A 110,000-nucleotide genomic window follows, 5' to 3' on the forward strand; every position below is an offset into this window, starting at 1 on the left:
GAGTGATCAAGTCACCCTTCATGTTGGTACTGGCATGCTTTGGCGAAAGCTATGACAGTGGAGGATGGGAAAGGGTGGATGGATGTGCCATTCTGAACAGGTTAACACATAAAGCCCTACTTGTAATAGACAACAACGACTGATATGTTTTCCCTCTTAATAACACATTCTCTCTTACTCATACTCCAGAGCGAGTTTTAGTCTGGAAAATACAGTATGTGATATGAGAGTACTCAATTATTAGAGTTAGAGAGTTTATTTCAGAGAACCCTAATGTGCTTGAGAGTTCCTTTCAGAGAACCCTAATGTGCTTGATGTTTGATGTTCTTACCTTGCCATCTCTGGAAGGGTCCGCTTTAGGCACTTCAATGTTTTTTTCATCAAGGAGGAGTTTTGCAGAAGGAAGAATGGACGGATAAGTCTCCGGACTCGCAGGGCCTATAGTTGATGACAGTGCATTTCAGTTTGGTCTGAATAGAAAAAGGACTTTGGAAACATACTACAAATATTTAACGAATAAACATAGTGCATCTCAGAGTGACCATATGCATGTTGATATTTTAAGTGTTTAAAGCAATGAAGTTCATACTCTGATTCCCTCACAAATCTATTGAACCCATTGCCACCAATGTCCAATTAGGTGTGTTAGTATTTGGCCATTTTTGGCATCATGTTGTCTCATTTACTTTGTCAACAAAAATTACCACCAACAGCAATCAATTGAGACAATGGGCAACATGGATGGATGGATGGAGCTGGAATCTTTTGGAGATGGTCTTATAGCTTTCCCAAGACTGATGGGCTGTCAGAATCTTCTTCCTGATGTTCTCGGATATCTCGTTTCCTCTCGGCATTGTTGATCTGTGTGGGTACACCTTGGCACTACAGTAGTTTGGTTGGTTTCCTCTCTCTTTTAATTTGTGTTGCCCAACCCTTTTCCTAAGGATGTCTCAGTTGATTGGTTTGCTTAATTGACTAAGTAAGCACCCAAATATGTTTCACCGAATCTGTTACCTGCTTGACTTTACCAATGCAGCTGGGGGTTCACTTACTTTTGAAAATACACTAATTCCATGTTTCATGTAGTTTTTTGGCTACTCAAACAATTCCCTCTAAACAAGTACATGCAAATGATAAAAATAAACCTGACATTTCATCTATGGAAAATTGGTGATGAAAAAAATTAAAAATCATGGTAAAACAACAGAAAACTCTGAAGTGCTTAAGGGGTTCACATACTTTCAAGTGGCACTGTATATGTCTAAATACTTAATACAGGTCTATAAAACAATGTAATTGGAGCAGTTGTTACCTCATCACACAGCATGCTTATCGACAATGTCCAGTCAATGATTGAGGCTGCAATGACTAAGATGTATCCAATGAGCCACTTGGTCTTCAGTAACTCATCCCAACCAATTAGGTAACTCTGGAATGTAGATATGAATTATTATACGAAGCAAAAACCATATTTGTCCTAGCAACGATGGTCAAACCATTCAATTGTAAGGTCCATTGGATGTATTTTTCAGTCAGTTTTGGAAGCAATGGTGAGAAATGTATTAATTGATCTGTAATTCAGGCTCAGTATAAAGGTGGCTACCTGTGTATGAATTGATCCATAATTCAAGCTCAGTATAATGATGGCTATCTGTGTATGTATTAATTGATCCGTAATTCAAGCTCAGTAAAATGATGGCTACCGGTTGTATGTACTGTACCTTGCATCTGAAGTGTACATATATAGAGTAATGTCTTGAAATCTTAAAAATATGATCAATTTCTCCAAAAACCTTAATGTTTTCTCAATGCTAATGTATAGTTCTATCTATGAACCAAATTGGGCTCTACTTGAACAGTTTGCCATGCTTGAATGCTATGGACATTTGAATGGGAGCTGAGCAGAGACTTTAAGGCATTTGCTCGAATTCAAGTTTGGCTGTGACTGGCAAGATCTTCACTTGATGTGAGACCTACTAAAATGGGCCTACAAAGGAACTGTTGGTGTCAAAGCTCTTCATATCTTTCAAACTCAGTGTAAAAAATATGAATTCATTCTATTAAATTAAAACCCCAAAGTTGACCAATGACTTCATAATAAGTAATATTGTTGAAACTTTAAATAGTGCTTCAAAGGTCTAGCTACAATAATGTGAAAGTAGTATGAATACCAGTAATTGACAATTGGAAAAAGTAGTTTTGGAATGTGTAAAACACACATATACTGAATCATGGTGAGATTGGTGACAGATCATTTTGTTCACTTCACTTTCATTGTGCTTGCTCTAAGCGGAGTTGGAATGGACTCTGTAAGCCGCTTCATCTGCTACATGGCCATTATGACAATGTATTATGGGGAAAAAATTTGACAAATGGGGTCAAGATAATATTGTACGTTTAACATTCTAGTTTTACTGCAAATTGTACAGTTATCTGTTAATTAATTATCTTTTGAACAAAAAGCGACTGTGTAGATGACAAAATGATGACTCTTTCATACACTCTAGGCCTGCCTATCAACAACAAAAATATGGAGATAAAACAGAATTTAACTTTTTATCCTTCAAATTTCATATAACTTGACAATTACATTCCTCACAAGTTTATTTGATATGGGATTCACAATGAGGCGATGAGTACTTCAGGAGAGTATGTGATGTTAATTTGCAAAGGATGGTCTGTTAAGGCCCAGATATGCTTTTACGACTGTGTTACTGTGACCAGCCAATCAAATAACGACGCTGAAAAAAGAAGACGGTGGACCAAACTCTGTAGTATTTGTATAAAGTTATTTGTTTCACTTTTTAAAGAAAAACAGAGAAATAGACACTGTGCAATGTAAAAACCCAGTTCTTGTAACTGAAAAATACATCTGAGGGGATTTGTAAGGTGTCTGAGCCAGCTATCTTATGTTATGCTACCCACAAGGTAAACAGTGATGGATTAGATCTATCACAGCCCTGCAGGCTCTGTGCGGTCTCTGTCGTTTTGACGGATAGTCACAAAATTTGGGAGGTGCATATCAGGCCATGGGAAGGTGCTTGTAGTGGGTTTGCAATGACACAGAAGGCTCTGCATGTTTGCTGATACGGACGACCATACATTTGGCTTTAGGGTGACATTCGATCCGAGTAAAACTGCGACTGTTCGTGTCAAGAATCGCGAATTGTAACTGAATTGATTTTTTCTTACACCTAGTCTTTTTCTATTATTTCACTGTACTGGGGTTCAAATTGGGGGATTGGTACAATATTGGTTCTCTCAGTGTACCACAGAAGATATGGGCCGGTCTGAGTGTCCACAAGGACCCAGTCCAGTCTTTCATCTTATTAAAATATGACATGAAAGACTGAAGTTGTGTTTTAAATGTATAGTCTTCAGGGGTAAAGTAACAACTTTACTTACCTTCACAGCAAAATCCACAATGAAGATGCAGAGGCACACCATCTCTATGCTCTCGGTTACGCCACAAGCTGGCTCCCAAGGAGCGGGCCGATAGCGTGGATCAGATGTCAGGGACAAGGAAGAGGGCCTCTCAAAAAAAGCCAGACCCAGGATGACTGCTATGGTGGTTCCTAGACCCCTTCAAAACATTAACATAAACAAATGTGTTTCAACATTTAAATGACCGGCTGCCATGCAGACCCATGTGGTGATTTTAGTCACTTAACAATGCAATATACTGTAACATGATTTCAAGACAACTTGATCAAAAGATTCAGCTTAATCTGTTAAGTAAGGGATAATGTCAAATATATCAGAATATAAATCCTGATATGTGTTTCCAATACTGACCGGTAGACTACACATTATCCCGCTTATTATTTGTTTACTTGCCAAAAAGATAAAATATTAGTCCAAAGTATCTTTTTAACAATTTTGTTGTTGATTGATTTTTGGCTTCAACTGGGAGAGTTCTTCAAGCAAATAGAACTTCAACTTTTTAGGTGTTGTGTAGCAGTATATTACTTGCTGACTTTCTGTAACTATTTTTATTTTCAGCGGTCATTATCCAGAATTTCGGACCTCAGAACATTGGGATGGCCCATTGAATTCAATGGAACTTTTTGTAGCATTCTGTGGACGTTACATGAATAACCACTTCTAACATTTTACATTGAAAACTTGAATTGTGGGCTGAAGTGGGCTATCTGTAAATACCCAAGCAAAGCAACCTGTTGTTTGAAACAATGTTGTAGGGCCATACAAGTTTTATGCAAAAGTTTGGAAACCCAAGGGCATAATATGAATTTTTATATCCAGTAATATATGTATAAAGCACCATTAATGGATTAAAGTTAGAGGTGTGTTTATGACGCACATTTTTAACCATATGCCCCATTTCTAAAAAAAAATATGGTACCATTAGATTTCTTGGATCAAACAGCGTTCAATGCCCTCTATGATGTCACCATTTTGGATGTTCATCATATTTAGTTCGAATTCTTAAATGTCAATTGTAATTTAACTGTAATTGATCATTTAGTTAACTAGTCCACTTGCACTGAGTAAAAGTATCTTTATAATTAACTTACCACTGGCAGAGCCTTGAGTAGTACCATCTATATAAATTCAGTGAACGACAATCCACACGGTGGTTGATTGATCGATACTGTAGCAAAGAAACAGAAGGAAAATGAGACCATCCACATGATGGTTGATTGATCGATACTGTAGCAAAGAAACTGACGGAAAATGAGACAATCAGAAATGTGACGCAAGTTAACCAATATTAGTAACAACTCATCATTCATTCATCATTCACTCATCCCCAGATTCTCTTCCCCCACACCTCTACTCCACTGACCACTGTAACACCCTGATGTCATTTTTTAATACAAAAATAGCCACCATCCACCAGCAACTAACCCCTCACATGCCTAGTTTTCCACCCCCTCTAGTTCTCCACTCCCCCATCTCTGTACCACTTTCATGCTTCCAACTCCCCTCTGCCGCCGAGTTATCAGATGCCATCCGGAAATTCAAATCATCCACCTGCCAACTCGACCCCCTGCCATCCTCCCTGGTTATAGCCTCCCTCCCCTCTCTACTGCCCCTGATAACTGCCATTATCCATTCTTCCATGACCTCTGGTTCAGTCCCATCTTCTCTTAAATCTGCTGCAGTGACACCGACGCTGAAAAAACCTGGTTCAGACTCCAACAACTTCAATAACCTTCGTCCCATCTCCAAACTGCCATTTCTCTCAAAAATCCTGGAAAAAGTAGTGGCATCACAGGTCCATGCCCATCTCTCCAACAATAACCTCTATGAACAATTCCAATCCGGTTTTCGCCCCCGCCACAGCACAGAAACAGCCCTCATCAAAATCACTAATGACCTCCTGATGGCAGCTGACTCAGGACTATTATCCATCCTCATCCTCCTCGACCTGAGCGCGGCTTTTGACACCATATCCCACGCCACCCTCCTTGACAGACTAGCCTCCATTGGCATAACTCACACACCCCTAGACTGGTTCCGCTCATATCTCTCTAGACGTACTCGGTTCATCCAGTTGAAATCATTCTCATCCCACCCATCCCCCCTCTCCACTGGTGTTCCTCAGGGCTCTGTCCTTGGCCCTATCCTATTCATCATATACCTCCTCCCACTTGGACTGATTTTCCGTAAATACAAAATTCATTTCCACTGTTATGCGGATGACACCCAGCTCTACGTTTCCACCAAACCCACTTCCACCTTCTCACCCTCCTCCCTCTGTGCCTGTTTACAGGAAAACAAATCCTGGTTTTCTTCCAATTTCCTAAAGCTTAACAGTGAAAAAACTGAGGCAGTCCTCATTGGCTCCAAACACACCCTCACCAAACACCCCAGTTTCACCCTCACCATAGATAACTCCTCGGTTACCCCCTCTCCTCAGGTTAAAAGCCTGGGTGTCGTCCTCGACAGCACCCTATCATTCCATACCCACATCAACAACACCATCCGATCTGCCTACTTTCACATCCGCAATATCAACCGCCTCCGCCCCTCACTCACTCCCAACACCGCCGCAATCCTGGTTCACTCCCTTGTCACTTCCCGCCTGGACTACTGCAATTCCCTTATCTTTGGTCTCCCACACAAACTCCTCAATAAACTTCAACTGGTACAAAATGCTGCTGCCCGTATCGTCACTAGGACGCCATCCATCAGTCACATCACCCCCGTTCTACATCAACTCCACTGGCTTCCCATTAAACACCGCATTAACTACAAAATCCTCCTTCACACATTTAAGGCAATCCATAACCTCGCCCCTCCATACCTCTCTGACCTCCTCCACATCAATGTCCCTACCCGGTCTCTCAGGTCTGCCTCCTCCATCACCCTGACCGTCCCCCAAGCCCATCTGTCCACCATGGGATCCAGAGCCTTCAGCCGCTCTGCCCCTAACCTCTGGAACTCCCTCCCCCCTGACATCAGGAACATTGACCCGAACTCAATCGCTCTTTTTAAAACACACATCAAAACACACCTGTTGAGGCAAGCCTATAACCTTTAATGGTCCTGCCAACTGAAGTTGTTGCTGTATTATTCAATGTTTTATTCACTGTTGTAAGGCGACCTTGGGTTTCTTGAAAGGCGCCCTATAAATAAAATGTATTATTATTATTATTATTATCATTAATTAGTTTCACCTGTATAGCATCTTCAAGGAATACAACAGCTTGTTGAATGGAGACATCGTCGTCATCATCTTGGAAGGATAAAGGGTCAAAGGTTAATTATCAAAACAGAGCAAAAGTCTTCATTCACACAGGCTGCTTTTTCCTATTTGTCTTTTTCTGCATACCTCCAATTACAAACATTGCAGTTACAGTGGGGGAAATAAGTATTTGAACCCCTGCCGATTTCGCAAGTTTGGCCACTTTTAAAGAAATTTGTGATCTAAAATTGTAATGGTAGGTGTATTTTAACAGTGAGAAACAGAATATCAACAAAAAAATCCAGAAAACTGCATTTTATAACATTTATGACTTTATTTGCATTTGAGGCAGAAAATCAGTATTTGAACCTCTAGCTAAACGTGACTTAGTTATTGGTTGAATAACCCTTGTTGGCAAGCACAGATATCAGATATTTATTGTAGTTGGTCACCAGGTTTACACACATCTCAGGAGGTATATATTAAATACCCACAGACAACACTTGAAACAAACACAGAGCTAGATTACATACAAAGTACGTTTAAAAATAGCCTACTGTGCTACTAGTGTTAGCATTGGGGCTAATACATAAGCTACATGCATAGCTAGATACATTGTCTACACAAAAATAATACATTCCCCAAAAACAAACAAAATAATGACTTACTACCAATAAAAATACAGCAACCATGACATCACTTTGTGTCTAAGTATGAAGTATCTTTCAGTACACAGCCCTTGTACTTCGGTCTTTCTTTTCTTGCTTCGGTTATTAGTAATGGTTGTTGTAGGAATAGTTGGAACTAGAAATCTTGGCTGCACTTTCTCTGCCATCCCTGTGTGACTAGCCAGCTAGTTTTCATAGCAATATGTCTACCTAGCCTTGTGGAAGAATCCGGTCACGTGCAATAGGTGCATGGGCATTAGGCGCACCTGTGGGTAGGTAAACAGGCAGTTAAGCCATTGGACAGGCTTTTAATAGCCCTTCAGCTGCAAAAGATTAAGGATTGTTTATTGAGGTAAACAGATGCAGGGGCATCTCTGTACATTTCCAAAATAAAAAAACTAAAATATTTTTCTTTTCTTTTCCCTCAAAATGATGTGGCCTGGCCCTTTCTATCAAGACGAACTCAACGTAAGGGGCAATAACCTTTCACTGCAATATTTCAGACCTTCTAATTTTTTGACGCAATCACTTATTTTTATTACATACATGTATTTGTATTTCATTTACATAACTGTGTAGAAATCTGTTTTCACTTTGACATTAAAGAGGGCTATTTTTTTGTCCAAAAAGCCAACTTATATTGACCATGACTGATTTATAAAAGCAATAAAAGGGTAAAACATCCAAGGGGGTGAATACTTATGCAAGGCACTGTAATAAATCTCATTATTTTCCTTTAGGCCTCTTCATTATTTCCATTTTTTTTTATGTTTTGGCCAGGTACTGCAATTAACATGACAAAGATATACCATACTGTAGTGGCAAAATTTCGGGTTTACATTTACGTTGTTAATTTCACCACTGTGTGCAGGATGAAAGTTTGTTCTGACTCATGTCCGTAGCTAGCTTGCAATTGCTATTGTTACTAATCCACAGTTACTACTCACAAGACCCAGATGACTGACCGTTGATGTCTTTTATTTTCTCCTTCCTCACCAAAGAACACAATCTTCACGCTTGCAGCAGTTGTAAATAAAAACAATCTCAAACTAAATCAATAATTGCAAACTTCAATATTCGATAATGGCTTACGGACGATGGCTTACAGACGATGGTCAAAAAGCTGTATGCTTCCCAGCTACACATGTCTAATCTGATCTACTGTAGTCATACATTATCATTCTCTTATCACTACCGTCACTTAAGTCATGTGGAGCACAGGATCTACGTTATCCATTAATAATTCCCCATTAACATTTACCATTTATTAAAGACTACATCATTACCTGTCACAGATGTTAACTCAAAATAAATTCTTAATTAAATTAAACATTTAAATGCAAAGCATTAACAAAGCATTTTCTTTGATTTGGCTCCTACACATACCATATCAATTTTACCATCGTAAAAAGATTGATTGCAGTGCCCAGTAAAGTTTGTTCTAAATACTTGAAGGCTGCATGTCACAATTTTTTTTTGTAGGGTTCATTTTTTTCACTCTATTTTAAAGGAGTGAAGTAAAAGAGTGAAGTGCATGGGGTATCGGAACTTTGAAACTTCACTGGTAGTGGCATCGACTAATAAGGTTCACTGGTAAAACATTTCCACAAATAGCTAATTATATAGTGCATTTATATACTGTGCATTTTAATCCACAAAATGAGCTAGATCTCCCATAGACACCGTACGCGTTTTAAACGTGGCACTCTCTAAACACAGATGGACTCTTTAAATGAAGCATACGAAAACACGTAGGCTTATAATTACTCCCCAAACCTCCACCTGCACCCTCAGGTCTTCAAACAGCTCGCTCCTCCGCGTCCCAAAAACCAAGCTCCGCACCATGGGCGACCGGGCCTTTTGCTCGGCAGCGCCAAACTTTTGGAACAGCCTCCCTGACCACCTAAGGGCAACGCAGACTCCTTTAAAGCTGGACTTAAAACTTTTTTTATTCAGGGAGGCATTTCTGGCCTTGTGTTAAATCTTTTCTGTTATGCTTATTATAATTACATTTTTTATTTTTTTTATTTTATTGTATTATTATAGTTAATTTCTAATATGTAGGCACTCTGAGATTCTTTGGAATGAAAAGTGAAATTCTTTGGAATGAAAAGTACGTTAAAAATAAAATGAATTATTATTATTATTATTATTATTATTATTATTATTATTATTATTATTAAACATAATAAAAACAGTGTAAAGAAAAGATTTCTCACAATCATTGGTCAACCAGGATATATATTTTTGATGAATATGCAACAGCCCTTTACTTGGGGTCGAATGACCATAAAAGTTCATAAACTTAGGCTAGAGGAGTCTTGCTTGTTTGTTCAACATGTTTATCCCTATGTAACACCCACCAACGTAATAACTTCCCACCAACGTAATAACTTCCCACCAACGTAATAACCCTGCCAACGTAATAAAATAGTGTGCATTTCAGACGTTATAGCCCAGCCAACGTAATAATTTCCTGCCAAAGTAATAATTCTTGCCTCCTGCCAAAGTAAATTTGTGTGTTTATCAAGAAAGTCCTTTTGCTGGATTTGTTTGTGTGAATAACAGTTGCAATTAAATACAGACTAAATCTTTCATTGTGTTTCTTCTTGTGTCAAAAGTGTAGACTATAACTGTGAACACACTTATAAAACATGTCCCTGCTATGTACTGATAGATCACTGATAGACTAATAGACCACTATGAGAAACATAAACTATCATTGTCACTTTCATATGTGTCACATTGTCACATTCGTGTGTATGTGTGTGTGTGTGTGTGTGTGTGTGTTTGTGTGTTTGTGTGTTTGTGTGTTTGTGTGTTTGTGTGTGTGAGTAGCGCCTTTGTGCAAATGTCTTTTCCGGGTGGGACTGCAGCGTTTTACAGTCTTTCAACGCCTGCTACCTGTCCCTACAGTAAGACTTGATAATAACAATATCGGTGAAAATAAGGTTGGCAGGAGGCAAGAATTATTACGTTGGCAGGAAATTATTACGTTGGCCGGGCTATTACGTCTAAAATGCACACTTTTTTATTACGTTGGCAGGGTTATTACGTTGGTGGGAAGTTATTACGTTGGTGGGTGTTACATCCCCACTACAAAGACACACCTCCATTTTCAAAACCACCCACTCAGAATCTTAAATTGATGCCACTCAAATAAATCGTGTGTGCATGCATAGCATAGGGTGAAACCAAATTACCAACCAAAATGTGCTACAGAGAGGTGAAGTTTGTACTTCATGGAAACATGGTTACTGGCATGTGGAAGAAGGATCACTCACACTCACTCACTAGACTACTCTATCCATGTTACTGATCAGGGATATTTGGGGGGAAAAGTCCATAAAATTCATTTGTTTAAAGTAACGTATGTACAATAGCAGCAATACTGCCCCTTTCATATACAGTGACATAGAAAAAAAAATTCCATATAAACTACCTTGCATGTTGTAGAACATTAGGCCATTTTTGTATGAAATCAATATGCAAGCTCTTCACCACAGATTTAAGTATATGCCAAATGTGATTCCGATGTTTTTTAGTACAGTTTATAGGTATCCACCTGCCCACAACAACTTACACATAGCCATTTAAGCAACAATTTGCTGCTATATGAGGCATGTTTTATGTTTGTTTGGTAGGTTATCATCTGCAATTCATGTTGATGGTTTCAGGTCATGAGACGACCGGAAACACACCTGTCTTTACCAATAGTCACCCGCACAGTTTCCAACTACTGCTGCCAAAAAAAAAAAAAAAAAAAGCACAACACGCTCAACTAGGCTATGTCGCCAAAACACAACCATTAGCATGCGATAACAAGCTTTTACCAGTGCCTACCTGGCTGTTGTTGGGCTTTCCCAAACGCTTTGCATACGCTTTGCATTCGTTATTGCATTAGTTTTAGACCAAAACTCCTCTGCTACTTTCAGGTCTCTAACATTGTTATTGTACAGGGTTGCATACCTCCATGTATACGACAGGAAGCTTCGGAGTCAGGGCAAGACGACCCCTTACTGCTTAATGGCCCACGTTGTCCATCCTCACATTTCGAGCCGTAATCTACAGGACCCTTATCAATGCTTCCCGTCAAAAGAGGCTCCGTCTCCATACAGTCCGAGATTAGTAACTCCTGGTTTAGAGTACGTTCCCTTCCCGGGTTAGGTAGCTGATCATCATTTTCAGACATGTCAATGTTAAAAAAAAGACTACGTACGTTTATTTGACGAAAGTAGCATAATGATGATTGGAGATTAGAATGTGAAAGTAGCTTTTTGCCTGTAGGCTACTTCAAAGTAGCACTGAGTCTAATGTTTACGTGTGAATGCAGTTAACAAGTTGTAACCGATCTTCCGCTCACTGCTTGAAGTTATTTGAGGAACCACAAGTGACAAACTGACAGCTCCTCCCATGACTCACATAATAGGCGGCTGCATATATGAAAAAAACACACCTAACCCTAAAAAAATTCTAACAAAAGGTTTCTCAGCTTTTTCTTGTAGTATTAGGTGTCCTTAGAAACATACTAAAAGTTTACCAAAGTTTGATCACTAGAAAGGTGTATTTTTCAAGATGGCGTCCAAGATGGGCCAGAAAGTCCTTAAAATATCCTAACTCCTTCCTTTTTTGACCTAGCCAAGTAATCTTGGTGTCTAACCCCATGTTTTCTGTGTCTATGAATTCATTGGACTTGTCTTAATTGCACTGGCATAATTATATACTTAGGAATTCATGTTGTATGAGTTTAGCAGGGCTGTAACGGTACACAAAACTCACAATTTGGTTTGTATCACAATGTTTGACCCACAGTTCGATACATAGGCCTACCTTGATGTTTTGGCAAAGGGTGCAAGACTTTAGAGTCTTGAAAAACATTGATATTGACATTATTGAGATGATCAGTCAACTTGAACGCAAGAGTTTTAAACAAATGCTAATGATGCTAACCGGATTTAATAGCAATTTAGATAGTCGTCTTCTATGCGTTCATTGGTGGGTTAGGGTTAGCACTTAAAGGGTTAGGGTTAAGTGTTTATGTAATTTGGATTTATACCAAATTATTAATCCCCCTGAAGCCCTGCCTTTGTGCACTGTACTCAATTTCTGAGAGGGTAGTACGATCTCTCTGTAGTGAGGAGGACAGTGAGTAGCCACATCAGTTGTGCACCATATCTCCTGCAATATTACTATGTATATGTTTTTAACATAGTTTTGGAAGTCCTTATTGAGGCTCTTAACACCAAAGATTGATGAACTCAACCCTTGTATGTTTCACATACCAATTGAAAGAGAATCTATTTGGCTTTATTGTTTTTGTTGCTGGTCTGGCCATGATCCACTGCCCATTAGGTGAGCACAGATGAGGCTGAGCATCTGCACAATCTCTCAGAGTTCTCTGCCGGCAGAGCGTCCTGTACCACTGAGCGCCTGGGCATAGGTGAGTGTACCTGGTCGAGAGGGCTGGAGTCGATGGGGTGGCGAAGCTGCACCATGTGACAGTGTAGGCACATGTCCATCCACAGAAGGTGGCCCAGCCATTGGTCCAGGCCTCTCCTTGGGCCTCCTCTGTTTTCCGGGGCGTGGCGAGCTGTGTGGGCGGCATGTGAATTTACCGTTTGAGAAGAACAATGTCTACTCCCTCTGGATTTCCTGTGTCCTGTTCCCAGATGATGGATTTGGTGAATGTTGTCTGGCTAATGGGGGTGGCCTGTGTGCAGGTAGGTGCTGAGGGAGACTGTTTCTTTCGGCTGGTATTGGCTGCAGGGGGTGTTGATTGGCTGCGGGTGGTGGCAGCCTATGAGATGGAATGGGCTGCAGGGGGCGTTGATTGGCTGCTGGTGGTGGCCTGTGGGTTGGTATGAGCGTGGTTGGTCTGGTCAGGGGTTTTAGGTGTTGTTGGGTGGTTGATGAAAAAAACAGCTGTTTCTAGAGGCTCTGCACTGTGAAGGGCAGCCCTCAAAGGGCCCTTGTGCCAGCCCTAAGGGGGCCTGTACAGGGCCTGTGGAGGCTTGCTTGCTGTCGGCCTAGTGAGGGCTCCTGTGGGCTATGTTAGGCCACGCAGGGCCAGCACTGTGGGGCCAGCATTTTGCCAATGAGCAAAAGCTCAGGGGCCCTGCGTGGGCAGCCCTCAAAGGGCTCTTGTGCCACTCTAAGGGGGCCCGTGCAGGGCCTCTGGAGGCTTGCTTGCTGTGGGCTATGTTAGGGCTGCCCACGCAGGGCCAGCACTGAGGGGCCAGCATTTTGCCAATGAGCAAAAGCTCAGGGGCCCTGCGTGGGCAGCCCTCAAAGGGCCCTTGTGCCAGCCCTAAGGGGGCCCGTACAGGGCCTGTGGAGGCTTGCTTGCTGTGGGCCTAGTGAGGGCTCCTGTGGGCTATGTTAGGGCTGCCCACGCAGGGCCAGCACTGAGGGGCCAGCACTTTGCCAATGAGCAAAAGCACAGGGGCCCTGCGTGGGCAGCCCTCAAACGGCCCTTGTGCCAGCCCTAAGGGGGCCCATATGTGGTAGCCCGCACAGGCCCAGCATGGGTTTTCTGGGCAGCTTAGACTCTAGAATCTTTTGTTGGGCTCTCCGGTGACAGCCCGCAGTGAACCCAAAGCAAGCCCACACCAGGCCTGTGTAGGATAAGAAATTCTGTTAACCCGTAAACATTTGACGAAACACACAGTTTTTAGTCATACTTTCCCTTCATATGTCATATCTCTTAGCGGTTGTCTTGTCGTTAGTTTAGCTGTATTTTAAAGTTCAACACGTTAAACTCTAGTGTTGTGGAGTCACGTGGCTTCTTAAAACCCATTGCTGTGGCTTTGGCACCTGGGGTCTTGTCTATGACTCAGGACGGGGCTTCCCAGGCTAAAAGATGCATAGGCTACGGCACCTACAGTACCTTGCGTAAGTATTCACCCCCTTGGATGTTTTACCCTTTTATGGCTTTTATAAATCAGTCATGGTCAATATAAGTTGGCTTTTTGGACAAAAAAATTCACAAAATAGCTCTCTTTAATGTCAAAGTGAAAATATATTTCTACACAGTTATGTAAATTAAATACAAATATGTAATGAAAATAAGTGCTTGCATAAGTATTCACCCCCTTTATCACCCCCTTTGTATAGACTGACCTAATTCAACAGAGGTCCAGCCAATTGGTGCTAGAAGTCTCACAATTTGTGTAATGGGGGTCAGTGTGCAGTGAATGTGTCTCAAGTGATTGTAGTATAACGACACCTGTGTCTGGAAGGTCCATTCACTGGTCAGTATTCAGTAATCAGTATTACTGGCTATTGTTAAACCATTAAGACCCAAGATCACTCTAAGCAACTCAGAGAAAAGGTTGTTGAAAAGTATAAGTCAGGGGAAGGATACAAAAAAATGTCCAAGGCACTAAACATCCCCTGGAATTCTGTTAAATCCATCATCAAGAAATGGATGGATTGTGGCACATGTGTAAATCTGCCTAGATTAGGCCGTCCTCACAAACTGAGGGGCCGTTCAAGAAGGAGACTAGTAAAATAGGCCACCAATAGACCTATGACTACTCTGAAGAAGTTTCAAGCTTCAGCAGTTGAGATTGGAGAAACTCTGCATACCACCACTGTTGCCTTGGTTCTTCACCAATCTAAGCTTTATGGAAGAGAGCCACTGTTGAAAAAAAGGATCGACTACAGTTCGCCAAAAGGCATGTGGAAGTCTCCATGGTCAAGTGGAAGAAGGTTCTGTGGTTTGATGAGACCAAAGTGGAGCATTTTTTCAACAGTGGCTCTCTTCAATGAAGCTTTGATTGGTGAAGAACCAAGGCAACAGTGGTGGTATGCAGAGTCTCTCCCATACCAGCTGCTGAAGCTTGAAACTTCTTCAGAGTAGTCATAGGTGTCTTGGTGGCCTCTCTTACTAGTTTCCTTCTTGCATGGTCACTCAGTTTGTAAGGACGGCCTGATCTAGGCAGATTTACACATGTGCCATATTCCTTCCATTTCTTGATGATGGATTGAACAGAATTTCAGGGGATGTTAAGTGCCTTGGACATTTTTTTGTATCCTTCCCCTGACCTGTACTTTTCAATAACCTTTTCTCTGAGTTTCTTAGGGTGATCTGTGGTCTTCATGTTGTAACAGTAGCCAGGAATACTGATTACTGAATACTGACCAGTGAATAGACCTTCCAGACACAGGTGTCGTTATATTACAATCACTTGAGACACATTTACTGCACACTGATCCCCATATCACTAATTGTGAGACTTCTAGCACCAATTGGCTGGACCTCTGTTGAATTAGGTCAGTCTATATAAAGGGGGTGATAAAGGGGGTGAATACTTATGCAATCACTTATTTTCATTACATATTTGTATTTAATTTACATGACTGTGTAGAAATATATTTTCACTTTGACATTAAAGAGAGCTATTTTGTGATTTTTTTTGTCCAAAAAGCCAACTTATATTGACCATGACTGATTTATAAAATCCATAAAAGGGTAAAACATCCAAGGGGGTGAATACTTACGCAAGGTACTGTACGTCAGGCTACAACACCTATGTCATTATGTCCAGGGCATGGCCGTGTGCGCTCACAGCAAGTTTCATTTCAATTGACCAAAGACTGGCCGAGATATGAGCTCAATGCCTGTGGCAGCTTCGTCCTCAAATTTACACTGTAAAGAACGAACCGTTTTAAGATGGTTAAGTCCGTCTGAGAACTTTTTTGTAGCTTTGTATAAAATTATCTGTGTGAAATCTACGTTTCATCAATAAATCTAATATGGCGGCCATGTACATTTGGTGGAAAAGATAGGGTTTCATGTCGGTCCTTGGTACCACTCAGGACAATACAATACAAATGGAGCATTTTCACAAATGTGTTTTTGTTTATTGCAGCGGCCCCCAGTGGTCAGATGACACATTTGTTTAGACAACTTCAGGAAGAGGTTCTAAGGCCATCGCTGCGTTCCGATACTTAGAGAGCACTCTTGACTCCTCGATGTCCAGTCAGAGAGGTGTCTGACGAGACATCAAGGATAGCTAAAAAAACGTTGATTTTAGATGATTCGGGACACTCTATTCAGACAGGATGTGGCGTCATCACGCTGTGTGTACATGTCTGCTCGCACTAGCGCGCTCTGTCAGACGGCAGTATGTGGTGTCATCACGCTGTGCATTAGCAAGCGAGCAATCATCATCAGCTACTGACAGCGACATGGCTAACGTATACCTCCCTAACGAATTCAGACAATTCTTTGTTAATCAATCACGGCATAATTGCCCCCGCTTGTCAATCGACCGTTATGTGACGTATTTCAAGGTCTCTGACTAAAGCGGCACTGAAGGTTTAAGAACATTGGGACAGTCCTTGCTCTCTGAATAGGGAGGAAGGAAGGAAGGAAGGAGGCATTTTAAGCGCTTCGGAACGGGGCCCATGTATCAAGTTTGCTTAAGACTGTTTTTTAAATCCCAAATCTACACACACGCACACAGTCTGATTGCCTGACTTTATCTAGGAAAGAAGGACATATTTGTTTCCGCTGTAAAATGTTACATCAGGTATGTCTGAGGTTTGTGTCCTGGTTGCGGTTTACGCAGTGACTCGTCAGTTCACTAAAAAGTTCCCTAGTAAAAACTACCTAGCATGACCAAGGGCAATAATGACATTTCTGACAGAATTTGTGATTTCACATAGCTATTTGTGACTTCTATAGCTATACATAGAGGAGCTATATAGCTATAATCTATTTCATCCTTGTAAGTGGATGTCCTGGGTTCGATTCCAGATAGCTGCAGGTTGTCTGTAAGTCGCTTTGGTTTAAAGTGTGTGATAAATACCTGACCTTTACCTTTGCCTTTAGTTGATAGTGTCACCATTTGCCATCTTGTATTGCTCATGTTCAGCCAGCCAGTTAAGATTACCTTACATAGGGTCATTCAATGTAAAACTAAATGTGTTCACAAAGCTAACATAATCTACTTCTACGTTTCTATCATTAACCTATTTGATTTCAGACATCGAATGCAACAACTGCATCCCCCAGTGCAGGGACGTGCGGTCATAGGAGGCAGGTGGAGGCAGAGCCTATAAAATAAATATTCATATTTGTCTACTTATCTGTGGTATGGGTGTAATATCTGCATGATTCCGATCACTTCGAGCATTTTTATCAAAATCGCTGAATTTGCGCATTTCCGGTTCCTGAAAACAGGGACTTGCCGTGGCAGATGCATTGGTGTCTATGGCAGGGACGTGCAGTAATAGGAGGCAGGGGAGGCAGAGCCTCACCTGTCATTTTGAAAAGTAAAAAAAAAATATATTAAAAAAATATATATATTTTTTTTATAATAATCATATATATTTATGTATTATAAAATAAATATTCATATTTCTCTAGTTATCTGTGTTACGAGTGTCATTTCTGCATGATTCCGATCATTTCGAGCATTTTTATTATCAAAATCGCTGAATTTGAGCATTTCCGGTTCCCAGTGATCAGCCAATGAACATTGGACGTGCGGTCAAGGGAGGCAGATGCATTGCAGTCTATGGGCAGGGTAGGCAGTGCCTCCCCTAGGATTGCGAAATCACTCCAAACTGGGTTTTACGCATGCGTGCGCAAGCGTAGAACCTTTTGAGTTGAGCTGAAAACGCATTGAAAAATATTGCAAGGGAGGCACGCACTACCACGGATTCAAGAAGGGTGGTGAGCGAGAGGGCACTTGTTGGGTATATAATCTGACGTTGGACTTTCTTCTTCACTTCTCTACTTGAGTTTGACAGCGAAAATGGAAGATTGCATTGCTAACCTGAAGCTGTTCTCAAAACTGAACTTTCAGTCCAAACAAGACTGGAGGCATGTTGAATTAACTAAGAACGTTTAAGTATTTTAAGTTAACACAGTAGTATTACACATTTGCATTGGAGTATTTCACGTTTCCCAACGGGACTACATATTCATGCGCAACACGAACCTAAAGAAGCTAAAGGCTGTTGATGCAGGAAAGTTGCCTTGAAGTTGTGAGCAGACTAGGTAGGTGCTAATCCTGAGCTAAACTAGCCACTGACTGCATTCACTCAAGAAGAGGACAACGGATTTCCACTGATCTATACTGATAATCGTGAGTGGATTAATTTTGTTTCACCTCAAACTGGCGGTTATGAGCTCCAACGAAAGTGCACCAACTTTAAATTATACTGGCCAGTAGAACATTTTGGTATTGTGTGCTATGTATGCGGTGTTTAACTGTTTACATGTTAAATAAATATGGAATTGTTTTTTCGAAGCTGTCCGAGTTGGTTAAATGGTCATTTAAATTAGCATCCCACCACCGTAGTTATATTTTCTCCAGACAAAATGAAATGAGCCATATCATTGGTGGGAGGGCTACATACACTAGCTTGCAACTATTAATATGTTATTAATAACTCATCATAATACAATAAAAAAACAATCGTTTGAAAATAATGGTATTAGACAATAAAACAACGTTTTTTCAGTTCTGATCAGATGACAATTTTAAAACCATAGACATATATACATGTATATATTATATATATATAGTTTAAACTAGAGCTCAAAATGACGTAATCACTTCCGGTTTCTGTGCCTCACCAGCTCCGAACCTCACTGCACGTCCCTGGTCTATGGGCAGCTGAGCCAGTGCCTCAGTAAGGATTGCGCAATCACTCCAAACTGGGTTTCACGCATGCGTAGAACCTTTGAGTTGAGCTCAAAACGCATTGAAAAATATTGTTACTGAGGCAGGCAGTACCACTGCCTCAGTGAAGGGGGCGAGCGAGAGCGCACTTGTCGGGTATTTTCTGGTTCTGAAATTGGACCTCTTCTACCCTTCTATACTCGTCTGTCTGACCTTGATGTCGCGAAAATGGAAGATTGTATTGCTAAGCTGAACCAGTTCTCAAAACTGGACTTTAAGTCCAAACGTGAAATGATTAATAATGGGAGACCAATACCGGAGCTAAAAGGTTTGCTTCAAACGACGGGACAGAAGGTATTGACATTTGCATTGGAGTGTTTCACGTTTCCCAACGGGACTACATATTCATGTAAAACACGAACCTCGCTAAAGGCTGCTGGCGCAGGAAAAATGCCTTGAAGTTGTGAGCAGACTAGGTGCTATTCCTGAGCTAAACTACTGACTGCATTCGCTCAAGAAGAGGAGGGAAATAGCGAGAGAAGACAACGGATTTCCACTGAACTATACGGATAGTCGTGAGTGGATTACGTTTGTTTCACCTCTAATTGACGGTTACGAGCTCCAACGAAAGTGCACCAACTTTAAATTATACTGGTCAGTAGAACATTTTGGTATTGTGTGCTATGTCTGTGGTGTTAAACTGTTTGCTTGTTAATATGTTGTGTAAATAAATATGTAATTGTTTTTGTCTAAACTGCGAATTCAAAACTCTGTCCGAGTCATTTAAATTAGCATCCCACAGTTATATTGTCCCTAGACAAAATGAAATGAGCCACATCATTGGTGGGAGGGCTACATACGCTCGCTTGATACTATTAATATCTTATTTGACAGGGTGTAAAAGTTCAATTAGCACACCGGTTGTACGTTTAGCTGTAGGCCTATAGCCTTGTAAAAGTTAGGTTAACAAGTCAGTTGAGTATTGAGCCGCACAACTTCTTATAATAAAAAAAACGATCGTTTAAAAGTAATAGTATTAGACAATAAAACATAAAGTTTTTTCAGTCCTGGTCAGATGACAAATTTTAAACCATATGCATTTATACATGTATTATATATACATTTCAATTTTTTTTAAAACAACTAGAGATCGTAATGACGTAATCACTTCCTGTTTCTGTGCCTCATCAGCTAGGAACCCCACCGCACGTCACTGCCCCAGTGGCACCTAAGCACTAAGTCTGTCTGTTACAAATACACACTATCTAAGAAAACAAATTAGCTGTTTGAGTAATTTGTCAAGTTCAAATGTTATTTGAGTAATAAACAATTACCATAACAAACTTAAGGCGTTCTTACCTAAGTCAGTCCTGTGCTTTTGCATAAAAAAAATGATACGCAGCAAACTTGTCCTGTTTGGCTCATCACCAGACCAGGACATCACAGATATTTAGCTAATTTATAATACAAATAGAAAATACACATGTAAACTGCCATTAGAAAAAGAAATACACTTACAGTTAATTTAAATGTAATTGTTCAATAGGAATAACTGACATTTAAAACAAATGAGAAAATTACAAACAGTTCAGAGTAATAAAGTTAGCTAAGGTTTATGTTACTTCACACTGTAGCCTCAGCTATGTCATAATGTTGATGCTGAGGAGAAAGCTGACTATAATTAAACCTGATTTTATGACTAAACATTAAATCATGACTAGAACCAATTTAGAAACTATTTAACCTAATTTTATTCTGCTGTGTAGTTTCCTGTTGATGTAAAGGTCAAATAAGTGCAGATTACGCCTGGCCAACCATTATGAATATCTTTATATAGAGTGCTGAGGAGTGGCCTGATGTACATGACATTTTCTCCCTGCATACAAACAAAAGCTGAAACAGGTCAGACCAGTTATGCGGACAGTCCATCAATGGTGTGATGAGAGTGTGGAGGCTCTCCAGGACTGTTTCGACACCACTGACTGGCTGATGTTTCGTGAGGCTGCAGATGGAGACATCAATGAGTATACAGACAGTGTTACCAGCTACATTCATCACTGCATTGATGAGGTGGTTCCCAAGAGGGCTGTCCGGTCTTTCCCTAATCAGAAGTCCTGGGTTGATACAGCGGTCCGGGACAGCCTGAGAGCCAGGTCTGTTGCCTTTAACTCAGGGGATCCTGATCAGTACAGGAAGGCCAGATATAAACTCTTGAGGGCCATCAAATCTGCAAAAAGGACTTATAGGACCAGGGTGGATTCCAGTTACCATGGCTCTGATCCCAGGCGCATGTGGAGTGGATTACAAGCCATCACAGACTACAAAGGGAGGGGTTGCAGTGACACTCAGTCCTCTGCACTACATCCAGACGAGCTGAATACCTTTTATGCTCGCTTTGAAAAGGCCAGTGACCCCCCTGCAGTGGAGCTACCTGAGGACCTAGACAACGGCATGCCTACTCTGTCTGTAGCGGAGGTGAGGCAGTGCCTCAAAAAGGTCAACCCTCGCAAGGCCCCAGGTCCCGATGGCATATCAGGTAGGGCCCTCAGGAGCTGTGCTGACCAGCTAGCAGGGGTCTTCAGTGACATCTTCAACCTCTCCCTCAGCCTGTCTGTACTCCCCACCTGCTTCAAGAGGACAACCATCGTCCCTGTGCCTAAGAACACCCAGGCCAGCAGCTTGAATGACTATCGCACGATAGCACTGACCTCTGTCATCATGAAGTGCTTCGAGCGGCTGGTCAAATCATTCATCTGCTCCTCACTGCCACCCACCCTGGACCCTATGCAGTTCGCGTATCGATCAAACAGGTCTACAGACGACGCCATCGCCCTGACAGTGCACACCGCCCTCTCCCACCTGGAAAAGGGGAACTCGTATGTGAGGATGCTGTTCATTGACTACAGTTCGGCATTCAACACCATCATCCCCTCCAGACTCGTCTCTAAGCTTGTGGACCTAGGACTAAACACCTCCCTCTGCAAATGGATCTACAGCTTCCTGACGGGGAGGCCACAGGTGGTGAGACTCGGTGACCTCGCGTCAGCCACAATGATCACAAACACTGGCGCCCCCCAGGGCTGTGTGCTTATTCCTCTCCTGTTCTCCTTGTTCACCCACGACTGTGCGGCAATGCACAGCTCCAACCTCATCGTGAAGTTTGCTGATGACACAACCATCACTAACAATGATGAGTCAGCCTACAGAGAGGAGGTTGACACCCTAACAACTTGGTGTCAGGAAAATAACCTCTCTCTCAACATCAGTAAAACTAAGGAGATGATAGTGGACTTTAGGAGACGGCAGGGGGTGGAGCACACACCCCTTCACATCAACGGATCTGAAGTGGAAAAGGTCAGCTGCTTCAAGTTCGTCTGGGTCAACATCAGCAATGATCTCACCTGGTCTGCCCACACTGACAAGGTGGTCAAAGCTGCCCGGAAACGCCTCTTCTTCCTGAGGCGACTCAGGAAGTTTGGCATGAATCCAGACATCCTCACCAACTTCTATAGATGCACTATAGAAAGCATCTTGACTGGTAGCATCTCAGTGTGGTTTGGGAGCTGCACAGCCATGGACCGTAAGGCCCTACGCAGTGTGGTCAGATCCGCTGAGTTTATCATCAGCAGGAAACTCCCTTCCCTTCAGGACATCTACCTCACAAGATGCTTCCAAAGAGCTGGCAGGATCCTAAAAGACTGTCACCACCCATCCTTCAGACTGTTCACCCTGTTGCCTTCTGGTAGAAGGTTCCGAAGTATCCGGTCTCGTACCCGCAGACTGGAGAACAGTTTCTACCCTAAGGCCATCAGACTCCTAAATGAACAATAATGAACAATAATGCACTCTCATCACTTCACACTTGCCACTTTACTCTACACAGGCTCACTTTCACTGCTGTTTGCACTACATTTGCAATATTGCACCACCCACACACTTGAAGTGTCTTTGTCTCTGTGCTCAGGTTATTATGTGTATAATATGTTCAGTATAGCTACAAATATCATGTAGGTATGTGTATCTGTTTAGTATCTGTTTAGTATGTGTATTTATGTTTAGTATGTGTATTTATGTTTAGTATGTGTATTTATGTTTAGTATCTATATTGTATATTTATTGTTTATCTAGTAGGTCTACTACTGTGTCTTTCATATTTTAATCTAATGTTCAGTACTTATTGTTAAGTTATGTTATGTTATATCATGTTGGAGTACTTATATGTTTATATGCTTATATGTTATGTCTTGTTATGTTATGGTAGTGTGGTATGGTGTCCTGTCCTAAGAATTTCAGTGCCCAGTCCAACTCTGTTGTTCTGTGTATCTGACAATAAAAAGACTTGACTTGACTTGACTTGACTTGATGACATTAGGCTAGCATAAGGTGACATGGCCATAGTTTAAATGCATAGTGAAATGCATAGGTGAAGTTGAAATGCATAGTGCAATGCATAGGTGAAATTTAAATGCATAGTGAAATGCATAGGTGAAGTTTAACTGCATAGTGAAATGCATAGGTGAAGTTTAACTGCATAGTGAAATGCATAGGTGAGGTTAAAATTCATAGTGAAATGTATAGGTGAAGTTTAACTGCATAGTGAAATGCATAGGTGAAGTTTAAATTCATAGTGAAATGCATAGGTGAAGTTTAACTGCATAGTGAAATGCATAGGTGAAGTTTAGATGCATAGTGAAATGCATAGGTGAAGTTTTTCTGTGCCACCTCCAACATTTTCGTATTGGGACTTCAAGTCAACCTTCATCCCTAGGGATGAAATTATTAGTACATTTTGTTTTATTAATGCAAGCTAAATCCACTCACATGGCAGCAGTGAACACAGCAACACCCCTAATAACATCCACTAACATGGCAGCAGTGAACACACTTTAGCAACACCACAAAAGACATCCACTAACATGGCAATAGTGAACACATCATGGCAACAGCACTAAAAACATCCACTTACATGGCAGCAGTGAACACAGCAACACCACTAAAGACATCCACTCACATGGCAGCAGTGAACACAGCAACAATACTCAGGACATCCACTAACATGGTAGCAGTGAACACAGCAACACCACTAAAGACATCCACTAACATGGCAGCAGTGAACACAGCAACACCACTAAAGACATCCACTAACATGGCAGCAGTGAACACAGCATAGCAACAGCACTAAAGACATCCACTAACGTGGCAGTAGTGAGCACAGCATAACAACAGAACTAAAGACTTCCACTAACATGGCAGCAGTGAACACAGCAACACCACTAAAGACATCAACTAACATGGCAGTAGTGAGCACAGCATAACAACAGAACTAAAGACATCCACTAACATGGCAGCAGTGAACACAGCATAGCAACACCACTAAAGACATCCACAGTCAGGACAAGGATGTGCCCAAATACATGAGCCATACATCTGCCTTTTAGTTATATATTTGACATGAGACAGGATACCAACAAAGGGAAGTAATATGGGTAGCTTTTTTGTTGGATTTACAAATAGTTTTTGAGATGTACTAAGTACTTTCATTGCTTATATGGATGACATGACAACACTGGCAACAACTGTTCCATGTACCCATCAGCTGTCAATGACGGTCTGCAATGGGCAAGGATGAAAGAGACACCTAGCAGGTGGTGCAATTCCACATTGAGTGACCAAGACCGGTTTAATAATGAATTGTTAAGGCTATCTGTACTATTGATGGGACCTGCTTTCATGGCAAACTGAATCCCTGGTGCTTGTATTTTGGGCTATTGCCACACGTAGGGTGGCCTTAGACTGTGTGTGAAGTTGCTATTTCAGAGGTGGAGAAATTGAAGAGTCATGAATAAGGGAATCATGAATTAAAACACTTATGAATCTAACCCTAGAATGGTTACCATGGTGGCGCGTACACACGCAGCGGCTTGGGGCTCTCCAGACTTTTAGGTTTTTGTTAGTAAATGTTTAGTTGTAGTCTTAGTTTAATTTAAGTTTAATTATGATATTTATGAATCTATTTATTAATTGTTATTTATTATTATTTAGCTGCGTAAGAAGTCTGGTTGCCTCTACTGTCTCGTTGTCTTTGTGGCAATGACAAATAAAGTACTTTGAACTTTGAACTTTATGTGGTGACATTCCATGTGAACACTCAAGCTGAGTGGAAGTGGGTAGGGAGAGGGTGTAGGCCGTCATTTGAAAACCAACCTTACGTTTAGAGTAGTTTAAGGGCGTATATGTTTTTTTACATGTATAACCCAGCTGCCTATGCTATGTTAGGTTAATTGTAATGAGCTCAACGGTTATTCCAGTAGTGAGATCACACTTTGAGGGTTAGGCTCATGGCAAGTATGCGGGTGGTTTCGCATCAGCAGTCCTCCTGAAGATTTTGCTCTGGCTGGTAGTGGGTGTTATCAACCGTTTACATTCTTCCTCCTTGCTACAGTGTCAGCCCCAAGGCTGTGAAACTCCACTGAGCTGTTTCACAAGTGTTTTGTGTGGTTGTGGCTAGTGCCTTGGGGAGTACCCATATGACCAAGAGAACATGATTTCAGTTCTCAGTTTTTTTTTTTCAGTTCACTTCATGCCATGAGGCGCACAAGGCCACAGCTTCTGAATAGTTGCAGTTTCAGTCATTATTATTTTAGTTTTTCTGGGAACAGGAGATTGGCCTGTAGCCCAACCCCTGACCTGGAGGGCCAGTTGGTTTTCTGGCAGACTTTCCCTTCCCTTAGACGATTGCCTTGTCATGCTTTCCCTTCCCTGAGACGATTGCTGTGTCATGCACGCTCACAGTTCAAGCCAGTGGCTCCAGCTCCAGTAATGCCTGGAGCCAGAGTTCTTGGAGCCAAGCTAATGCAAGTCCAAAAGAGGATGAGGGCGGCTTCTGAGTGGTAATGTAATGTAAGCTAGAAGGCAAATGTAAAGCTAAGTACCTTATAACAATGATCCTTTTTGTAGCTACATAAAAAGTTCAGCAAACAGATTTGAGACTCTGAATCCATCTCTACCAATAATGGCCTTTCAGTCCCAACAGGTATGCTTGTGGGTACTGCAGTAGGCTGTCTGGCTTGGAGAAGGTGCAATTCAGCAATTATGTATATATATATAAAGTTTCCTACCTGCATTGGGGCCTGTCTATTGCTTACACCAGATATACATATATATATACACCAATATCACTAAATCATTCCCCTTCGTAGATGAAGGTTGTACACAGATGCAACCAAATTGAAGGTGGCAGGTGTAGACCACTGAAAGGGGATGAGATGGGCACTGTGTGGTAGAGATGATGAGATGGGCACTGTGTGGTAGAAATGGGCACTGTGTGGTAAAGATGAGATGGGCACTGTGTGGTAGAGATAATGAGATGGGCACTGTGTGGTAGAAATGGGCACTGTGTGGTAGAGATGATGAGATGGGCACTGTGTGGTAGAAATGGGCACTGTGTGGTAGAGATAATGAGATGGGCACTGTGTCATAGAGGGGATGAAATCGGCACTGTGTCGTAGAGGTGGGCACTTGGAAAGTTTCCACATGACTTGTCCTCACTGGGCACCAATTTGTCCCACAAAATCATAGCCTATATGGAGGTGGGGGCACACAACCCCAAATTAAGTTCCTTTCATCATTGTCCTAACACACTTGGTTTAATGTTGCTGGGGTGTAGGAGTTTCTGTTGGCCACAGCTTTGTATGCAATGATGTGACTCTGATGAAACATGGGTGCTGATGGAACAGCATAGTTAACTTGTCAATTTGTAAGCCTGAAGTATGACTAATGTCTTTGTGTTGCCTCCCTTTTGTCTGCTCTGCAAAAAATGGGCACACAGGTTCTCTGTTTCAGCTGCCTTTGTCCAAGGAGGGTGCCACCATAACATACATTATAACACGGGTAGATGGAATTATAACACGGGTAGATGGAATCCACCATTCTGAGAGTGAGTTCCGGGGTGTGCTATTGTGGGGATATTCTCAGCTTGGCTATGGTATCTGCTAGGGTGCGTCATAGAGACGCCATTTTGCCCGTCGCGTGTTGACGTATCGAGTGCTCATTTGTCAACGGAACATTTACATTCCGCTACTTCATTGGTCAGAATTGTCTTTGCTGTCCGATTATTTTGCCGGTAGGACCCCCCCGTAAACAATGAATTACCACTATCGTACTGTAGCTACTTAGCATGCTAATAGCTAAGCGATCAAGCTATTCAGGAAAGTCGTGATTCATTCCCGACACGACACACTCGTTTTTTTCTTCAACAACACAACGATCTAAACTAATCATCCGTCGCAATACAAATTTAACATTTAGACTTACCTTTAACCAAACCTGATTTTGAATACAGAGGTAGGTGTAGTTAATAGCTCACTTAATTAATAAATACATCGGTTGGTAGTTTAAGAAAATGTTACTAAGGCGTTTTTACGTGAGTGAATGTAACGCTTGGCCAACTATTACCTCTGAATGTCAAAACACGTTGATATTTACAGCACTTATGCCATCAATACTTTCTCCAATATCATTTCATTTAAATTCATTGTCTTTAATAGTTAAACTCTCTGTTATACAGTTCTGTACACAAGTTTTAGACAACTAAGAATACTTGTTAACAGGTCATTTTCATCGTTTGGCTTACATATTTATTTTATTTTAAATGCACATAAACATGGCAGAACTATGACAGTGTACAGGATCTTTTATTTCAATGTGAGACATGAAGTGTCGGGTGATTGCAGGAAGATAAGTCTTCAGGTGGAGGGTCTCTGTATGCTGAGGATCCTTTGCTCCACTGCACTCCTCCTCACCATGGGTTGATTTAAAAATGAAAAAAATCTGCATGCAGCACAATCGTCTAAAAATCTCTCCATGTCCTCCTGAAATTTTAAATGTGAAAAGGAAGGGATACATGCAAACATCAATTAATATTAATTAAATTTAGTATCTTAGTATTAAATAGAAGTGAGATCAGTATCATCATTGGAAGGTAAAGCCTAGTGTGTCATAGTTTGGGAAAGGGGGGCAATGTAAAGTCTTGCCATCCTGGTGTAAGGAAGATAGGTGCCAGTCTTCGGGTGGAATGTCTCTGTATGCTGATGTCAGTCAAAATTCAATGATCTGTTAGATTCTGTAGAGCTGCGGAAATATACAAAGCAAACTGCAAAGCATAAATTTGTTTTTAAAACCGACTGACTAACACAATTCAAACCTGTTTAGTTGAAAGCCCACTCACCACGTCAAGGTACAGATTATGAGTGAGGTGTTAGTGAGACAGGACAAGACAGAAAGACAAGGTTAATGAAAAAAAAAACCATGCTTCCACAACAAACAAATCTGTGACAAAGACAAACACAGGGACATACATAGATCATGCAGGGCAACAGGAGAGAAAACAAGTAACATCATGTGTACTCAACACGGAGTGGAACAATCTATGGTTCAGGCTATGATATTGATACACGATATCCTTAAGGGCTAATTATAGGCTCGGCATTGGAGGGGGGAGAAAACTGACAAGACTCGTCTATCTACAATAAATACAATGGTTTTAATAAATATAATAACAGTAATACAAAAGAAAAGCGAGCTCTATTCATTATCAAATAAAATACAATTAAACAGACAAAACAAAAAGTAACAAGTAAAGTACTTTAAAACAAAGAAATATTAATGGATGAAAAAACGATTTAAAGGTAAAAAGAGGGTTTTGAGGAGCATAAATCAATTGAGGTGTATAAAGGGTGTCAAAGAAAGTATCATTGAAAGAAAAACAAAAGATCTCCTAGGAGACGGTTGCGTGAAAGATTTACACGCGACCATTCTACCCACTTATTCAGGTGGGTTACACATGCAATATTGATATGACATGCTGTACTTATGCTCCTTTATGATAGACATGCTGTACTTACCCTATGCACACTACTCTGTGGGGATACATGCATTTAAATTATCATTGCAATGTTTGCAACCAACAACTTGGAAAAGAAAGCACAGACACAGACGACCTATACACAGACCACTCTCTACAGGTAGATCAGGACAGCTGCATGCCACACCCGGGATCTGTTATAGCACTCTTTCACAGTGAACAGACAACCTACAACCTAAGCAGCAGCGGGCACAGATGACCTACAACCTGAGCAAGAGGGCACACTCAGACAACCTAAAACGACGGCCTACAACCTGAGTAACAGAGGAGGGCAGATAATCTATGATGATACAGCTACAACAAGGGTGTCTTCTTCTGAAGTACCACCCACAGGTGCCCTGCTTAAGGATAACGCCAGAGCTATCCGCAAGTGTTGCTACCCCATTCTCTGAAACGGCAAGTAGGCTACTCTATATGGTCCTACCCACGAAGTAATCCTTTCCTACCGATTCTACGCATGTTGGCTTTTAGGACTTCATCGCCCTCCTCTATGTGGAAAGACTTTACGTTCGTTCTCTTTCTACCCTCATACTCTTTCTTCTGCTTCTCCTTGGCCGCTGTAATGTTTCTTAAAATGTCTATGTTTAGAGCTGTCACAGCAGCGAGACGCTGTTATATGTTTTCCTCAACATCCCCAACTAAAAAGTCTTCAGATAGTGGTTTCCCTCATATTGAGGGATGCGGGGAGAATCGGGTCACGACAATACATCGCATAATACGGCGAAAAACTTCGACGATCTCTGATAAGTTACATTAATGGCTGAAACTATGCTCAAAAGGTGGACGTCCCAGTCATCCTGATTCTCGTTACAATATCTAGCTAGCCTATCTTTAACTGTATGATTGGTACGCTCATACTGCCCATTTGTCGGTGGATGATCCATGCTCTAAAGAGCACACGTGTTATAACATCGCCTACCTCTGGGCCACTCTTGTTAACAAGGGGCCTTGCTTAAACCCACTTGGTGAACAGGTCTGTAATTGGAATAGCGTACTTCATCCCCAATTTGGAAGTTGTGAGTGGTCCTATTAAATCTATACCCAAAACAGTCCACGGCTGGGACACTTTTAGTGCCTTGTTCGCCGTAATGACCACCTGTTGCAGGATTGTCATGGCATTCTTTAAGCACTGCATCTCTCTCCTCTGCACTCATAACCACTAAACGTTCACGACCTCTATTCATGTAATGAAGCCGGTTGTCTTTAATCACATATTTAACCTTTTATCAATGTTCTCCACAATGTTAATTATCCACATTCACTCTCCTCCACACTCATCGATGACCAGGTGTTGCCCCTTACTTAACACCGCCAACTCTTCCCTCCGATTCATCCCCTATACCAGAGTCATGTCAAAACATTCCTAAAACAAATTTAAGGCCATATTCATTACTTTGGGCACTGAGAGATATAGCTAGATTTCCCTGTGCAGCGGGTTCATTAATTATTCTGTAGGGTTCTGAGTTGTTTGTCTGCTGTGGGCGTGCTGGGTAAGTGTCTGGTGTTCCACCAATTGGTGTTGAGCTATCAGGGGACACCTTCATTTCAGCTATTACATCTTTAAGACTGAGAAAAAGAGACATTCCCTTATCTTCTAGTTCTCCTATTTCCTCTTTGTCAAAGTATTTCGTAATTTTTTGCAATCAGAAATGAACGTCTTTTATCTGAACCTTCTCGATCAATACCCAAAAAATCACATACTTTCAGAAGATTTTCAATAGTAATAGAGCAACCCAACTACTTCAAGTATTGTGTCCTCTTAGTCATCGATGTTTGTTGAGAAGGGGGCGATCAATGTCACAGTAAAGCAAAATGTGTGCTGAGCTGGGTAGAACTTGAAGCTCTCCTAGTTAGACTGGGTAACCTCAGATGGCTTACTGTCCTCCCTGCGGCGTCACTGGACTGCTCTGTTTCACTTGTCTCGCGGGTGGTGAGTCTGAACGCAGGATGGGGCACTGCCTCGATGAGTAGGACTGTCCTCTCACGCATTCAAATCCCAGCGGGGCCTCCAAATGTTACACTTCGTCACCCTGTGGAGTGGATAAAACGTGTATGTAAAGGAAAGACAAACACCGTGCTGCTTTGTTCAGCTCGGTAGCTGTAATGATTTAAAGCTAAAACACACTTTGCCCATCTAACAAGAAACAGAGATATTGGGGGGAAAAAGGAGAAAAGAAATGTACTGTTAAACGTCTGGCTGGCTCACCTCATCTACTTGCATCAACCATAGCAAATGTCATCCGATGATGTTTTTAGCGCAATTGTGATGGGTCACTCCACTCTACTGTTGCTTCAATAGATCATCACAAACAACCTCTTGGATCATGTTTCTTTATTGTAATTCAGCAAAGATCTCGGGACAACCATTCTCTATTAATCTCGTTCTGGGTGCTAAATACTTGAATACAATGTAATGTGTGCATAATCGGTCAAATTGAATATCAAGCATAATTAACTAACAAAAATACATAACTTGAATGTCTATGAAACAATAAAACTGTGTGTGTGATCGTATAGTGGAGTTCTACAGTATCTCATCTCATCCAGTACATTTCAGCATTACAATATTGAAACTATTCAATCCATTTTACATTATAGAAATAACACAAGAAACACATTTATCATCACAAACTCAGCGGCAGTGTTTCAAATCAGTGCGCACTCAAAAGAAAATATCTAACCAAGATGGCGGCGTGTTGTGGCTAATGTAGTGGGGAATGTTTCATGTGAATTAAGCTATCTACACGACTTTTTATATGTCTAAATTGACTCGGTTAGTTGTTTCTGTGCTACACGAATGTTGCACAGTATTGTAAGTCTTTACTGAAAGTCTCGAATATTATTTGTAGGTGACTGCAAACGCTTAGACCAAAACCCCATTGAAACACACGTAGCTTTTGTGCTAGGCTTACAGACGTGAAGTTCCCAATGCTATTTGTCTGTTGCATAGCAACAGCCACACAAAGGAGGACTATTTTCTCTTGGCTACTGAAATGCGATACACAATGTTTGGTGACTAGAACTTTTTTGTGCTGAAAGGCAGCTTAGTGTTTATAATTTAATTTTACTTAATATTTATAAAGTCGCTGGCAACCGTGTTATAAAAGCAATAAGGTACTCGAGTCAGTACGGTATCGTCAACAGTGGCGGCTCCTGAAAAAATTCTCAGGGGGGGCAATTTTTTTTGGATGATTAAGGCGACCCATTCAGTAGGTACATTAAGTTATCCGATTTACTCATGCAGCGATACCTTTTTGTCCACTATTGGCAGCAACCAACAGTAATATCTCCCCTCTTTCTACATAGCTAGAGTAGCAAGATACAAGTGGAACGCTATGGAAGAAAGTTACATTCAGGAGCCTTCATAAGCAAACATGATGTGGCTCCACATTAAATGATCCCACTTTTTCATTATCCACACGTCTCAAATGTTGTATGTTGTAACATAGCTGAACAGGACACATGATATGTCCACTAACAACATAAAGAAGGGGGCAACATACGTCAAAACCAACGATATTTATTAACTGATCTTGAAAGTATTGGCTTACAAAAGCAAAATAAGTCATCACATAAAAAATTATCAAAGATAGTTCACACTGTGAAACCTATGAAAAGTGACAGTGGTAAATAGAATACAGACCGCGTTAGCCACTTCACGACCGCGATTTTCTTTTGTTCCAATTTCCCTCCCTTTGTAGAAAACTGTTGAATGGATACTTTTGGTCTAGGAAGTCCTTGGTCAATTTATCTTCATTATTACGCTGACTAAAAAGAAGTTTCTGTCAAAGAGCGGATGGAATTGTTGTGCTGAACAGGTGCCATCTTGACATGCCTTTGTCGAAGCTGTGTGACGTCCTCATTGGTTTTACCATAGGCTTTTGCGTCGCTTACTTATGACTAGACTTGGAGGGGCGAGCCCTCCCGGAAGCCATAGAGCATGGGTCGGGAACCTATGGCTCGCGAGCCACCACTGGCTCTTTTGCTGATGGCCGGGGCTCTCGGACGATATGGGTTGGAGAAAAACACGGAGAAAAAAAACGTGTAATCAAGAGATCAGCCTAGGCCTAGTAGAAGGCTTAAATAACAGTCAATACTAGTTATATTAAAATGACAAGGCTTCGTGACAAATACGTAGGTCTATCTGAGTTATTTAAATTTAACTTTCCACCTCACTTGACTCCGTAACCATAGCCTGCAAAATATTGTTACATTCGCGGCTGGTTGCCATGCCAATATCTAACAAAATCACAGATTTCCCTACATTTCCGTAAACGAGAAAACTTCTATTGTTAAAGTTGATAGGCTAGAGAAAAATATTGAAAAGGAAAAAACGTATTGTGCATCCCTGGTGTTTCTATCGGAGATTTCGAAATAGAGGTTGCCGACCTGACCTCGTCTGGCATCTGGGTGGGCAAGTTCAAATCACTGAACGATCAGCTTGGAAGGAATCGCACGTCAGTGAGCGAACACAAGTGGACTGACATGGGAAAGCTTCCATCTCAAGACGAACTGCTTCTAAAAACATGGAATGACCTGCCCATTTCATATTGCAAATTGCAATATGTTAGTATTGCTGTGTTACCCATTTTCCGTTCCACTTATGCATGCGAGAAATCTTTCTCACATATGAAAAATATAAAGACGAACCTGCGCTCGCGTTTAAACGACGAAAGCCTCAATGCTTGCATGAAGCTTCATCTCACAGAATATGAGCCAGACTACAAGGCCATCAGCAAGTCTATGCAGCACCAGAAGTCGCATTAATCTCTGGTAGGCCTAATGTTCAATTTCGAGTGTTGTGTTGTCAACGTTGTTAACTTCATGTCGTTGTTACGCTGTAACGTTGTTAACTTCTGTCATTTCCCATTGCCATTTACATTTCAAGTTACTGGTACAATAACTTTAAAAACTACTAGAAAATGTATTTAAAATACTCTGTTGAATAAAAGTAACTGTTAGTTAAATATCCAAACTTTTTCTTGTAACTGTCTTTTTGTGGCTCTTCTGAGATAAAAAAAAAAAAAAAAAATGGTAAAAGTGGCTCTCCAGGCATAAAAGGTTCCCGACCCCTGCCATAGAGAATGCATTGAGAGTGTAGGAGGTCTGGGGCGATTTTCATTTCGTCCAAGATCGCCCTGAAGGGGCGGGGCCATTTGAATCTTGACTCTAGGCTGACTGAATGACTGTTACCTGATTCGACAATGACATACAGAGGCAGATAAGACGGTCTAGTGGTAGAATCCGACAGAAAAAATATATGAAATTTACATTTACATGTAGTCGTGCAATTGAATTTAAACATCAGGAATTTTTTATTATTCTTTTTTTTTTTTTTTCTTTTCTTTTCCCATAGGCAGTGCGTCGCCCCAATCGCCCTTATGGACGAGCCGCCACTGATCAATAATGTACTTGTTCGAGGGGCTGCGCATCGGGCCTAACAACTCCCTCGAACAAGTACATTATTGACGATACCGTACTGCCTCTCGAACCTTATTGCTTAAGTAGTTAAATATCAAAACATTGACATCAAAATATTGGAAAACTCACCCACCCATCAAATTCATGCAGCATTGATATTTAGTTTAATTACTAAATGTCACCTGTACTTGCCTCTCTGCCCTGGCTTCTGCTCTCGAGCCCCCCTCCTGTGGAATAATCGTCCTGCCTCCATCTATCTATCTATCTTTAAATCGAGACTGAAGACATTCCTCTTTAGTGCATCCTGTAGTCATGAATAATGCATTAAAACCCATCACCAGTTGCAACAAACCACCGACTTCCTGCCAGCCATGTGGTTGTGTTAAGCAGCAGTGAGCGACAGAAAGCGCCAGCTAGTTGTGCACTGTTAGGGTTAGTATCATGCCACCCACACACCATGCTGGACAGCCTCCCCCTCCCCCCCCCCCCCCCCCTCTTTCTATATTATGCATCATGCATTTCAAATGAATAAAATGGCCATATTACCAACTGAACACTTAAGTGGCCATATTACCAACTGTTTACTTAAATGGCCATATTACCAAACGTTTACTAAAATAGCCATATTACCAACTGTTTAAATGGCCATATTACCAACTGTTTACTTAAATGTATCAATTGATGTTTACTAACCAAATGTTCTCTCTCTTATAGAGTGACCTTTGCCAACTAATGCCAATGGTTGCAAAAACATTGTTCCTCACCACCATAACCAATAAGTACTTATACCCATATTAGGGTTAGGGTTAGTTTGTGTGTGTTCCTCATCACCATAACAAATAAGTACTTATACCCATATTAGGCAGCCAAGCTCTGCCCACTCACTTTCTCTTCCCCTCCTAGTGTAAATGGTCTTCACTGTGGAATTACCCGTAATGTGAATAATTGCCACCATCACCATGGTTTTCTGTTTCATCTCTCTACTTACCATTATAATAGTAACCTTGCGAGCACTCCGTATATCCACTAAGCTGTTCTCCAATACTTGAATGCTCTCTTCCCATCTTATCCACTATCAATTTTGTATGCGTCATGTAAAAAACATCTTATGTTTGTATGTATCGTGTACATGTATCATGTAAAAACTATCTGGTGTTGTATTTACATTTACCACATGTATGCTTGCATGCTTATCAGGATAGGTGTATAAATTCTTTTGCCATGTTTCTGATTCTCTCCCCTTCTGTCCTATACTCATTAATGACTGTGTCAGCAGGCGCCCATGATTTGTCCACGCAGAAGATGGCAACCCTGGTCATCCTGGTCACGGGTGTGTTGGGAGGGTTGGAGGCCCTCCAGACAGCACTCATGGGTTAACTAGGGATAGTTACTAAGAATAGGCGTAGGGGCCTCTGAGATCTAATACTCCAGGCAGCCCTCATGGGTTATCTAGGGTTAGTTACTAAATAGGGTTAGGTTTTCTTGTGCAGGTGTCTGATTCCCGCGGCATGAATGCTGTCTTTCACATCCTCAGACAGCATTTTGACAGTGCTATTTATTTAGGTATGCCTCTTGCTGATTTGTACTCCACTACAGCGTCCATCAGTGAGTAACCTCTTGACTATTGGATAAGGCTGAATAAGGCAGCTGAGGCAACTGAACAGTCCCTGGAGATGGAGGGCAGGGCTATCCAGCTGCAGACTGTAGAGGTGGCTGCCATGATTATTAGGCATTGACTTGACAGAGATCTTTCCTTGATGTTCCTAAGTTAGTCTCAGAACCTCAGAGCCTGTGAAGTCCAGGCCCATCTAGATGAGTCCTTCCGTACCAGCAAGGGACAGAAGGGCCATGAATCACAGAGACAGAGGGGCCATGAATGCAGGGACAGAGGGGCCATGAATCACAGGGACAGAGGGGCCATGAATCACAGGGACAGAGGGGCCATGAATCACAGGGGCAGAGGGGCCATGAATCACAGAGGGGCCATGATACACAGGGACAGAGGGGCCATGAATCACAGGGGCAGAGGGGCCATGAATCACAGGGACAGAGGGGCCATGAATCACAGGGGCAGAGGGGCCATGAATCACAGGGGCAGAGGGGCCATGAATCACAGAGGGGCCATGATACACAGGGACAGAGGGGCCATGAATCACAGGGGCAGAGGGGCGATGTATGCAGGGACAGAGGGGCCATGAATCACAGGGGCAGAGGGGCCATGTATGCAGGGACAGAGGGGCCATGAATGCAGGGACAGAGGGGCCATGTATACAGGGGGACAACAGTCTGTCTGAGTCTCTAACTGAAAGTTGCTTTTAAAAGGTTAATGTAACTAAAATGAATCATTACTACACATCATTTGGTGAATATTTCAAAAATACTTTTAATACAGAAAGTCTGTCAAAGAGGTCCGCAGGTTACAGATGTAAGTGTACAATACATTCTTATAGAATAGGTATGCATGTACCAATACATTCTCATATAATAGGTATGTTTGTACCAGAAACATACTAAGTGGGAGGTTCACACAGACACAACAAACCTACCCAGGACAATTCTTGTTTTACAAACAATCTTTGAGGTCAGCAAAACTTTAAGGAAAGGACAGGCTATAGCATAAGTGAATATTCGGCACGGTCTGTGCCAAAGGTCTGCTTCTGTTGAAAACAGGCTGAGGTCAGAGAACTCTAGTTGAATTCATATCCTGATTCCATGTCAGACACCTATGGATACAAATGGCACCAAATCAAAGTGATTAAAATAATAATAATAATAGAATAATTAAAATGTTAAGAATAAAAACACACGTCACATGTACTTTCAACACAAAATACATATTTTAAATAAAATAAGTTAAATTAGTTAATATTCAATATAGTTCACCAGTATGTATTTACACATTGGACACGTCTGAACAAAACACATATTGAGTTTTTGTCTGTGAGGTGAGAAGTAGTAAATATCCAATCTGTGCACTTAGAGACATTTTAAACAGAATGTCTTCCTAGCAGTTCTTCCAAAGCACAGTACATCACAAATAGAGAGAGAGTGAGACAGAGAGAGGGAAATAAATACATTTAAATAGAAAGATATGTAGATAGAGAGATAAAAAGACAGATGGATAGAGGGAGTGATTGAGTTAAATATTATATAGAGTACACATACAAGAAAAGAAGAATGACATGGGACAGTTGATAACGATAAAATAGATAGATAGATAGATGGTAGGGGTATAACAATGGGCACATGCATGATTGATATGGTTCGATACAATGGTCTTTTGTTTCAATATGGTTTCGATACATCAACATGAGTTTGTTTGTATGATTAATACGGCCCTTTACACTTTACTGTCCACATAAAGCATCATGTATTTTGGCCATGACCAGGGAGCACATCAGCAACAGTAGCTGGTAAATATTCAAATTTTACCAGCCACCTATTTATTTTAAATTAATACATTTTTTAAACATAAAAACACAATGACACAAATATCTACAGACATGTACGAGAACAACAACAGACAGTTGACAGAACACAACAAGGGATGGGGGAAGGGTGCAAGGATGACACCTTAAGATTAAGGCTGGGCAAAGATTAAAATTTTGAATCGCGATTAATCGCATGATTTCCCTGATTAATCGCGATTAATCGCATTTTTTTTTTTCCAAATTCCAATAATCAATTCAAAGGTAGTGTATAGCGCACTTTTATTTTAAATGTTCTGCCATATGAACAAAAGTTCCACAACATTTGTTGTGCAAACACTTAACATCAGCATTTTTATATAGTAGCAGTTTAATAAAATAAATACTTTGTGTAATTCTCAACTTAAACAATGTTATCAAAGCAAATACAAAACTGAAGCTTATTGCCACTGCCAGGGCATTGATGTTTAGAGTGTGGTGAAGCACCAGAAAGTTGTGTTGACAATATTACAACTCAATTCCATGTACTTGATGGCTGGTTTCCCTGTAATGTAACTAACCAGCCTGGTTATGACATTGTTTCTGCCATAGCCCTCTGACGTATGTAGCTCGCTAGTTAATGGCAACTCCCCATGCTAGCTAGCGACAGCTAGCATGTTCAAATTGGTTAGCTTAACTTATCGGGAGCCGGGAGGACAGGGGATATCATTGCACAACAAGCTCAAAATCATATTTTCGAAAGTTGATTTTTCTTCTCATCCTGGTGTGATCTTAATGGTAGATCCAGTAGGGTGACAGGCTAGGATAGCCAGCTGCTTAGCTGCTGCTAGCATCATTCACAGACAACGAACTTATAGATTCTAGCTAAACAGCTGACTGGTTAACGCCCACTGACGTTAACTTTGCTGGAGGTGATGCACAGGCAATGAATCACCACATTATTTCGAGAAGTTTAGCTTTCGTGTATCTGTGTTAACTTGCGTGTGGTCAACCTTTCAAGTATAACTGTATATATGTCTGTGCCCGTATCCAGGTATGTTTATCCGGCCATTCTTTTCTTTTCCGGTTGCGCAGCAGTGAAAATAAAAGCCTATTGGCAACAGACTTTTACAATAATAAAATAAATAATAAAACCTGCGTTAACGCGCGTTAAAATAATTGTCGGCGTTAATTAATTGATGAATTAACGCAAGATTAACGCGTTAACTTGCCCAGCCCTACTTAAGATACGTAGACATAACATTGAGCAGAAATAAGTTAGTGACTATGAGACATGAAACAGGAGAGCCTATGAATACCCCAGTAGAGAAGCTGCGCGCTCCATGCTCAGCAAGTCCTTATATCCCCTAAGCCATGAAATACCAAGATGGCGCCGCGGATGGCTGACACGGTGTTGCGCTCTCTTGTGCTTTTTATGTTTTTGTTTATTTGTACGGTCTTCGGCACTTCTTCGACGATTACTTTTTCTAGAGAACAACTCATGAATGATAGACATTTCATTCCTCAAACCCTTTCACCGGACTTTATAGACCCAGAAACTTTTTTGAAGATCTTAGTTGGAGGAGCAGCGGCTCTCTGTGGAGCTTGGAAGAGAAGCAGACGTGGGAAGCACGCTGGAGCGCTGGTTAGACTGCGAGAGCGGGGGTTCCGTACTCCGCTCCCATCGTTACATCTGGCAAATGTTCGCTCTCTGCCCAACAAAATGGATGAACTGCTGCTCCTAAACAAGACAAACAGGGACTTATCAGGATCTACTTCCCTGTGTTTCACTGAAACCTGGCTCGGTGAGTCCATCCCTGATAACATCCTTCATCTGCCGGGCTTCCAACTCCACCGCGCGGACCGCGTTACGGAATTAACGGGGAAAACGAGGGGAGGAGAAATCTGTTTTTATATTAATGAACGTTGGTGCACAGATAACACAGTGCTATGTAAAATATGCACTCCTCACCTGGAATCTCTTTTCATTAACTGCAAGCCTTTTTATTCACCGCGGGAGTTTTCCTCCTTCATTCTGGTCGGTGTATACATACCACCCCAAGCCTGCGTTAGCGACGCACTACAGCACCTGGCTGACCAGATAACCAGCACGGAGCGAAAATACCCGGACTCTATTCTGATCATCCTTGGAGACTTCAGCAAAGCTAAACTCAGCCGCGAACTGCCAAAATACAGGCAGCACACCAACTGTCCCACCAGGGACAAAAACACACTGGACCATTGCTACACAACCAAAACGCATACCGCTCTGTTTCACGTGCAGCTTTGGGACTCTCCGATCACTGGACCAACGAGTCAAAGCTGGAACTACAGGCCTGCTTTGACTGCACTGATTGGGGTGTTTTTGAGGCCGCATCCACTGGACGAACTCAAAGACACTGTGACGTCATACATCAGTTTTTGCGAAGGCATGTGTGTACCCACCAAAACGTACCGCATCTTTATTAACAATAAACCATGGTTCACAGCAAAGCTCAAGCAGCTTCGTCAAGCCAAAGAGGAAGCCTTCAGGAGTGGGGACAAGATCCTGTACAAACAGGCCAGAAACACACTGACTAAGGAGATCAGAGTGGCAAAGAGAAGCTACTCTGATAGGCTGAAAAACAGGTTTTCAGCTAACGACCCTGGTTCAGTGTGGAGAGACCTGCAGGACATTACCAACTATAGGAAAACCTCCCCCTGCTCCACAGAGAATCCTCAGCTGGCTGACGATCTGAATGTGTTTTACTGCAGATTTGATCACCCCACATTCACACCCCTCACCCGCTCCAACCCAGACTTCACACAATCATCGGCACCCCCTATTATCACCTCCCCCCTCCCCCCTGACTCCCGCCTGCTCTGTCGGTCTGTGAAGACGATGTGTGCCAGCTCTTTCAGAAACAGAAGACACGGAAGGCAGCAGGCCCAGACGGTGTGACTCCCTCCTGTCTGAAAGCCTGCACTGATCAGCTGGCCCCCATCTTCACACGGATCTTCAATAGATCTCTAGAGCTGTGTGAAGTACCCTCCTGCTTCAAACGCTCCACCATCATCCCACTCCCAAAGAAACAATGCATCACTGGTCTGAATGACTGCAGGCCCGTCGCCCTGATGTCTGTGGTCATGAAGTCCTTTGAAAGACTGGTGTTAACCCATCTGAAGGGCATCACAGGCCCCCTGCTGGACCCTCTGCAGTTTGCCTACTGCGCAAACAGATCAGTGGATGATGCAGTCAACATGGGGCTGCACTACATCCTTCAACACCTTAACTCCCCAGGGACCTACGCAAGAATGCTGTTTGTGGACTTCAGCTCAGCGTTCAACACCATCATCCCAGAAGTCCTCCTCACCAAACTCACCCAGCTCACTGTGCCCGCCTCCACCTGTCAGTGGATCACAAACTTCCTGATAGACAGGAAGCAGCAAGTGAAGCTGGGTGAAACAACATCCAGCACCCGGTCAGTCAGGACTGGTGCACCTCAGGGATGCGTGCTCTCCCCACTGCTCTTCTCCCTCTACACCAACGACTGCACCTCAGGTGACCCGTCTGTTAAACTCCTCAAATTTGCAGACGACACATCAGTCATCGGCCTCATCCGTGATGATGATGAGTCTGCATATAGACAGGAAGTTGAACAGCTGGCCCTGTGGTGCGGTCGCAACAATCTGGAGCTTAACACGCTCAAAACTGTAGAGATGACAGTGGACTTCAGGAGGAGCCCCCCAGCACTGCCCCCCCCTCACCATACTCAACAGTCCTGTGTTGGCTGTTGAATCCTTCAAGTTCCTGGGATCCACAATCTCCAGAGACCTGAAGTGGGAAATCAACATCAACAACATCATTAAGAAGGCCCAGCAGAGGATGTACTTCCTGCGCCAGCTTAGCAACCTGCCCCAGGAGCTGATGATCCTATTCTACACAGCAGTCATTGAGTCTGTTCTTTGCACATCCATCACTGTCTGGTTTGGATCTGCAACCAAACTGGACAAAAACAGACTTCAACGGGCTGTCAGGTCTGCAGAAAGGATCATTGGTGCCAACTAGAGCAGGCGGATAGGCTATTATTTCATCTGCAACCGCATCACAAAAGGCATGATCTGTCCGCCATCCATCCGCACCAATTTTTTTGATCAATTTTCAAAACCGCATCCGTCCGCCATCCGCCTGTTGTTTTTAGGTATAGGCGCTGCTGACGCAAGGCTGACACGAGGCTAGAAAGTTCTTGCCTGTTCTTGAAAGGAGACTGATCCAATGCCGCAAATATATTTAAAGGATAAAGTCCCTATTATGATAGCCTATTAGCTATGTTGTAGCCTATCCCCAGAATATTATCAGTGAAGTGACGTCTGTCTCCGATCGATGCACAGGTAGAAAAATAAATAGCCAAGCACATCGGCAAACCTGACCTTACCATAGGCTAGTAGGCCTACAATTGTTTATCATTGTAATAAAACGCAATTTGGTACACCATTTTAATATGGTTATATAGCTTACTTTTTTTGCAAAATGAAAGAAAGCCTATTAAGGAAACGCCGACACGAGCCTATTAATTCCGAAAGTTCACCGCATTGTAGGCTTTATACTGTAACAACCCCAAAACTTGCCTGCTTGCCTTGCAAATCAAAGTTTTCCGACTATTTTTCTTACCTTCTTTCTTAGCTGGTGATGTTACTGAGCTAGAAGTTTACCTTGTTCTGAACATCTCGCGCTGCCAATGCCCAATGTCACTTCTGAGTAAAAATCACTCCATCATCTCTTTGAAATTCCTTATTCCACGAGTGGTAGGCTACAATGACTGGCTGTTTTAAAATATAACTAATAGCCTAACAAAAAAAAAAAATAACCCAGGCAGTTTCATCTACAACACGTTAAGGCTTCTTCCAATACTAACAGCTGACTCATAGCTTGCAGGTTTGCGGCGCTGCAAGGAGAAAACTTTTTTGCTTCCTTTGCTTGCTTTGTATGCATACACGGAACAAGGCCAATTTACTGCCTGATGAAAATTGGATTATTTCAAAATGTGCTTGGATGTAGGTAACGACAATTAACAATGTGTAGATATTTTAAATTTCGTTGGGTAAACCGCCAACCGCCCGAATTGAATTAAAATATTTTTTTTTGTCACGTCGTCCGCCCGATCTGTGGTTTAACCGCGGAGTCCGCGGGTGCGACCGCCAACCGCGCAACTCTAGTGCCAACCTGCCCACCATCCAAGACCTGTTCACATCCAGAGTCAAGAAGCGGGCAGGAAAAATAACTGCAGACCCCTCTCACCCTGGACACAACATGTTCCAACTCCTCCCCTCTGGTAGGCGCTACAGATCTCTCTTCACCAAAACCTCCAGAAACAAAAACAGTTTCTTCCCTCTTGCTGTCTCTCTCCTGAACAGCTAACCCTCTGTAAAAAAATAACTCATTGTACAATTACCCCCGCAACCATATATATTTATTCCACCCTTCCTGTATAACCGTCATACTCATACCATATAGTATTTATTTATTCCTGCTCTTCCTGGACTCTCCACTTTGCACTATTGTTTGTATATACTTTTTAAGACTTATTGAATTGTTGACCATTGCACTGTTGTATTGTATTGTTTTGCACTGCTGTATTGTTTTGCACTGTTGTATTGTTTTGTGTTGTGATGTATATTTGTGTAATATGTGTAAGCACACTGAAAGCCACTGCACCAAGACAAATTCCTTGTTTGTGCAAACTAACTTGGCAAATAAAAGCTGATTCTGATTCTGAAAATGATTCCTTAGCGAAGCAATCTGGTTTGTGCTCCTTCCAATTTAGTCTTTTTGTGGCCAAACAGCCCAATGTCCAGCGCTGGACAGCAGCCCTCCCCACAACATTATCTGGCTTAAGGCCCAGTAAGCATATGTTGGGACCAACTGGAATGTTTACATCTAAAGACTCTGACAAAAATGATATTACATCCAACCAGAGTGTTTTAACAGCTGGGCATTCCCATAGCAGGTGTAATAATGTGCCTCGCTTGCCACATTCATAGAGCTTGATGTTTCTTGTCCATCTTGGATTGTGTGACAGGGGTGATGTATGCCCTATTTAGAATTTTTAATTGTATAATTCTTAATCTCACACATTTCGAGGAACACAAAGCCGAATTCCAAACAGATTTCCATTGCGAAGCAGACAAAGAAATATTCAAATCATGCTCCCAGACCAGCTGGACAGGAGAGTAGGCATTAGGGGCAGTCTTAGATAACAAAGCATAAATATTAGAGACCACACCTGATGATAAACCGGCTTGTTTTTTTTGTTGGACGACTCGTTTGAGCACGTCTCGGGCGGGGAGGACACAGACAGGGTCCTACTCAGGGTGCGGTCCGGTTCCGGGTTATGCGGCATAACTCCAGCTGGACCGTGCTAAGGAGAGGGGCTACCTCTCCTTCCCACCAGTGGAGGATACCGTGGCAGGTTATCTCTCGCCTGCTTTCCCTACGATGCGCCTCGGCCAGAAACCCGTGCTACCCACGAAGTTTGCTAGACATATGGCGGTTCTGGCCGAGAAGGCTTATCTAGCTGCGGGGCAGTCGGCGTGTTCCACGAACACGTCGGCGCTGCTTCAGCGCTACCAAGCCAAGCTCCTCACGGAGCTCGCTGCACGTTTGGGGGACGACGAGACCGTGGAGGAGCTACGCAGGGCAACTGACTTGTCCCTCCAACTCACCAGGTGCTCGTCACAAGGGCTGGGGGGAGTCATGGGGGCCTCTGTGGCAACGCAGAGGTACCTGTGGCTTTACCTGGCCAAGCTTTCTGACAGGGAGAAAGCGCAGCTCCTTGACGCCCCAGTCAGCATCAAGGGCGTGTTCGGTGAAGCGGTGGGGGCGATGAACGAGAAGTTCGAAGCTGAACAGAAAAGCCGCGAGGCTTTCCAGGCGTGGATGCCGAGGTCCAGCAGCTCCGAGCCCCAGTCCTCTTCAGGGCAAGCCACACCGGCCCAGGGCGTGAAGCGCAGTGGATTCCGCTCCCCAGCACCACCAGCCAAGGTGCCTGCGCGCCGCGGCTGGAACAAGAATCCGTTCCGGCCGCCAGCCCAGCCCGTTGCCAAGCAGCAGCCATCTGCACAGCAAAGCACCGGTTCGAGCACGCACAAACACACACGCCAAGGCACAAGAGGGGCGAGGCAAGCAGCCGGCGCCCTGATGCTCATCGTCCCCTGAAAAGAAAGAGAGGGGAGGTGGTGTGCCCGCAACCACCTGGGAAGGTTGCCAGATGCGCTCATGTAAGGTTCATGTCCAGCACAGCGAAAACGTTCCCACAAGCATTACATCCCCATGTCTCCGACACTGCGCCAAGACAAGCTTGTCTATCCCCTCCCGCGATGCAACCGTTGCATTCGCAAAACCAATTTTTTATTCAAACCATGAGGGGGAAACCTCAGATCTAACCCTCCTCCCTAGGAACAGGGGCAGATCTAGGTTTAGACAGATTGGTCATGAGCGGGCTAGGTCCCGACAAATTCGACTTATCTCCCAGCCTGGCACACTGCGTTGTAAGCTGGCGCGCATGCTCAGTCTCGCCCTGGGTGCTGAGGACGGTCTCGGTGGGCTACACACTGCAGTTCGCCAGACCTCCTCCCAAGTTCAGGGGCGTCATACAATCAATGGTGCCACGAGATCGCGTACATTTCCTACAACAGGAGATACACGCGTTACTCGTAAAGAGGGATATAAGCGTAGTGACGCCAGAAGAAATAAATTCAGGCCACTACAGCCGGCTGCGATTTTACAGGGCACAGGTAGACCTGTTCGCGAACAGGCAGAACACTTGCTGCCCTCTGTGGTTTTCGCTAGGCGGCGACAACCCTCCACTAGGCATAGACGCGCTGAGCCAGCGCTGAGCCAGCAATGGCATGCATGCGTCTTTACGCGTTTCCTCCGACCCCTGTTCTGCATCATGTAGTCCGCAGGGTGGAGGATGAGGGCATAGAACTGATACTGGTAGCGCCCCATAGGCCCAATCAGCCGTGGTTAGCGGATTTAATCAGAATGTCAGTGCAGCCTCCGTGGGAGCTCCCTCTGCGCAGAGATCTCCTCTCGCAAGCTCACGGAACGGTCTGGCACCCCAGGCCAGAGCTGTGGCAGCTCAGGGCCTGGCACCTGAAAGGAACAGGAACAGGCTCTTAGCGTCAGGCCTGTCAGATTCAGCGGTGAATACTATACAGAGCGCTCGGGCAACGTCTACCCGATCTCTGTATACGCTCAAGTGGCGCATGTTCGAGCGATTGTGCACTGTGCGTCAGCACGACCCTATTGACTGCGCTCTGGGCATCATCCTAGGATTCTTACAGCAATTATTTGATGAAGGGAAGGCGGCTTCTACTATCAAAGTATAATTAGCAGCCATCTCCGCCTGCCATACGGGCATTAATGGCAAATCTCCCGGTAACCACCCATTGGCTTCGCGATTTATGGCCGGAGTAAGGCGTCTTAGGGTGCCTGTCAGGCATCTTTTACCCTCTTGGGATTTGCTGGTTGTGCTACGGAAGCTCACGGGTCCCCCGTTCGAGCCCTTGGAAACGGTAGACATGAAGTTGGTGTCTTTAAAGACCGCGCTGCTCCTGGTGTTGGTGACATGCAAGCGCTGTCTGTCAGCCCGTCGTGCATTCAGTTTTCGATTGCCGGGGACAAGGTGGTATTGCGGCCCTTACGCAGCATATACACCTAAGGTAGTGACAACTCCGTTCCGTAACCAGGTCATTGAGTTGGCCGTATTCTCGCCCCCTCCTTTCGCATCAGGAGGAGGAGCGTTTGCATAAGCTCTGTCCGGTGCACGCTCTGCGCACTTATGTGGAGCGCACCAGTACGTTCAGGCAATCTGATCAGCTATTTGTGTGCTTTGGTGCAAACGCCAAAGGCAAACCTCTGGCAAAAGTCGAGCCTCTCCCGTTGGCTGGTGGAGGCTATCACTTTGTCTTATACAAGTTTGTCGTTGGTGCCCCCAGAGAAGCTCTGTGTGCATTCTACTCGTGGGGTTTCATCATCCTGGGCCCTGTTCAAGGGAATCTCAGTTGAAGATATCTGCAAGCTACCACATCATCCAAAGAGAACTGAGCTCCCTGGACCGTCCTGAGCCCGCCCCCTCAGGTACCCTTAAATAGGGGGTGACTACGTCGCTCTTCCTCTGAAGACTCTGAGCAATGAGCCTACCAGAAAATACACGCACTGAGCACGCAACGCATGTTACATCTGGTCCCTCTCAGGGAACCGAGGTTACATACGTAACCGAGATGTTCCCTATCACAGTAACATACAAACATAAAGTACCTGACACATAAACTTGGGTAAAAAGAATTAATTATAATAATGTTTTTGAGGTTTAAATTGCTGGGGCAAATTGACCCCAAGGATAAAAGGTGATAGGAAATGTGAAGGTAATAGGTGGGTTAAGAGATGTTTAGACAATGTCACCCATGAATGTTATTATTCACACTGGCTATTTTGAGAATACATGTTATACTTGTAGGTAGTAAAAAGGTGCAATAAATTGGGATGCCCAAATGTATGCATCATATAATTAATGAATACATTATTTCATTGCACAGCAATCCAGTACAGATGATGTAGGCCTAGTACAGCTCCATAAAACCTGAACCAATTACCTACATATTATAAATGAAATTCAGAAAAAAACAAATGCATTGCATGTACTTATCATTAGGTAATTTTCTTCAATAAGGCAATATTTTGAAATGCATTCAGGAAACTTAGAAATCCAGTGCAGATGCAGTGCAGGTTGAGGCAGCAGCAGCTGGACCACCAGGGCTTCAGGTGAGGTCTTAGTTATGTTTGGGATATCCAAAAAGGACAACAAAAAGAAGTGATGTAAAAAAATAATGAGAATGTTTAGTTTTTTCGCACTTATTCTTATTATGTTTAAACCAGTTACACAAGTTAGTACACAAATGTTAATGTATTTTAATAAAGTTTGCCTGTTCAATATAACATCAACTACGTTTTTTTTTATACGGGGGGGGGGGGGGGGGGGGGGGGGGGTGGTATGTCTACCGAGCAGTGTCCCTACCAATGCTGAGACCAAACCTACGCCCTTGATTTCTTTAGTACATTTCATTAGCAGTAGATTTTTTCTGAGTAATAAAGAGTGTTTTATATGTAAAGGTCCAGTTTCATATTTCTTCAGTAGACCATTTAGTAGTACTGCCAATCGTGGAATGTTTCCCCGAAATGCAAGAGGGGCTCTAACAACACCTGTTAACATTGTCCCCACCAACGCAGTACCTTCACATCACCGCTGGACTGGGCATAGGGCATGGCGGGCAAATGCCCGGTGGCCTGAAGCGTTTCATTATTTTTTTTATTCACGTCAAACTCGCATTTGACGTAGCAGGCCACGTTATCTTCAATGCAGGCCAAATTAACGTCAATTCAAGCTAAACTGGCGGGCCTTGATCTTCAAGCAGTCTAGCTAGAGTTTTCAGCGCTAACTTCATTAATTAGAAAAGAACGTGTCTCGACAACATTTTATACACCTATAATACCGTACGTATCTTCGTCATGGTGGGTATTATTTTTGCAAAAAAATAGTAGCAATTTAGAACAACAGCACATGATTAACCTACATACACTGACGAAACAATACAGAAAAACGTTTCAATGAAACGAATAAGTTATTTTCTTTGGTATTTTGACATTCAGAATTTCTGATTTGCAATGGGGATTTCTGGGAAATATGTAGGTCAGCGCCGCAGTACTGTAAATGGACAAGATCATTTAAATATTCGTCTCACGAGAAAGGTAACAGAGTGACATTAAGGCTGCTAACTGTCAATAGCAAAGGAGCAAGACTGCTATACCCTATTGTGAAGGCTACACGAGTCTGTTGAAAATGTCTTATAAACACAAAAGTGGCAGTAAGAAAAGGCAAGAGAGTCAAGAGCTGCAGGAGAAGGTGGCAAAGCTACCTAAATGAGATTATTTTGTTTTTTCAACAAACGTTCGCCAGTCCATGGAGTCTGCTAGTGCTACGGACGACCCTCCTGCTAGCACGCAAGGCTCGTCGAATGCCATTCAAATAGGTGAGTACTAGTAGCTACAAGGGTATTTGATGGGCTGCCATGCCCGGCCATGCCCCCTTTAACAAGTCGCGGTGGAGCACCCGTTTCATTATGTGTTTTTCAGATGTGGGTAAAGCAGGTGTGTCGCTTGTCATCCGTGTTTTAAGAACGCTTTAGCACACTTTGACCCTGTGTTTACGTTACCGCGAGTCAGAGCGCGTCGCTATCCATGTTTCTAATACATTTGTCACTGTCCTGTCTACTCTCAAAGAGCAAGAGGACTTTGAGTGTGAGAGGTGTCGGGCCATGGCCAGGAGGATGGAAAACAGAACGTGTGTGTCTGTGTTTAATAATTTAGTTAGTTTCGTGTCTGCGTTGCTTGTATACACAATTTAAATATCCTATTGAAACTTCTTCTTGTAAATATTGTTAATACATTGTTTACTCTTCCTCTTAATCAATTAGTTAATTACGTTATGTGGGACGTCTGTCATTTTTAAGATCAGGGTTATCGTAAACAGTGCTATCTAGGCTACTTTGTGACCATTTCTAACGAGTTAAACAAGATTTCGTTCTTTGTGTACACACTTGTCACAATCATATTGATTACAAACATCTTTGTTTAGCGTAATAGGGAACGCCAAAGTAACTATAGGGCCCGTCAAAATAGCGTGCACCGGGGCCGTCGTAACCACATTACGCCACTGTACAGATGTCATCATTGACAGGGTAGCCGAGAAGAGCGATCTGATGAAAAGGTTGCTTTTGTGATGAGGTAAAATAATACGCTGACTTGAAACACTCAAAGTGGATCAGATAAAGTTAATTCATATTTTTTAATATAATTCCTTTACTTAAATTTAAGTAACAAGGTTGAAAGAAATGACATTTCTAAAAAGTAATCTGACCTACGGCCAATAGATCATACTTTTGATAAGCCTATGATAACAGTATTTTGGGAGAACTTTTCATAATGCTTCTCATAGTGTTAAAATGTTTGTGTCTCCTAGTGCACATTGATCGTTTAAGGCAGTGATTCCCAACAAGGGGTAAGTGGTACATACCACCTGAGGTGCGCAAGCAAACTGCAGGGGGTATGAGGATAAATTAACGAAGATGTGCAGCATAGTCACTGCATGAGTGAAGGGGTACTCATGGTGTGACAAAAAGGCTTAAGGGGTACGCATGTCAAAAGCAGTTGGGGAAAAAACCCACGCTGTCACACAGCGCGCTTACATTTTCCCCCGTCAATACCTGGTGGTGGCCTGCTCTTGGTTAAAAATGCCCGGCCTGAAAAATGTCCCCAGTCCAGCCCTGCTTCACATCTTCAAAACTAATGCATAAATATCTATGTGCATACTGTGTGTATCAGAAATGAGAAGAACAGATTCAGTATAATATTAATATCCTTAGTCGTCATGGCTGGGGTGATTTAGGTAGTGGCCATAACCATGTCAATCTAACACATGGCACCTATGCGGATGTGCCATGTGTTTCACTTGAGTAACCACAATTAAATCACATTTTGCAAGGTCAAATAAATGCAAAGACTAACTGTTCTAGTTATGTCAAAAGCAAAAGTATCAATGGTGCATCATATTACACGTTTAAGGATGGTGGGGGATATGGTTACAGAGACACAAAAATAACACATTTTCAAAGAAAAACACACAATCCGTTGTTAAGGTCTGGCAGTGTGGGAGTGTTCATGACTCTAACTGTATGTTACGGCATGCGTGTTCATTTTTACCCAAAGAGAAAGGGAGAAATAGACATAAATCATTACCAAATGCAGATGTTCTTTGTTAGCCAGAAGCCTAAGAAAGGAACTAACCTTGCTGTCGATTTTCCGAAATTGCCACATCCATTGTATATTGTACAAGAAAGGTCGGAGGTCAAAGCGGTTATCATCAGGGCTGTAGCTCTCTGCATGGTACGATGGTGTAATGGTAGTCATCTTGTGTCTGTTCACGGAGTACATTCTGAAGAAATGCTTCACTTTGCTAGCCACCTAGGAAGACCAAAGTGTGAGCGTTAATAATTACTGCAGTATGATACTGTGAGTGATTGGACAACTCAAAGGACAACTCATGTGTCATCTTCGTCTCATTACAGTATGTGTCTTTTGTTCAATTTCTGCTTGCAACCTTACCTTAGATGTACACAAATGATAGTTTTGTAGACTTACAGAGGTTAGGTTAGACCGCAGGTTCGCCACCCCTGGTGCAGTGTTTTTTTTTTATTTAAGGACATCACAATGCCTCGTAGAATCATGACTGTAAATGTGAAACGTTATTGTCAATGATACAAATATTCTCGTATTTATTATCCTGGGAACTTCGTAATTGGAATCAAGAAGAAATGTCTTGAACAGGACTTAGAGCATAGGGTAGCAGTGTAGTAGTAGTCTGTACGGGAGCTCCATACAGAGGGGGTAACCATCCCATGCACCTCCTCATTCAGAGGGGGTAACCTCTCCATGCACCTCCTCATTCAGCAGGGGTAACCATCCCATGCACCTCTTCATTCAGAGGGGGTAACCTCTCCATGCACCTCCTCATTCAGAAGGGGTAACCATCCCATGCACCTCTTCATTCAGAGGGGGTAACCTCCCCATGCTAGCCTGGATACCAGTCTGAACTCCGCCCACAACATTTTTGGTCTGGGAGATTCAGTCTGGCTTTGAGCTAGTTGGGAGAGATTCAAGTTTTCGGAAAAGCAATCTGACTAATCAAATTGTAAGGGCGGGCTTTATACGTTGATGGACAGATGACCAACCAACGCTTGAGTTGATTAGATAGATAGATTATAAATCGAACAAAGATGGCGCCTTCTCGGGAGCTTAGTGGGACATATTTTATATGATTTAAGCTATCTACACGACTTTTTTATGTCTACATTGACTCGGTTAGTTGTGTATGTGCAACACGAATGTCGCCGAGGATTGTAGGTCTTCCCTGAAGCGCTCTAGACCATTATTGATAGGTTATTGCTAACGCTTAGACAAAAAATCCATTGAAACACATAATAGCTAGCTAGCCTTGCTGCTAAAAGTACGTGAGCAGGCATATCTCACAGATATTGACAGCGCATTCATTTTGAAAGAGGAACAGAGAAACGCGATCAAGGCATTTGTCGATCGAAAATATGTTTTTGCCGTCCTTCTTACGGGATCCGGTAAAAGTTTTGTGGTATCAGATGGTCATACTATGTTGCTCTGATTAGTTGTAGGTATCCAATTGAGTGAAGAGGCATTTTTTTCCCTGGTTCGTTGAAACACGCCCCATAATCACAGCCCAATGGCTCAGCATCAGACTCATATTCTGACTAGAATTATGAGTATGACATTGTCAGGCTATCCTCATGCACCTCTTCATTCAGAGGGGGTAACCTCCCCATGCACCTCTTCATTCAGAGGAGGTAACCTCTCCATGCACCTCCTCATTCAGAGGGGGTAATCTCCCCATGGGGGCTCAATACAGAGGGGATAACCTCCCCATGCACCTCTTCATTCAGAGAGGGTAACCTCCCCATGTCCCACATGCCACTGCATCAAAGTAATAATTGTAAAAACAATAAAAGATGTGGTCTGACCTGAGAGGGGGAACAGGTCTCTCTCCACATGTCAGTCAGCTTGCAGAACATGCTGTAAGGTCCACTCCTGGAGATCTTCCTGAGCCGTCCAATGAGGGACAGCTCTGTGTAGGTCATGCCCATATCAGCCTTGTATAGGGACACAGAATGAGGTTGAGTGATTCTGTGTGCAGGGAAACCATGAGTTCTAATCGGTTATACTTACAAAGGATCAAACTAGCCAAAACAAGACTGATACTTGAGGTTGGCATTTGGGAATCACAGTAAATGGGTTATACGTAATGTTTACTCAAAAGCTAAGCACTGGAAAGGCCCATCCTATTATAAATCTGTACGTTTCCTTTCAGTGCTCATTTCAGAAGCATGACATTCAAAACTCAATCTGTTTCCCAGTTTGCTGCAGTTGAAGGAAATGGTGTTCTTTATATAAAAAAAATACCATCTCCTATAAGAGGAAATCCTGTTTTGGTATAAATGAGTAAATATGTTCTTATGTAACTACCAACAGTATACAGTTAGACTGTGATCTGGCAGTAGTTAGGCAGATTCTAAACGGTTTGTAATCTATATATATAAGTAACAGGAAAAAATGCTGTAGCCTCATAGGACAAATCTGAGAGTGGTGCTATTTGAAAAGCGCAGAACAGTGGCATTTGCTTAAGGGAGAAAAAAGTGTAGGATAATGAGAAAAATAACACACTCCCGGTTTGCCAGCTACGCTGACGATTCAATAGGCATTCAATAATGGACGAATGATTTTGAAAACCCGTCTTAATAACTTTGCCTGAGGCTTTGTCTGAAGATCTGTGCCAAATTAGTGAAGTTTCAACAATCCAATATGGTGGGCAAATAGATTTGGTAGACATGATATGTTATCATGTCCTGTCCTTTGGATATCCTAAGATACCACCAGACATAACAACCACTTTTTTAAGGCTTATACCTGAAAAGGTAATAGAAAAACATAGTTCTTGCTTGTTGCAGTACCCCACAGTGGTCAGAGCAATGGGGCAGAGTTAAGGACAACCTTAGTCCTTACCTTGGTCCATATACCAAGTTTGGTATCAATACATTGCTGACATATGATCTCACTTCCTGTTTAGTGGCTTTACTGACCATTTTGATTGGTTTAAACCATCACAAATCCATGTGACTTTTGTGAGGTTTTGTCTGTCACAAAATTTGTGGAAAACGTTTTAAACCTCTCAATAAAATCCCATATGGAACTTGCAACAATTAGGTTGGCATGACGAGTTGCCTTGGGACCTCCCAAAGTATAAAGAGACATAATAATGATTTATTTAATTAAAATGTATTTTAAAGTTTCACTTCTTTCCTCAATGACATAGCCTAGCTGTGAATGGCTTTTTTGCTTACAAATATTCTTAATTGTTCACTCTTTCTTCATATTGATAGTTTTCAGTGACGTCACTACAATTGTTAGCTGCCGGGCAAAAAGAACCGCGAAACACAGAGAAACAGTGGAAAACTTCGAGCAGTGTCTACTCAACTACGATTGCCATCAACCACAGACCATAGGGGGAAAAAAATATGGAACTTGTGATACATTTACTGCAGCTGTCCTGACATTTGTATTTCTTTAACCTTGACAAAGTCCCTGTCTGAGCTCCAGTGTGGGGATATTTACATCTATCTAATAGAAAATCCGTCCCCATACACATCTCAAAAACTGAAAGCCTACAAAAGCACAGATAGTTATTTAATTTTCAGAAGTGGTTGGGTTCACAACGATGTCGTCTGGAAGATGAAAACTAAAAACATCTTCATAATCAGAGCAAAGATGAGTGCCATTTAATAGCTAGCTACCAGCTAGCGAGCTACCTGCTGTAAGCTAGCAGCCGTTAGCCTACCCAACGATGTTCTTTATTATTTGACACAATTCCCTGGTTTAAACAAGTACGAATACCTGGTCTGGCAAATGACAACTTAAATGATCTTCCCATATATTTTCTACTGGCATTGGAGTATTACTAGTTGAATGACAAAATACACTAGCCTAGCCTACTTGCTTGCTTAGGTACTAAGGTAGAGCAGCAGCTGGGTAATGCTTTGTTTCTTGTCTTTATTACTTCATCTATTCCCATTTTAGGTAGTTATTCTGATACATTAGGCGACCAGAACAGGGTGAACAGGAATAACACTGCTTTATATTACCTCATCAGTTTGCGATATCTGGCCATCTATCAGAGGTTCCAGCTCAGCTGTCGGAGGGGCAGCCAGAACTCTTTACACATAGAGTAGCGAGAAACACACACATGAAGAAGAAGAAAACAGACGAGATAGAGTGGAGAGAAACACACACATGAGGGAGAAGAAAACAGACGAGATAGAGTGGAGAGAAACACACACATGAGGGAGAAGAAAACAGACGAGATAGAGTGGAGAGAAACACACACATGAGGGAGAAGAAAACAGACATCACTGGGATACATGTTTTTGCTAACTGTAGCTTAAGGAGTAAATCTGAAGGAACTTTATTAACCTTATCTACCCCTTGCCTAGGGAGGAAACTATATTATTATGGCAGAAGTGTGTACTCCCTTTAAATGTCCAATAATTCAACAACAAATATGCCATTGTATGTCTTCAAATCCTTATTGAGCAGAGTGTGTTTGCAAACTACAGGTATGAGACTCAGCTCAGTTAAAAGTCAAGCACATATTATTCCCTAACTCTAAATAGAACCCATAACGAATCACTTTACTGGATAATCCGACAAGCCCCAGATGTTCAAACATTATCAATATGTCCAAACACCTCGCAACAGTTTATGTGATGCAAGTCTGGGAATGTTAATGTCAATGTATGTAAAGGTTAAGTGCCATACCTCCTCAGTGCTGTAAGTTGGAAGTGTTCAGTGCAGTACTGTAAGAAGCTCTTCAAATCCATTTTACTTACACCTCCAATGGGATTAATGTCAGCGCTGGAGCAATCATACTTGGTGAAGTAGCCTGACAAACTGTAAAAATAGGTAAGAAGCCCTTTGATTTTAGTTTTTGCCCAAAACATTCCCTCATTCCTTATAAAATGCCCATCATAAGGTCAGATAAATGTTTTCAAATATATTAACATAACCTTTGATTGTTTATTGTTTATAAGGCATGTCCTAGGTATATGAAGCAGAGTCTTTACTAAAGCAGTTTTTGCAGCAAAGAATAAAAAATGTCTAAAAAATAAAAATATGTCAGAATCAGCGAAGAGCCTGAACCTAGCCTGGACTCCTGAGGATTAATAGCCATTTTAGATTGATAGTAAAGTTATTCATTAAGTTTCAACTTGGCCAGTAAAAGCATTTGCACATTATTACCTGAAATGTGTCAAAACAATTAATTGTTAATAAATAAATAAATAATACTAATTAAAATGTATATACGAACATATACAGCCGCGGAAAAAATTAAGAGACCACTTCAAAATTATCAGTTTCTCTGGTTTTACTATTTATTGGTATGTGTTAAAGTAAAATGTACATTTTTGTTTTATTCTATAACCTACTGGCAACATTCCTACCAAATTTCAAATAAAAATATTGTCATTTAGATCATTTATTTGCAGAAAAATGACAATTGGTCAAAATAGCAAAAAAGATGCAGTGTCTTCAGATCTCGAATAATGCAAAGAAAACAAGCTCATATTCATTTTTAAACTACACAATACTAATGCTTTAACTTAGGAAGAGTTCAGAAATCAATATTTGGTGGAATAACCTTGATTTAAAATCACAACTTTCATGTGTCTTGGCATGCTCTCCACCAGTCTTTCACATTGCCGTTGGGTGACTTTATGCTACTCCTGGCGCAAGAATTCAAGCAGCTCGGCTTCTTTTCATGGCTTTTGACCATCCATCTTCCTCTTGATCACATTTCAGAGTTTTTTTTATGGGATTCAGGTCTCGAAATTGGGCTGGCCATGACAGGGTCCTGATCTGGTGATACTCCATCCACACCTTTACTGGCCTGGCTGTGTGGCATGGAGCATTGCCCTGCTGTAAAAAACACTTCTCAGAGTTGGGGAACATTGTCAGAGCAAAAGGAAGCAAGTTTTTCTTCCGGGAGAACGTTGTACTTTGCCTGGCTGAGGTTTGTAAAAGACCATAAGGATTGAACCAAAGCGGACTGGAGGGTCTCCTAGTTCGTCTTCTCTGATGAGTCCAATTTCACAGTAGGTGCAAGACTCTGTGGCTTGTAGGCCTCTTCAGGTCTCCGTCTAACCATCAGACGACCATGTGTTGGGCAAAGCTGAAAATTGGACTCATCAGAGAAGACGAACTAGGAGACCCTCCAGTCCGCTTTGGTTCAATCCTTATGGTCTTTTACAAACCTCAGCCAGGCAAAGTACAACGTTGTCCCGGAAGAAAAACTTGCTTCCTTTTGCTCTGACAATGTTCCCCAACTCTGAGAAGTGTTTTTTCCAGCAGGGCAATGCTCCATGCCACACAGCCAGGCCAGTAAAGGTGTGGATTGAGTATCACCAGATCAGGACCCTGTCATGGCCAGCCCAATTTCGAGACCTGAATCCCATAAAAAAACTCTGAAATGTGATCAAGAGGAAGATGGATGGTCACAAGCCATGAAAAGAAGCCGAGCTGCTTGAATTCTTGCGCCAGGAGTAGCATAAAGTCACCCAACGGCAATGTGAAAGACTGGTGGAGAGCATGCCAAGACACATGAAAGTTGTGATTTTAAATCAAGGTTATTCCACCAAATATTGATTTCTGAACTCTTCCTAAGTTAAAGCATTAGTATTGTGTAGCTTAAAAATGAATCTGAGCTTGTTTTCTTTGCATTATTCGAGATCTGAAGACACTGCATCTTTTTTGCTATTTTGACCAATTGTCATTTTTCTGCAAATAAATGATCTAAATGACAATATTTTTATTTGAAATTTGGTAGGAATGTTGCCAGTAGGTTATAGAATAAAACAAAAATGTACATTTTACTTTAACACATACCAATAAATAGTAAAACCAGAGAAACTGATAATTTTGAAGTGGTCTCTTAATTTTTTCCGCGGCTGTATATATGCAGATGACTAGATACAATTGAAGTACAAATGAAGTCATTGTGCGGAATGATGATAAGTCTGTGCCTTACAGTCCTGCTTGTTTACGCATCACCATGTGTTGTGAAAAGAACAGACTATGTTCAATCGTTTTAATATGGCTCCAAATGGGAAAAAGCCTACACCACATTACCACAGATACCTGTCACCTAGCAGGAGAGACTGGATAAAACCACAGTAGTCTACACCACATTATAACAAAGACCTGTCACCTAGCAGGAGAGACTGGATAAAACCACAGTAGTCTACACCACATTACCACAGATACCTGTCACCTAGCAGGAGAGACTGGATAAAACCACAGTAGTCTACACCACATTACCACAGATACCTGTCACCTAGCAGGAGAGACTGGATAAAACCACAGTAGTCTACACCACATTATAACAAAGACCTGTCACCTAGCAGGAGAGACTGGATAAAACCACAGTAGTCTACACCACATTATAACAAAGACCTGTCACCTAGCAGGAGAGACTGGATAAAACCACAGTAGTCTACACCACATTATAACAAAGACCTGTCACCTAGCAGGAGAGACTGGATAAAACCACAGTAGCCTTTGTGAAAAATTAAAATGGAATCAAGAAAAATAAACTGTTTCATGTATAAAACAAGAAGACAACTCCTCCACAAAACCTCTGTACTGTGATTTCCTAAGAGAACCAAATTTGAAAGACCATCCACCACCAAACTGACCTTTCATCCACATTGGCAGAGCCTAGAACCAGTAGACCACCAGCTTTGCCTTGGGCCCACAGACCAAGCTGGGCAAAAAGGTAGGCAAGGACCATCCTGGTTCGAGCCTGTGAGGGACACAACAATGCATGGTTTTAATATATTGGTTGCATGGTTCAAAAGTATTAATAAATAAAGTTCTACTGAAAATGAACTAATGAAAATCAGACATTGCTTTTGAATTGTGGTTAAACGAATCATTTTTTTTTTAAAAAAACGAATAAAACTGGCCTGGACAAAAAAGAAGGTACCCCTAGAAAAGATTGAAGATAATTTGACAGTAGGGACATGTTAAACTAAGTTACTCTAATTAGCATCACAGGTGTCTTCAAACTTCAATCAGGCAGTCAGCCTATTTAAAGGGTGAAAAGTAGGCACTGTGCTGTTAGGCGATTTTAGCTTTCAGAAATTGTGTGTGGTTTCACTACTGAATATTAGTAACTTCAGAATAACCTTTTCTTCTCCAAAACCAGTGTCCCTACACAATGAATATTGATGAGTTAGGTGTAAACACACCTGGGACTGCTTATGGCTCACCTGTCAAAGACAATGGCCTTACGTAATGGCCCTGGAATGTTTTTATGGCTCTCCACCCCCACAGGTTTTCTTGCCACGTTGTGACCCAATAGTGATCGCCGAATTACCATTCCCTTATCCTATGACTAGCCTTTGGATAAGGTGCTTAAAGTAGTTGAATAATGCATACAATTTAATTGAATTAAATAGTTACACAACAGATATCAGAGGTGTCTCTGATATTAATTATTTATAGGGTAAACATAATCAAATAACTGAAATGTAACAATTTAATTCATAATGCATTTGAGACCTTACAAGGGGTACAGGTGAAGCAGTGATGCCTTTAAAGTCCCACCTGGACATTCTGCAATGCCAAGTTCTCTCGTGTACTTCCACCACTGGCACGGAACTGTGGCATTCTACCCGTCATGAGGGAGAAGATCCCAAGCAACCCTTTCACTGCCATGTCAATGTTGAGATTTACATGGTTGCTGAAATAGCAATACACACACATAAATCATATATGAGTATAGGTCAACAAGAAGTAGAAGTATGAGGTATGTCTCAGGTCATTAACACATAAATCATATATGAGTATAGGTCAACAAGAGGTAGAAGTATGAGGTAGTCTCTGCTCATTAAGTCAAAAACTAAGGCAGCTTCCGGTCTCTAATCAAAAGTCTATGGTGAAAGGTCTATGGTGAACACTTTCTCTACCTCAACAACAAGATGAGGCAGTTAGCTAATGCAATTGAATTTCACTGTTGAAAATATGTTGTTATGTTTTATCAAAGCAAAATGGCTTTGCATAAAATAAATGCTGGTCTCTTAACACAAGCATGTTTTAGATAAGGGTTGCTCTATCCTTAGAGTACACAAATGTTGAGCGATTATTTGGAGCATTACGGTAAGTTTTAAAAAGATACAGGTTAGCTCTCTAACATGCAAATGAAGGAAGCATTGAAGAACACAACGCTAGTCAAAGAGGACTAAGAGCACTACGGTAGCCAAACACCTCACCTGCCGATCTGCATTGCCAGCTCTTTAGCTCGACTGCAGGTATCTCCAGAAGAGTTCTCACTAGCCATATAACATGTCGTGAAGAGATGCTTGCACAGCTCTCGAGGGTCCTCAGGTTTGTAAGTGAGATCACCCACCACTCGCTGGACATCCTGCAGCACTTGAATATCTAAAAAGGAAAATTTTAAGACACAAAATCCGATTGCGTCTTACCAGCAACAGTTCAAACAGAGCAAAGACTACAATGCACTGCAGAGCGAAGGGACAGTGAAGGGGGGAAACATGTTACACTGCGGCTCTTCTTGACCCCCATCAGATGCTATTATCATTGGTCCAAGTGCATTATGTTAACCGTCCATCTAAAATGCATGCTTTTCAATCGAATGTTACATCTTACAAACAAGGCTGACTCCAGTCAGTTTATTGTGGCACAACAACACACAGCAACACACGTGCATATATTAATTAGGTGACCACACAGGACACACACACACGCACACGCAGGCCGGGGTCGCCGCAAATTTGCCTTCTGTATTTTCCCATCCCGGACTGCCCTTTCTCTTTTTAGGCACCCGGGGACCAAGTCAAGCGAACCCTCCGTCTTGGTCAGGGACAGGGGATTTTCTTTATTCCTGATTAACCCATCTCAAAATTTGTTGAAATCTAGCAAGCTAACTTAGGTAACATCAAACTACACCAACAACTAAAAGCACTGATCAAATCTTGCTTGTGCCTTACTAACTCTGCCTTGGTCAAATGCAATGTTTTTTTTATATGGTATAGTCGAATAATAGTTAGTTCTTACAGGTATGGTCAGTTCTGAATTTCTTCATCTCAATCTCGAAAATGAGATGATGTATACAAATATTTCGAAGATGAGGCCTAACATCCAAGTACCTATACAGCCCAAACTATTACCGCAACACAGACAGGCAACTGTATTTGTTAGAACTGTGCAGTGCTCTCCAAGGTGTGAACCCTGCCGCTGGTGGCAGGCTATAGGCCATCTATCTATCCAGACTGTGAAGTGCTCTCCAAGGTGGGGACTCTGCTGCTGCTGGCAGGCTATAGGCTATAGGCCATCTATCTATCCAGACTGTGAAGTGCTCTCCAAGGTGTGGACCCTGCGGCTGCTGGCAGGTATAGGCTATCTATCCATGCAGCTGCGGGATACGTTTGCTTGTCAGGAGGGGAGGGGTCTGAGCACTGGATAACTGCGAGACTGCATGCTGATTCATTCGTTGCTGAAAAATATGCAAAAATGTGAAGGAAAGAAAGATCTCTTCATTGTCCAGACTGTTTGTCCTAGACATACGTAACTCCTATTAACCACGGAATGCATTTTTTGCCCACCTAGTAGTTAATAACACGCACCGTAACCTCCTTGGCAGCAGGAGTTCTTGATCTGTACTCGCAACCTTAATATTTTTGCGTTATTAAATGTGTAAAAAAGGCTCTGGGTTTATGTTCACATTGTTTATCCTTTTCGCGATTGGGGACTCTTAGTTTGACATGGGCAGCACCGGCGTCATGCTCCCACATTGTTTTATTTTACCGTGTCGCGTTGAGACAGCAACTGCGTGTCTCTTATGCATGAGAACGACAAAACAGATGTGTGCGTGCATGAAAGTTGTAAGCAGTGACGTGCGGTGAGGTTCCTAGCTGATGAGGCACAGAAACCGGAAGTGATTACGTCATTCCGATCTCTAGTTGTTTAAAAAAAAAAAAAATTATACATTATACATGTAAAAATGGTGGTGGTGGTTTAAATGGTTTAAAATGTGTCATCTGACCAGGACTGAAAAACCTTTATGTTTCATTGTCTAATACTATTACTTTTAAACGATCAGGTTTTTTTTTATTATAAGAAGTTATGCGGCTCAATACTCAACTGACTTGTTAACCTAACTTTTACAAGGCTATAAGCTTACAGCTAAACGTACAACCGGTGTGCTAATTTAACTTTTACACCCTGTCAAATAAGATATTTATAGTATCAAGCGAGCGTATGTAGCCCTCCCACCAATGATGTGGCTCATTTCATTTTGTCTAGGGACAATATAACTACGGTTTTGGGATGCTAATTTAAATGACTCGGACAGAGTTTTGAATTCGCAGTTTAGACAAAAACAATTGCATATTTATTTACACAACATATTCACAAGCAAACAGTTAAACACCGCAGACATAGCACACAATACCAAAATGTTCTACTGACCAGTATAATTTAAAGTTGGTGCACTTTCGAGCTCGTAACCGTCAATTAGAGGTGAAACAAACGTAATCCACTCAGGACTATCCGTATAGTTCAGTGGAAATCCGTTGTCTCCCGCGATTTCCCTCCTCTTCTTGAGCAAATGCAGTCAGTAGTTTAGCACCTAGTCTGCTCACAACTTCCAAGGCATTTTTCCTGCGCCAGCAGCCTTTAGCGAGGTCCGTGTTTCGCATGAATATGTAGTCCCGTTGGGAAACGTGAAACACTCCAATACCTTCTGTCCCGTCGTTTGAAGCAAACCTTTTAGCTCCGGCATTGGTCTCCCATTATCAATCATTTCTTGTTTGGACTGAAAGTCCAGTTTTGAGAACTGCTTCAGGTTAGCAATGCAGTCAGCCACATAGCCAATCTTTTCGGGAGTACTACTCCGTTTGAAAAGAACGATTTACCTTCTGCCCCGTCGTTTGAACCAAACCTTTTAGCTCCGGCATTGGTCTCCCATTATCAATCATTTCTTGTTTGGACTGAAAGTCCAGTTTTGAGAACTGCTTCAGGTTAGCAATTCAATCTTCCATTTTCGCTGTCAAGCTCAAGTAGAAGTGAAGAAGAAATCCAACGTCAGATTATATACCCAACAAGTGCCCTCTCACTCGCCTCCCTTCTTGAAGCAGTGGTAGTGCGTGCCTCATTAACAATATTTTTCAATGCGTTTTCAGCTCAACTCAAAAGGTTCTACGCTTGCGCACGCATGCGTGAAACCCAGTTTGGAGTGATTGTGCAATCCTAGGGGAGGCACTGCCTACCCTGCCCATAGACTCCAATGCATCTGCCTCCCTTGACGGCACGTCCATGTTCATTGGCTGATCACTGTCACTGGGAACCGGAAATGCTCAAATTCAGCGATTTTGATAATAAAAATGCTCGAAATGATTGGAATCATGCAGAAATGACACTCCTAACACAGCTAACTAGAGAAATATGAATATTTATTTTATAATACATACATATGATTATCATATATTTTTTTTTAAATATTTTTTTAATATTTTTTTTTTTTACTTTTCAAAATGACAGGTGAGGCTCTGACTCCCCTGCCTCCTATGACTGCACGTCCCTGGTTGTAAGTGTTCTAATGTCATGTTAATTTCTTATAATAAGCAATGTTATATGTTTAGAGAAGTCATCGTTTATCGTTAGTGTTGAAAGAGTAAAGGAATGCTAGCATTTATGTGTGAATGATGTTTATGTTAGCTTGCTAAATTAGCCTGTTAAGTTAAAATGTCAGCGTTGACATGTGCGCGAGGGCTACGTAGTGTACTTATGTTTTTTTTTTTTTTTACTCTGTTTCAGAACCACACGCTCATTACACCTTGTATGCTATTCATATATTTCCACACTGGTTGTTTGTACACACGGAAGATCTCTGATGATCTCCTGATATTCCTGCGCCATCAATACAGCTTGGTTGTATCAGATCTTGTCTCCTGAGTAATCCATATCCAACCTGCACCTCCCTTGCCCTAAACATCCTGGACTTGAAGTAATGTTCTGGCCGACACTCATGATTGTGTGTGATTATAGATTCGAACAATATATAACAACAAATACAGTCCTACCCCAACCCATACCGCTTTACCCCTCTATTAACCCTCACCCACAAAATGCGTTTTATTAAATTTCATTTGAAAAACAGTGTTTGAATGTCAGAAAACAACAGCATCGTTTGTTGTAAACCGTGAGGAGATAGGTAGAAAGACTAATGCTGTGTGGAGATCAATGTGTATACTGGAAGAACACTGTTGAGTCTAAATGGTTTTCATGTGCACTTTTAGGATCAAATAAATAAATATAATGTATGTCCCTGGGGAGATAATATAATAATAAATGTAATACATTGTCAACTGTTCATTTAAGTGACGGCAAGGGGGAAAAAACTGTTCCTGTGTCTGGTGGTTTTGGTGTGCAGGGATCTGTAGCGCCTGCCAGAGGGGAGGAACTGGAACAGATTATTTCCAGGGTGTGAGGGGTCTGCAGTTATTTTCCCTGCCCGTTTCCTGGCTCTGGTGGTGTACAGGTCCTGGATGGTGGGCAGGTCGGCACCAATGATCTTTTCTGATGACCTGACTGTCCGTTGTAGTCTGTTCCTGTCCAGTTTAGTGGCCAATCCAAACCAGACTGTGATCGATGTGCAAATAACAGACTCAATGACTGCAGTGTAAAGCTGGATCAGCAGCTCCTGAGGCAGGAAGCACATCCTGCTGCTCCGACGATCACCAGCTTTCACCAGCGTTCACGCAACGCTCTTCTGCAACCATGGAGGTTTTTTTTTTTTTTTTTTTACTTTTGAACATGGAGTATGTGTTATCTAATAAAATGCTGTTGGCAATATGATAAAGGCACATATTGTGCATATAATGCTATATAGTATAATGCTTCCTCTGACAACAGCTTTCTCAGTTTCTTTGTCGTCTCTGCCATGATGTCAATACAAAGAATACTGCGCCAGTTTCTTCTTATAGCTAGCAGAAGGGTCTAGTTGTTGTGTGGTGCTATAGAGCATTAGGTAGTTCTCCTGAGAGGTATTACGCCGGCCCTGTCCACCAAAGTTACATAGTGCAAAACCAGGCATACAAGGCGTACTGTGGGAGTGGCAAATACGCCATTCTCTGTATAAAAAGTCAGTTTGTTATTTCTTCAGTAGTAGCTTCTATTGGTTTATTGTTGTAGAAGTTGTGCTTCACCTCCAAAGTAAAAAGATTATTATCTATTTCAATTTATTTCTATGCATTTCTTTTTTGTGACACTGTTCATGCTACAAGACAATGATTTCTGCTGGTAACTCTTCACGTAACCAAACATATTCTATTTGTAACTACCAACATTTCCTCTAATGTCATAGAACGTTGACCAGAACGTTATGGTGTGACGGGGCATTCAGAAGAATTTCTTGAAAATACACTCAGGGTCAAACTTGCTTTGACCCATGGTTATGTTGTCTAAATGCACACCAGATCCTAATATGTGTCAAGCAAATCAATTACAAAAAAATACTCACTGTTGTCCCTTACTGCATTGCAGACCAGCACACACATGGAGTAGACAATACAGGCTGTCGAGGAACTATCCACTCCACCACTTAGAGGAAGGAAGAAACCAGCCTTTGATACCGGAGATATAGAAAGAGACGAAAGACAGGCAAAATAAGTCCATCATGTATGGTTGCTGTGTCACCTAATGGAGAATATGTAATAACACAGCATTCCTGTGTGGAGCTGTTCATTTGGTAAGCTATGACACTGATGCATCACTAGTCAAACTAAGTCGAAGAGGAAAATTTAAAGTTAACCTGGCCACTCCTTCTCAAATAGTCCCACAACCAACACGCAGGGCCAAGACTGAAAACAAGAAAGAAAACAATGAATCAATTATCAGCACTTTAAAATGTGGATCATTTAGTTACTAATGCACTACTGAGAGGCACATTTAACACAGGATTCTACAAATGATTCCTTCACACTTCTTAGGGCTTGCCTCTTTTTCATCTGAGAGATTTTAAATACAAAATACACCATTTTGGGGGACTATTTTATCACTCTTGAGGAAATAGTTCATTTGCATACATTTCACAGGCATTTGTTGACAAGTTGAAGGATATGGAACCTGCAAAGACAACGCCAAAAGTCATCCCCTCGACGTCCTATAATGGTCACTCTGAACGTTCTAAAAACGTAAATGTGTATGGTTCCCTTGACAACTCTAGGACGTTTTGCACGACGTTCCAAGACCGTCTCAAGGACGTTGCAGTGACAATTGGGAAACGTTTTCTATAGGTCCTGGGGACGTTCTACAGAAAGTTGCAAGAACGTCCTGAGGGCATTGTGGTGACTTCTGGGAAACGTGTTTTAGACGTCCTGGGGACGTTATTCAAGGACTCACCGCTGACGTTGCAGGCACGGTGGGGGTAATGACCGTTTTTGCTGAGCTAAATGAAAAAAATTAAATAATAATAGATTGCGGGCCGTCATTTTGCTTACAGGGCACAAACACACACACACATACACAAGTTCAAGTTCAGGTTTATTTATATAGCACATTTCACATGATATACATAGACACACACGCGCTTACAAACTTGATTGCGAGGATTGGGAATTGATCCGGCAACCTTCCTATTACTAAACCACTTCTCTTCCTACTGTTCTGCCACTGTCTGATTACTATTTAGTCACTTTAACACGTTTATCACAGTGTGAGACAGTCAACAAACTTAGTCATTTTTTCCGAGGGTTTGAGGAAAAGCATATTGTAGCGATCTCAGTCACTACGCATTGAGGGTTTTCCGTAATGATTCCTTTTTTAATTAACATCCATGGCACGTCACGGACGTGCAGGCAGGGAGGCAGAATAACTAGCCAAACTAATAATGATGAAATAAAATAAATATTAATGCTTCTCTACTGATCTGTGCTATAAATGTTATTTCTGCATGATTCCAATACAATATACAGAGCATACATAGGAAGGTCTGTGTATAATATCAAGTCTCTAGCTTTAACATTGAGCTTTCCACAGGTCGTCAAAGATGCTGCAACAGAAGGTAGAGTACATTTTTTGCGCAAATTCAAGCACCCCGAAAACTATAGACAAGCCACACCCTTGGAAGTTCATATTCTCCAAGTAATGATATTTAAACCAAGAAAGTTTAAATGAGCTAGTTCCTACTTTTCTAGTTACAGTAGGCCAGTGGTTCCCAAACTTTTTACAGTCCCGTACCCCTTCAGACATTCAATCTCAAGCTACGTAGCCCCATTTTTTTTCATGTTTGTAACCGCCAAAAAAAAAAGTTCTTTACACATTTTGGTGAATTCCGTTTTATTCCATTTCTGCTCATTTTGTTCACCCTGAGGTAGATTGATGGCTTAAAATGATTGAATAACCTGTGCTGCAATAACCCAAACCTTCTAAGATTGTTGTTTGCCAGCCATCAACATAACAGAAGACTAAAAAAACATTATTTGCAGGCGATTGGGAAGATGAGCGAATAAATGTGGCAGCGGAACTGTATAGGGGGGCGTGACCATAGCGGAATTCAGTGTAGAAGTGACATTTTCTCAGTGTTTTTGTTTTTTAAATTGATGTTTGTTCATCATTGCGATCATTGTTGTGTTTATTTGAAAGAAATGCAGGCTTGCTGGGAAAAAAACAGGGGAATTTGGACGATTTTGATGCACAAAATGATTGAATGAATGAAAGTTGCAATTCAATTTCAAAGGGTACATTTTGCAAATTCATTTAGTTGAACAGAGACAACACAGTGAACATGAAGACATCAACACATACAGGTCATGAATAGGCTGAAGAAAATAAAAAAGTTTTAATTCTCTTTTTAAAAGAGAGCACTGAGTGTGATGACCTTAACTCCAAAGGTAGGCTATTCCAGAGGGTTGGGGCACAGTAACTAAAGGCACCGTGTGCAGCATTTGGTATTTATTCTTGGGGTTGTGAGAATACATTTATTGGAGGACCTTAGGCAACGCAATGGATAATAAAAAGAAATCAAATCGGAAATATAGGGTGGGGCAAGGCCGTTTAGTGATTTATAGACAAGAAGGAATATTTTAAACTCAATTCTTTGTTGTGCAGGGAGCCAGTGAAGTGATTTAAGAACAGGGGTGATATGATTGAATTTTGAAGTCTTAGTGACTATTCTAGCAGCTGCATTTTGGATAAGGTGAAGTTTGTTTAACATCTGTTTTGTTAGAGCAGCATAGAGTGCGTTTCAGTAATCTAACCGACTTGAGATAAATGCATGCATCCAAGTCCGTTTTAAGGCTCATGCAAACGTCCCGCAGTGGACCACAGGTAAAGGTAATGGGGACTCTTTTGAAGGACGTCCTGGGGACGTATGCTGAGAGACCAAATAAGAACGTTCCCTAAAAGTCTGTTTTAAGGCTCATGCGAACGTCCCGCATAGGACCACAGGTAAAGATAACGGGGACGTTTTTGAAGGACGTCCTGAGGACGCATGCTGAGACCAAATAAGAACGTTCCCTAAAAGTCCGTTTTAAGGCTCATGCGAACGTCACGCAGAGGACCACAGGTAAAGGTAACGACCAATTTTAGTTTTCCTGAAATACTGTTTGCGTTATGTACGTTATGTATCTTGGCACTACAGTAGTTTGGTTTGTAAAGTAAGCAGTTATCAAGAAGCCCAGGTCGTTGTTAGTTATAGGTTAGCTGTAGGAAAACTAACCACACAGTTCGAACATGCTAGCATTACATCGCATTCCCTTGGATAGTAATGAGGCTATTTCCGTTCCCTGTAATCTCTCAACCAATGTCAGCAGTCAACTAAGCATGGTTAGTGTCTGTATTAAATGATGAATTGCTGTGCAGGAAAAATAGCAGCCTGAAGCTACAGATGAAGAGCATGGTGAGGATGAATCAGCATCAAGGGTTCAGATGAGACGTTGAATTGTCCATTTTGGTAAAGATTGCATTCAAATGCTGATTTTTAACCCTCCTATTATGATTGGGGTCAATTTGAACCCATTCAATGTTTAATGTCTGTAAATAAATGATTGACATAATATTGCTTCATATTTAATGACTATTCATAATTTAATGGGGACAACTGGGTAAACACAAAATTAACAAGATGATATGTTTTCAATGTCCTGTACACATGCTGTACGCATAGGTGTTCTTTGGGGCCAATTTGACCCCAGGCTGTTTTATTTAAAGGGCTATTTAGGTAGTCAACAAACAAACCTAAAGTACCTGATACATAAACTTGGGTAAAAAGAATGAATTATAATAATGTTTTGGAGGTTTAAATTGCTGGGGTCAAATTGACAATTGAAAAAGTACCGTTGATTTGAATGGGCCATCCCAACGTTCTACCCTACATTAATTCCTGCTAACAGACCGCTGCGAAAAGATAATGACCGCTGTCATTGGCAACGGGGTTTTGTGCTTCAAATTCACCTCTTTCATATCATTCCGCAAGAAGTCCGGTAATTTTAACCTAACAGACTCATGGTAATTTGAAGTCAGCAAGTAATGGGTTCCTATGCAACACCTGAAACTTCAAAGTTCTATTTGCTTGAAGAACTATTTATTTCTAAACTGGACTCATGAAACGGCAACTAAATCATTAAAAAGAGGTATGTTGGAGGAATGTCTTCTATCGTTTTTGGCAAGTAACTGTATAATAAGCAGGATAATGTATTGTCCCTTACATAGTAAATGTGAAGGTAATAGGAGGGTTAAGGGATATTTAGACAATGTCACCCATGAATGTTATCATTCACACTGGCTATTTTGAGAATACATGTTATACTTGTAGGTAGTAAAAAGGTGCAATACATTGGGATGCCCAAATGTATGCTTCATATAATTAATTAATACATTATTCCTTTGCACAGCAATCCAGTACAGATGATGTAGGCCTAGTACAGCTCCATAAAACCTGAACCAATTACCTACATATTATAAATGAATTTCAGAAAAAAACAAATGCATTGCATGTACTTATCATTAGGTAATTTTCTTCAATAAGGCAATATTTTGAAATGCATTCAGGAAACTTAGAAATCCAGTGCAGATGCAGTGCAGGTTGAGGCAGCAGCAGCTGGACCACCAGGGCTTTAGGTGAGGTCTTAGTTATGTTTGGGATATCCAAAAAGGACAACAAAAAGAAGTGATGTCAAAAAATAATGAGAACGTTTAGTTTTTTCGCACTTATTCTTATTATGTCTAAACCACTTATTATGTTTAAATTAGGACTGTGAAACGATTAACATTTTTAATCAAATTAATCACAGGTTTCTGTGTATTAATCATGATTAATCACATATTTTTCTCTGTATATTTTTGTGAGAAAAAGATGTATGACAAAAGACGGATATATACATTTAAAATGTTTTCTTTTTTTATTCATAAAAAACTAAAATAATGGTGCTGCAAATGCTGCAAAGCAATAATCTTTGCTATTCCATATTGGACATTAATACATCTAAAATGATGATCCTTATGTAATGATATGGCTTATCAAATCACCGGTTATTGCTCTCAGGTTGTGCCTCACGGTACGTTTCCACACAGACGAAATTCGTCCCGCTCCTATTGGGAATGAAATTCCGTCTGTTGAGCACGAAAAGCCGCCGCCTGACTTTCAAAGTTGACGAACATTTAACTTTATGCAAATGCGAACCAGGCGAATCCAACCAGTAACCAATCAGCGCGGCGTGTGTCAGAATTGGAGCTCGACATAGTGCAGAAGCCCGGTGAATTCAAACATTTTCAAACAAAATGGCGGAGCCTCGCAGTCTGTTATTGGAAAATATTTGATGTGAATAAAGCTGAATACAGGTGTTTACACGACTTTTATACGTCTACATCGACTCGGTTTGTTGTTAATATACTATACCATGGGTCGGGAACCTATGGCTCGCGAGCCACCACTGGCTCTTTTGCTGACGGCCGGGGCTCTCGGAAGAAATGGGTTGGAGAAAAATACGGAGAAAAAAAACGTGGAATCAAGGCATCAGCCTAGGCCTAGTAGAAGGCTTAAATAACAGTCAATACTAGTTATATAAAATGACAATGCTTCGTGTCAAATACGTAGGTCTATCTGAGTTATTTAATTTAACTTTCCACCTCACTTGACTCCGTAACCATAGCCTGCAAAATAATGTTACAGTCACGGCTGGTTGCCATGCCAATATCTAACAAAATCATAGATTTCTCTACATTTCCGTCAACGAGAAAACTTCCATTGTTAAAGTTGATAGGCTTGAGTAAAATATCGAAAAGGAAAAAAACGTATTGTGCATCCCTGGTGTTTCTATCGGCGATTTCGAAATAGACTCGTCTGGCATCTGGGTGGGCAAGTTCAAATCACTGAACGATCAGCTGGAATGAATCGCACGTCAGCGAGCACAGCTTGCGAGCGAACACAAGTGGACTGACATGGGAAAGCTTCCATCTCAAGACGAACTGCTTCTAAAAACTTGGAATGAACTGCCTATATATCGCACATTGCAATATGATAGTATTGCTGTGTTACCCATGTTCGGTTCCACTTATGCATGCGATAAATCTTTCTCACATATGAAAAATATAAAGACGAACCTGCGCTCGCTTATAAACAACGAAAGCCTAAATGCTTGCATGAAGCTTCACCTCACTGAATATGAGCCAGACTACAAGGCCATCAGCAAGTCTATGCAGCACCAGAAGTCGCATTAATCTCTGGTAGGCCTAATGTTCAATTTCGAGTGTTGTGTTGTCAACGTTGTTAACTTCATGTCGTTGTTACGCTCGTTGTTAACTTCTGTCATTTCCCATTGCCATTTACATTTCAAGTTATAGGCTACAATAACTTTTAAAACTGGTAGAAAATGTATTATAAAAGTAACTGTTAGTTAAATATCCAAAACATTTCTTGTAACTGTCTTTTTGTGAATCTTCTGAGAAAACAAAAATTAAAAATTGGTAAAAGTGGCTCTCCAGGCAAAAAAGGTTCCCGACCCCTGTACTATACGAACACTGTCAGGGCAAACTGAATATTGTAGGTCTGAAATTAAGCTCTCGACCGCTGTTGTTAGCTGGGTGCTAACGCTTTCATTGAAGATCAGTGTAGAAGCTAGCTGCTAATCCTAGGTCTCGGGAAACTGTTTAACTGGAAATATTTGTATGTGAATAAAGGTGTTTACACGACTTTTATATGTCTACATCGACTCGGTTTGTTGTTAATATACTATACGAACACTGTCAGGGCAAACAGAATATTGTAGGTCTTAAATTAAGCTTTTGACCGTTATGGTTAAAATCAATGTAAAGGGTAGCTGCTAAAATGCTATTAGCGCTGCACTGCAGCCGAACTTGCTACTTGACACTCGCTACATGACAGCCAAACCTTTTTTTTCTGACCACGACCCCCAAGGCGAAACATCGCAAGTTTGATAGAATGAAGCCCGGTCTGCTCATACACAAAAGCTAACATTAACGTTAGGTGGAGTTAATTTGCGGCCAACACCATTGTATGACGAACGTTAAGTGCAGGAAAAATACAACTCACCATAACTCTGAATCAGTGCTTGGTCTCCATGTGCCGAAGCAGTTTTAAAGGCTTCATTGGCTCGTTTGCTAGCTTGTCGCCACATATTAAACAGAGCGGACTTGGTGCATGAGAATCAACTGTTGCGATAAACCCGTATTTTAAGTATGACTCCTGGTATTGTCTGTTACAAGAAGCTTTCTCTTTTGAAGGTCGTAGGCTCCTCTTCTGGCTCCTTAGTTGGCCTTTTCATCTTTGCAAAGAAGCTCTCCAAAGATGCTTGTTTTTTTACAAATTTTCGCTAGTTTGCGGGCTTATTTTTGAATGACGAATCACTTGAACTAGACAAGCGTCTTGACGTGACAAGAGGCACGGGCGAATGTGACGTCCGGGAAAATCCGCACCTTTTTCAAATAAAAAAACCTTTCAGACGCTAATAATTAATACAGCGGAATTGATATAAGTGATTTATTCTTTCTGTGCGGCCCGGTAACAAATGCCTCACGGACCAGTACCGGGCCGCTGCCCGGTGGTTGGGGACCACTGCTCTACAGAATGTTCTATACGGGAACATTCTACAGTTATTGTTAAGGCTGCAAGGAAATTATTATACAGAGTTTGCCTGATCTGATCTGCTATCTTGACGTTTTAATTAGTAGTATATTCGTTAAAAATATTGTACAAATTCCTAGACTAATCAACAAGTGGTACGCTCTCAACCGTGTTACGTCATCGTAACAACGTAGGACGACTGGTGCGTGCACCCTTGAAGGGATGACAACATCGTGGCAGTTACCACCAGTCAGTCACACAGCGCTGCCTCGCCCAGAACAGTCGATGATTTCCTCACTTGGATTGAGCAACGAGTAAGTGACCTAATAATTTATTTCTTTATGATATCCAGAAAAACATCAGAGTTGTAAATTAGGCCATAACAATCGATGTCAAACCGTTTGTAAGTGAATAGAGCTATCTAGCTGAATTTGACACGTGTGAATGCAATGCAGTAGCGTTCATGCTAGTTAGCTGAATATGACACGTGTGAATGCAATCGCATGAATGCAAAACAATACAAATGTGAATATAATCGATGTAAAACAGATTGTAGGGAAATAGAGCTAGCTAGATGTGAAATAAATGTGAAAATATACTTCAGAAAGTGAACATCTCATTCCGTCCATTCAACAAACAAGCTCATCCTATTTAGCGCAAATCCACAGCTAGATGAGGTGAACGAGAAGAAAGGTGCACAGATCAGTGCATTACTTTGTGAAAGTAATGTAATCAATCTCAAATAGAAAGAAGTTTAATTTAGATTTTGGGTGCATGATAAATGTCGAACAGTAATTGTGATGTTGTAAATTTGTAAATACTGAATTGTGAGAAAAGGTTAGGCTAAATGACAAAAAGTGTGTACAACAGTGTAAAAGTCAGTAATTATTTTCAAGAGCAAACTTTTTGATTCATGGAACCAGTAGCCTTTATTGTTAGAAGAGGCAAATTACATGTATGCGCTCATGTGTGTATGGACAGTTCTCATTTGATTCATACGTGTTGAGACATTAACTCTCAAATTTGTATTGTTTTTTTTCCAGACACAAGGGGGAAGTAGTTAGAACGGCTGGGCTTCAGGATGTGGACTTCACGCTTATCCTGCCATTTTGTGGGACCCCTGCACCTCACCCCTGCACAACCACCCTCACTCCTGCACCCCCATCCTCACCCTTGCTGCCCCACCCCTGCATCCCCATCCTCACCCCTGCTCCCTCACCCCTGCACCCTCATCCTCACCCCTGCTCCTGCACCCCCATCCTCACCCCTGCTCCTGCACCCCCATCCTCACCCCTGCTCCTGCCCCCCCGTCCTCACCCCTGCTCCCTCACCCCTGCACGGCCATCCTCACCCCTGCTGATAACAATCTGCCTCCATGTTATTATTTGGACGCCTACTGACACCAGAACTGCCGCTGACAGAATGTACTGGGCTTGAGATGAGATTTCCCATTTGCCGCTCAAATGATGAACCTCACCCCTGCACCCCCATCCTCCCCCCTGCTCCCTCACCCCTGCACCCCCATCCTCACCCCTGGATTTCCCAGTGTACACAATAATGTCTGGACATCACACAGCACAAACAATTTAATTCCGAAGCGGTGCCTCCCATCCTCACCCCTGCTCCCTCACCCCTGCACCCCCATCCTCACCCACCCCTGCACCCCCATCCTCACCCCTGCTCCCTCACCCCTGCACCCCCATCCTCACCCACCCCTGCACCCCCATCCTCACCCCTGCTCCCTCACCCCTGCACCCCCATCCGCACCCCCATCCTTACCCCTGCACCCCCATCCTCACCCCTGCTCACCCCTGCCCCCCCATCCATTATTGAGGTTGTCATAAACCGTTTAAAACACTCTGCCTCCCTGGCGAAGGTGAACAAGTGCACAGATATCACTTACCTATTAGTCAAAAAGTGTACAACTATGTAAAAGCGGTCATTATTTTCTAGAGCAATCTTTTTGATTCAAGAAACCATTAACCTTTTTAGTAGAAAGAGGCAAATTACATGCATGTGCTCATGCGGGCATGGACACACACATGAACAATGTTTTTTTTTTGTCTTTTCCAGACACTCCCTGTGGCATAGTTCACTTTTCCCGTCCACACCATGGTCCCAGAATGCCTCACCTGCTTCTCGCCTGGACTTCACAAGGCCGCCTGAGGGGTCGTTTGAGGTGAATTAGAAAAATGTAGGCACCTCAAGAGCCTCACCCCTTACCCATGAACCTGCCTCGGTCAAAGGTGATACTTTTTTTTTTTTTAAGTGCACAGATATCACATATCAGTCTATTACTTTGAGAAGCTACTATAATCAATCTCAAATAGAAGGAAGTTTAGTTTAGATTTTGGGAACATGGAAAACTGTAAAATGTCGAACAGTAATTGTGATGTTGTGAATTTGTAAATTCTGAATTTTGAGAAAAGGTTAGGCTAGTAATTATTTTCGAAAACAAAGTATTAGATTCGAGAAACCAGAAACATTTATTGTTGGAACACACACGCACGCACACAAACACACATGCGCGCACACAAACATGTCTATACACACACACACACAAACATGTACACACACACACACACACATGAACATGTGAACATTAACAAATCTTTTTTTCTTTTCTTTTTCTTACAGTAATATCAGTAATGCTTTAGGGTGTGGTATTCCTCAAAGCAAGGTGTGACACACAGTGGGATGTCACACTGTACACATATGTACTTGGTGGCCTTCCGCATCTGTTGACGTCTTGTTGTTGTTTGGCAGACCCGACAACGGCGCCTCGTCTTCCCACCCTGCTGATCTGTCGGGGTCACCAGCGTCAGGAAGTGTCGAGCAGAGAGACGGAGTGGGCCATCCAGCGTGGGCCGCCCACCACATGAGGGACTTCTGAGAGTGTGGAACTCCTCAATAAGCTGGCTGGCCAAGTTTTCCCTGAACCTTTGGTAGGTCAGTTTCTGCCTTGTCAGCTGGCGGTGGACAACAAGCCTGTTGAACACGGCAACGTCCAAAACATAAAAGAAAAGCTTTCGGTACCACTTCAGGGTTTTCCGCGCACATTCAACAAATGTGTTGCGCCGGTCCAGATTGTCAACAGAGCCCATCTTACGGTTATACTGGAGCACACAGCAGGGCTTGTTGACTGTTCTTCCGGTGGCATAGTCCACTTTGCCTGTCGGAACCATGGTCCCAGAATGCACTGTCGATAGCATGTGGACGTCACGCTTATCGTGCCATTTTGTTGCCAAGAACTGTCCCTTATTAAAGTGCTCCACGTCCCCCTTGGACATTTTTCCCTTGAACCTCGGCATTCCTTTACGGTTTGGTCTGACTGTGCCACAGGCACCAGTGTGGTTGCGAAGCAAATATCGAAAAAGGGTAGGGCTGCTGTACCAGTTGTCAACATATAGTACATGACCCTTGCCGATGAAGGGCTTCATCAAAGTGCTGACAACCGACCCCGACATACCCAGGTCTGTATTCATTAATTATGTAGAAATGTCTGTGGATTTCCGAGTGTACACAATAATGTCCTGGACATACCTGTTCTGGACATCACACAGCACGAACAATTTAATTCCGAAGCGGTGCCTCTTTGAAGGGTTGAACTGCTTGAAGGACAGCCTTCCCTTCCACTTAACCATGGACTCATCAATACACAGGTCTTGGTAGGGGTAAAAAATGTAATTAAAAGATTAAAAAATTGGGGTGATAATAGATTGAATCGAGGGGGTCGTTTGAGGTGGAGTGAGAAAAATGTAGGCACCTCAAGAGCAGGAGGAAGCGGTCTTGGGGGAAAAGAGTTCCAAAGGAAGGAGTGGAAAAAAGGGGATTTGTGGTCCAGTAATCTCTGATGTTATTTTTTTTAATAAGACCCATTGAAAAAAAACTGCCAAAAACACATACATTTCCGCAGCAGTTGTCTCTACCCACTTTGCTAGCTTCCCATTGCTAACTTTTTCTTTGAGTGTCTGTGCATATTTGTTTGTCTCGGCCACAATCATGTTCATGATTGAAGTTGTCATAAATAATTTAAAACAATCTGCCTCCGTGTTATTATCTGGACGCCTAATTACACCAGAACAGCCCCTGACAAAGTTTACTGGGCTTGGGATGAGATTTCCCATTTGCCACTCCATGATGAAACCTCACTGTCTTCCAGGTCCAGCCTCTCGTCCACTTCGTTCAAGGCTGTTGTTAGATATAGGCATTTTTATAACTTCACATAATATGATTACATCGCAACAACCCTGTGCAATATAGTTTGCATAGCACTAGGCCACAGCTATCAATATGGCACCTGGCCATTTGTCTATGTTGATGGGCCATCAGACCTGGTCCCTAGCTTTTGTGTGTCTCCGAGCCAGAGACATTAGTTGGCTTTTGTCTTCAGCCACGACAAGACTAGCTGAAGCAAAGACATTAGCATCCATATGGCCCTACCTGTTCATAGGTGTGTTCCAAGCTAGACATCCCCTTTGACCTCAAGACACACCCATACATTAATTCTACAGTATAAATGTATGTACAATGTTTGTAATGTTTAAGAAGAAGAAGCAAGGAGACCGACTCCTCAGCAACAGACGTGCCTTGTGCATGCTTGTGCTGTATGGAGCTGACCGTGGCATGTGGTTGAATAAACACATTCTTTCGCTAAGCCGTCTTCAACAAGTCTGTTATTCTGAACAAGCTCACTTGAACCAAGCGTGGGCATCCGACGATTTTACCGGAGGACAGCACAAGTTTTCATTTACAGCATAAGCTTTCATTTGGTGTTTCCGACCCAGTTTCACGATAAAGGAAGAAAAGAAGCTTCTCAATCCAAACGGTGAGTGCATCTTTTAATTATCGCTGAAAAAACGAACAGAAAGTTGCTGTGTAATGAATTAGAGGCAGTTAGCATGAATACTGATTTGTAAACTAGGGCCTACAAGTGTTATTGTTTTTCTGAGACAGATCATTTGTGTGTAAGTGTTACGATTTCGTAGTCGTAAGCATTCTGAGTTGTTTTGTTAAGGGTATCTATTATCTGTAATATTACCTTTTCGGAAAACGAGAAGTTAACGGTGTAGGCTGTGAACAAACGTTTGATAAATTACTTGGGACTGAGGTCCGTGGTGGAAATATCCCCAGTGTTGAATTTTTACAGGGTGAAAGACGCTTATTAGAATTCGCAGTATTAACTGACTGAGCGGTGACTACAGTGTAGGATTTAGTTTGATAATTATATCGTTGGCTTTTGCGCACAGAAGTGGCATAGCAACGTATACATTTTTCAGAGTGAGCCATTTGATTTGCTGTCCGAGTAAACTGTATTAATTGCAACCATTGGATGGGTAAAAGTGAGTTAGTAAGGTGAGTTGCAAGAGTAATTTTCATAGCGTTGTGTTTTTAAATTGCCGTCAAAGGAATTCAAACTGGTAGTTCAAGCTGGCCGTTGTCCGAGAGCCTATGAGCTCGCTGAAGTGAAGAACTTCTGTTTATTTGGTTTATTAGAGATTTGGTCAAAAGTCCAGTTGCATAGTTCTACCTTTGTTAAATGTATTTTTTGTAACATCCGTTTGAAGTTTTAAAGAGGGAGCATTACATTGATGGAAGCGAAACGCGCTTGTTTTGCTGTTAAAAATCAAAGATGTTCATGAGAAGTTTTAGCCAGGCCAACAGCGTCCCTATTATGGAGATGGGCGATTTGGCAGTGCGTGGTTTTGACGAGATTACCATGATTGAGACAATCAGAGGTTTTTTGAAAGGTCATTTTAAAATGAATGAGACCGAGAGGAAAATCGGACTCAAATACAATATTCTGCCCGACAATGGGATATGGCCTCTTGATGACATTAGGCGCAGTTTTGAAAAACTCTTGCGCGAAAAAGACAAAATCTCACTTTCTCTCGTCATTTTGGATCACATAACACGCCGTCAGAAGACACGTGCAGACAGAATTCTAGAAATCGAGAGGGATAAAGTCTCGTCACTTGAAAGTGAATTGGCTAAAGTAAAACATGAAAAGACTGAATTAGAATGGCGCCTGACTGTTGACAACACTATTCTAGCACTTGCAAATGATGTGAAGACATTGAAAGCAAGACAGGCTAGGAACGACCAAGAGATATCACATCTCACAGAACAAAGTGCGCACCCCCCTCCCAAGGAGAGGGAGAGACCAAAGGCATTTGGAACAATGCCATTTGTTAATTGTGGGTCAAAGGACATGAATGACTCAGGTGTTAATATTGGCTTGGCCAAATTGAGACCTTTAACATCCAGATATACTGGTGGAAATGTACTGCACTCTTATAAATCTGCAAAGCCGCAAGATATTGACGAATGGTCGAAAGATCTGCAACATCCGCGTAAAGCAGGGATGGATATTTGGTCCAAGATTACCCGGTTGCAAAAGATTTATCAGTTGCACCCATATGATGGCGTTTCACTTTTATGCACTGTGTTAAACAACACTGAGGCTGACAAGGTGAAGCGAGATGTTGATATTGGATTAGGAGAGGATCAACAGAACCTAGTTAATGGCTGGAAGGCAGTCCGTGAGTGGATTCAGGAGGCTACCAATGCGACTACAGATTGGGGTAAAATATCTGGTTGTAGACAGATGCCTAATGAAGCGGTGGATGATTTTGCCCAAAGATTTGCTGAAGCATTTTTAAGACATTCAGGCATGAGCGGGATGACAGAGGAGAATGTTATGACCAATAACAACGGTGCCTTGAAGGCAAATTTCTTGCATAATACTGTCCCTGAGCTCAGAAGTATTGTGAAGTTGACCACACCCGGCTGGGAAGACACAACGTTCACCTTTGAGATGCTAATTAGTGTAGCAAGGCGAATGGAACGTGACACAGAACAAAAGATCAGAAGGGTCTGCATCCATGGCACACACGCAGATCCAGAGTGCATGTTTAGAAATGAGAAATTTGGTAATCAAGGTGATCCTAGAACCATCAGAACTAGGAAAATAGAGACATCTAGAAGAAAATCACATGATGTATGCCGTAAGTGTGGGAACTATGGCCATTGGGCTGGAGAATGCAGGGCTCAGCGCAGAGGCAGACATGCTTCTCATTTTAACTATAACAACGGAGATGATGAAAGCATGGTCAATAATTGTCAGAATCGAGCCCTTAACCACCTGGATATTTGCAATGACAGCTATGACCTCCTGGAGCATGAACATAAGGCAAATGCTAGGCCAGTTGAGAGTCAGCGCGGTACAAAAATGACAAGGGCAGTGCAGAGAGCCAGAGTGGTAAGGAGGTATCCAGAGCCACTTGATGGGGAACCTACTTTGAAGAGTGAAAGACCACTCAAAGTAGGTACACTTTCTTCTGCTGCAGTCATGGTACAAGGAGAACCGATGCCACCCACAGCACATAATGCATGGCCCCAGAACAACTCTTTCTGGTGGAGTGCAAGAAAAAAACATGATTACGCCTAACCTCAAGTCATGCTCTTTTGTGTTAATCATAACATTACTTTTAGCAATGATATGATGATTGGATGGGAATTTAGATGATGACTTGTATGGACATGACTATGAGATATGGGTAAATGATATAGGTCAGAGCCCTAGTATTAAGGCAGTTTTAATGTTCAATGTTGTGTTTTTTTTTTAAAGTTTGTTTGTTCTGGTCCTATGAATGAAATGCCACATTCTTGGAATATGTGATACTGCCGCCGTTTTTCTCTGTTTGTTTTTCAGAACAAGTCCAAGGAGCATCATGAGGGGAACTGGAATGCAGGAACCATTGACCCGCTGCATTGACCAAGCTATCACAGTTGTCCAAATTCACCTCGGACGTTGGACAGCAGAGACGTGTCCAAATTCACCTCACCAGTTGGACAGAAGAGACGACACAACATTCAAAGCTTGACATATCAGAAACCTGATGGACCAGAGATGCATATAATCGCCACTCACAGCATGTGGAACGCATGGGTCGCTGTGCAAAAGCAGGACTGTGAAATAATTTGACTCAAACAAATTAAGGGGATTTTTGCTTTCACCTGTGAGATAAGGGACATGGCATGTTGGTTACAAGAGAAACCAGATATTGGAGATTTATACCACTACACTATAGGAACATACATTGATACCACTACACTATAAGAACATGTGTTTGCTTTAAACCTTTTTACCACTACACTATGGGAACACGTGTTTGTTGACATTTTGTTACAATGTTAAATTGTTTGATCACTATGTCTGATTATGTTTGTTATAGGTCTTATTGTGATCATGATGTATTTTGATTTATGATCAGATGGGGAAATTGTTAGATATAGGCATTTTTATAACTTCACATAATATGATTACATCGCAACAACCCTGTGCAATATAGTTTGCATAGCACTAGGCCACAGCTATCAATATGGCACCTGGCCATTTGTCTATGTTGATGGGCCATCAGACCTGGTCCCTAGCTTTTGTGTGTCTCCGAGCCAGAGACATTAGTTGGCTTTTGTCTTCAGCCACGACAAGACTAGCTGAAGCAAAGACATTAGCATCCATATGGCCCTACCTGTTCATAGGTGTGTTCCAAGCTAGACATCCCCTTTGACCTCAAGACACACCCATACATTAATTCTACAGTATAAATGTATGTACAATGTTTGTAATGTTTAAGAAGAAGAAGCAAGGAGACCGACTCCTCAGCAACAGACGTGCCTTGTGCATGCTTGTGCTGTATGGAGCTGACCGTGGCATGTGGTTGAATAAACACATTCTTTCGCTAAGCCGTCTTCAACAAGTCTGTTATTCTGAACAAGCTCACTTGAACCAAGCGTGGGCATCCGACGATTTTACCGGAGGACAGCACAAGTTTTCATTTACAGCATAAGCTTTCATTCAAATTTTCTGGCAGCTGATCGTCCGATTAGTCGTCAGTTTCAGGCACATCTTCGTTGGCATCAACAAAGACATCCTCAGGATCGGCCGTGAAGATGTCCCGAATCTCCTCGTCAGTAAGCTGACACCTCCTCCCCTCAAAATTACTTGCCATTTTTCTTTCTTATGTGTACTTGCTTCTTACTACTTGCTTCTTGTTTTCGTGAATGAATGAATGAGATGCCGGTATCTGTCAGAAGCTATGTTTTTCAACGTGTTGCATGTTGTGAGTGCGCTGATAATGCGCAAGCAGGATTTGTGATTGCCCTGTGATGGTAATGTGAAAAGGTTGTCTGCGCAGTTAGTGTGCATCAATGATGAGACATCAATAATGCGTATTCTGAGGAGAATATGCCTCTAGTCAGCTCTCGTGAAGCATTTCATGTACGGTATATTCCGGCTGCGATGCTGGTTTTCATCTCAAGCTGTCGCTGACATGATATTTGGCTGAACATTGAGTAATGTACCACTCATTTTATTTTCCGTTATGTATATTTAATGTACCATTATTTCCCTACGGGGATTAATAAAAAGTTTCATGAAAAAAATCACTTGCTGTGCTTGTGTTGTTGTACCGGAGGTCATATCTTCCCTATACTTGCAAACTTTGTAACTTTGTCAAGTACAATTGGACGTGGACCACACAAATATAATAAGCCTACATATAGTAAACAAAATGATACCGACAAGACGATTTAAGAGGCATAATGGATGAAGGTGGCTGAATGTATGAACACCGTATGAACACCGTTTCACCATGCTCATCAGACCTCAAGTTTGTCTGACCCTCTTCTCTTATAGAGGTTGCTTAAAGAGGTTGCTCAGGTAGGGTTGGACGAGGGCCGTTCTAGGGAGGAGTTTCGCGAACGGTCAATTGTGGGTTTATTGGAAGCTCATTCGGCACATGCGTTAAATGAGTTTAAAAAAAAAATACGCATTAATCCTGTAAATGAATCATAACACGTTATTTTTCACAGCTCTAGTTTAAATCAGTTCCATAAGTTAGTACACAATTAAGCAATATAGCACGAGTGGGAGTGGGGTAGGTAAGGGATAATCCCACGGGTGGTGTTCGGCCGTAGCCACCGAGGCCGCAGGCCGAGTGGCGTAGGCAACAACACCCGTGGGATTATCCCTTACCTACCCAACTCCCACTCGTGCTATATTGCTTTTATAAAACAATTCTACCGTCAACAAATTAACATTTCAACACGTTTGGTTTGGAATTTTAAGAATTTTGAATTAACGGTTATCATCAACGCAAATTGTTCATCGCGGAGTGATTTATTATTAGCTGTGAAAAGTCCCGTAACTGTTGGTATGTTGACTAATAACCTATAGCATGGAACGTCTATCGTCCAATCAAAAACAGCTAAATTACGCGATAGAACCCAATTGTTTTATAAAGGTTAATATATTTTAATAAAGTTTGCCGGTTCAATATAACATCAACTAAGTTTTTTTTTATATGGGGGGGGGGGGGGGGGGGGGGTCTACCGAGCAGTGTCCCTACCAATGCTGAGACCAAACCTACGCCCTTGCAAAGTATGCTCTCTGTCAGGACCCATACCACTCATGATCATGTCCAGTAAGTTTGGGATATCGAAAAAATACAAGCCCTTAAAACTAATTATAACACGGGTAGATGGAATTATAACACGGGTAGATGGAATCCACCATTCTGAGAGTTAGTTCCGGGGTGTGCTATATTCAACGGTATAGTAACTGTACGACCTGTTTTCATCTACCTGAGCGTTCCATATCAGTACACACTCAAAAGGAAATATCTATCCAAGATGGCGGCGTGTTGTGGCTAATGTAGTGGGAAATATTTCATGTGAATTAAGCTATCTACACGACTTTTTATATGTCTAAATTGACTCGTTAGTTGTTTCTGTGCTACGCGAATGTTGAAAGTCTTTACTGAAAGTCTCCAATATTATTTGTAGGTGACTGAAACGCTTAGACCAAAACCCCATTGAAACACACGTAGCTTTTGTGCTAGGCTTACAGACGTGAAGGTCCCAATGTTATTTGTCTGTTGCATAGCAACAGCCACACAAAGGGGGACTATTTTCTCTTGGCTACTGAAATGCGATACACAATGTTTGGTGACTATAACTTTTTTGTGCTGAAAGGCAGCTTAGAGTTTATAATTGAATTGTACTTAATATTTATAAAGTCGCTGGCAACCGTGTTATAAAAGCAATAAGGTACTCGAGTCAGTACGGTATCGTCAATAATGTACTTGTTCGAGGGTTGACGCGTCGGGCCTAACAACTCCCTCGAACAAGTACATTATTGACGATACCGTACTGCCTCTCGAACCTTATTGCTTAATTATACAGAACACAATGTGTCATTTGGAACATATTAGACTTGAAAAAAGTAAGATTGGGATATCTGTAACTCAGATCCAACTGATGTTTCATCAACACAAATGTTTCCTAAAAATCCACTAAAATGGCATACCTGATCTCTTCCTCAGGGCTGTGATACTGCCACTCAATAGGCTGGTGCGTGGGCAGGGGCATATCCTCACAGTCAGAGACGGAGAAGTCCACATTCACCCTGTGGTATGGTTTATGATCATAGATCTTTTTGCCCCACCCCCCAAGAAAAATATGGGATAAGGTCAAATGGAACAAGATACTCTCTTTAGCTGACTGACCATGTGTTGACGTGATGGGGGGGGAAGGGATTCATAGGGAACAGTGATTGCTGTTTTTCATTAATAATGCTGTGAATGCTTCTCTATGAATACCTCAATACAAAGATTCTAAGAAACAAAACTAGCCTCACCATGTGTGGTTGACATCGTTCTCCACGATAGCTCCGCACATCCTCCAGATCAAGAGTGGCACACAAAACCTCCTTTTGAAGAATCACAGAAAATAAACGTAGGCGAGACCATACAGGTTGATCCAAAGAACCCTTTTGTTCATTTACTAACAATAGTACAAAAATACAAGATCAACAGTTCCCTTGAGTGATGTTGATCATTCTAATATTGATACCATTCAACAAAAAGTCAACTATTATGTATATATACTATTTTGCACTAGAATAGCATCATACATCAACACCCAGGTTCACAATATTTCTTTGAGTTACAATCATTTATCTAGTTCTACATAGTCTGAGTTAATCTGCACACAAAATCTAATTTATCTGAGTTCTACATAGTCTGAGTTAATCTGCACACAAAATGACTCACCACATCATCCAAAGAGAACTGAGCTCCCTGGACCACAATGTCTCCATTGATGGCAATCATAGCACATCCATCATAATACAGACGGTCCCCATCACACCCCTTCTGATTGGCAAACAGGTAAATACCCCCACTCTGGAAAACAAATGAAAAGGACCAACTGTAAAAAGCCTAAAACGACTATTTGAAATAGGCAGAGGTAATAACCCATTTATTGTTCTTTTAGGGTGGCTAAAAGCAGCCTAAGTGCCTGGGCAATATCTGAGTCCAAAATGCCCCACAAACATGCAATAAGCCGTATTCACAATGTTAATACACTAGCCTAGTGAAAGTTATATAGATCAATGGAGCTAAATCAATTTAAGATTTGTTATCATGTATTTGTTTACCTTCCATAATAGGTGTCAAACATAATTCAGACTGCGAAGTACACTGAGTCAAGTACACTGAATCAAACCCTTACCTTACTAGTGGCGGAGCTGACTAGTGCCACCCTCTGGTTTGCCTTTCTTAACTCATGGTAGCTGGCTGAGGAGTTGGTGAATACTTCAACACCATCCAATCCCATGTCAATGTGAGGGCTAAAATACACAAGACAGAAATATATACATTAAACAGATAAACATGTGCAAATGGAATTATGCAAAGTGGAATAAGTGTGTGATCCCAAGTGAAAGCTAATGGGCCCTTGATTCACATGCTTCTATTCCATTTCATCTTAAATGGGTAGGGTTAGAACATGTGCAGTATGAAGCAAGTACATTCAATAGCACTCCTCATGGGGCTTTAGCATAATACCTTTTAGGGTGCCACATCTCAGCACAAATCTCACTGCCCATGCATGTGTCAACAGTAGAGAGAACACAATCTCCAAACGGGATGGATGCCTTAAGGGGGGAGAGATTTTTCAGTATTTGATTTTACAAAGATGGATTCAATGAGATGTACTGTGGCTCAATATATTTCATATTACAAGGATGGATTCATGAGATTTATTGTGGATTGGATGGAAGTAAAAAAGCAAAAAATGCATTGCAATTTGACACAAATTGAAAAAATCCCACATTGTTTATAATGCTTGATTTGTTTTGGCACTGCAATTTGACACAGACTGATTTAGGGAAAGAACAACAATGGCAGCTCATACTCCGCCATTTTAAAACGAAAACGAGGCTTGGCTGGGTAACCCAACCTCAGGTCATTCTCTGCGATACGAAGAGTAATGATGGACGGAAAACGGAGCACATATCTTCTGCCCTTGCCCCTCATAACCGCGGCATTAATAGATTATTTTTTGGCAACTCACCTTCAGCATCATGTTTATTTACTTGGCTAGCTAGCAAATGGCAGCTAAGTTATACTGTAAGAATTGCTATCACGAAGAAGTCAAGAATGTGTAAAATGGCAGGTGATTCATGGCATCTTTTTTCTCTAACCGGGATGATCTAGTAAATAACCATGCTTTTGCATTCAGAAAGAGAGAGAGAGGGCATTTCCCTCCATGAGAAAGAATGAGATGGTACACGTTACTTAATATTGATTTCGGTGTCAACCAGGATAACGGATTTTAAACAACATACGCTCCAGCCCAAAATGGGTATTTAAATTGTATGTGTGCAAAACATTACAGTTGTAGATCGTAATTAAGTGTACTAGACAGCCATTTATTTCTGTGTGTACAAACTGCCATGGAACGAACTTAGCGAATTCGATTTAGCGACGAGAACTTGTTAGGGTCATACAATTACAAATACAACACCGATACCTCTCTCCCTCTTTAAATTGAGGTTTACCCGCTTATCACAGGGACGACAGCTGACGACCGAGTTAGGAGATGTTCACGAGAGATTACGGATTCTGATAGAGATCATACTTGGTCATATCGGTAATGTTTTGCTAATTTTTGGCTAATCTCCTTACACCACACGTACCACAGGTGGATAATGACTAGACAAGACATTGTGTATCAGCTAATTTTGCGTGTTGGTCTACACAACGGGATAAAACCGAAAACACGTTTCAGATGCAATCCAAACAAGTTACTTCAATAGGGCTTCGCTGCTTTCAGCAGCTCGGGCCCTAATAATAATAATAATAAGAAACCATACAGTTACAATAGGGCTTCGCTGCCTTCAGCAGCTCGGGCCCTAAATATGGAATATACTACGACATGTTAATGGTGCAGCTATGTCTTGTGAGGGAGGGTTCGAGTTGAAAGCAATTACTATGCAAAACTGTTTTTATTTTTCTAGTGACTGGTAGGCACTCTGGTTAACATATATAAATAAGGTTTAAAGGTTGGGTGCATAAACCCACCTCCAACTTCAAACCATTTGTGTTGCTACAGCACAGATATGATTCATGGTGAAAAGAATCAGGGGATTGTCCCCAATCAGAGAGCCACATTTCAACACTTTGCCATATGGTTTGAGGGACTGCTATAAACTCCCGTGGCAGAGGATGAATAAGACGAGGTAGAAACACAATGGGTGCCTACGCAGCTTCACTGTCAACTGGTCTGTCAACTGGTTTCAAAGGGGCACATTTTAACACAGTCATGGTCCAGTTTTCTTCACAAGTTACCATCTATACAGAACAGTACAGTCAGCCTCTTGATTTAACGGGCCTCCAAATAGTTTGCTCATGACAATGTATAAAGTTTGTGGATTTTGGACTTCTAAAACAAGAAAATGGGCGTAAGGTTGTTACGGCCCATGCTTTGATTGATATTGAAACAGTCTGATGAAATGTTTTGTATGCCTTCAAGACCCTGAATCTATGAGATGGAGAATTAAATCAACTAATTGTAAGCTTATAGTCTGTAGCTGTGGTTGAATGGTCAAGAAATGATGTCCTTTATCAGGCCCTTATCACTTTTCCTTGGCCTTGATGGAAAACATCATGAGGTGCTAAGAGAATCCAACTGCACTTTCACTAGGCTAGGCTACATATTGATGCACTTTCACTAGGCTACATATTAATGCACTTTCACTATGCTACATATTGATGCACTTTCACTAGGCTACATATTAATGCACTTTCACTAGGCTACATATTGATGCACTATCAATAGGCTGCATATGAATGCACTTTCACTAGGCTACATATTGATGCACTTTCACTTTCACTAGGCTACATATTGATGCACTTTCACTGGGCTACATATTGATGCACTTTCACTAGGCTACATATTGATGCACCTTCACTAGGCTACATATTAATGCACTTTCACTAGGCTACATATTGATGCACTTTCAATAGGCTGCATATGAATGCACTTTCACTAGGCTACATATTGATGCACCTTCACTTGGCTACATATTGATGCACTTTCACTAGGCTTCATATTGATGCACTTTCACTAGGCTACATATTGATGCACTTTCACTAGGCTACATATTAATGCACTTTCACTAGACTACATATTAATGCACTTTCACCCGGCTACATATTAATGCACTTTCACCCGGCTACATATTAATGCACTTTCACTAGGCTACATATTGATGCACTTTCACTAAGCTACATATTGATGCACTTTCACTAGGCTACATATTAATGCACTTTCACTAGGCTACATATTGATGCACTTTCATTAGGCTGCATATGAATGCACTTTCACTAGGCTACATATTGATGCACTTTCACTTTCATTAGGCTGCATATGAATGCACTTTCACTAGGCTACATATTGATGCACTTTCACTTTCACTAGGCTACATATTAATGCACTTTCACTAGGCTATATATTGATGCACTTTCATTAGGCTGCATATGAATGCACTTTCACTAGGCTTCATATTGATGCACTTTCACTAAGCTACATATTGATGCACTTTCACTAGGCTACATATTGATGCACTTTCACTTTCACTAGGCTACATATTGATGCACTTTCACTAGGCTTCATATTGATGCACTTTCACTAGGCTACATATTGATGCACTTTCACTTTCACTAGGCTACATATTGATGCACTTTCACTAGGCTACATATTGATGCACTTTCACTTTCACTAGGCTACATATTGATGCACTTTCACTAGGCTTGCACTTTCACTTTCACTAGGCTACATATTGATGCACTTTCACTAGGCTTCATATTGATGCACTTTCACTAGGCTTCATATTGATGCACCTTCACTAGGCTACATATTGATGCACTTTCACTAGGCTACATATTAATGCACTTTCACTAGGCTTCATATTGATGCACTTTCACTAGGCTACATATTGATGCACTTTCACTAGGCTACATATTAATGCACTTTCACTAGATTACATATTAATGCACTTTCACCCGGCTACATATTAATGCACTTTCACCCGGCTACATATTAATGCAGTTTCACTAGGCTACATATTAATGCAACACAGATGTAATTGACATGGGTTATGATGATGATTTGTTGTTGCTTTCCTTTCGTAAAAGGATGGTCCACTGAACCCTATGCTGAAGGAGATGAAGCAGAAAAACACCTTTCCTCCAGCATTTAGAGAATTCAACCAGCCCTCACCATGGCTGCCACTAAGATACTTGCGGGTCATTTCACTTAGTTAGCCAAAAACACTATTCAACCGCACACTGTATGTTGCTGTACACTAAGGTTAAATGTTAGCATGGATTCACCACAGAATGGCATGAGAAAAATGTGTTTACCTAAAAAACACTCTTGTTTAACAGGAAAGGTCTCATTAAAATGAAACAAATTCATCTGTTAAATGCTTAATGGAACCCCACAAAACACAATTTAATTACAGCAGTCCCCATCACAACTTTCCAAAAGCAGTCCATTTGTGGTGTTTACTTTTCTGAAGGAAAAAAAAGACTGGCCTTCGAAGTTGGAATAGAGTGTCTCCTTGCAGTGGAGAATGGGAATGTTAGCCTTACCTGATCAGTGATATCCCGGATCATCCTTGGTAAAATGTACTCCTCTACATGCCTAGAACACAAAATATTTTATGTACACGTATTATAACATGCACATACTTGTGAGTTCGGTTATACTCCAGAAAAAGATTACTTTCATGTGAATCTCGCCAGTCTATTCTTGTTCTTAGAAATGAAGGCTATTCCATGCGAGAAATTGCGAGAAAAAAAATGAACATTTCCTACAACGGTGTGTACTACTCCCTTCAGAGAACAGCACAAACGGGCTCTAACCAGAGTAAAAAGAGAAGTAGGAGGCCCCGGTGCACAACTCAACAAGAAGACAAGTATATTAGAGTGTCTAGTTTAAGAAATAGACGCCTCACAGGTCCTCAACTGGCAGCTTTTTAAATGGTACCCGCAAAACGCCAGTGTCACCTTCTACAGTGAAGAGGCGACTCTGGGATGCTGGCCTTATAGGCAGAGTGGCAAAGAAAAAGCCATATCTGAGACTGGCAAATAAAAAGAAAAGATTGATATGGGCAAAAGAACACAGACATTGGACAGAGGAAGATTGGAAAAAAGAGTTCTGGACGAATTTAAAGTTTGAGGTGTGGATCATACAGAAGAACATTTGTGAGGCGCAGAAGAGGTGAAAAGATGCAGGAAGAGTGCCTGACGCCATCTGTCAAGCATGGTGGAGGTAATGTGATGGTCTGGGGCTGCTTTGGTGCTGGTAAAGTGGGAGATTTGTACAAGGTAAAAGGGATTTTAAATAATGAAGGCTATCACTCTATTTTGCAACAGCATGCCATACAGCGCTTGATTGGAGCAGATTTCCTCCTACAACAGGACAATGACCCAAAGCGCACCTCCAAATTATGCAAGAACTATTTAGGGAAGAAGCAGGCAGCTCGTATGCTGTCTGTAATGGAGTGGCCAGCGCAGTCACCAGATCTCAACCCATTGAGCTGTTGTGGGAGCAGCTTGGCCGTATGGTATGCAAGAAGTGCCCATCAAGCCAATCCAACTTGTGGGAGGTGCTTCAGGAAGCGTGGGGTGAAATTTCTACAGATTACCTCCACAAATTAATAGCTAGACTGCCAAAGGTCTGCAATGCTGTAATTGCTGCAAATGGAGCCTTTATTGATGAAAGCAAAGTTTGAAGAACAAAATTAATATTTCAAATAAAAATCATTATTTCCAACCTTGTCAATGTCTTGACTATTTTTTCTATTCATTTTGCAACTCATTTGATAAATACAAGTGTGAGTTTTCATGGAAAACATGAAATTGTCTGGATGACCCCAAACTTTTGAACGGTAGTGTACATTGGGTCCCCTGACATCATGACTGAGGATGTTGGATATACATTTGCTTTGATCAACAAAAGTGAATTCCCGACTCAGCCTGCCATATAAATTTGTGTGACTCATCTCTCAGACTATGATTAAATTCTTGCTAAAATGACACAATCTTGCAATAATCAGGTCACTTCTACGAAATCCCACCCAGCTGCAGCATTACGCAATACGCTTTCCAAACAGAGCATGAGACAAAGAGGGATGGAATCCTCTAGTTCAGGGGAACTCAATTAGAAACCCAAAAGGTCCACTCGCCAAATTTCCATTCAGTCCAGGGTTCGGAACAGTGACGGTCAAAATCGAAAAACATAACTCCAACAAAAACGTTCAAACTATGCACCAAAGGTGTGAGGGCCAGGTGGAGGCACTGAGGTAAATGTTCATTAGTGAGTGAGCTCCTGTATTTTTTTTCACCATATTCATGGTTGAAAAGGCAGACTCACTATGTTGAGGTATGCATGCTCTTGTTGTGTGTCTGATCTAACAATTACACTGCATGTTGCTTGGTATGATTGCAGATGGTTTCTGGCCCTCACCTCAGAGTTCTGATGGTTATTTTGTTCAAGGTGCGCATGCTTTGCTTCATAGTGACGTATCACGTTAGCTACCACTTTTGACAAGGACAACCGTCTCGTTGCAGATTAAACACATCGGTTTTGTGCTCCCCAAAGGAAGTACAAATGCATCGGTTTTGTGCTCCAAACAGGCAGAACAAATACATACTTGTCAGTCCACTCTTTCTTAATTCGGTTTTTGTCGGGTTTAGAGCACGCCATGAATTTCATTTACTGAGAATCACGTACCATTCACAAGTCGATCTGCCCGCGTTGTTGCCATTGATACACACAACCTGCGTGACCCACCGAGCTCGTGGCCAACATTGAATGAGTGAGTTGTCTTAGTGATGCTGTTATTACAGCTTCTGAATTTGGACCTCTGGATTAAACATGGAAGAGAGAAACCACAGCGAGTAGGAGCAAATATGTAGCGCGAAATCACGCACCAATGAAAACTCGCTTGGATCATTATTATTTTAGATTAATTTAGAATGTTGATTTTGGCTTCGGTCACAATGGTATTGCGTTTGGGTCCGGATCCAGACCGCTGTCCACCTATTGAGTACCCCTGCCCTAGTTCTTCTAATTGACCTGCTTGCACTAGAAGGCTAGCTCATTTACATTCAAAACTAAGGTGTCTTTAAAAGTGTATATGGCTAGAGATTTGTTTGTTTTTCAGATCTGCACCGCTGAATCCAGAGTATTCTCCACGTGCTTCGTTAATGCACTTTACTGTAATAAAGACAGATTACTACAGCAACCACCTGACAAACATAATTTGTCTTACAGTTGTGTGAATGAACTGCTATTGCAAATCTGAAAACTCACCCCTATTGATGTACTTTATGCTAATATAAAACGTATTTTTTTTTTTTTTAAACTTGCCTATAATTTAGGGGTGGGTATCGCCAACCACCTCGCGATACGATACGCATCCCGATACAGGGGTCGCGATACGATATGTATCGCGATACATGCGATACCTACGTATACGATACGTATCCCGATATTTTAGGCTTATAACAAAAAAAAATTGCCTGTAACTCCTTGACAGTACATCATAACATATTTGTCACCTCATGTGGATTCTACAGAAACTCTGCTTTCAAATTATACCATCAACTGGATGATGGGCAAAGTATGCAGGCAGGCACATGAACCAAGTAGACGCTGTACAAAGAAACAGACAAAAAAAAAAAAAAAAAAAATTTTTTTTTTTTTTTTTTGTTGCACGTGAAGTATCGATACTGACGCCTCCGTATCGATACACGCATCGTAAAGAGGCCCGCGACAATGTATCCCCGTATCGATATTTTGAACACACCCCTACTATAATTCCATATGTTGTTTACAGTAATACAATACACACCTGGGCTGAGTCCAAGGAGAAAACCAGCGAAACTCACGGTTGTTACCATAATTTGCCAGGAACATTTTTGGACGGATGAGAAGGATCTTCCTGAAAAATAACAGACACAAACTAAAATTAATACATATATGTGTATGCATGTATGGATGGAGATTTTATATATATATATATATATATATATATAAACTCCTCAAAAAAAGTTTGGAAACTTTCTTCAGTCGATTATCCCTCCCCTTTAATAATACCAATTGGTATTGTGTTGTATATCGTTGGAAAGCCTGATTAGTCACGTTTACAACGAGGTACAACTTGTAAGGATCGTGATTTCGTGGAATGAGCAACACAGCTAACCGTGTGGGTAGCGGCCCACATTTTTTTGCCAAAATCCCCTGCAATATTCTTCTGTTGGTATTCACTTTTGTTTTGTGTTGTTTGGTGGATTGGATGATTCTCCCACAGTATTAAGGAAAAAACAACACATATTGACCATTTTTACACTTTATTCATTTTACACTGTCAGGGACCTCAGTAGCATGTGGAAGATCCATACGCAGCCACAACAGCTTGGCACCTCCTGTGGGATGGCATCCCATTCCTGAACCAGAATTTGTAGCAAGTCAGCCAACATGGTTGCGTTGGTCACTCTGGCACGTACTGCACGCCCAAGCAGATCCCACAAGTATTCAATTTGGTTTAGGTCGGGACTCACGGCAGGCCTTTCCATCATCTCCACTCCCAAGTTCTTGAGGTACTCTGTGATGATCCTGCCTCTGTGGGGGCGAGCGTTGTCATCCTGGAGGATGGAGTTAGGTCCCAGATTCTGGAGATATGGGGTCGCCATTGGCTCCAGAATCTCATTCCGATATCTCACTAAATTCCAACAGAAGATTATTGCAGGGGATTTTGGCAAACATTTTTGGGATGCTACCCACACGGTTAGCTGTGTTGCTCATTCAACGAATACACGATCCACATGCTACTGAGGTAAAAATGGTCAATATGTTTTTTTTTTTTTCTTAATACTGTGGGAGAATCATCAAATCCACCAAGCAACTCAAAACAAGAGTGAATACCAAGAGAAGAATATTGCAGGGGGTTTTGGCACATCTTTTTGGGCCGCTACCCACACGGTTAGCTGTGTTTCTCATTCCACGATTGCAAGATCCTTACAAGTTGTACCTCGTTGTAAAGGTGACTAATCAGGCTTTCCAACGATACACAATACAATATCAATTGGTATTATTAAAGGGGAGGGAAAATCGACTGAAGAAACGTTTCCAAACTTTTTTTTAGGATTTTGGCAAAAAAATGTGGGCCGCTACCCACACGGTTAGCTGTGTTTCTCATTCCACGAATGCACGATCTTTACAAGTTGTACCTCGTTGTAAAGGTAACTAATCAGGCTTTCCAACAATATACAAAACAATACTAATTGGTATTATTAAAGGGGAGGGATAATCGACAGAAGAAATGTTTCCGAACTTTTTTTGAGGAGTTTATATAGTGAGAGAGAAATATGTCTGTAAAAATATTGTGAAATATATGTTGATACCTCATTCAATAAATGTGTCAATAACTCTTGAAATGGTGACTTAAGGATTTATTTATCTGTTTAAAAAATATTTGTTATTATATATGTTAACTTATTTCATGATCCATTTAAGGATATCATGGTCCAATATGCAAACAAGGGGTGGGTTTTAGTTTCTTTAAAGCCATTTGATTGGACAGTTTTCAAGTTTGTTAATAACCCAGCAAGCTACACAAGTGGAATAATGGTGGCAAGAACTTCAACTGAAATGAAATTCAACAATGTGAAAAATGCCTCAATCACAAAATAAAGATTCCTTTGTCGTCACTCAAAAGCCAGTTCCAGCACTTCTCCGGAGTTACCATAGAATTGTTGTTAGACTGAGTTTCTCCCTGTTTATGTCAGTCCATGAACTATTGGTTTGTTGTCAAATGGGTCCTATATTAGACATGTTAGAGTGGTTGCCTGTTAATGCTGCCGCTAAACTGTAGATTGTTAACAACCAAATGACACTTGTGGACAAGCAATGTCAGTGTATTTAATCGCTAGAGGTAAATAATGTAAAGTCACACTACAACAAAGGTTACACATCACAAACATGCATTACTGATTGGTTTTTACCCACACCAAGATAATCTGATATGAGGAAAAGCCTTCAATTTGGCAAGTGGGGAAAGGAAGAATTACACACAAAAACAGCATGTATTAACTTACTTGTTAAAAAAAATGACCCTGCAGTTGTAACGAACATCACGGTGCATAACTGGCCTGTGGAAGTGCAGACATAATGTGAAGTTCAAAGTTCATGCACACCAGAAAATTCAGAAATGTCTGAAATGCGTTCTTCCACTCACATGCCTACATCACAAAAGATATATGAAATGCTTTCTTCCACTCACATGCCTACATCACAAATGATATCTTGGGTCACTGGTGATTCCAGAAGCTCCCTAAGCACCTGAAGACAATGGAGCAGCGTGTCCGACTCATAGAAGTGGTCTGCACAACCATACCCACTGATTAAAAGAGCACAAAAACAGGTGTGTTAGATTTTAAAATATACAAACCTAAAGGTGAATGAATAACTACTGAGGGATGTAGTACGAAGGGAGTTTAACCTACTCAGATTGAACTCAGAGTTATCAAGAGTTTGTGTGCGTTCACATAAAAGAGCCATGTTCGCAAATGCAGGCCCAATCTATGACCAATGGCTTGCGCACTGCTTTTTCTTACCGTAACAATGCACTAAGATAAATTGTTGTTTAAATTATAACCTTCACAACATGGTAGCCAGAAGGCCAGGGAGGCTTGTTGGCAGTGCGTTTCCTTTAGTGTAAAGATAACCGTTTTCTTGTTTTACGCTAGGCTATGTTCTCTGGTCTATTCCGTCCTACATTGTGTCCATATTCAATAGCTAAATACATGACAAAAATAAGGAATTATTTAATGATAGCCTTCACATGGGCTACAAGGGCTACCTGTATGAACGTTATGCTATTGTGCAAGGATAACAATGAGTTCAGCTGCAACCCCAGTTAAAAGCACACCTGTAACAAGTCAGGAATAGGATATTTGATATCAAGGTGTAGGCTATGCATTCTCATTTTAATACATAGATGAGTATAGATGAGATGTGTAGCCTACACTTACAATAGTTTCTTCTTGTGTCCACAGGAAGACAAAAGAATGATTTATTTTGTTTGCCCATTGAATAATTGTATGTAGTGCAAATGCCTGTCTTGCAGCCCCCAGCAGGCCCATATTGCCCTCTATACCATCCTTTGATCAATGTCTTTACCATCTTTCACTTTTTCTTTCATTTTTGGGAAAGGGAGAATGTGAATGAATGCATTATGTTCGTAGGTCAGAAATGACACGGTAGGCAAAAAAACAACAAATGTTATTTTTCACTCAGAAAAGCATGACATGGCAAACCCAACATGGGAACATTAACCCAGAAGAGGTCCAAAATCCCTCAAATACAAAAGCATACATATATATTGGTTCAGAAAGATCATATCAGCTTATTATTGGTCCAGGCAATGGAAGAATAATTGTGTCTGATACCATACAAACTGGGTATACAGAACTAACTAACCCCTCTGACCAAATTAGTGCATTATCTGTTAACCTCAAGTACAACCAATATAGATTTGAAGTTTTAGGTTCACTTAAGTGCAAACACACAAAAGGCATCAATTCAACATCACACCTGCATTATGGAACAATTGTACCTTAAAATAACAGCTTCAAACTAATTTTGGTGGTTCACTGCCTCGTGATGGGGGTAGTACATTGCCTAGTACGAAGAATGGAGCCTGTGCCCCTGCCATGTAACTGTAGTGAACAGGGTGCGACACCTCTTGCAAGAACTACGCAATGCTTTATGGCTCCACCACAGGCAACAACTAGCGCAGTATTCTCGATAAGGGGCGAACACCTCACTGTCCGTCCATTGATTCAGGTCGCTGCCGTGTTCCATTTTCACTTTGGTCAAACGTTTGGTGTGCCTCCCCTTCCACCAGCGCAACATTGTAATGAATGACAATAGAAATACAAGTCATGAATTCCGATATGACAGTTCAGACTGAGTCCCATTGCAAAGAATAAGATCTGAATCTGTAAAACCGCATATGGAAGTGGCCCAATCAGAATAGAAAATATCAGATTCCATCTGATTTGTGCTATTCACATTGTCAAGAAAAACACATCAGTCAGATTTTATTTTATTAAGGCAACTTTCGCCTGCTGTCTGAACGTAACCCAAGTTACCCCTGAAGTAACCTAGATGAGCCAGTTACCTCGCTTCGTAGTAGGCTACTACCCTTTAGTCAATTGCAGTTTGTTGTGTGAACAAAAACAAAACTTCGGCGAACATGTAGGTTACCATATCTCCAGTTCTGGTCCCAGTCTATATTTCGCTCCATTACCCTTGGCTATTTCGATACCTGCGGATGGTTAACATAAAGTTAGAAAAAAGACGTTTATGAAAACGTGTTTCAAGGCCAATGTCCAAAGGTTTACAAATATTGGACTAGTTGGATTACTGGCTACATATCTTTGACCTGGTAATGTTAAATAAATAGTTTTTAACAATCATATCCTAGCATGACATTCCCGTTTAATTTTGTTCAGCAGACGTGGTGTAACAGGACAGACTTACTTCTCAATATTCTTGACAAATTCCCTTCAAAATCTAAGGCCCACTGATTGAGTGAGCACGTTGCTAATGTTACTTTGCGACCCATTTCGTTTCCTCGTCAACGCTCACTTCAGAAGTCTTCAAACTATACCTTCTTCTTGGTCTCTTTAATATTCTTCCTCTGGCATTTCAATTTGTTTCGTTAGCGCCCTCTTCTGTCTGGATGACAATTAATCTTTCAGATACTATCGAGCATAGTCCCGGCCATATAATGTCTATGGTCCCGGCTATCGAGTATTGATTGTGGGAGTGGCGGTCGTCATTTTGTATGCGGTGGATTAACTTTTTGTTCAATCCCTATGAGAGAAACTAATTGGGTTTTGGAAAATGGACAACATAACACTCATGGACGATTATGTTCATTGAAAAATAAAGGTGCATGTTGTCTCTGTATAGACCGTAGACCTATTATATCTCTCAAATATTGCTATAGGCTATGTCTGCTACCAGCAATAAATATCAGACTACAACGCAAGCCATTTACCTTAATGCGTCTGCTTAAATCAACATATCAATTACCTGAACACTTGAAAGCCACAATCTGGTGAATAAAATAAATCAAATATTTTAGTCACTAGGGCTGTAGTAGCAACATCTTTATCTTTACGAGAAAATACAACAGTTAAATCAACATAGTGAATAATGTTCAAAGCAAATACCTAGCACTTCACTTGTTCCTATCTTGTAATGATTGTTTTATGTTCAAACTTCACTTCACTTGTTCATATCTTGTAATGAATGTTTTATGTTCAAACTTCACAAGATTTAACACCCTGCAACACTACCGTATTGGGTGACCATATCCATAACACCAAAAAGGAGGACACTATGCGGAATTTCGGAACACGAAATTTCGGAATCACGGAATTTCGTGGTGCTGTGAATAATTGCATAGGACTCTGGCGTGCTCCCCTCTACAATACAACTTGTGTAATTGATATATGATGTATGTGAAGTCCGTATGCGTTACACACTGGTTTGCCCTTATCTAACTACGTACTCCGGTCGGAGAGTAGCCACAACCTTCAGGTGTAGTAGAAACAGGTTAATTTGTGTTTAACCTCTAGTGGGTTGATCAAGTGCATTAAGTGCTTGCAGTGAAATAATCATACATTAAAAGAAGTATTTGTTTGTTTGTGTGGTTTCTGTAGAATAAATAAATACAGAATATAACATAAATATTCATAACTCCCAATCTGTATTAATATACGTAAATATATAAATATCTGAACAATATACACAATTACCTATCAGTTATGAATCATGCATAATATAATTCACTATTATGCATATCAGTGTATCAGCAACACTGTAATTGCAATGCTGTTACATTACTATACCACAAGGTGGCACTCTAAGACCACAAATGGCCTGGCAGTCTGAACTCTAAGCTACCAGCAATATCAAAACAAATGGATCTCCGTATTAGCGTTGTATACACAGGCTAGAACAAGTATGCGAGAAATGACTAGTTATAGCAGCTATTGCTTGTAACCATTAATATAAAGAAAGTAAAGCTAGCAGATACATGAATTACACTTACATTGTCGGTAACGCACACGGCAACACAACGTTAATTGTATGCTAGCATGATACATTGAAAGCACGTCCACTCCCATTAGCAGAGCTGGCACGAGAAAGAAGAGGAAAGTTTGTGCGCGTTTACCTTGACTGCTTATGTCAATGTCACAGCGACAGTAAGTGCAGAAGCCATGCAAGGAGTCTCGACTGCTTTTTGATATAAAGTCGTGTTCTTTTGCCCACAGTGGATTGAAAGACGTCTGGCGTTTAGGCATGTTTCTTCTAGTGTTAAGTCAATGTAGCCAGCAGCATATGTATGACGTAGCCAGCACATGGAGCCTTGTTTACGTTTTTAACCAATGATATAGGTTTAGAATTTACGTGAAGCCTATCAGATATTAATCAGCCACCGCTTTAAGCCAATCATGTGTTAGACTGCGTTCCAGCAAAATATTCTAAGAGGTTCTTTAGGCCCAGTGCAACTCCAAAAAGGAGGACAAATATGCGTCCTGCTTGATGCTGCGCCGGACGCCGGACAGGGCATTGAAAATCCGGACTGTCCGGCCTAAATCCGGACGTCTGGTCACCACCATATCTGGTGGAATTTTTACACATTTCAAAATCATTCAAAAGAAGAATTCAGAAGAACCACCAAGAACATTTTTAAATTTGCTTTTGGCAAAATGTTCGGTACCACTTTACAATAAGACTCCATTATAAATGGTTTATAAATGGTTTATGGTCCCGAAACCCGAGCCATAGGTCCTCATCCCTAGAGTTGTCAGAAAGTATGACAGGGGCTGTTGGGACTGGAGCCATGGGCGGCTGAGCAGTAGAGGCAGAGGTGATTTGAGCTTTTAACAGATCCCGGTGGACTGTCTTTGCCCTATGCAAGTTGTCCACTGGGGCGATGGTGTAAACCGCCCCCCCTCCTGGGGGTGCCTTCAGTACTTGGTAGGTCACAGAACTCCACAGGTCCTGGATTTTGTGCCTACCTCTAGCACTGTGGTCACGAAGATAGACCAACTGGGCCACCTGCAGAGGTGCCTCACGAACCCGGTGGTCATGCCGTTCTTTTCTACGGCCTGCGGCTGCCCGCAGTCGCTCCTGTGCACCCTCAAAAGCTACCCTAAGCCGTAACTTGTGCTCAGCCACCCAGTCCTGCACAGTCCCTGCTACTGGCTCCTGCACCCGTCCAAGGAGAAAGTCGATGGGAAGAATGGGTTCCCGTCCAAACATTAAGAAGAAAGGGGACTCTCCTCTGACCTGGTGAGGCGTGGTGTTGTAGCAATACACCACCTATGGGAGGCAGCAAGTCCAGTCTCTTTTCCGGGTTACCGGCAGAGTGCGCAAGAGATTGTGGAGCGTCCTATTGAACCGCTCACACTGGCCATTGCCTGCAGGGTGGTAAGGAGTGGTGCGGGACTTGACCACGCCATACAGTGAACAGAGCTGCTGTATGAGGTGGGCTTCAAAGCACCTACCTTGGTCCGAGTGAATACGGCTCGGCACTCCAAACCTGTAAAACCATTCCTTTACAAGTACCTGGGCGACTGTCTGAGCACGTTGATCCCTTGTAGGGATCGCCTGGGTGTATTTACTAAAAACGTCGGTCATAACCAGCACGTTCTCGACCCCATTTTGTGACGGCTCTAACTGGGTAAAGTCAATAGCCACTATTTCATTGGGCCTAGATGCCAACAGGTGGCCCATGAAGCTGTGGGGGATGGTGCCAGAATCCTTGGCGACTTGGCACCGATTGCATTCCCGACACCACTGCTTAACATCTGCAAATAGACCTGGCCAATAACATCGCTGGCGCACTAGCTCAGTTGTGCGCTCAGCACCCTGGTGGCCGTGGTCTTGGTGTAGCTGCCTCAAAGTTTCTCTTTGGAGGTCTGCGGGCAGGAGAAGCTGTGACCCTTCTTCCCCCCCATCTGGACGGAAAACCTGGCGGTGTAATATCCCCTCTTTTTCCACCAACCTATCCCAATGGCGTAAAAACCCCAGAGCTGATTTAGAACCCCGCCGTCGCTCATCAGCGGTAGGTGGAGCCCGTCTCCTCCAGAACAGCAAGACCTCTTTTAAGATGGGATCTGCTTCCTGCAGAGAGCGGATGTCAACGGTGGAATGGCCGGGAAAAACGGCTATCGCCGACTGGGTGGCCACTGAGGTCAGGGCCGGGGCCTGCTGCAGGCATCCCGGGACCGTGGCGAGCTGGGCGCCCCATCGATGCTCCGTAGCCCCCAACTTTGCAGACTGGAGGTAGCTTAAGGGATTGTTGTCCGTAAAGACAACACATTTGTTCCCCAGCAGGTATTCTCTAAATTTTTCGGTCATGGCCCAGTTGAGCGCAAGAAATTCCAATTTCATGGAGCTGTAGTTATCCATGTTGCGCTCAGTGGGCCGAAGACCTCGGCTAGCATAAGCCACGGGACGGGCGACCCCATCCTGTTTCTGGGAGAGGACAGCCCCGAGACCGCAATGGCTAGCATCCACCTCCAAGATGAACGGCAGGGAGAAATCGGCGTAAGCCAGAACTGGTGCAGAGATCAACCTTGCCTTCAAGGCCTCAAAGCTGTTTCCACACTGGGCTGTCCACGCCGTCTCAATACTTTGACGGGAACCCCGTTTCAACGTAGTCCCTGAGAGGGCTGCTACTAGTTTGTGCAGTGGGCTGGCCATTTTTGGGAAGCCTTCCACAAAACGCTTGTAATAGCTGGCAAACCCCAGGAATGAGCGCAGCTCGGAAACGTGGCGGGGCCGCTGCCACTTCGCCACTGCCTCGATCTTGGCTGGACAGTAGACACCCCCTTGTTGGAAATAACGTGTCCAAGGTAACTGACCTGTTGGCGGAAAAAGGCACACTTTTCCAATTTGGCCTTCAGTCCTTCCTTATGGAGACGACTGAGAACCACCTCCAGCCGTTCTAATTGCTGAGTGACTGAGGAGGAGAAGACAACGATGTCGCAGGATGTCGAAGAGCAGGGACTGGCCCTGCTGGTCTCCGAACATTCGCTGCATCAAGCGTTGGAACGTGCTTGGAGCGTTGCATAGCCCAAAGGGCATGCGGTTCCATTCGAACAGACCAAATGTCGTGCAGAAGGCAGTTTATACTGTTCGGAGACAGGGACTTGATGGTACCCGCTGGCCAGGTCCAGGGTGGAAAACCACTGGGCCCCTGCCAGTGCATCCAAACTCTCCTCGATACGGGGTAGGGGAAAAGAGTCCTTACGGGTCCTATTGTTCAGCAGGCGGTAGTCTACGCACATGCGTAGACTCCCGTCCTTCTTTTTGGCAATAACAATAGGTGACGCATAAGGGCTACTACTCTCCCTCACTACCTGTGACTCTAACAGCTGATTAATGTGAGCTTTGACCACCTCGTAATCCGAGGGTGGGATACGCCGGTGCCTTTGACGAACAGGGATGTCGTTAAGTTGTGAGATGTCATGAGAGAGTAGGTTTGTACAACCCAAATCGCCGTCGTGAGCTGCGAAGACCGAATTATACCGGTGTAACAGGGACCTAGCCTCAGTCTGTTCTTGGTCGGATAAGGCCGACAAATCAACCTCTGCAATCCTATATCCAGAGCTGATGACTTCCTGTGAGGACAGAGTAGCGGTGATGGGCCGCACTTCTGAAACGCCAGGTGGAAGGCTGATGACCTCGGCACTGCTTAAGGAACCCATGCTAACACGAGGGTAGAGAAGGACCTCGGTTATCCCTACGTTGATGATCGGAACGTAGGCCGTACCTCTCTTGACTTGAACCAAGCAAGGTGAGGCAAGTAGCCCTGCCGGCAACACTGAATCGGAAGGCTCAAAGAGCGCAGTCTCACCTGACAGCTGCACCGGACAGGTACTGGAAACAAACTGCAGTGTGCCCCCGGCTATGCGCCCCCTTGGGCCCCGGACCCGGGCGACCCCCATATATGTTTTTGAGGGCTGGGCTGCAGACATGTGGCACTGCTGTAATGCCTCAATGACCGGACCTGGATGTGACCCAAAAAGTTCGTGGTAACACCGGCTAATCACGTTCATACCCAGGACCCCGGGGACCGTGGGTGGACCTCCGGGGGGGTCCTTTACTATAAGGATACCACAACGAGGCATTACCTTACCACACAGGACCACCTCCAGTTCCAAGTAGCCATGGTAAGGAATAGCCAGGCCATTCGCAGCCTTAAGATGAAGCCAATGACAGGACTGGAGACGTTCCTGACCCCATGGCTCATACTGTTGCAGGAAGAAACTCTCCGTTACTGTGGATACCATGGACCCAGTATCCAATAAACAAGGCACAGTAATCCCCCCCATCAAGACATTAATATTCGGACATGATGACATTTGATGATATGACGACATGATCACAAGTTTAAAAATCTCAAGACCCTGTGAGCCAGTTGAAACCCCAACTGAGCTGTGGCTCGGTAGCTCAGTGGGCTTTAGTTTTCCGGCTGATGGCGAGTTTGGGATGATCTGTCTGGGCGGGGAGGCGAACCAGAGGTGGAACTAGCTCTAGTGCCAAAGGGAACTCTCTCCCTGTCAGACTCCCTGGCAAAATGTCCTGGCTGTTGGCATCGCCGGCATATCAGGGGACCATTGCGTGAGGGTCTGTTGTAGGGTGGAGGGTTATGCATAGCGGCAACAGTCTGGGAGAGCTGATTAAGCTGCTCCTGCTGTCGCTTTAACAGCTCTTTCATCTCTTCCCACTCGCCACCCCGTGGGGATATTGGGGAGGCCTGTAGGACCTGATAATGTAATAATTTCCCGATAATGTAATAACTCCCAATAATGTAATACAAATTCCTTCATAAGTCCCTAAAACATGTAATAAAACCTGATAATGTAATAATACCCCGATAATGTAATAAAGTGCATTTCCCAATAATTTTTTAGAACCTGATAATGTAATAATTACCTGATATTGTAATAACTTTGGTTGGTGCTGTAGCATCAGGTCTCCAGTTTCAGAGGTCCAAACAGTGAAGCTGTCCAGAGACCTGCTGCTTCACTATTAGCAGATACAGTATATATTTTATATGATTGCGAATGCAACATTTTTACAATGGTGAAAGGGATATTCAGTGGTAATCAACTAATAGAGAAAAAATAAGAACATTTTGGTATGTTATAGACCGGCAGCTAATGGGCACATAGAACATTGAGTTTATAAGTCCTCATTGATCATCAATAGCTGACATTTCGCTATTTGATTTATATCAAATTCTCTTTTGATTTTGTGTGGCAATGTCCGTTAAAAATTACACTATATACTGCAAAACATTATGCAACATGCATTTCCTCTACTTTCCCTTGACTTTGCACATGACAAGGCAATTTGAATGGATCCTCTGTTGGCTTGTCCTTTCAGTGGAAAACACAATGGCTAAAGACAATAAGACTCATCCTTTCCATCTTCCACCTTCCATTACTCATATCCAACAGGTCAAGTTATTGCCTCATTTGCACTTATTTTGTGTTTTGAGATGGATGTGTTTGTGAACCTTGCTCATAGATATGGCCTAATTTATCATCCTATATTCTTGCCACTGAGCCTCTAGTTTTACTGATGCCACCAAGTTTGGAATTGAGGCCTGTTTTCAAATTTTCCGTCACATATGACAGTCTTGCCATCATCACACAGAGAAAGGTGCTCTGTTCCTCTTCTCAGTTTCTTGCTGTACAGGTTTGGCTTGCGAGGCTGAAGGCCTGTACCATTGGGATCAAAATATGAACAAAACAATAGTGGGTGGTTGTCTACACAGCATCACTACTTGGTCTGAATAACTGGTGTCCCAACATTTCAGCACTGACCAAAGTTTTAACAATATCAGGAATTTATTGCATTATCAGGTTCTGCAAAATTGAGGCTAACCTGATAATGTAATAACTTCCAATTAATGTAACATTTTATTACATTATTGGTATGGCGATTGTTACATTATTGGGAAATGCACTTTATTACATTATTGGGATATTATTACATTATCAGGTTTTATTACATCTTTTAGGGACTTATGAGGGATTTTTTTATTACATTATCAGGGTTATTACGTTATCAGGAAATTATTACATTATCAGGTTCTACAAGGCCGGCCGAGAGCGGCCCTGCACACCATACTTTATGCCATAGGCCGCTGGAAGAGAGGAACTGCGCTCTCTAGTCCCACCGGGAAACCCCTCTCGTTCCCATCTAATGGCTTCCCTACGCACGTCCAGCAGAGTAGCCAGTGGTTGCCGGCGAATGAGCTGCTTCAGCTCCCTGCGGAGGGCACTGTCCAAAACATGCTCATAACACATAAAAGAGTACAGAACAATTCCAGCACAGGCTGTTGTTTCTCACACAACTGGTTGTACAGGATGGCTTCCAGTACACAGGCATACAATAAGCGCACACAGTAACCACATAACATACATATGGCTAGACCCCGGGATGGAGCCGGTGGGATGGCCGAAGCCTTAATAATGGACCAGTGGCCACTAGCTGAAGCTCGGTGGAGCAGGGCAGGGCTTACCGTGACGGGCAGGACTTCCCGGGAGGGGGAGAGAAGAAAGCCAGAAAACACACACCACACGTGCTCAAACCGAATACGCACTGCAAAACAAAGGCAACCGTTGTGCACACAGCAATGAAAGGTGAAGGGGAGAGCTCCACCACCTGGGGGTCAGCCTGCCGCCTGAGTCAGACCACTGCACCTGTCCAGAGAGAGAGAAAGGAGAGAGGTACTGGGGTTAGTAATGCACTGCACCTAACAGTAAGGGGGGGAAAGGTGATGATGTAGATATATTAAGCTATGCCACTTAGCTTTAATCACGGGACAAAGGACGGAGGGGATTTCCAGCAGTCGTCCCGAACCCAAGGGAGGGTCGGCAGTGAGTCGCGATCCTAGTCACCGTGACCTAGGTTACAGCAGCCGTCTGCACTGCACACTCACACTGGTTAGGTTACGACGGTCACACTCCCTATTCCTACCACCACAAATCACAACACAAACCAAACAAACATGCAGGAAAAGCGGAGAGGAAGAGCAGCAGCTCCATGCATTAAGTAAGGACACAAACAAAAACAAGATCACGCTAAGGCAAGAAAAGAAACCAAACAGAATCATGCGTTGAATCAAGCAATAAACAAAAACAAGAGCATGCGCTAAAGCCAAGAAATAACCCCAAGCTCATGCGTTAAAGCCAAGAAATAAACAAAACAAAACACAATCATGCGCGGGAGCAACGAAATAAACGAGACAAGCTCATGCAAATTAATAAACAACAATTAACAATTAACAACAATTAACAATTAATAAACAAAACAAACACAAATCATGCGTTAAAGCAACGAACTGAACGAGACAAGCTCATGCGACAGTAAAACTGAACCCCGTGTATGCGGAGACCCAGAGGAAGCACAGCTAATCGCCAGCGTACCAATTTGTCTTAGAAATACACAACTAAGACGCAACAAAACAGCAGCTTTGAACAGCAGTCTTGATAGGGAGTGGGGGGCACCTGTTGAGCCTCTGAGTCACCGACGGAGCAGCAATGAGTGCTGGCTCGGGAACAGGCCACGGACGCAGCTAGGCTCCGGCTCCAGCGGATTCCCACAGAGCACACAACGTTACACTGGCCTTGCCATTAACAGTGAACAGATCACGTTTAGTTAGCAGTACTAGTAGAACCATGCCAATTACAATGCCACCCCGGGGCACCCCGGAAGCACAACAAACCGAGTAGAAGCAAAATCCCTCCCGATGTCATAGACACCGCTTATGTATCAAAGGGCCTCATTTATAAAACGTACTTACGCACAGAATTGATCTTAGACTGTGCGTGCGATCAAATCCACGTCTAAGTACAGATTTATAAAAACCGTCTTAGACGTAGAAAAGGACGTATCTCTACGTCTGGTTTTAGTTCGTGTAAGTACATTTCCTTGAGGCAATACTGGAGTACTGCAGGAATTTAGAACTCAAAGCGCCGACACGCAGTTTCATTATCATCATCGTGTACCACCGTCACCATTAGGGCTAATGTTTCGCTCAATAAAATCAATTAAACAATTGAACAATTCACACATGAATGAGATTCACGTCTAATAGGTATTCCGTTTTTATTTCACAAGTGTAAAACATTTCGCTCATTTCTATAGCCTATAGAAAGTCTAATAGTGGCTTAGTTTTCATTAGGAGATATAGCTGCATTGGCGTTGTTAGAGGATATTGCCAACTGCGCAATAAGGAGAGAAAGGGTTTTTTCGTGATGGCGCAGACTTTTTGACACAGGATGATGTATGGCTGATAAGCAGGTAGGCCTACAGCTTGTCGAGAGCGTTGTGCCCAAATAGCCTCTCGTCTACAGAGGCGCACTAGATGCAACCAGGCCATACACGTTCAGGTTTTGTCTGTTCTTGGATTCCTGGCTACAGGAACGTTCCGATGAGAAATTGGAATTCATTTAGCAGAATTTTGCCCGATGTTCTTCGCAGTATTATCACTTTATATGCCCGTAATGTATTAGATTTCCATACAGTGCCCAGGAAAAGCAAAATGTGTAAGAGGATTTCCTGCGTAAAACAGGGTTCCCAATGTATTTTCATCCAGATTGCGCACACTCAAACAGCCTAGGAAGACCACTTTAATACAGCACATGCCCGTGCGCGGTTGGTAGTGGAGCACAGCAAAGGCATGCCTAAGGGAAGGTGGCGATGGCCAGCGAGACTCCGATGCTGGAGCAGCAGTGCGACAGTTGCGGCCGCTGGTGCTTCGGAGACGTGCCTTCTACATGTCAAATACTTTGCTTTTGCCATTACGCCACCAGACAGGCTTTTCTAACGATGTTTTGGCCCGCATCTGCTGTTCCATCAGCAGAACGTCGATGTCAGCCTCACTTTAATTCTTCTGTTTACATGTTTCTTTCTTGCTTGCCACTGTCACAGAGAGTTTGTGCATTGAGGATGCACTCTGTTTGTGCATTGATAATATGCTGATTAGATTAAATAGGGGCGTTTTGAGGGCGGAGATTCAGTTGGGCACAATTTCACGACCATTTGTGATTTATAACCGAAGGATTGGCGTACACGTGTTTTTTGTGTGTACGTCTGTTTACACTGGATCTCACTTACGCTCATTTCAGGAAATGTCTTAGACAAAATGTAGGATGGTTTCTACGCAACGTTTTATAAATGAGGCCCAAAATATGAGCCCACCCGGTAATCAGTGTCATTAAGGTTGAACTGATCACACCGAAATGTTTTACACTTTTTACACGTGGAATTAAAACGGAATACCTATTAGACGTGAATTTCATTTTATTGAGCGAAACATTAGCCCTAATGGTGACGGAGGTGCTGACATTGATGAAACTGCGTGTCGGCGCTTTGAGTTCTAAATTCCTGCAGTACTCCAGTATTGCCACAAGGAAATGTACTTACACGAACTAAAACCAGACGTAGAGATACGTCTAAGACGGTTTTTATAAATCTGTACTTAGACGTGGATTTGATCGCACGCACAGTCTAAGATCAATTCTGTGCGTAAGTACGTTTTATAAATGAGGCCCAGACACACCACACTATTTTTAACATTGTTATAACATGTAACATAACATTTGTTATTTGTTTTCATAACATGTATCATAACATTTGTTATTTGTTTTCATAACATGTTTTTATGTTATCACCACACTATTTTTGACACTGTTATAACATGTATCATAACATTTGTTATTTGTTTTCATAAAATGTATCATATTGTGTGCGTGCGCGTGTTTGTATGTTTGTGTGTGTGTGTGCGTGTGTTTCTGTCTGTATTTGTGTCCGTGTGTGTTTTTTTGTTTGTGTGTGTGTGTGTGTGTTTGTGTGTTTTTGTGTGTGTTTGTGTGTTTGTTTGTGTTGTGTGTGTGTTATGTGTGTGTGAAAACACACACGGACACAAATACACACACAAACACATACAAACACGCGCACGCGCACAATATGATACATCGAATGAAAACAAATAACAAATGTTATGATACATGTTTGTTTGTGTGTGTGTGTGTGCGAACACACAGACACACACAAACACACCACACTATTTTTAACATTGTGATAACATGTAACATAACATTTGTTATTTGTTATCATAATGCGTTTGTTATTGGTTATCACCACACTATTTTTAACATTGTTATAACATGTATCATAACATTTGTTATGTGTTTTCATAACATTTGTTATTCGTTATCATTATGTTTGTTATTTGTTATCACCAAACTATTTTTAACATTGTTATAACATGTATCATTACATTTGTTATTTGTTTTCATAACAAGTATCATAATGTTCGCGTGCGCGTGTTTGTATGTGTGTGTGTGTGTGCATATGTATTTGTGTCCGTGTTTGTGTGTTTGTGTTTGTGTTTGTATTTGTGTTTGTGTTTGTGTTTGTGTTTGTGTTTGTGTTTGTGTTTGTGTTTGTGTTTGTGTGTTTGTGTTTGTGTGTGTGTGTGTGTGTTTGTGTGTGTCTGTGTGTTTGTGTGTGTGTTTGTTTGTTTGTGTGTGTCTTTTTGTGTGTGTGTGTGTGTTTGTGTGTGTCTGTGTGTTTGTGTGTGTGTTTGTTTGTGTGTGTGTGTCCTTTTGTGTGTGTGTGTGTGTTTGTGTGCGCACACACAGACAAACACAAACACACCACACTATTTTTAACATTGTTATAACATGTATCATAACATTTGTTATTTGTTTTCATAACATGTATCATAACATTTGTTATTCGTTATCATTATGTTTGTTATTTGTTATCACCAAACTATTTTTAACATTGTTATAACATGTATCATTACATTTGTTATTTGTTTTCATAACAAGTATCATAATGTGCGCTTGCGCGTCTTTATATGTGTGTGTGTCTGTGTGTGTGCGTGTGTTTGTGTGTGTGTTTGTGTTTGTGTGTGTGCGTG

General features: G+C 42.0%; 2 protein-coding genes across 3 annotated transcripts in view; both read right to left on the reverse strand.

The window, feature by feature from the left end:
* Window positions 1–11,682, reverse strand: part of LOC308374829 (two pore channel protein 2-like) — a 76,396-nt gene extending 64,714 nt beyond the window's left edge. The window contains exons 1-6 of the mRNA XM_080850773.1: window positions 11,290–11,682; window positions 6,645–6,703; window positions 4,536–4,612; window positions 3,406–3,583; window positions 1,313–1,429; window positions 332–438 (exon numbers count right to left, since the gene is read on the reverse strand). Of these exons, the coding sequence (XP_080706899.1) occupies window positions 332–438; window positions 1,313–1,429; window positions 3,406–3,583; window positions 4,536–4,612; window positions 6,645–6,703; window positions 11,290–11,512 (761 nt within the window). The 5' untranslated portion in view covers window positions 11,513–11,682. The remainder of the gene's footprint in view (window positions 1–331; window positions 439–1,312; window positions 1,430–3,405; window positions 3,584–4,535; window positions 4,613–6,644; window positions 6,704–11,289) is intronic.
* A 24,983-nt stretch (window positions 11,683–36,665) lies between these two features.
* On the reverse strand, window positions 36,666–97,629 carry nadsyn1 (NAD synthetase 1). 2 transcript variants are annotated; one of them, XM_080850003.1, is made up of 21 exons: window positions 97,508–97,629; window positions 97,232–97,292; window positions 95,244–95,360; window positions 95,059–95,112; window positions 92,814–92,903; window positions 89,545–89,596; window positions 85,453–85,541; window positions 85,118–85,235; window positions 84,658–84,789; window positions 84,243–84,314; window positions 83,913–84,037; window positions 65,273–65,321; window positions 64,982–65,084; window positions 59,712–59,880; window positions 59,047–59,182; window positions 58,134–58,240; window positions 55,201–55,332; window positions 54,528–54,597; window positions 52,353–52,481; window positions 50,593–50,769; window positions 36,666–37,025 (listed from the first exon to the last, which is right to left on the reverse strand). In XM_080850003.1, the coding sequence occupies exons 1-21, from the start codon at window positions 97,590–97,592 to the stop codon at window positions 36,990–36,992; spliced, it is 2,103 nt and encodes a 700-aa protein (XP_080706129.1). In that variant the 5' UTR covers window positions 97,593–97,629; the 3' UTR covers window positions 36,666–36,989. The 2 variants fall into 2 exon arrangements, 1 of the variants encoding a protein (XP_080706129.1); XR_013968868.1 differs by lacking the exon at window positions 36,666–37,025 and adding an exon at window positions 50,947–51,034 and having other exon boundaries at window positions 50,628–50,769.
* Window positions 97,630–110,000: the final 12,371 nt, after the last annotated feature.

Source organism: Sprattus sprattus (assembly GCF_963457725.1).
Source record: "Sprattus sprattus genome assembly, chromosome: 13".
In the NCBI taxonomy this organism is placed as follows: Eukaryota; Metazoa; Chordata; class Actinopteri; order Clupeiformes; family Clupeidae; genus Sprattus; species Sprattus sprattus.

Bases quoted from the DNA above. Each gene is read 5' to 3' on its own strand.
- nadsyn1 (XM_080850003.1), bottom strand. From the start codon at position 97,592: ATGGGTCGCAAAGTAACATTAGCAACGTGCTCACTCAATCAGTGGGCC. The intron at 65,085-65,272 runs GTTAACTTTAAA...CCGGTATCAAAG, and splicing joins ATTTGAGAAGGAGTGGCCAG to GCTGGTTTCTTCCTTCCTCT. The intron at 50,770-52,352 runs GTCAGACCACAT...TGGTCTTCCTAG, and splicing joins AGACCTGTTCCCCCTCTCAG to GTGGCTAGCAAAGTGAAGCA.